General features: G+C 45.4%; 1 protein-coding gene across 2 annotated transcripts; it reads left to right on the forward strand.

Moving 5' to 3' along the window:
• Positions 1 to 28,406: 28,406 nt before the first annotated feature.
• Positions 28,407 to 121,339, forward strand: MMS22L (MMS22 like, DNA repair protein). Of its 2 annotated transcripts, XM_066608191.1 has the most exons (24): positions 28,407 to 28,609; positions 30,612 to 30,737; positions 33,164 to 33,216; positions 45,560 to 45,647; positions 45,841 to 46,018; positions 47,785 to 47,878; positions 49,707 to 49,837; positions 50,679 to 50,792; positions 55,286 to 55,465; positions 68,415 to 68,477; positions 68,599 to 68,718; positions 71,684 to 71,910; positions 72,272 to 72,781; positions 101,110 to 101,276; positions 101,439 to 101,589; positions 103,570 to 103,706; positions 105,533 to 105,675; positions 107,431 to 107,590; positions 111,040 to 111,209; positions 113,525 to 113,730; positions 114,307 to 114,473; positions 118,775 to 118,871; positions 119,958 to 120,125; positions 120,849 to 121,339. In XM_066608191.1, the coding sequence occupies exons 1-24, from the start codon at positions 28,428 to 28,430 to the stop codon at positions 120,928 to 120,930; spliced, it is 3,714 nt and encodes a 1,237-aa protein (XP_066464288.1). In that variant the 5' UTR covers positions 28,407 to 28,427; the 3' UTR covers positions 120,931 to 121,339. The 2 variants fall into 2 exon arrangements, with proteins under 2 accessions (XP_066464288.1, XP_066464297.1); XM_066608200.1 differs by lacking the exons at positions 119,958 to 120,125; positions 120,849 to 121,339 and having other exon boundaries at positions 114,307 to 114,397; positions 118,775 to 118,857.
• Positions 121,340 to 121,896: the final 557 nt, after the last annotated feature.

Below are 121,896 nucleotides of genomic sequence, written 5' to 3' on the forward strand. Positions count from 1 at the left end.
GGGACCTGCAAAGAAGATGCAGCGGAGTGAACAGCAGCTTTTAGGTGATGCATTTGTTGTTTTATTATTCTATGCAGCTTGGGCTTATTTTAGGGCTTTTACAGTAGGATTTTCTACTGTAAAACTTGCAATGCACTGCAACATAAAGAAACATGGGCTACAAAACATCGCAGATCGTGGTAATATTTATCAACCCATGATTTTTTTTCTCACAAATGTTGCAGGCTACAAAACATCGCTAATGTGAAAGAACCCATAAGTAAGCATGCACTTCACATACATGTGCTTTGTAGCACTGTCGCATCACGACAAAATCTCGCAATTTGTCACCTGTGTGAAACCGGCCTTAACCCTAGATCACTAAACATTAGTCTAACAGATCCTCACTGAGCCGTGGTAGCGGGAACATTTTGTTACTGTCATTTTGAGGAGGGATATTAGAGCAAGTATTAAAGATATCTTGAAGATTGAAAATGTTTTGGCAAGTACTTCTCAAGCACAGTCAAACAAATGCAAAGCTTGCACATTTTGTTCATACCAGAAGCACAGGATAACCAAGTTATCAAGCCACTCCTACAGCAAGGTCATCTGTGGCGAACAGACTGTTCCAGTTTGCAATGACTGCAAGGAATATGTTTATTTACGGTAGTTTGATGATAGCTTTTAGGTAAATTAAATAAATGTCCTTTTTCACTAATAAAATATTAAAGTTTAATTTTGCTAGTCTGCGAGACTAAAATGTAATGACAGTGTAACTGGAAAAGGTGATTATACCTACCCAATAATCGGGTTTTCAGGAATCTCCACGACAGCACCAGCTGAGATCGCCTCCTCCTGATAGGACAGGAACACAGTGATTTCTAATATACCGCCAGGGGTAGGAGCTTAACTAAAGTATTACCTATACTGGTATGAATGAATTGAAAAAAAAATTTTTTTTGGGGGGGGGGGATATGTACGGGTGCTGTCGTGGAGATTCCTATACACATCCTTCTTTCTAGTACGGACTATCTTTTGTCCCAGGCCTCCAGAACTGCACTCTATAAGACCCTGGTGTGCACTTGAGCCCACACCACCCCTGGGATGCAGGAAGTCAATTTCCCTAGTAGTGGCACGGCTTCCCTGATTGAGCATGTTTTGTTCTTCAGAAAAGCACTGACCTGGCGCTGAATCCCCTGTATTTTTCAAATCTGGGAGAAATGAGCACTGATTTTCCAACTCTAGCATGATGCCTAGAAACAGCTTATTTTGGCTGGGAACTACGTTTGACTTTTCCCAGTTTATTATCCACCCTAAGTACTGAAGAAGGTGAATGGTCGTCACCAGGTGTTCTTTTAAGAGCTCCTTTGTTTCTGCTATTACTAGGGTATCATCCAAGTATGGCACTATTAGAATAGATTTCTGTCTCAGGTATGCCGCTAATTCTGCCATGATTTTGGTGAAGATGCATGGGGCCGACAATATCCCGAAAGGAAGGCAGGAGAATTGAAAATGCCTTGTTCTTTCCCCCATGTGAAGCGCGAACCTGAGGAATTTTTGCGAGTCCACATGAATCGATACATGGAAGTACACATCCTTTAAGTCTATTGATGCCATAAATTCCCCATTGCTTTATTAGCTTTATCTTGAACCTTCGATATTTTATATGCGCATTCAATGGTTTTAGATTTATGACCGTTCGGGATTTCCTGCATGTTTTTTTTAAAATTAGAAACAGCCTGGAATAATGGCCCATAGTTCTTTCTATTTGAGGGACCACGGTTATTGCCTTCAACTTCCGCAGGTCTTGAACCCCCTGCTGAAAGATGTAGTTGGTGGCCCGAGCACCCTTTTATAAATTTCTTCTGGGGGCGAGATATGAATTCTACTTGGTACCCCTGGTGTAGAATTTGGGGAATCCAGGTGCTTTCGCAGAATGAGGCCCATCTGTCTGTGAACGCCTTCAGTCTCGCCCAGACCAAGATGGCGTCATGGTCTTGATTTGGGGAAGTCCCCCTGGTGAGGGTTAAGGAGGAATCCCTTGCCTTTAGCCCCTTTAAGGTAGCTCCATCTGCCCATCTTGTCCTTGCCTTTGTAGGGCTCTGACTGTTGTGCAAAAGCAACAGCACCATTTTAAAGACCGGGAGGGAATCCAGAATTTGCTTTCTCTGGGTCTTACTAGATAAGTGGATTTCCAACTGTTCCAACCACATGCTTAGGAATCAGGCCACACAGGTGACTGCTATGCCAGGTTTGAGTAGACTGGATGCTGCCTCGCAAGTTCTTCTCAATAGGACCTCTGCTTTTCTATCCATGGAATCCCTCAGCTGTCCGGCATCTTTGAAAGGTAGAGTTGTTCGTTTGGCAACTTTAGCCATGGGGATGTCCACCTTGAGTATCTCCTCACAATCCGCGCTTACCTCCTCTGAAAATGGGTAGCGTCTCTTAACTCCCTTACTTGTAAAGGATCCCGTTTCGGGTTTACTCCGTTCTTTTTTGATCATTTTCTAAATGTTCCTATGGACTGGAAAGTTGTGTCTATGCCTTTCCCCCAGCCCCTCGAAAACCTCATCCTGGATGGTGCGGGGTTGTCTGGATTCTTCCATCTTGAGGGTAGCTCTGACTGCCCTAATAAGTTCAGAGAGATCTTCAGAGAAATTGAATAGGATTTTTTTTTATAATCGTCCTCATCCAAGGATTCCTCTGGAGCTGGCTACTCCTTTAGATCTAAGAAAATGGTACTCCTTTCGGAGTCTGGGTACTCATCTGTGCTACAGGGCTTCCTTAAGCGCTTAGAAGCAGACGGTGTATCTGACTGTATGGATTGGGATATCAAGGCAGAGCGCACCTCTTCCCTGATTAACTGCTTACTTTCCTCAATAATCCGCTTGACTCTTCTTTAATTACTTTGGCTATACAAAGTTTGCAAAGCAGTTTGTTGTCTGCGGAGGGCAATCTCTTTGCACACTCTGCGCACTTTTCTAGTTTCGTGTTTGGTGGGCCTATTTTCTTGTCCTCCTAACAAACATGAGAAATGCAAGCCACGTATAAATAATATGCTAGATATAACATACAATTTTTAAGTGCCTTCTTTACCCAACAGGCTACTTACGCCACCCACGGTAGTAGCCGGTTCGGGAATGTCCAGTGCTGCAGTACTCATTCTTCTGCAGTACTGCAGTCACCTATGGACGGAAAGCATGTTTTGCAGTTTCCATAGTATCCACTGTCTGTCTTCTCTAGGTTCCCTTTATAGCTCTTTTTTTTTTAACTTTGGCACCCTACACGCCTAGTTACGCCCCCAGCTCAGCCCCAGACACCACAGGCTCCACCCCTGCCAGCACCGCTGCTTAAGGAAGCTCAGGAGCATTGCGCTCGCTGCTATTCGGGCCCACAGCATCCACGTGGACCAGCTGCACTGGGAGACCGAGAGGAGGACATGGCCACCACGGGAGGAATCCGGCCTGGGTTTACCATCCGATGCGGTGTCCCAGGAAACTATCTTTGGGAAGGAAGGACCAACTTCCTGACCTCCGATCCCAGTAAGTGTCCTGCTGGAAAAATCCCAGCACCTCTGCGATCCTGCCTCCTGGCAGGACAGGAATACACTGAGGAAGGTGGGACAGAGGGGAGCTTTTAAACCCTTTCTGTGTGTTCCTGTCCTATCAGGAGGAGGCGATCTCAGCTGGTGCTGTCGTGGAGATGACTGGGAAAAATATGTTTAGTGATCTAGGGTTAAACAGGATTTTACATAAAGACAAACTCCTCCTCCTTTCCGCTTTTTACTATCCCTTCTGAACAGACTATAACTCTTAAAGTTCATCGCCAAGTCACAGCTTTTATTCAACCAAGTCTGCGTTACTACCAATCGTCAGACTTCTAGCATTAGTTAACATACAGTTTAGAACGTCTTAGTTATTTTTAATTTTAAGTGTATCCCTGTTAACTATTCTGCAAGTACTGCAAGTACTAACACCTCCCACTGCTCCACCCCATTTCCATTACTTAGAGGGGAAGACAGTGTACAGAGTGACCTGGGACTATCTCTCTGGTTGCCCTCCCCTCCAGTCCCTAGTTTAAACACTCCTCCAACCTTCTCCCGAAGCACAGCTGCACCCTCCCCATTGAGATGCAGCCATTCCTATGGTAGAACCTGTAGCCAACACCAAAGTCAGCCCTATTTTCCAGGTACACAAATCCCTCCTTTCTACACCAACTCTGAAGGCACTTGTTTACCTTTCTAATCTCTCACTGCCTTTCTGGTGTGGCACGTGGTAGAGGTAGTATTTCAAAAAATACTACTTTGGAGGTCCTTGCCATAAGCTTACTTCCTAGTCCCCCATAATCATTTTTAAAGGACCTTCAACCTACCTCTAACTTTGTCATTGGTGCCAATGTGTACAATGACCGCTGGATCACTAGTCCCTCCCAGTAATCTATCAACCCAAATCGGTATGTGTCAACCTTGAGCACCAGGAAGACAACGTGCGACATCCACGGTCTTTGTGGTAGATTGCCCTGTCTGTCCCCCTGTTAATGGAGTATCACTGCCAGGACCTGTCTAGCCTGCCCTGCGCTCCTATTCCTTGTCTTACTAGAACAGACATCACCCTGGTGGTCAGAGGCCATGTCGTGCTGCAGCAGGACTAATCCTATAATGGCATCCCCCTCATCTAACAACTTTTCAAACTTGTTGGGGTCAGTTCAGGACTAGCTTCCCTGGATCTTTTTCCTCCACCCCTTCTGTTACCCAGCTAACCACATGCTCTCCATTACTACCACATCTGTTCCAGCGAGTGCCTGATCAGTAAGCAGTAAACTCCTTTCCTTGTTGCCAATGGATCACAGTGACGCAAGCTGCTGATTTAGATCCAGGATGTGGGCTTCTAAATATGCAACATTCTCACATTGCGTATAGCAGTATGTACCCTCGAACGGCTGTTCAAGAACTGCAAAAGGGCACAAGATTGTCAATCATGAAGTACATTTTAAATGAAGATTGTATAGATAGATTAGATAAGTGTTGACACAGCACTCTTTCTGGTGACGGGGCTTTGAATACCCCACCTCCAGCAAGCGAGCGCTGTGATTGGATCGAGTGCCAGCCAATCAGAGCCAGCACTCGATCATTCACAGCCAATCAGTTAATTACATCACTGAATGGCTGTGATTGGGGCATCGGGCTCCAGCTCCAACTGGCTGAGCCAGCGGCGCTCGTGATCCACTCACTTGCTGGAGGCGGGGTATTCAAAGCCCAGTCACCAAAAAGAGTGCTGTGTCAAGGTTGAGGACACGGCAGCCTGCCGCAGCACCGGAGACAAGTGCGAGGGACTCAGAACCCACGGGCCAGGTGAGTATAAGACCCCCCCTGAAAGTAAGACACTGTGCCTCTTTTGGGGCAAAAATTAATATAAGACAACGTCCTATTTTTAGAGAAACACTAATTCCAATACAGCAAAGATACAATTATATTGAATATCCACTATCCTCTTTTAGGCCTCCCTCACACAGTTGTTGCTTTCTTTTTTGGCTGCAGTGATGCTGCGTCTGACGCCGGCATTTAGCACTCCTCATCATTGGAGCGATAAATGACAAAAATAGAACATGCACCGCAGGAAAATCGCTGCACTTTTCAGCGTTGCGATGAAGCGGCTGACTGCGCCTGTGTGAGCGGACCCATTGAAAACAAAGGGAGCACTGTACCACGATTAGTGCAGGGCTGAAAGCGCCGCGCTAATCGCTGTAAAAAGCAGGTGTGTGAGGGGGGGCCTTATATGCATCCTAGCAGACAAAAGAAAAAAATTACGGTGATCACTAGAGATGGGCGAGCACCAAAATACTCAGATGCTCAAATGCTCGAGAGCTCGTTTCGAGTAACGAACCACATTGAAGTCAATGGGCGACTCGAGCATTTTTGTATATGACCGATGCTCCGGATAGGTCTTCACTTGTGAAAAACCAGAAAACATGCGAAATCCATGGAAACACCACAGAAACAGATAGGGCAGGGCAGGGGCAGCATGCAGGGCTGCATCACAGGCTCCCAGGTCCCACTATTAAGCCACAATAGGGGCAAGAGTCTGCCCACCCACCTAACAATTTTTACTTTGGACAAACCCTCATTAGCAAGGCACACGTTAGCTAAGCACCACACTACCTTCAACCAAGCACAATCACTGCCCTTCGTCCACAGCGCACACAAAAGTTTCCCTGCGCAGCCTTCAGCTGCCCTCATGCCACATGCTCGCTTCATAGCTACACCACCCTCATGTCTATTTCCAAGTGCATCTGCGATGAGGAGGAACCGGAGGCACACACTGCAGAGGGTTGGCAGGGCCAGGCAGCGACCCTCTTCGAAATGGGGTGCGATAGCCCACAATGCTGTTGAGAATTGATGAGAAATTGACGTTCGATGATCACGTAAGCGGGCCCAGGGTCAAGCTCGTTCCCAGCCTCCATCTTGTCTGACCCAAGGTGCCGCGAGTTACAAAGCAATGGGGAATCCATGTGCCCACACACGATTCATTCTGTGTTGGTGTCGGATAGCTCAATCGACTCCGCAAGGGGAAAGCCATCTGCACTCTGCCCCCTACCCAAGTCAGTCAGTGTCTTTGTGCCAGACAGGTAAATCACCGCAATGGGAAGTCTGTGTGCACCCAAAGCATAGGTGGGTCCTAGGCGGCCCAAGACATGAACCATGAAGAAATCAGAGTGCTTGGGCAGACTTTCACTGCGCCGAGGACATAGGCCTCAGCTCACACCCTCAGCAATCGCAGGCATGAAGCGGACTTCGATGCTAGTACAGCTGCGAAGGTCTCAGTAAATCAGTTACGTTTTCTTTCACCCCTCCAATGACTGGATTAGCCAGAAAAAAGTTCCACAGGCCCAACTTGGCGCAGTTGCAGTTCCCCCGGGACATAGGCCTCAGCCCACACCCTCAGCAATCGTGGGCATGAAGCGGACTTCGATGCTAGTTCAGCTGCAAAGGTCTCAGTAAATCAGTTACGTTTTCTTTCACCGCTCCAATGACTGGATTAGCCAGGAGAAAGTTCCACAGGCCCAACCACAGGCCCAACCTGGCGCAGTTGCAGTTTCCCCGGGACATAGGCCTCAGCCCACACCCTCAGCAATCACGGGCATGAAGCGGACTTCGATGCTAGTACAGCATTGAACGTCTCATTAATGCAGTAACGCTAATCTTCTTTGGCCCAAACCAGTGTATCAGATAACTGTGGTAATACGAGAGCAAATACATGATGTCCAGTGCTGATGTCCTGATCCCAAGCAGGAGGAGGAGGTGGCCATACAAGGCCATACAAGGCCAAGAAACCATGACCAGGACGCGCTGTAGCCTGTGTGGGAAGTATGTGAGCGGGTCCTTGGTCAGGCTCGGTCCTAGCAAACACCTTGTGTGACCCAAGGTGCCGCGACTGACATAGCAATGGGAAAATCCATGTGCCCACACACTAATCATTCTGTGTAGATGTCGGATAGCTCAATAGACACTGCAAGGGGAAAGCCATCTGCACGCTGCACCCTACCCAAGTCAGTCAGTGACTGTGCCACACAGGTAAAACACTGCAATGGAAAGTCTTTGTGCACCCACAGCACAGGCGAGCAGAAGGAACCAAAAGAAAGTAATAAACATGAAGAAATTACAGTGCCCAAACATGGCAGACTTTCACTCCGCCGAGTACATAGACCACTGCACACACTCTCAGCAAACGCGGGCATAGAGCGGACTCCGATGCTAGTACAGCTGTGAACGTCTCATTAAGGCAGTAACGCTCCTCTTCAGTGGCCCAAACGAGTTTCACAGATAACTGTGGTAACACGAGAGAAAATACATATTGGCCTCGGCCCACAATTCATGCCCTAGTCAGTGAGTGTTTTTGGGCCAGATAGGTAAAACACCGTGATGGGAAGTCTGTGTGCACCCATAGTATAAACAGACCCCTGTAACATTCCAGTAGAAAAGGTATAAGCAGACCCCAGTAACATTTCAGTAGCAGTAGTATAGGCAGATCCCAGTACCATTTCTGTAGAAGTATAGGCAGACACCTGTAACATTTATGGAGCAGCATTATAGGCAGACCCTTGTAATATTTATGTGGCAGAAGTATAGGCAGACCCCAGTAACATTCTTGTAGCAGCAGTATAGGCAAACCCCTGTAACATTTAAGTGGCAGCAGTATAGGCAGACCCCTGTAACATTTAAGTGGCAGCAGTATAGGCAGACCCCTGTAACATTTATGGAGCAGCAGTATAGGAAGACCCCAGCACCATTTCTGTAGTAGAAGTATAGGCAGACCCCTGTACCGTTTACGTGGCAGAAGTATAGGCAGACCCCTGTACCGTTTACGTGGCAGCAGTATAGGCAGACCCCTGTACCGTTTACGTGGCAGCAGTATAGGCAGACCCCTGTACCGTTTACGTGGCAGCAGTATAGGCAGACCCCTGTACCGTTTACGTGGCAGCAGTATAGGCAGACCCCTGTACCGTTTACGTGGCAGCAGTATAGGCAGACCCCTGTACCGTTTACGTGGCAGCAGTATAGGCAGACCCCTGTACCGTTTACGTGGCAGCAGTATAGGCAGACCCCTGTACCGTTTACGTGGCAGCAGTATAGGCAGACCCCTGTACCGTTTACGTGGCAGCAGTATAGGCAGACCCCTGTACCGTTTACGTGGCAGCAGTATAGGCAGACCCCTGTACCGTTTACGTGGCAGCAGTATAGGCAGACCCCTGTACCGTTTACGTGGCAGCAGTATAGGCAGACCCCTGTACCGTTTACGTGGCAGCAGTATAGGCAGACCCCTGTAACGTTTACGTGGCAGCAGTATAGGCAGACCCCTGTAACGTTTACGTGGCAGCAGTATAGGCAGACCCCTGTAACATTTACGTGGCAGCAGTATAGGCAGACCCCTGTAACATTTACGTGGCAGCAGTATAGGCAGACCCCTGTAACAGTTACGTGGCAGAAGTATAGGCAGACCCCTGTAAAAGTTATGGAGCAGCAGTATAGGCAGACCCCTGTAACAATTACGTGGCAGAAGTATAGGCAGACCCCTGTAACAATTACGTGGCAGAAGTATAGGCAGACCCCTGTAACATTTACGTGACAGAAGTATAGGCAGACCCCTGTAACATTTACGTGACAGAAGTATAGGAAGACCCCAGTAACAATCTTGTAGCAGAAGTATAGGCAGGCAGACCCCAGTAAAATTTCTGTAGTAATAGTATAGGCCAACCACTGAAACATTGGGGTACCATGAGTGTAGGCGAAGGCCGGAAAAATTAGTTGGATAAGAGTGTAGGCGTGGGCCCGAAAAATTTGTGTACCAAGAGTACAAGTGTACCTCTGAAAAATGTATCAACCAAGAGGGCAGGTGAAACCCATAAATATTTTTTGAAAGATACAGCTCGCTGTTGCTTAATTTGTAACAGAGCCTGGAGGCAGCCCTGTTAGAAAAATTGGTTCATGTAACAGTCTCAATACTTTTGAAACTTTTAAAAATTGTAAAAACATTGTTAGATGAGCCTTTTGGGCCGCAGAAAAATTGGCAGTTCAGCGCGATGACATGTTGTTTCTGGTGGAGGAGTAGCAGGAGGAGGACTAATATCAGAGACAGATTGACAAAGCTAAATGCCCCGTTTTCCAGCGATTGAGAAGAGTGCTTTTATCTGCGGCTGCAGTGAAAAGAATCTTTAGGTTCCGCTGCTCTCCGCTGGTGAAGAGAAGTCTGGGGAAATCCAGGCTTTGTTCATCTTGATGAGTGTAAGCCTATCGGCACGGTCAGCTGACAGGCACGTACGCTTGTCCGTGATGATTCCCCCAGCTGCACTAAACACCCTTTCTGACAAGATGCTAGCGGCAGGGCAAGCCAGCACCTCCAGGGCATACAGCGCAAGTTCGTGCCACGTGTCCAGCTTTGACACCCAATAGTTGTATGGAGCAGAGGCATCACGGAGAACGGTGGTACGATCACCTACGTACTCCCTCACCATCTTTTTACAGTGCTCCCTCCGACTCAGCCTTGACTGGGGAGTCATGACATAGTCTTGCTGGGGAGCCATAAAGCTGTCAAAGGCCTTGGAGAGTGTTCCCCTGGCTGCGCTGAACATGCTGCCTGATCTCCGTGCCTCCCCTGCTACTTGGCCCTCGGAACTGCGCCTTCTGCTGCTAGCGCTGTCAGCTGGGAAGTTTAGCATCACTTTGTCCACCAGGGCCATGTGGTATTGCATCACTCTCGTACCCCTTTTCTCTTCTGGAATGAGAGGGGAAAGGTTCTCCTGGTAAGGTGGGCCAGAATGCGTCTAACGCGAGGGTCACGAGAAAGGCAGTCTAACATGAAGTCAGCCATGTGTGCCAGTACGCAAGACATGGCTGTCCTCGCTAGCAAGATGACTTTCAGGATCCTCCTCCTCCGCAGCCCATACACGCTGAAGAGATGACAGGCAAGCCCTCTGCAGTGGGCCCAGCTGTCTCTCCCCCCCCCCCTGCTCCTCCTCCTCCAAAACGAGCTGAGATATAGACATGAGGGTGGTCTGGCTATCAAGCGACATACTGTTATCCCCCGTCTCCTGTTCCGACCGCAAAGCGTCGGCCTTTATGCCTTGCAGCGAGCTTCTCAGCAGGCATAGCAGCGGGATGGTAACGCTAATGATTGCAGCGTCGCCACTCACCATCTGGGTAGACTCCTCAAAGTTTCCGAGGACCTGGCAGATGTCTGCCATCCAGGCCCACTCCTCGGTAAAGAATTGGGAAGGGTGACTACCACTACGCCGCCCAGGTTGGAGTTGGTATTCCACTATTGCTCTACGCTGCTCATAGAGCCTGGCCAACATGTGCAGCGTAGAATTCCACCGTGTGGGCACGTCGCACAGTAGTCGGTGCTCTAGCAGATTAAAGCGATGTTGCATGGTCCTCAGAGTGGCAGCGTCCGTGGTGGACTTGCGGAAATGTGCGCAGACGTGGCACACCTTGCTGAGCAGGTCAGATAAGTGCAGGTAGTTTTTCAAAAACCGCTGAACCACCAGATTGAAGACGTGGGCCAGGCATGGCACGTGTGTGAGGCTGCCGAGCTGCAGAGCCGCCACCAGGTTACGGCCGTTGTCACACACGACCATGCCCGGTTGGAGGCTCAGCGGCGAAAGCCAGAGGTCGTTCTGCTCTGTCAGACCCTGCAACAGTTCGGGGGCCTCTTGTCACCTAGGCTGAGGAGTTTCAGCACGGCCTGCTGACGCTTGCCCACCGCTGTGCTGCCGTGCTGACTGCTGGTGACGTGCTGCTCACATTTCTTAATTGAGAGGTAGAGGTGGCGGAGGAGGAGGAGGTGGCATAGACCGCCGCCGATACCAGAACCGAGGAAGGACCCGCTATTCTGGGTGTGGGTAGGACGTGTGCGGTCCCAGCCTCCACCAAATTCACCCAATGTGCCGTCAGGGAGATATAGTGGCCCTGCCCGCCAGTACTTGTCCACGTGTCCGTGGTTAAGTGGACCTTCCCAGTAACCATGTTGGTGAGAGCACGATTGATGTTTCGGGAGATGTGCTGGTGTAGGGCTGGGACGGCACAGTGGCAAAAATAATGGCGACTGGGGACCGAGTAGCGTGGGACCGCCGCCATCATGTTTTTGAAAACCTCCATTTCCACAAGCCTGTACTGCAGCATCTCCAGGATGATTAATTTGGCAATCTGCACGTTTAAAGCTTGAGCGTGCGGGTGCGTGGCAGCGTATTTGCGCTTTCGCTCCAACGCTGGCGCTAGCGACAGCTGGACGCTGCGCTTAGAGACATTGCTGGATGGGGTCAAGGACAGCAGAGGTGAGGGTGTGGATGCAGGCCGGGAGGCGCTTGTGCCTGTGTCCTGAGAGGGGGGTTGGATCTGAGTGGCAGGTTGGGGCACAGGGAGAGAGGCAGTGGTGCGACCCAGAGGCGGTGAACGGCCTTTGTCCCACCTTGTGGGCTGCTTGGCCATCATGTGCCTGCGCATGCTGGTGGTGGTGAGGCTGGTAGTAGTGGCTTCCCAGCTGATCTTGGCGCGACACAGGTTGCACACCACTGTTCATCGGTCGTCCGCGCTCTCACTGAAAAACATCCACACCTTTGAACACCTAGGTCTCTGCATGGTGGCTTGGCGCGAGGGGGTGCTTTGGGAAACAGTTGGGGGATTCTTTGCTCTGGCCCTACCTCTACCCCTGGCCACCCCACTGCCTCTTCCAACCTGTCCTGCTGCTGCACTTGCCTCCCCCTCTGAAGACCTGTCCTCAGTTGGCTTAGCAAACCAGGTGGGGTCAGTCACCTCATCGTCCAGCAGCTCTTCCTCCGAATCCTCTGTGCGCTCCTCCCTCGGACTTACTGCCCTTACTACTACCTCACTGATAGACAACTGTGTCTCATCATCGTCCTCCTCACCCATTGAAAGCTCTTGAGACAGTTGCCGGACGTCCCCAGCCTCATCACCAGGACCCCGGGAACTTTCCAAAGGTTGGGCATCGGTCACAACAAACTCCTCAGGTGAGAGAGGAACCATTTTTCCCAATCAAGGCAGGGACCCGAGAACAGTTCCTGGGAGTCTGCCTGCTCATCAGAATGTGTCATTTTCATGGAGTGAGGAGGCTGGGAGGAAGGAGGAGGAGCAGCAGCAAGAGGATTCAGAGTTGCAGCTGTGGACGGCGTAGAAGACTGTTTGGTCGATACATTGCTGGATGCATTTTCTGCCATCCACGACAGACCTGCTCACACTGCTCTGTTTGTAGTAAAGGTCTACCAGGTGGACCCATAAATTGTGATATGAAGCTGGGGACCCCAGAAACTTGCCTCTCTCCTACTCCCGCAGCAGCCGGCTGCGATTGACCTGGACCAGGAACTCGGCCTGTGCCCACACCCTCACTTGGACCTCCGCGTCCTCGTGCCCTACCCCTACCCCTCAGCATGGTGGATTACGAATAGAGCAGACACAGAGCGGTGTAAATAATTATGGAATTATTTGCGTACACTTTCACGCTGACAGCGGTATTGTAACGCTAACTCCAGGCAGAAACAAAATACGGAAGGCTGCAAAAAGGGCTGGCTGTGCAATAGTGATGCACTACAACTCCCACCAGACACCCTGTAAAATGCAGACGGTCAGATGTAGCCCTATGAAGGACCGTTGGTGTTCTTGTAGACAAGATCCTACACTACCATTGTCCCTGTCTCAGCACCACTTTCCCTATACTCTGTATTACAGACTGCAGACTTAGGCCTTAGTCACACGGGCGCATCGGCACCCGTACACCGGCGCCGATGCGCCCGTCTGACTGTCAGTGAGAAGACGGACGTACCTGCAGACGGCCGTCTCTCTGCAGCGCTGGAGGAAAGAACATGTGACCGGCTCCATTGCCGGTCATGTGTTCTTTCCTCCAGCGCTTCAGAGAGACGGCCGTCTGCAGGTACGTCCGTCTTCTCACTGACAGTCAGACGGGCGCATCGGCGCCGGTGTACGGGTGCCGATGCGCCCGTGTGACTAAGGCCTTAGAACGCTATAGCTGTAATAGCCTGCACAGCCCGATGGAAAAAAAAAAACTTGATGCAAAACTGCTCCCAGCAGCCACAACAGTAATGCATACGATCAGATGTGGCCCTAAGAAGGACCATTGGGGTTCTTGTAGACTGGATCCCACACTAACACTATTCCTGAATAAGCAGCAGCACTTTCCCTATGCTCTCCCAGTGTGTGTCTGAGGCGAGCCGCGGGCAGGACTGCTTTAAGTACTCGGCGGTCACTTGATCTCGCCAGCCACTCACTGCAGGGGGTGGGATAGGGCTGGCACGTCACAGGAGGATGTGGTAATGCCTTTCCTGCATGTCTATTGGCTAAAAATGTCGCTAAACATGCAGGGAAGGAAATAGAATTGACTCGACTACCGCGTGGTGCTCATCTCGAGTAACGAGCATCTCAAACACCCTAATGCTCGAACGAGCATCAAGCTCGGACGAGTGTGCTCGCTCATCTCTAGTGATCACCCAAGGGCTCCTTTAGATGGAACACTTATACTTCAAAAAAATTGTTGGATCGTGAGAATTTGAACAAAAATCATTCAGTGTAAACACAACAAACGATTGAACGACAAACAAGAATTTGCTACTCGTTCATTTCATGCAAAAAATTAATCATTGGTTCGCACATTGCTGCATGCGAGCAGCGATCATTTAGTTGCTCACATTCACTGGTACCTTTCCTACCTCTCTATAACCAAGAGCAGAGAGTTGCTCAGCAAGCGCAGGTCCCATTCTAGCAGACCTTTAGGCCTCATGTCCACCCAAAAAATACAATCCGCGCAGAATCTGCCGCGGATTACCGAGGCAGATTCCCGCGGCGGATTCCGAGCGGATTTGCTTTAAATGGCATTTTTTTTGCATGCAGATATCCGCACACATTACTATCAATGTGATAGCAATGTTGCCGATCTGCGCGGATTCCGCGGCAAATGGAGCATGCCGCGTTTTTTTCTCCCGCGCATGAAAAACGCAATTCTTTTAAAATGCCATCCGCAGGTGCAAAAATCAATTTAATGGACCCGCGGATGGCAATGATTCCCTATGGGCAAAATCCAGTGCGGATTCCGTGGCGGAAATCCACCGCGGAATGCGCAATTCCATTTACCCAGTGGACATGAGGCCTTAGTCTGCCTGTCCACGGCCGCGACCGAATATCGCTAGCGATATTCCGCCGTGGGGTAGAAGGGGGGAGCACTACAAGATCTTCACGATGAGCGTATCTAATAGGCTCACTGGAGAGAATCACGGCATGCCGCGATTTTAATGACGCGAGTAGAGAATCACTATGGATTCTCTGCTCATGGATAGTCGGGCTGCGCTTTCCATAGTTATACATGGGGAGTGTCTCAAGCAAGCTCCGCGGGCGATTTATCACTGCGGATCTCGCCCGTAGACAGGCAGCCTTACCATCCTTTAATTCTACACGTTTCCAAAAACGAAAAAGAGCCCCGGCGCTCGCGGATTCCCAGGATATTAACGGACCCAAATGTCCATATAATATAATTATATTTTTATTATTGTAGACATTAACTACGCATTTCGGCGGTCTCAGCCGCCCTCTTCAAGCATAACATAAATTCTTAACACACATACATTTATACAATTTACACTCACATGAACCAGCAGACGCCACTCGTCAGAGCCATCTTGCGGTCACGTGATACAATGCATAGTAATCAGATGTTCGATACGTCACCCTCAGTATCCTCCCATTGTTACTGGAAACGTGTGCATACATACAGCCGGGATTGGGCTGTCTCCCTGATGATCGCTCTCCGGTGAACATCGGATAGGAAACCGCAGGATAACAGTACAAGCGAGCAAGGACATAGGTGCCGGTGGATCTGCTGGGCAGTGGATCGCACCGAGCACCAGGTGAGTGCTTTCAGTATCCAGCTGAAAATTTGATTTTACTTGACCGAGTAGGCGCTGATTTTGTTTTTTGTTTTACTTATCCTTTAATTCTAGATTTTCCCTGCAGTCACTACTGCAGGGGAGGTGTGTAGCTAGCCATGGCAAAAAAATCATCTGCTCAGGAAGTTTCAAGAGCAGAACCCAGGGCAATGAGCTGGTCATCCCAGGCTCCGTAATCTAGAAGTGGTTGTTCATCTTGGCAACCCTTTATTTCTGCAACTCTCAGGAATATGCCATAAACACTTGATTTGAGTATAAGGCCTCCTTCACACGGGCTACAAATCGCATGTATGAGAAGCCTATGCTTTCCTGTGGGTTCCTTCACACATGCAATGCTTTGTAGCATGCGACAACCCAACACAAAAACCTCATGGGTCCGGCGATATGCTCACGACACGTGAGGTTTTGCATCCCATGTTTCCCTATGGAGCCTTCCTCTCTGTTGCATCGCATGAAAACTCGTTTTTCATGCGACGCAACTTTGACAGCAGCAAATGCTTCTGTCAAAGCTATAATCTAAGCCCTAACTGCAGAAAATAAAAAAAAAATTAAGAAAAAAGACACATACATCACCATAGACGCACTGTCAGCCTGGCGGCAGCTTCTCACTGCTCTTCTCCTCTTCTGCCCGGGGATTCAAAAAGCCCCGCCTTCTGGAAGCGCTGGCTGTGATTGGCTGACGCTTAGCAAATCGATGTATACATTCCTTTTCTTCAGCTTATTTTCGGGGCAGGGCTTGTATTTCAAGCCCCCCCCCCCCAAAAAAAATCCATGCACGTGATGCTACAAAAATTGCCGTATTGCCACGAGAAGATGCGGCGATGCGATATCGCCGCGATTTTCTCGCAGCAATGCCGTATCTTGCCCGTATGAGGGAGGCCTAAATCTTCAAGATCTCTGTGATATATACACATATACACACACACACCATGAGGGAGGGAGGTAGGTATGCAGCAGGTGGATGTTAAAGGGAACCTGTCAGGTCACTTAAAGGGGTTGTCTTGCGGCAGCAAGTGGGGTTATACACTTCTGTATGGCCATATTAATGCACTTTGTAATATACATCGTGCATTAAATATGAGCCATACAAAAGTTATTTACTTACCTGCTCCGTTGCTAGTGTCCCCGTCTTCATGGCTCCGTCTAATTCTGATGTCTTCTGGCGTTTTTAGACGCGCTTGCGCAGTCCGTGCTTCTGCCTGGTGAATGGGGCCGCTCGTGCTGGAGAGCTGGTCACCGCGTCGTCATCGTAGCTCCGCCCCGTCACGTGTGCCGATTCCAGCCAATCAGGAGGCTGGAATCGGCAATGGACCCCACAGAGCCCATGGTGCACCATGGGAGAAGACCCGTGGTGCATCATGGGAGAAAACTGCAGTGCATCCCTGGGAAAGGACCGGCGGCCATCTTAGGGAGAAGATTTTTAAAACTTCATATTTCGTCAGATCGGTGAGTAGCAAGCGGTTTAAAAGCCGCTTTAAATTGCTATTTTATGCCAGGGGGGTGACAGGGGGAATGGGGTAATGTAAAATTTTGATGTTTGCCGCGAGACAACCCCTTTAAGCTGCCCTAGCTGTTGACAGGGTATAGTGTCAGGAACAACAATTTCACCGATCTGTCATACGGATTGGTTTAGTGGTTTTTGCAAATCTTGCTTTTGAAACTTTGCAGGTCTGGATTGGAAATGAGTCCAATGAAGCTCATGTATATTCATTTACACATACTCCCCTCCATGCAGGTGCCACGTGCCAGGTTTCTCCGTGTGCACGGAACGACCTGCCAATCCGTAGCTGGAGAAGAGTAGAGGTGGAAAAGGTCGTATTTATAATTATGCATGAACTTCATTGGACTTCTCTCCAGTCCACCACTAAACCAAGCATCCTAAAGCTTTATTCACACAAGCGTTTTTACGCGGCTATGTAGGAGCGCTTTCACGCCCGGGCAAAAAACGTGACCATCGGAGGCATTGGATTACAATATATTCGTTCACATGGGCGAATTTGCGGCACATTTGCGGCGCTTTTACGCACGGCCGGAAAATATAGTTCTGGATCTAGCTTTCGTCAAATATATGCTTGCGGCTCCCAGACTCCTATGGGAGCTGGGGAAAAAAAAAAGGAAGGGTAGGGAATAGAGATGAGCGAACGTGTTCTTCCGAGCTTGATATTCGTGCGAATATTAGGGTGTTCGGGATGTTCGTTATTCGTAACGAACACCATGCGGTGTTCTGGTTACTTTCACTTCCTTCCCTGAGACGTTAGCGCGCTTTTCTGGCCAATTGAAAGACAGGGAAGGCATTACAACTTTCCCCTGTGACATTCAAGCCCTATACCACCCCCCTGCTGTGAGTGGCTGGGAAGATCAGGTGTCACCCGAACATAAAAGTCGGCCCCTCCCGCGGTTCGCCTCAGATGCCGTGTGAGTTAGATGAGGGACAGTGCTGTTTGTACCGGAGCTGCTGTAGGGAAAGAATTGGTAGTTAGTGTAGGCTTCAAGACCCCGCAAAGGTCCTTATTAGGGCCACTGATAGCTGTGTGTTGGCTGCTGTTAGCAGTGGCAATTTTTTTTTTTCTCAAAATCGGCTCTGCAGAGCGTTGCACCTGGCATTAGGGACAGAAGTGCTGCATAGGCAGGGAGAGTGTTAGGAGTGAGTGTAGCCTTCAAGAACCTCAACGGTCCTTTCTAGGGCCATATTTATCCGTGTGCAGTACTGTCCAGGCTGCTGTTAGCTGTGCTGCATTTTTTTTTGCTTCTCAAAATCGCCTCTGCAGACCATTGCACCCTCCATTGATACTGCAGGGAAAGAATTGTATAGGCAGGGCCACAACACAGTTATTATTCATTGAATATACGCAGTGCTGCCTTTTGGTGCAAAAAACCGGAAAATAATTCTATTTGTCCTGCCTATGTCAGTCCTAACGCCGGTGGACACGTGTCGGCTGCGTGTGCAACCTGTAAAAATCAGACGCACCCAGCTACGTTTTACTCCTGGCTTTGCCATTTGCTTTCCTTAATTGGGAAAAAAAATACCTGCTCTGCCACAGTTAATAACTCTGCTACCCTCACGTTCTGTGACACATTAGCAGGAAAACAGCACAGTTATTAAACTTAGATTATTCATTCACTAGAGGCAGTGGGGCCTTTCGTTTTCAAAAAAGGGAAAAAATTATATTTGGCCTGCAGTCTTGCGCCAATTTATTAGCTGCCTGTGAAATCAAATCACTGGTAATACAGCATGCTGAGGGGTAGGGGTAGGCCTAGAGGACGTGGACGCGGCCGAGGACGCGGAGGGCCAAGTCAGGGTGTGGGCACAGGCCAAGCTCCTGATCCAGGTGTGTCGCAGCCGACTGCTGCGCGATTAGGAGAGAGGCACGTTTCTGGTGTCCCCACATTCATCGCCCAATTAATGGGTCCACGCGGGAGACGGTTATTAGAAAATGAGCAGTGTGAGCAGGTCCTGTCCTGGATGGCAGAAAGTGCTTCGAGCAACCTATCGTCTACCCGCAGTTCTGCGCCGTCCACTGCTGCCAATCCGAATCCTCTGTCTGCTGCTCCTCCTTCCTCCCAGCCTCCTCACTCCACTACAATAACACCTGCTCAGGAGCGGGAACACTCCCAGGAACTGTTCTCAGGCCCCTGCTTAGATTGGGCAGCAGCGGTTCCTCTCCCACCAGAGGAGTTTATCGTCACTGATGCCCAACCATTCGAAAGTTCCCGGGGTCCGGGGGAAGAGGCTGGGGACTTCCGCCAACTGTCTCAACAACTTTCTGTGGGTGAGGAGGACGATGACGATCAGACACAGTTGTCTTGCAGTGAGGTAGTAGTAAGGGCAGTAAGTCCGAGGGAGCAGCGCACAGAGGATTCGGAGGAAGAGCAGCAGGACGATGAGGTGACTGACCCCACCTGGTGTGCAACGCTTACTCAGGAGGACAGGTCTTCAGAGGGGGAGTCAAGGGCATCAGCAGGGCAGGTTGCAAGAGGCAGTGCGGTGGCCAGGGGTAGAGGCAGGGCCAGACCAAATAATCCACCAAGTGTTTCCCAAAGCGCCCCCTCGCGCCATGCCACCCTGCAGAGGCCGAGGTGCTCTAAGGTCTGGCAGCTTTTCACAGAGACGCCTGACGACCGACGAACAGTGGTGTGCAACCTTTGTCGCGCAAAGCTCAGCCGGGGAGCCAACACCAACAGCCTCACCACCACCACCATGCGCAGACATATGATGGCCAAGCACCCCGCAAGGTGGGACGAAGGCCGTTCAGCGCCTCCGGTTTGCACCCCTGCCTCTCCCCCTGTGCCCCAACCTGCCACTGAGATGCAACCCCCCTCTCAGGACACAGGCACTACCGTCTCCTGGCCTGCACCCACACCCTCACCTCCGCTGTCCTCGGCCCCATCCAGCAGTGTAGTTCAGCGCACCGTCCAGCCGTCGCTTGCGCAACTGTTGGAGCGCAAGTACGCCGCCACGCACCCGCACGCTCAAACGTTAACCGTCCGCATAGCAAAATTCATCAGCCTTGAGATGATGCCGTATAGGGTTGTGGAAACGGAGTCCTTCAAAAGTATCATGGAGGCGGCGGCCCCGCGCTACTCAGTTCCCAGTCGCCACTACTTTTCCCGATGTGCCGTCCCAGCCCTGCACGACCACGTCTCCCGCAACATTGTACGCGCCCTCACCAACGCGGTTACTGCCACGGTCCACTTAACTACGGACACGTGGACAAGCACAGGCGGGCAGGGCCACTACATCTCCCTGACGGCACATTGGGTGAATTTAGTGGAGGCTGGGACAGAGTCAGAGCCTGGGACCGCTCATGTCCTACCCACCCCCAGAATTGCGGGCCCCAGCTCGGTGGTGGTATCTGCGGAGGTGTATGCTTCCTCCACTAAAGCACCCTCCTCCTCCTCCTCTGTCTCGCAATCAAGATGTGTTAGCAGCAGCATGTCGCCAGCAGTCGGTGTCGCGCGGTGTGGCAGCACAGCGGTGGGCAAGCGTCAGCAGGCCGTGCTGAAACTACTCAGCTTAGGCGATAAGAGGCACACGGCCCACGAACTGCTGCAGGGTCTGACACAGCAGACCGACCGCTGGCTTGCGCCGCTGAGCCTCCAACCGGGCATGGTCGTGTGTGACAACGGCCGTAACCTGGTGGCGGCTCTGCAGCTCGGCAGCCTCACGCACGTGCCATGCCTGGCCCACGTCTTTAATTTGGTGGTTCAGCGCTTTCTGAAAAGCTACCGACGCTTGTCAGACCTGCTCGTAAAGGCGCGCCGGCTCTGCGCACATTTCCGCAAGTCCCACACGGACGCTGCCACCCTGCGCACCCTGCAACATCACTTTAAGCTGCCAGTGCACCGACTGCTGTGCGACGTGCCCACACGGTGGAACTCTACGCTCCACATGTTGGCCAGGCTCTATGAACAACGTAGAGCTATAGTCGAATACCAACTCCAACATGGGCGGCGCAGTGGGAGTCAGCCTCCTCAATTCCTTTCAGAAGAGTGGGCCTGGTTGGCAGACATCTGCCATGTCCTTGGTAATTTTGAGGAGTCTACCCAGGTGGTGAGCGGCGATGCTACAATCATTAGCGTCACCATTCCTCTGCTATGCATCTTGAGAAATTCCCTGCAAACCATAAAGGCAGCTGCTTTGCGCTCGGAAACGGGGGCGGGGGAAGACAGTATGCCGCTGGATAGTCAGGGCACCCTCCTGTCTATTTCTCAGCGCGTACAGGAGGAGGAGGAGCATGAGGAGGATGAGGAGGAGGGGGAAGAGACAGCTTGGGCCGCTGCTGACGGTACACCGGCTGATTGCCTGTCATCCTTTCAGCGTGTATGGCCTGAGGAGGAGGAGGAGGATCCTGAAAGTGATCTTCCTAGTGAAGACAGCCATGTGTTGCGTACAGGTACCCTGGCACACATGGCTGACTTCATGTTAGGATGCCTTTCTCGTGACCCTCGCGTTGCACGCATTCTGGCCACGACGGATTACTGGTTGTACACACTGCTCGATCCACGGTATAAGGAGAACCTGCCCACTCTGATTCCCGAAGAGGAAAGGGGTTCGAGAGTGTTGCTATACCACAGGACCCTTGCGGACAAGCTGATGGTAAAATTCCCAGCCGACAGCGCTAGTGGCAGAAGGCGCAGTACCGAGGGCAAGGTAGCAGGGGATGTGCGTAGATCGAGCAGCATGTACATCCCAGGCAGTGCAACAGTCTTTAAGGGCCTGGCCAGCTTTATGGCTCCCCACCAAGACTGTGTCACCGCTCCCCAGTCACGGCTGAGTCGGCGGGAGCACTGTAAAAGGATGGTGAGGGAGTACGTAGCGGATCGCACGACCATTCTTGGTGACGCCTCTGCCCCCTACAACTACTGGGTGTCGAAGCTGGACACGTGGCCTGAACTAGCGCTGTATGCCCTGGAGGTGCTTGCTTGTCCTGCGGCTAGCGTCTTGTCGGAGAGGGTGTTTAGTGCGGCTGGGGGAATCATCACAGATAAGCGTAGCCGCTTGTCAACCGACAGTGCCGACAGGCTAACACTCATCAAGATGAACAAAGGCTGGATTTCGCCAGACTTCTGTTCTCCACCAGCGGACAGCAGCGATACGTAAGCAATACGTAGGCTGCACCCGCGGATGGAAGCTACGTTCTCTCTCACCATCCAAAACGGGGACATTTCTGCTTCATCAATCTGTGTCTAATATTCCTCCTCCTGCTCCTCCTCCTGAAACCTCACGTAATCACGCTGAACGGGCAATTTTTCTTAGGGCCACAAGGCTCACTCAAATTATTTTTCTGAACAATTTTTATAAGTTTCAATGCGCTTAAAAGCGTTGGAACTTTAACTTGAACCAATTTTTTGTTACACTGGGCTGCCTCCAGGCCTAGTTACCACTTAAGCCACATTAACCAAAGCGATTAATGGGTTTCACCTGCCCTCTTGGCTGGCCATGGCCAATTTTTGGGATGTACATTAGTACTGTTGATACAGCAATTTTTGTGGGCCCTCGCCTACAGTGTAATCAAATTAATTTTTAGCCCACCTGCATTACAGCTGACGTTACCTCAGCTGTGTTGGGCAATGCAATGGGATATTTTTGTGTACCGCCGGTGGGTTCCAGGGAGCCACCCATGCTGTAGGTGCACACGGAGTTTTTAATACATGTGTCCACTTCTAAAGAACCCCAGTCTGACTGGGGCATGCAGTGTGGGCCGAAGCCCACCTGCATTAAGCACGACATTACTACCTCAGCTGTGTTGGGCAATGCAATGGGATATTTCTATGTACCGCCGGTGGGTTCCAGGGAGCCACCCATGCTGTAGGTGCACACGGAGTTTTTAATACATGTGTCCACTTCGAAAGAACCCCAGTCTGACTGGGGCATGCAGTGTGGGCCGAAGCCCACCTGTATTACGCACGACATTACTACCTCAGCTGTGTTGGGCAATGCAATGGGATATTTCTATGTACCGCCGGTGGCTTCCTGGCACCCACCCATGCTGTGGGTCCACAGGGAATTATAAATGCATCTGTTTCCACTTATAAAGAAACCCAGTCTGACTGGGGCATGCAGTGTGGGCCGAAACCCACCTGCATTAACCCTTTCCAGTCCACTGTGTGACCTGTGAAGACATTAGGGTTTAAGGCTGTACAGCTCCGTTGTTGGTAGACGTCCGTCGGGGTTCTCTTACTGTATATTGCCAGCCTCTCTGCTGTCGGAGCCTATCCTACGTGTCAGCTCATGCAGTACTGGCTTTAGCCAGCATATAGCGCCGTTGTATAACGGCAGAAAAAGAGTAAGCCCCCTAGGAAAACCATATACAAATTGGATTGGAAAGGGTTAAGCACAACATTACTACCTCAGCTGTGTTGGGCAATGCAATGGGATATTTCTATGTACCGCCGGTGGCTTCCTGGCACCCACCCATGCTGTAGGTGCACACGGAGTTTTTACTACATCTGTACACTTCTAAAGAACCCCAGTCAGACTGGGGCATGCAGTGTGGGCCGAAGCCCACCTGCATTAAGCACGACATTACTACCTCAGCTGTGTTGGGCAATGCAATGGGATATTTTTATGTACCGCCGGTGGGTTCCAGGGAGCCACCCATGCTGTGGGTCGACAGGGACTTCACAATAGGGAGTTGTACCTGCCTGTGTCTATGAATTAAAAAGCCCGGTCTGACTGGGGCATGCAGATACCTTGACAGAATGAATAGTGTGTGGCACATAGGTTCCCCATTGCTATGCCCACGTGTGCAGCTCCTGATGGCGGTGGCACAGGATTCTATTTCTCATTGCTTCTGTACAGCATTGTGGGCTATCGCTCCGCCACTTTTAAAGAGGGTCGCTGCCTAGCCGTGCCAACCTCTGCAGTGTGTGCCTGCGGTCCCTCGTCATGGCAGACGCAATTCTAAATAGACATGAGCGTGGTGTGGCATGAGGGCAGCTGAAGGCTGCCCAGGGACACTTTGGTGTGCGCTGTGGGGGGGAGGGGGGGCGGTTGGGCAGCATGTAACCCAGGAGAAGTGTCAGTGGAGTGTCATGCAGGCAGTGATTGTGCTTTGTTGGAGGTAGTGTGGTGCTTAGCAAAGGTATGCCATGCTAATGAGGGCTTTTCAGAAGTAAAAGTTGTTGGGAGGGGGGGGGGGCCCACTCTTGCCGGTATTGCGGCTTAATAGTGGGACCTGTGAACTTGAGATGCAGCCCAACATGTAGCCCCTCGCCTGCCCTATCCGTTGCTGTGTCGTTCCCATCACTTTCTTGAATTGCCCAGATTTTCACACATGAAAACCTTAGCGAGCATCGGCGAAATACAAAAATGCTCTGGTCGCCCATTGACTTCAATGGGGTTCGTTGTTCGAAACGAACCCTCGAACATCGCGGGAAGTTCGTTCCGAATAACGAACACCCGAACATTTTGGTGTTCGCTCATCTCTAGTAGGGAATTTAGCACCACCCAACACTGCAAAAATCTTACAGGTGCCTCTATTTAGGCATTTAAAGTAATTCTAAGGGCTCTTGCATTTTTCTTTTTTTCACGTGATATCGCTGCATTTTTTAATGCGAATGTCAATGGAATTTTCTGATGTTAAAAATGCATAGCACAAAAAAAAAAAAAAATCGCAAAGCACAAACTTGCGATTTTTTTTGTGATGCGTTTTTAACATTAGAAAGTTCCAGTGACATTCACGTGAAAAAAAATTGCAACAATATCACGTGAAAAAAAACACGCAAGAAAAACACAAGTGTGCAAGAGCCCTGAGGATTTATGCAGAGCGAGGGATTTCCGGGCTGCAGCCTGTTTTTTCACTAACACATTAAATGGATGAGAAAATGCTATTAAAGCTCGGGACTTGATCCCAGAAAATCATCCATTCGTGCGAATTAATGTTGTGTACGAGTGAACATTGAAACGCATATGCTAGTGTGAAGAAGCCCTGAGTGACAGACTGCTGAAATTAAAAGGGCTTAAGGCCCTTTTATAAGGGAGGATTATCGCTCTGGTTGTTCAGGCTCCCGCGGGGATTTGAACGATAATCATCCCGTGTAAAAGCATGCAGAAACTGAAGGGCCGCTGCTTACAGTGAATGGAGAGGGGCGGGGGGAGATCGGGGAGAGAAATCTCCTGAAGCCATCTCCCTGCTGGCCACACTTTGTGCAAGCCAGTGATACTCGCTCCTGTGTAACAGCACGGGAGCCAGTTTACACGGGGACGAGTGTATTGTATGAGTGACCAAGTAATCACATGTTCAAATCGCCTTAGTGCATATTAAAGTGCTTTTTAGAAAAAATAAATAAATAAAAATTAGAATTACCACATTCGCAACAGCTCAAGATATAAAATGAAAATCACATTAGTTGTGTTGTACATTGAAGAATATAAAGTTGTAGGGTTTTTTGCTCCCCCATTTTGTCATCACTTGTTTACCCCGCCCCAAAAAATTGGATAACGTGTTAAGAGTTAGACCTTATGTCCACTGGCAGATCGGATTCTGCATGCAGAATCCTTTTGCAAGAGATCGTGAATGTAGCGCTACATATAATTCGCGTGGAAAAAAAATCCACAACCCCACCTCCATAATTGATTTTAGCCTTCAAATTTTGCATTGCATCCACAATTGTATGGGCACTTTGAATTGTGGATGTTCCGCACGGGTGACCCGTGCGCATTCTGGAAATCAAAGCCACCCGTGAACATTGGGCCTTATAGGTACACCAGGTGGTATACAAGTAGTTATCTTCAGCACTCCATTCAGAGTGATGCCACTGCTGGGGAAAAAGTGAACCCCACAGTGACAGAACGGGATACGGGCGTCCCTTTCTTGAGATCGGCAGAGGTTCCAGCACTGAGACCCCCACTGATCAGCAAGTTATTCCTTATCCACAGTTGTTATCCTGGTAAAACCTCTTAAAGTAGTAATGACATTTAGAAAACAAGGAAACCATTTTTCTTAAAGGTTTTTTCCTTTTTGGCATCTCTGTAATTGTGCTGACCTGCTTCACACTTGTGGGGGGGGGGGGGGGACAAAACACTTTTTTTGAGCAATTTAAGGGTGCATTCAGACGACCGTATATCGGCTGGGTTTTCACGCCGGCCAATATACGGCGTCTCTTTCTGCAGGGGGGAGGAGGCTGGAAGAGCCGGGAGCCGTGCTCTGAGCTCCCGCCCCTCTGCACTATTTTCAAAGAGAGGAGGCAGGACAGGGGCGGGGCTAAGTTCCGAGAATTCATCCCGCCTCTCATTGAAAATAGTGCAGGGGGGTGGAGAGAGAGCGGGAGCTCAGAGCACTGCTCCTGGCTCTTCCAGCCTTCTCCCCCTGCAGAGAGAGATGCTGTATATCGGCTGGGCGTGAAAACCCGGCCGATATACGGTCGTCTGAATGCACCCTGAGATTGAGTGAAAACGTAGAATTGTGAAACCAAGAATTTTCAACGGTTTCATAAGCATTTGGAATGTTTTCACTCATGCAATGAGGGGAGGGGCAAAAAAAAAAACCACAAAAGCATTTTCCATCTTTTTGCTTTTTTTATTCTCCCGACACTGCCCTATGGAGTCTCCTTTTTATTGCATAGCATGAACTTGCAATTTTCGTGTGATATGTTTTTAACATTAGAATGTCCCAACCATGGCGGGTGAGAAAAATCACCTGTGGCAGCTATGTTTATGCGGAAAAAGCAGCACTGATGCGATTTTCTCACAGCGATATCGTAATCACCAGTGTAAAAGTACCCACAGGGCTCATTCACAGCGCCATATGTGTAATATATTGTGTGGATCATGCAGCATTTTACAGCCGTGTGAGCCGGCTATCGCTGCACGTGACAACGTATCTTACGGACACGTTTATTCCCCTGCTCTGTCTCAGAGCGGGCTTATGTATGCAATGTGTTGTGTATGGACAGCGCTGCATATGCTGCCCATAGAGAATAGGGCTGTTTGTATGTGATACACGGGAAATACACCCATGAAAGATTGCAGCGTACTCCATCTACACGCAGTGTTACGCGCTAGTGTGAATGGATCAATAACCCATGTACTTTTATTGACTCCACATCATGTAACTGTGCATCACATGTGTAATACGCACTGAAATTAGTCATGTGAATGAGCCCCGACCACACCATCAACGCCATAGAAAACACCGAAGAACCATCACACAAATGTGCAGGGGGGAGGGGGGTCCCTCGTTTCACACCATGGTTACAATTTAAAGAGAACCTGTCAGCTTCCTACAGCCGCACACACTGGTCCTGTCACCGCTGGTGACGGAGCCGGGGATGTATCATCTTTATGCCGGCTGCACACAACCAGGTTGGATTCCGGATGCGAGATCCTGCAGCAGAATCTGCCCGTGCCGGCTGGTGACCCCGTGTACCTGGCAGTCACCTTCATTATCAGTACTGCAGATGGTCCGCACGGCTCACAGTCAGCCCTGCGCAGCACAGGGTTTCCCGTGCCGTCGCTAGGCGGGGGCGCAGGTCCTGCGACCTGTTTGCGATGTTAATCGTGCACGGGGCGTGGGTTGGATGGCTTCCGTTGACGTGAATAGAAATTGTCCGTGTAGACACTGTACTAAGGCCGCCTGCAGACGGGTGGAAATTCCACGGCGGGATTCCCAGCAGAATTTCCACCCGTACACGCCTGCATAGGATTGCATTACAATACGCAATCCTATGCAGACGGACGCGCAAAATCACGCACAGCGAACAAACCGCAGCATGCTCTAATTCTGTGCAGAGCTTGCAGAGCCCCGCACAGAAATGTCACTCACCAGCTGTTGGCTCTGCTCTGCGCATGAGTCGGCTGCCGGCACATGAAAGAGCTGGAGCGGGCAAGTTCTGCACTGCTCTGTGCAGGCGCTCAGATCGGGTCCGGCTGCGAGAATTCTTGCAGCCGGATCCGACCCGGCCATCTGCAGGCGGCCTAAGATAGAGATGCTGCCATGGTTCCTCCGCAGGCAGTAAATCACACTTGACTTCTGCTTGTGTGCAGGTAAACGCACTTTTCCATCACATGCTGTGGGTGGTATTTGCTGCGGATTCCGCAATGCAAATCATTGACTCACCAGCACCCGGTGAACATCTGTTCCCAGACTGCTGTACTTGCAGTTCTCCACACAGTCGGCTGACCAGGGTCTGCGGGCGGAGCTCAGGGCTGTGACAGGACCTCCATACATAACATACAGCTCGCCCCGCTAACTACAAGCCCTCAAAGAGGACAGATACACAGACAGTGCCGCTGAAAAGCGGAGAGCAAAAGAACCGGAGAAACAGAACTGACTGGTTTACAAGTTACTTCCAATGAGCCGGAGAGCGCGCCGAGCACCGGCCGCCCCACATCACGCGCGCAGCTGATTGTTTCCCGCGCTTTCCTTCACCTGCTCCGCCAATAGACAGGCGTGACGTCAGCGGGAGCCGCGCTCCCTATTGGCTGCGGCCGGGTGACGCTCGTAGAGGGGAGGGGTTCTCCATGTCCAGCGTACCCAGCCAGCACCATGGCTGAAGAGTTTACCGGCTCTCTGACTCCTCCGGTCTCACCGTACCTTACCGATAGTGCAGCGGAGGACAGCTGCGAGGACTGTCGGCCGCCGCGCTTTACGTGTGCGCCCACCGCCTGCAGAGATGGCGGGAAACTGTTCTCCGATGATTCCTATCTGACAACCGGCAGCCTAAAAAGGTGAGATCGTCGTTACTGACGTACCGGGCGGCTCTACAGCAGCGAGGCTAGTGGTGGATGTCCCGCCGTGCAGCACTCCGCTGCGTCACGTGGCCTTAACCCCTTAGTGACCTGCCCGTTTTTGAAGTTATTTAATGTCCCCTTACACTACAGCGGTACAGAATGCCAGTCATTGTTTTATATGTAACGTGTTTTTGTTTTACTATATACACAATGGAACAAACTTGTGTTGCAATTTAACATTAGAATGTCCTGTTCACTCTTGCCATTAAAAAAAAAAAAAAAAAAAATTGCCCATCTTTATCGCGTGATCTCCTCACCGCGGCGGCAGCAATGTAATGTGGGATTATTTGTACAGCATTGCTAACACCCCAAAATCACAGGAACAAAGATACAATTTTTACCACGATTTTCTTGTGGCAGAATCGCAATCGCCCATTTGAAACTAGCCTCAAGGGGACTTGAAGATGCAGTTGCTAGGATAATACACTGCATTACTGATGCAGTGCATTCTACTTGGGCCACTTCTTACTGCAATTACAGAGGCATTTTGAATATATACTAACATATATAAGTGAATTGGTGCCAAAATCCAACATGTGAAAATGTATCTTACATTGTAGCCGAGTGGCCATACTTCATCGGTACTTCCCAAGAAAAGCCGCGGCAAGTACAGGTGAAGCACGGCAAATCCCTAGTAGTCCGCCTGCACAGCTCTGCTCCAAGTACAGCATCCTACAGCCGCTCTCACACAGGCGCTTGTAAAAAAGCTGCGTTTTCAGCACAGTTCTAAACGCAGCCAAGCAAGCTGCTAATGCCAGAACTGATGAGACGCAGTCAGAAACGCGGTAACCGCCCCATTAGTTTCAGTGGACAAAGTGTCGCGGTTTAAAACGCAGAAATGCATGAAAATAGAACAGACAGCGCTCTAAAAACGTTAACGCTGTCTGAAAAGCCATAAATCAATGATGGTGATTGACAGCGGGTTGTTTTTTTAATTTGGGGTAATGTGTACAGAAAGTAAAAAAAAGTTATTTTTAAAAATTGTATATAAAGTACAAAACGCATTTAGTTTCAGGCCCTTGGATATAGAATTCGTATAGCCTCAGATTACAGGGTAGAGGTAGGTTAGCATGGGAGGTTTTTTTGATGCATTTTGTATTTTATTTTGTAAATGTATCTTTTTTTTCTTATTTTTACAACTATTTGTTTTACCATCTATATTCCCCAAGACACCTCTGGTGGTCATTCATACTGTCATTTTTTTTCTGTTTTCCACTTTAAGGCCCAATGTCCATGTGCAAATTTTAATTATAAAATCAGCGCGTGTCTATCTGCAGTTCCAGAAGCCCATTAGCATGCGCAGGGCAAATAAATGCATGCTGATGATATACCCCCCTCCCTGGCGTGCACGTCGCACCCGCAGGAAGAAATCGCGGCATACTCCATTTTTTTGCAAATCTCCCACACAGAGCACTCCTGCAGCTTCCATTGAAGACAGTGGAAGCCGTCCGGACCCGCAGCTGCCATTGTGCAATTTAAAAAAAAAAGTGTGCATGGTGCATGTGCGCGGCTCGCTGCTGGCGTGTCGAGTACATCCACCGTGCTGAAGGAAGAAGATCCGGCTGTGACGGAGGGGAGACCCGCAGCATCCGGAGAGGTGAGTATAATGACATTTTTGGCCTCATTGCTGCGGGCATGGATAGACACCGCTGCGGGATTCCACCATGCTTTCCCGTGGACATGAGACCTAACTGGAGCACCAATAGGAGCTCCAGTTAGAGGACAAAACATCCCCCTAGTGTGACAGTAGCCACTGCCAAAGCGGGGCTGGGGTCTGTTAAGACCCTGCAGCTCTGCCAATACTGGGGATTGCCGGTGATCACACTGTGGCTGAGTCTAGTGGAGGAAATAGCTTTGCCGCTTCCTCCATTCTGTCAATGAGAGCGAAGTAGCTTGCTAATATTATGTCTTTGTAACAATATGTTTGTTTTTCACCTAGGCTCTTGTTGAAGCTTGACCCATCTCCTACCGACTATGAGACTGACACAGTAGACCTTTTTGGCTTTCAGTGGGTGACAGAAACTGCCCTGGTAGAGTCAATTAGTCTCCTGTTTGGATTGCTCAGGTACTGGTATTTTTTCTGTATCTGTTGTACAATTCAATATAGTTTTTATGGTATTTCACTCTAAGCGCAAAAATATAGTGGCAGAAATGCCCTTTTACATGCAACAATTATCTCTCAAAATTCGTTCAAACATCCAAAAATGAGCGATACTCGTTACATGTAAACGCGGTATAATGAAAACAAAGGTTTAGTACAGTGTTAGCCAGTAGAGCAAAATGTTATTGTTCCCAGCAGGAGAAACCAAATAATCTTGTAGATATGATACCTTTTAATGGCTGACAAAAAGACATGATGTAATAGCGAGCTTACGAACCTCTCTGGCTCGTCTTTAGGCTAAAATGCCTGACGAAGAGTCCGAGAGGTTCGCAAGCTTCCTCTAACATCATGTATTTTTGTCAGCCATTAAAAGGTATCATATCTACAAGATTATTTGGTTTCTCCTGCTGGGAACAATCACATTATGTAAACGTAGGCATTCTGCACTTTTAGTTTGAACGATAATTTTAAGCTTAACTTAAAATCCATTGTTCAACCACTGAGAGATAAAGCAAAGACATTTATCTTGTAATAGACTGCACACTGTTCTCCACACAGCATATTTACACTAGCCAGGAGAGAACAAGGCAAAGGAGAACAATGCAGCTGTTTGCACAGCCGGATGTGTGTTTAAACACAAGCTGGGCTTTGCAAACAGCTCCTGGAGGCCCTTTTTACATGCAAAGGAAGATGATAAAGTGTTAATGGCTATTATGCAAATAGATTGCTAAATTTTTAAGTCGTTTGAAAGATTATCTTTGCGTGTAAAAGGGCCTTTACTCAAAACTGTGATTTAGGAACAGTAGGCCTTTGGATTTTACTATCTCTGTAAGATCTCCCATCTGCTCGCAGATAAAAATGCATGTGGCTGCCTGCACACGACCGGGTCGGATCCCGCTGTGAGATTTCTCGCAGCGGGTTGGGACCTGTGCCCCGGCATTCACCTTATACTCACCTGTCCGGCGTCTTCTCTTTCTGCACTGCGATGTGCCGCCGGGCGCACAGCCGGTACATGCACAATGCAGAGTCGGCGCTTCAGCTGTGACATTTCCGTGTGGGTCTCTGCTAGGCTCGCACATAGGACATGACGCGATTTGTTTACCGCGCAAGATTTTATGCGGTCAAATCACGGCTGTCTGTATGGGATTGCATTATCTAATACAATCCTATGGCAGCGGGCACGGGCATAAATTCTGCAGGAAATCCCGCTGCAGAATTTCCGCCCGTGTGCAGGGGGCCTAAAAGGGATCTCTAATTAACAAAACAAATATTTATTGTAATAATTTATTAGGGGTGGGAGATCCAAAAGCAGCAGTGTAAATGAGTTTAAGCCTCTGCTCTAACAGGCTGCTGCTGGTGGGAGAAACGCCATTTTCATGTGAATTTGGTACAGATTATATCCACATTTCATCCTGCTTATTTAGAGTCCACAGTCAAAATCCACAGCACAAGGTCCAATGTCCACGGGCTGATTGCATTCCGCGTGCGGGAGCCCGTAGCGGAATCCAACCCTGCCCGTAGCTGAGCTCACTGTGTTACCTGCCCAGGTCTTCTGCATACTGTCCGGGTCTTCTATTTCCTGGTCTGCAGATTGTGTGTGGAAGCAACAGCCGGCGTGCAATGTGCAGTAATTTATTTTTTTAACTCCTGTTCTCCCATGGAATCCGCAGCCCATCCGCAATTGAATTGCAGACAGGCCGCAGATTGGATGGCTTCCATTGACCTAAAATTCACCCACGTTTCCCTATGGTCGTCTTGAACTGTGGATCGTCCAGACGGGTGCCGTAATTCAAGTCCTCGCGTGGTCATTGGGCCTAAATGAACTTGCTGCAGGTTTAAAATCCACACCACGGTTTTTGTTTTAGATAATTTCTGCAGTGTTTGGATGAGAGTTCTTTAAAAATCCTCCAATTTGAGTGCAGTGTACTATGCTGCCTATTCTCAGCATGCAAATCTGTGCACCAACCGTGTACACACCCTTCCTTACTATACTGGAGAAGGGCTGGTACACCCCAGGAGAAACTGACGGGGTTTTTTTTGCAGCGTGCTGGAAGTTTTTTCAGATCCAGTTGTATGCTGGCAGACAGTATTTGGCTCTGTGCACACGTGTGCAGTACAGCTGCATTATAGGAGTTGTCAGGGCTCCCATTCACCTGACAGAGTCCTAAGGAGTTCACTTAGACTGCTATACATGAGTGTACCGTTTTGTTACCATATAGAGAAGCACAGTCGACTTCACTTTTATACTATACGGTATGCATTTAAAACCCTTTTTTTCACATTAATGTTCATGGTGGTGTATGCCTGTGCTCTGTCAGTAAGACCCTAACTATTCCCTTTGGGATTACTTTTGATGTATTTAATTTCTTTTTTTTCTTTCTTCATTTTAGGCAAAAAATAAATGAGCTTGCAGGTTTGACACAGCCCATTTCATTTGACCTCGGTAGGTTTTTCCACCCGTTTACCAGTATTATTGTAGAATTATTCTATGAGGTATAAGGTAGCCAAACGAACATTTCTTTTTTCCAAAGTAGTGAGTCTTTCCTTTTGTAGAGACAAATGGTAAGAATGGTACATAGAATGTCAGAACTGGAAGTTTAGCTACAAAGGAAAAACTTGATAGTACATTCGGATTGGTCCGGTAGTTATCACCTCCCAGTACTCAGCGATGTGGTGTGTTGCAGACCGGCATCTCCTTACTGATTGTGTAGCTCTAGTGCACTGTGTGCTGTATTCTGCAGTCCGGTACACAACCTTACAGAAATGCAATGCTTCCACTAACATGCATCTCCTAAGTACTCAAATATTCAGCTGAGATGGAATTCTTTTTCTGTGTTTTGATACTTTCTGTCTTCATTGCAGCAATCTGCTTTCATAAAATATTCCAAAATGATTATAGATTCCCACGTGGCTGATCATTAAATGTCAACAAGTCTTTTTAAAATCTGTCATCTGTCACTTTATCTGGTAATAACGTTTGAATGCTTTGGCTTATCAAAGCGATTCTGAGATTGTTTCTCGTGGCATATTTTAATTTATTAGTGGTAAATTTTTATCAATAGTCATTATTAAGAAGAAAAAGTCAACATTTACTGAAAATTTGGAAAAATTTGCCATTTTCAAACTTTGACTTTTTCTTCTTGTTAGAGCTCCTTCACAGTGGTGAGGGCCATATCGGGCTGTGAATCACGGACCAATCGCCCTCGCCATCCATATGAAACTCGTGGATGCAAAGTGTTTTCTTGGGAAAACGGACTCGCATCACTGTGGGGGTGAAGGAATCCCCCGACACAGCTGTCATACCCAGAGCAAAAAATCACGGAGTTGCCCCATTGAAAACGCGGTACTTGGTCACGTGATTACCGTTATCCAATGGATAAAGGCGATCATGTAAAAGTAAACTTAGTTTCTCCTCCTGTCATGTATCTGATCCGTGAGTGGAGGTGAACTTACTTACCTAATGCCTCCAATGATGTCCCCCAACTGGATCCTTATCTGCGGACCTTTCCCCAGCTTCAGTACATGCGCCCATCGGCAAAATGACAGATGCAAGCACAGAAGCTGGGGAGGGCCAGAGAAATTAAAAATTTCCTTGCTCCTGGCTACTAAATGTATACGAGAGCCTGGAGCAGTGACCAAGGGCTGCGGTGAGCGGTCCCTATTCACGTGATTGCCATTATCCAGTGGATAATGGTAATCAGGTAAAACGTTAAAAAAACTGAAGTTAAATGCTCCCTTTGGTTAGGGCCCCGTTGAGCATACGGACTTATTAGGGCCACAATAGGTATGTTGCTGAACCCGGGACAAACAGGGGTATCCATTTTGAAGTACAAATCATCATTCATATGTGTGCTGTACGAAAGAAAACAAAAACAACTGTTTTAAAATTGGGAAAAAAATAAAAATCATATATATATTTTTTTTTTTCTTTCTGCGTGGCTTAGATTTATTCAAAAACTGTGTGGTCGAAATACGCAGTACACTCCTAGATGAATTTTGTTAAGGAGTCTAGTTTTCAAAATGGGGTCATTTGTGGGGGTCCTCTATCTTTTTGGCAGCTCAAGGGCTCTACAAGTGTGCTATGGGGCATAAAACACCTTCAAGCCAAATGTCTGTTTTGAAAGCCATCGGCTGCTACTTTAGTTTTGGGCCCCGTTTTGCATACAGACATAAGTTTGGGGCCACAACGGATATGTTTCGTAGCACAGGACAAACAGGGGTATCCATTTTGGGGTGCAAATTCTCATTTTCCTGTGCATTATAGAAAAAAAAAACTGTCTTTAAAATGACAGATTTGCAAAAATATGAAAATTTTATTTTTTTCTCCTCTGTATTGCCTTAACTCCGGAAAAGAAACTGTGGGGTCAAAATACCCCTCAGTGAATATATTTAGAGGTGTAGTTTTTAAAATGGGGTTATTTGTGGGGGTATCTATCATTCTGACACCTATGAGCCATTGCAATCTTAAAATTTTAATAATGAATTAAATTTGTACGTCTCCTAAATGGTTAAAAAGAAACTAACGTTTTTCAAATGTGCATTCAGAATAAAGTGAAGTAAACAGATGGAAATGTATATCTTATCAAAAAATGTTTACAGTATGTTTGCACATATTTGAGTTATTGCAGTTGAAAATGTGGGGAAAAAAAAATAATTTTTCCCAATTTTGGTGCTTTTTAAAGAAATATACACACATTCTATCTGTCTATTTTTACCACCTAAATGAAGTACAATATGTGGCCAAAAACAATATCCGAAGCACTTGGAATAACTCTGTAAAGGTTTTGCATATCCATGTTAAAGTGACACATCTCAGATTTCCAAAATTTGGCTTGGTCATTAAGGTGCAAACAGGCTTGGGGGTTAAGATCCTATATATCAGAAAACTCCCACCAATCATCCAATTTTAAAAACTGCACCCTCAAAGTATTTAAAATGGTCATTTAGTAACCCTTTTAGATGTTTCACAGGAATTAAAGAAAAGCGCATCAGAAATTAGAACATTTTTTTTTGTAGATTTTCAATTTAAAACCATTTTTTTTAATAACACAGCAGGGGTTAGCAGAGAAACAAAACTCAGGATTTTATTATCCAGATTCTGCAGTTTATAGAATTGCCCCATATGTGAATGTGAACTGTTGTTTGGGCACATGTCAGGGCTCAGAAGCGAAGGAGTGTTATTTGGCTTTTTGAATGCAGATTTTGCTGGAATAATTTTCAGACCCCATGTAGAGTCTGCAGCCCCTGAGGTACCAGTACATCTGCAACCTCCAAGAAGTGACCCCATTTTGGAAACTACACAGGGTGTAGTGAGTGTTTCGACCCCCCCCCCCACAAGTGGTTTATTATTTTTTAAAGAATAGATTTTTATTGGCATTTCTAAAGTATACAAAGCAAATGAATGGGTGAGTGCATCAATTAACATCCATCAATACACATTGTATGCATTTTAACAACTTTTGGGAGAGCGAGGGGAGGGAAATGGGGCAGGATAGAGAGAAAAGGTTGGTAAGCTTGAGGGTACCTCACAAGCGTACATCATTTTTCCATTGTAGAGGAACCAGACAGCAGGATATATAATGTTTGGGAAATCTTCTGAGTAGGTTTTAAAGTGTTAGGAGGTGTTAGAAAATTATGTCCAAATCTAAAATATACATTTCCCCCAGTCGTCTCCACGACAGCACCAATTGAGATTGCCTCCTCCTGATAGGACAGGAACACACTGAGAGGTTAAAAGCTCCCCCCCCCCCCCCCCTTCCCCACTTTCCTCAGTGTCTTCCTGTCCTGCCAGGAGGCAGGATCTCTGAGAAGGGCTGGTGGAGAAGCCAGTCAAAGCATACTCACGGGCGGATCGGAGGGCAGTGGGTCAGCCTGTCCTCCCTTCCCAGCCAGACGACTCCCGGGACGCCACATGGGGTGGTAACCCCCGGGCCAGGTTCCTCCCGCGGCGGCCCATGGGGGGTACAAAGCGGGAGCCTCAGTCCCCCTCCACCTCCTTGTATAGTCACAGCGCGGCGCTCCAGGAAGCCCTTTGACGGCGGGGCGTTGCGTCACGTGTCCAGCGTGGTGACGTCATCACGCTCGCATCAGGAGCCGCATGGAGGGGGCGGGGCTTAGCGCAGGAGCGCGAAAATTCAAAATAAGGAACCTGAGAGAAGCCAGCAGGTGGACCAGCACTACAGGTCGCAGGGTGTCTGCAGCACTGGTACAGTAATGAGTGCTCCAGCCCCAGAGATAGCTGAAACCTCAGCCTCAGCGGCCGTAAGTAGCCAGTGTGGCAAAAAGTACAAAATGCAAAATCCAATGTATTGTATATGGAAAAATTGCATATTTACTCGCAAAAAATACTTTCCCTTTTTTGTCAGGGGGATAAAAAAGACATTCCCCCCCCCCCCCCCCCCCCCCCCAGAAAAAAAACCCAAAAATGCGTGGAGTGCGGAACGAGACTGCCAGCTACGTACCAGAGGCCTCTATGCAATGCATGCGTAGCTAGGCTAGTCAAAGAGGAATCGGGGGGATTCATGGATGACGTTAGGAAGCTGGTGAAGGAGGAGGTTCGATCAGCCCTAACGTCACAGCTGGCGCCGCCAGAGAAACGCCAGAAAAAGGCGTATGTTCCCGAAGAGCCTTCCGACTCCGAGAGTTCTATCGGGTCGGAGCAAGAGGAACAGACGGCCGAGGAGTCCTCAGATGAGGAGGACTACAAAAGATACCTTTTCCATCAGGACGACTTAACAGAATTGATTAAGTCAGTCAGGGCTACATTAAAAATGGAAGAGCCCAGAGAACCACGCACCCTGCAAGATTAGATATTCGGGGGACTAGGGGAGAGGCGTAAACATACCTTCCCTGTCCACAAAAACATCATTAAAATTATCCAAAAGGAGTGGAAGAAACCAGACGCAGGTTCCTTCTCCGCTAGAGGGGTAAACAGAAGGTACCTATTCGAGGAGGAAGTTTGCGCAAGCTGGGAAGAGATACCCAAGTTAGACGTCCCAGTGGCCAAAGTAGCTAGGAGGACGAGCCTGCCCTTTGAGGACGCCGCACAATTAAAAGAACCCATGGATCGCAAAGCCGAAGGCCTTCTAAAAAAATCATGGGAGGCAGCGGCAAGCATGCTTAGGCCAGGGATCACAGCCACTTGCATGGCGCGCACTCTGGGGGTATGGCTCGAACAGCTGGAGCTACACTTAACCAATAAAACGCCAAGGGAACAGATCCTAAATTCCCTACCTATCCTGCGTATGGCAACAAATTTCCTAGCGGATGCCGCGGCCGCAACGGTTAAACTCTTGGCAAAAGCTACAGCCTGATCTAACTCAGTCAGAAGCGTACTATGGCTGAAATCATGGTCAGGCGACCTAGCCTCAAAAAATAAACTATGCGCCCTCCCGTTCTACGGTCAGTTTTTGTTCGGACCAGACCTAGACAAAATCCTGGAGAAGGCGGCCGACACAAAGAAGGGATTCCCGGAAGAAAAGCCGCAGAGAGGGAAGACCTTCTTCCGAACCCCAGGGCAACAGCCCAAAGCCTACCGAGGCAAGGGCAAGACAGGCCGCTGGAGTTACCCCAAGGGGGGCAGAGGGAGAAATATCCTCTTTAATCCCCACCAGGGGGAGCCCAAGCAGAGACCCTGACGCCAGCTCCGTAGGGGCAAGGCTGGGGAACTTTGTGGACCAATGGGCCGCAATTTGCGAAGGCCCATGGATCCCAAAGATCCTACAGCAGGGATACCGGATAGAACTGGTGTCCCTCCCCAGAAGGAAATTCATTATCACAGGAGGCTCAGGGCAACAGTTACACTTACTAAGGCAGAGCGTTCGGGACCTGCAACATCTAAACGCAATATCCCCCATACCGCAAAACGAGGAAACTCAGGGCCATTATTCCAGGCTCTTCCTAGTAAGAAAACCCTGCGGGAAACAGCGGATGATAGTGAATCTGAAGCCTTTGAACACCTGTGTCAAGTACAGAAAATTCAAAATGGAGTCCATCTCTTCAACAATAAAGTTGATTCCCAAAGGGGCCTACATGGCATCCATCGATCTGAAGGATGCTTATTTCCACGTACCGATCCACGAGGGGTCCCAAAGATACCTAAGGTTCGCAGTGGATATGGGCAAAGGAATAGAGCACCACCAATTCAGATGCCTGCCTTTCGGGATCTCCTCAGCACCCATAATTTTTACCAAAATTATGGCAGAGGTAGCTGCCTACCTGAGGAAAAATTCGATCCTAATAATACCCTACCTGGACGATATTTTAATAATAGCAGAGTCCAGGAAACTACTAACGAAGCACCTAGAGATAGTGCTAGAACTCCTCCAGTCTCTAGGATGGATCATAAACTGGGAAAAATCCAGCTTAGACCCCGACAGGAAGAAGACATTTTTGGGCATAACGCTCAACTCAGAATTACAATGCTCCTGCCTGCCCGAGGAAAAAATACAAAAAATCCAAAGGCGGGTCAGATCCTTCCTACAGAAAAGATCATGCACAATTCGGGAAGCCATGTCTCTCCTGGGAAGCCTAACGTCATGCATTCCCGGAGTAGCATGGGCCCAGGCTCACACCAGAGCTCTACAGGCCTCCGTCCTATCCACATGGGACAAAAAGCAGTCCTCGCTAGGGAAAAAAATGTATATCCCAAACACAGTGAAAACATCCCTGCGTTGTTGGACCTCCCCAGCGAACCTGCAGGAAGGGGTTCATTGGCTACAAAACCCAGCCACGCACATCACAACGGACGCAAGCGCCTGGGGATGGGGAGCGCATGTGGGGAACCAGTTCTTTCAGGGCCCGTGGTCCCAAAGGATAAAAGAACAATCCTCCAATTACAGAGAGCTACATGCCGTATGGCGGGTCCTACAGCAGTTAGGAAACTCGCTACGGAACTAGCATATAAAGATACTGTAGGACAATACCACCACGGTCGCCCATATTCGGCACCAGGGGGGTACAAGGTCTCCTGCCCTGCAAAACATTTCGCAGGAAATCTTCCACTGGGCAGAGGGCCGGATCCTTTCGATCACGGCAACACACTTAAAAGGGACGCTAAACCAAAAAGCGGACTTCCTCAGCAGGAGGCAGATAGACCCAGGAGAATGGTCTCTCTCCCTGGAGGCATTCAGAATCCTGACCAACCGGTGGGGGTCCCCACAATTGGACCTATTTGCAACCAGGGAGAACGCCAAAGTAGGCAATTTCTTCTCCCTCCGGCCAGAAGATCGTCCTACAGCAATAGATGCCCTAGGCCAGGACTGGAGAAAGGGGCTAGCGTACGAGTTTCCTCCGATACCGCTGATCCCCAGGGTCTTACAACATTTTAGAACAGAGGTATGCACGCTAATCCTGGTGACCCCCTTCTGGCCCAAGAGAAGTTGGTTCGGTCTTCTGACAACATTGAGTGTCCAGGACCCAGTCACCTTTCCGACCTGGACAGATCTGCTATCACAGGGGCCACTGAACCACCCGGGCTTAGACTCCACTTAACAGCATGGCTCTTGAGGAATCCTCACTAAGGGGGAAGGGATTCTCACAAAGAGTGGTAGAAACGTTAATGTCCAGCAGAAAAAAGACGACCCACCTTATCTACCAGAAGGTTTGGAGAAGGTTCTCCTCATGGAGACAGGGAAGGGATTCCGGGGATTCGATCCCGAGCATCCCTTTGATCTTAGAATTCTTGCAGGAGGGCCTACAGATGGGCCTCTCTCCAAGTACCCTGAAGGTCCAGGTCGCAGCCCTTAGCGCCATATGCGACACAAAGTTCGCGGACAATAGATGGGTCAACAGGTTCCTGACAGCAGCAGCTAGATTACGACCTAGACCCATAAAACTTGTTCCTGACTGGAACCTTAATTGGGTTCTAAGGGCCATGTCAGCGGAACCATTCGAGCCGATCGAGGCACTACCGATAAAAATGCTTACGATCAAGACCGTTTTTCTAGTAGCCATCACGTCTGCGAGGAGGGTTAGCGAGCTTCAGGCTTTGTCCATTCGCCACACATTTCTAAAAATCTCGGACTCCAAATTAGTATTTAAAACGGACCCTGCCTTCATGCCAAAGGTGGTATCACATTTTCATAGATCCCAGGATGTAATAATTCCCTCATTTTTTAGCAAACCTAAAAACGAGGAAGAAAAAATCCTAAGCTGCCTGGACGTTAGGAGAGCAGTCCTAGGCTACATAGACGCGACAAGCCACTGGAGACGGGACGACAACCTGTTCGTCCAGTTCAGTGGCCCAAGGGAGCAAAGCAGCGAAAAGCTCCATAGCCAGGTGGATCCGCCTAGCCATCATAGAGTCCTATAAGGCCCTCGGGAAGGAAATCCCTTTAGCTCTTAAAGCCCATTCTACAAGGGCAGTAGCATCCTCATGGGCCGAACATAGCTCAGCTTCGGTCGAGCAAATATGCAAAGCCGCAGTCTGGAAAAAACCCCACACGTTCATTAAACATTATAGGGTAAAAGTGCAGCAGGACGAGGACATGGCCTTCGGCCGCAAAGTCCTCTCGGCAGCAATCCCACCCTAATAAACTTTAGTTGGTACATCTCAATTGGTGCTGTCGTGGAGACGACTGGGGGAAAAAATGGATTATACCTACCTGATAATCAGGTTTCCAGGAGTCTCCACGACAGCACCCGTACCTTCCCCCCCTAAATGGATAGAAAAGAAACTATAGAGTATAATTTTATAATCAACAAAAAACCCCGGTTAAGGGAAGACATTTAAGTTGAGCTCCTACCCCGGCAATTCGTTAGAATCCACTGAGGAAAGTGGGGAAGGGGGGGAGCTTTTAACCTCTGCCTCCTCCTGATAGGACAGGAACACACAATCTCGATTGGTGCTGTCGTGGAGACTCCTGGAAACCTGATTTATCAGGTAGGTATAATCCATTTTTTTTAATGCCTTAGACCCCCGTCCACATGCGTTGCAGTATCCCGCTGATACCAATGATCCCGAGGATCACAATGATTCTCTGCTCAAGGACGTGGCTGCCGCTTTCCATAGCAACACTATAGAAAACTTAAGACGGCGTGATTCGATTTACCGCCGGCGGAATCACGCCCGTGGACAGGGGGCCTTAAAGAGCTACGCCACAGCTGGAGCCAGTCATAGAGTGGGAGAAGAAGGTAGAGAGGGGGGAAGCAAGTTATAAGAGTGTGACAAATCACGTCCAGAAGAGATTAGTAGCATCAGGGACCATGCATCCCAGGTTTTCCTGAACTGACCTATATTCTCCTTTGGGTTAGCAATCATTGTCTCATGTACATTATTTAAAGAGACAGCATCCTGCATCTCTTCCACAGTAGGCGTGTATTTGGATTTCCATTTATTATTTTAACTGTTTCATCTGCAAGCGAAAAATTCCAATTGTTCCAGTAATATGTACAGTGTTTCCCCTGAAAATAAGGCACCCCCTGAAATTTGCAGAAGTCCCAAATATAAGGCACCCGATAGTATGGCATAGTAAAGTGTGCAGGCAAGTCAAGAGGCCTGTCCCCTGCTGCCATCCCCATTGTCTCCTATCTCCAGATGTATAGGTAGATCTGCAGACATTCTGCTGTTATCCTGTCCCTGCTGTGCTGTACGAGTGTGCTGTTGTGAGCTCCCCTTGCTGGCTGGAAAAGTCCATACTGTACGTTCTGTTCCTGCTGTACATGTCTGCTGTGATGAGCTCCCCCTGGTGGCCGGAAGCTGCAATACCATCCCTGCTTACAAGTGGTACAGGAACTTCTGTCTGCAGACAGGTACGTTACTTTACAGCCCTTATTTTTTCATGGCTCTGTGTGTGAGTCAGGCAACCTGTGTGTGATTCTTAAGGCTGGGTTCTCACAGAGCATATTTCCAGTGGAAATCTCGCAGTTTGGCCACAGCGATAAACAGCGAGATTTCCGCCGGGAAAGCGCTGCTTCAAAACCCACGGCACTCAGCCGCTTGTTTTGAAGCGACCTGGCTGCACGCTTTTCCGTTTCTGTGGCCGGTGAATCCGCACCACAACACCGGCTTCTCCCAGCTTTGCTGTGACAGATTTGCTATCCCATGTGGACGAGATTTCTGAGAAATTTCGTCCACAAAGCTGGCCAATTGAGGGATTAGCGGCCACAGATGGATTTGCCGCGGCAAAATAAGACACCCCCTGAAAATAAGACATAGCACATATTTGGGAGCAAAAATTACTATAAGACGCGTCTTATTTTTGGGGAGAAAAAGCCCCCCCCACCCACCCCCGAAGTGTTAACCAATTTCACCTAAGCATGGAAAATGCCCCATATGTGGATGTAAATTGCTGTTCGCACACCTCGAAGGGCTCAGAAGGACAGGAGCAGCATGTGGCTGTATGGAGTAAATCAATACGTTGGTTCGACGCAATAATAAAATAAAAGTTCCAGGTACGTGTGGTATATTTTGAAGTAATCTTTTATGCACAGGCCGGGTGGGGCATGTTTCACAGTGATACATGATGTCCTTCTGTATCCCTCATTTGTAACAGACTCCGCGCTGTATTTGGGTCCTAACCTTCTTACCATGGAGGGAATTTCACTAGGAAAATATTGCCCTGGTACAATACGTGTGGCCTCGATTCCAGAAGTGCTTGGCTCTCCCCCTTCCTGGTCCCGAAATTTTAGCACCTTGATGACCTCCTCCTGGAATTCAAGAAAGGTGCCCCTCTGGCCGGCACATCTATATAGCATGTAGGCATTATATAGCGCCACCTGTATGATGTGCACAGCCAGGTTTTTATACCACACCGTTGTTTTCCCTATGGCATTGTACGGCCGGTCAACCCCTCCCAAGTACCTGTTGTAGTTAAGGATACAGTCTGGCTTGGGGGTCTCTGTACTGGTACCTCATACTGGGCAGGGAGTATTGCTATGGTCGTGTATTGTGCTCAATATAAAGACCTCCCTCTTGTCCTTATACTTGATACAATACTTTGTCGCTGCATAGTGCCCAGCTCTCACCCCTTGTGATTATTTCTAATAGTGCCACATGCCCCAGTTTTTCTGGAATAGGAGAACACTGCTGTAGAAATTATCCAGGTACAGGTGGTGACCCTGCGTAGTAGTGGGGGCACCAATTCCCATGTAATTTTTTAACTGTAATTCTCAGCAAGGCATTCTGGTGCCTCAATTTTGGTGTCCTTCCCTTCATAAATCTGGAATTTATGGGTGTACAGAAAAGTGCTAGCTGAGTTTGACTCGGGACGCAATAACTGTGTAAGCTTCCTTTGTATTATACCTCCTGCAGGTCATACTATAAATGTGTATATATAGACTATGCACCCACACAGGACATTGGTTGATCACTGGGATGGGGTGACCATGGGACAGGGTTGGGAACACAGCTGGGACTTTAGTTTTTGGGGGGAATGGGGGGTGGGGGGTTGTTTTACAATGACGCTGACACTACACTGACTGACCATCCGATGGGTGACTATGGAACATGGAAATGGGAACACAGCAGGAACTTTTTTGTTTGTTTGTTTTGTTTTAAACTGACAGGATCAGACCCCACGAAATACACTGGCCAGCACTACCTGAACTAATATTCTGACAGCTCAGACCACATCTACTGAACATACTACACTAACAACGATCGCTATCAATTTTTCCACTTTGCACAAAATTCTCTTGCTCTCTCACTGTAATTGGTCAGTCAGTGACTGACCACAGCGATCGCTGGGGCAGGACTGCTATGATTCCCCCAGCAGCAAGTAGGGATAAGCTACTAACTGTCCTGTTGCACTAAGTAGGCACAAAAGATGTAAACTGTGGTATAAATGGGTTAAAGAGTACCAGCATTTTTTAATATACAGAAAAGGGTGTTTCCAAGCATTTTTGCCTAATCTGTACATTATTCTTGCAAAACCCCTGTACAGTTTTCACACAGTTGTGTAACAGTAGAGGGCGCTGCATCCAGCTGTCTGCTCAATTTCTCTCTACAACAGCTGCAGACACAATTGTTTCCATATTAGTTTTTTAATAAGTGTCTGTTTATAATTAACTACTAACGACCACTTGTCCATTAGTATGTATGTATGTATGTATGTATACGAGTGTCATAGCTCCTCCCCCTGGTGCCATCATGGCTCCGCCCTTTGGTGCTGTCATAGCAGGTCCTAGCACACCAAGAATAGAACTAAGCTGTTACTATGTCAGACACAACTCAGCGGTCCTGACAGGAGACACCGACCTACCGCCACCACAGATATGTGACGGGCTGAAGGACCTGTGGTGATGTCACTGCTGTGGGAGGAGCCATTCCGGAGTTTGGTAGTACTGTATCCTGGATAAGCCAACAGAAACTACCAGGACCTGTAATGACGTCACTGTTGTGATTACCTGTGTGGGTGGAGTCAGGGATCACATGACCAGGGGCTCATCACTGTATCCAGGAGCTGTGTGTGTCATTTTTGGGAATCAGGATGGATGTAGTAGAGCTGCCAGTGGCTGGTTTGTCTAATGTGCTGTGCATGTAATGTGTATAGTCAGCATGGATGTATGCCATGTAGCACAGCTGTGTATGTCTGTCATGCACGCATGTCATGTAGAGAGAAACACTGGTACTATAATTTCCTAATAATTACTAGTATAATCAAATAGCCCTGTGTCCCACCATCGCTGTGTATTACTGCTCACCCTGCTCATATGCTGCCATTTCCCTGAGTAATCTGCAGGTAATCTTTTAACTTAAACTCGAGACCCACTTTTATGATTGAGACTTAAAATGAAATACTATCTCTACTATTTGTCCTAATGTTAGAATATTTTTTTCTCTCAAGGACAAGCAAATAACATCCACAATGAGGCTGAAGAAATCCGAAACGAGTGCACAAAATTTTTACAATATGTAAAAGTATTTTTATACAGGTAAGTCCTTTTTTTTTTTTTTCTCCACTATATTTTGGACCTATAAAAATACTGGTATATTGACATTAGTGTGGAACCTGTTTAAGTCATGACTGGAGTAGTTTAATAGCACCCACTTTGCAGCAATAGCAGTGAACAATTTTTTTTTTTTTTTTTTTTTTTAAAGTTACTTTATTTCTTTTTTTTGTTTAAGGTTTCTAGATTCTTCAAGGCAGATCGAAGATATGCTAGCTCATCCCTATGAAGAAATGGATGCTGAGCTTCCCTCCAAACTGATAGAAGAGTTAAATGGGCTGAGCTTATACATTGGAACTTTTAGTAATCTCCCACACCACATTATTGGAGCATTTTCTATGCAACATCATGGCAAGGTTTGTCTAATATGTTTATGGCTGTTTGTGAGTTAATGCCCATGCACTGGTGTTCAGGATTGAAGAGGTCATACAAGATTAAAGAAACATGGCTGCTCTCTTCCAGAAACAATGCCACAGATGAGCAGATTTTTGTGGTGTTGTAACTTAGTCCAGTTCACTTCATTGGAGGTGTGGCACAATTTTTGGAAGAAAGCAGCCATTATTGTTAATCTTGTACACTCTCTTAAGTACCAGTACAGACACTTTATCAGTCAAGTGAGTAAAGGTCCATTTAGACAGGACGAATGTTGGGCAAATAATGCCCGATACTCATCCGCGCATACACTCGCTCTCATGCTGCTGCACAGGAGCTAGTATAGCTGTCTCACAGCGGGGAGGCTGCAGGAGATTTCTTTCCTCGCTCTCCCCCGCCCCTCTCTATTCACTTAACATAGCGGCCGTTCAATACTGAACGATCAGCGATCTGCTAATCGTCCATCATGTATGCAGCCTAAATGGCAGCCATTCAGTAGTGAACGTCCGCTACCTTATGTCAATGAAGAGGGGCGGGCAGCACGAGGAGAGAAATCTACTGCAGCCACCCCGCCCCCTTGCTGCCTGCTCTGAGCGAGCCAGCGATACTAGCCCCTGTGTAATAGCACTGGAGCGAGGGGACACGGACGAATGTCAGGCATCGTTTGCCCGATATTCGTCCCATCTAAATGGACCCTAAGGGGTCCTGTAATAAAGATTAGCGTTCGTCTACTTAACCTTTGCAGAGACAAATGTGGGATGAATGATAGTCTGCTTGCACAGAGGATCGTAGCTGTTGGTGCCACATCTGTTCACTTGGGGAGAGTTGCAGCCAAAAAAATCATTGTTTTCTGCTGCACAAAAGATGCGATTAGTTAACTAATGCGCAAACATACATTTATGCAGTGATCAGGTTTATGCGGCAAAAATTTGGGTAATGGAGCTTTTATGCAAATTTTCTGCCTGTCGGCCCATGTAAAGTGATCTTAAGATTGATGTATGTTAGGAATTGGAAGCTATGTATATCGTGAGGCATTGTAGCGCTGTGACTATTCCGGAGAAGAGGGAAAAATAAGGTAGTTAATTTGCCTTTAGCTCCGTACCAGACCCAACTACTTAAGCACTCTAGTCTTCTACAGTCAAAAAAGACTAGCTTTGGTCGGGCTTTGGACCTTACTTTATTTATGGAACTACTAAAATCTGGTGGATACCTCCTGATCCATCGGTGTATTTTCAGGAACTTCGGTTTCTGTCTAAAGGCTGACCTTATATCGATACACAGATCATAGAACACTTATAGGCATCTGGCACTTCTTCTTTCTAAATCCTATGACCTTTGAAGAGGAAACGTGTACCTACTTTCGTTTCTTACTTCCTGCTTATTTTGCCCAAATTTTTGGTTGGGGATTTAGGCTTAGAAAGAATCTGTGCGTTTTATTGTTTTTTCTGTTGTGTCTCATACAAGACTTGCATGTCAAGCCTTTTTTAATTATTCATTTATTAAAAGTAATATTTTAGAGTAAAATTGAACCCTCACAGTGAAACAAATGTTTTTCAGTACATTAAATAATGCCATTGAAAAACTATAACCTGCCCTGTTTAAAAAATAAACCCTCAGACAAACGTGCGTATGTTTTTTTTAAATTTTTTTTTTTGAAAGTGGGGAAGAGAAGCCAAAAATAAAGTTTAAAAAAATGGCAGCATTCTTAAGGGGTTTAACCTATTATTTTTCTTTCTATATATTTTTGTAGGTCCTACCGGCTTCCTGGCATCTGCTTCATCTTCACTTGGATATACATTGGTCCATTTTGGAAATCCTACAGATTTTGGGAGAGAAGATGCATGGTATTAATTTATTTATATGAACTCTGGTTTTAGGAATTGGACACTACTGGCTGTTAAAATTGTGATTTAAGAGAGGGGAAAAAGACTGACCTGTCAGACATTTAGACCTGCATATGTCTGACTGCTAGAATTAAGGACTAGAAGGACGTGGCCACTTTAGCTCTGATCAGCCTCAGATAATCTTAGCACCCAAACTGCGTATTTAATGTGCATTGACATTTGAAAGAACTGGAATAGTAAAAGGTTAAAACATGGATCTGTGTCTGTTTAGCAGCCCAGCAGCGGGATTAGGAGCCAAGCGCACTCCATACAAGGTGGGTGTCCGCTGTCTTTGACATCTGACCCCCTCCCACAACAGTCGGTTGTCAATGCAGCCAGGGACCTTCTAAAGACTCTGAAGGCTGCCACGAATGACCACCTATCACATGCCACGTGAAACAAAGCTCAAGTCTTCCTAGCTAATGTTCATACGAGTTGGATTCAAGTGAATGTTTTTAATGTAAAGTAAAGGATATTAAGTTAAAAAAAAAAAAGTTTACTTTATTTATAATGTAACAAAAAAACACCCCAAAACCATACATTCATGAAAGCCCAATTTAGCAAAGTAATGCATTATTTAACCTGCATAATGAACATCATCAGAAAGAAAAATACACCGTGCCAGAATTGCGCTGTTTTTGGTCACCCCATTTCCAAGAAAACATTTAATAAAAGTAATTTTAAAAGTCTTTTACACTCCAGAATGGTACCATTAGAAACTATAGGAAGTCCTGCAAACAAGCCCTCACACAGCTATATCCACAGAAAAGAGGAAAAAAAAGTTGTAGCAGAAAATACTTAAGTTTTTTTTTTAAGTATCTTTGGAAGAAAAAAAGTAGTACAGCCAAAAAAAACTATTTATTGTCATGATCGTACTGTTTTACAGAGAAGTACAGTTATGCCATTTCTGCCACAGTGTGTCTTGTATATGCTGTAAAAAAAACAGCTAATTCCCAGCGTACCATGTACTACAGATGGAACTTGTTTTTGCCTGCAATGCCGCAGCTTTCTGCTCGGTGTACTGACACATCTTGAATGCTACGTTTAACCCTTAAGTGTTGTAGATGTATGGAGGGTGTGCACAGGATTTGCATATGAAGCAGGCTTGCCAGCGTGCCCGCTCCATTCCTGTTGAGTACTGGCTGTCAAGAACAGCTGACACTTGTCTGTTAACAATTTATCTGCTATGGTTAATGCTGCCTGCAGCAGGTAAATGACTCGACTGAGGGAGGAGGCTCCCTCTGTCACAGACCCCCACCCCTCCCCCATGCAATTTCAAGTCCTAGGGGGGAGGGGTTTAAACCATTTTCTTATGTTTACTGAAAGCTGTATACTAACATAGAGCTACACTTAGGCTGGGTTCCCACCCGGCGTAATCCTGGCGGAAATCTTGTGGTATGGCCGCAGCAAAAAACCGTGACATTTCCCTGGGAAAGCGCTGCTTCAAAACCCGCGGCAAAAGAAAAAGAATGGGCCTGCTGCGGCTGGCGAATACGCGGCTTTGCAGCGACTAATTTGCTGTCCCGTGTTTCTGCGAAATCTCATTCACATGGCTGGCTAATCCCGGGATTAGCGGTCACAGGCGGATTTGCCGTGGCGAAATTCCGGACGGAATTTCCACAGCAAATCCACCCCGTGTGAACCCAGCCTAAAAATGTATCCAAATGTCAGACTTTTTTTCACAATGCAGATCATACGCGTTTGAAAAAATGAATGCTTTGAATTATTTTTCTTAAAGTCCTCGTGCTACGCATTAATTATATTTTATTTTCCGTATTTTAATGTGTAGGTCAAATTGTTTATGCCCATCAATATATAAATCTGATTGGAGAAAACTTGACAAACGTGAGCTTATTTGAAGAGCACTGCGATAACCTCTTGTGTAGTCTTATTTCCCTGGCAGCTACTAAGTATTCTAAGGTACTTTTTTTAAAATTTTTGGCCGTCTTTTAATTTTCTTTTTTTAATTGTCTTTTAATTACGTTTGCCTTGTTATATTGTATATTCTTCATATACTTATTTAGTGCAGTAGTTTAAAAAAAAACAAAAAAACGTACCGTATATACTCAAGTATTAGCTGACCCAAGTATAAGCTGAGACAATAAGTTTCACCACAAAAGACTGGTAAACTTATTGACTCGAGTATAAGATGAGCTATAGTTGGGTATATGCTAGGTAAAAAAAACCCTTCCATACTCACCTCCCAGCCGGCGTCTGTGTCTGTGCGACAAGCTGCTTTAATTCTCCCCGCTGTCATCCCCCACCGTCCTCTCTGCTTGGCTCTGTCAGTGCTGTGTAACTAAGCCCTGTGATTGGATTGAGCGCCAGCCAATCACAGCTGGTGCTCAATCCAATCACAGAGCTTACTTACACAACACTGACAGCAGGGGATTTGAAAGCCGAGCAGGGAGATAACAGCGGGGAGAATTCTAAAGCAGCGTGATGGGCTGTGAATGATCGAGCATCGGCTGTGATTGGCTGACGCTCAATCCAATCACACCTCTTCCTTACATTGGCTGACGGCGGGGAATGACAATGGAGACACAGACACCGGCTGGAAGGTGAGTATGAAGATTTTTTTTTTTTTTTTCAAAGCCTTCCCTTACTCGAGTATAAGCCGAGGGGGGCTTTTTCAGCAGAAAAAAATGTGCTGAAAAACTCGCTTATACTCGAGTATATACAGTAATTGCAAACCTGAATAATAAGGAAATTAAACAAAACTTGTATCTGAAGTCCATAACTTTGTTTGTTTTACCACCAGGTACGCCCCTCTGAAGCTCTGAGTAGTGGTATTTACCTTTGTCCATGTATTAAGGAGATGTGGACTTTACTTATTCAACTTCTTGATCATAAAGGCAAAGGCTCTTCTACAGAGGTAAACGATGCTGGCAGAAACTGCCTCTTCATATTTAAATTCTACTAAAGTACTGCATTGCCTTCAATTCTACAAGTAATCCTTGAAAAAAAAACTTTAAGTATATCGTGATCAACACAAGTTATACGCTCCCTTTTCCTTTATAACTTGCTGAAAATGTTTTAACCCCTTGAGTGGCAGGTTTCCTACCACCCTGTCGTGCCCACCAGGGCAGGTTTTTTAAAATGGTCTAATCATTGAATTTCAACTAGTTTTGCAGTTGCGTCTCAAGAGCCATAACTTTTTCATTTTTCCATTGACATGGCCATATGAGGGCTTGTTTTTTGCGGGACAAGTTGTGATTTTTTTAAACAGGGGGGAGGAAAAAAAGAAATGGGGAAAAAAGGAAAAAAAGGGGCCATGTCATTAAGGGGTTAAATAATGTATTAACTTCCTTCTCTGGGTCATTACGACGCACACGGATACCACATGTGTGATTGTATTTTTGATTTTTTACAAAGTAAAGGGAGACAAGTGTTTTTTTGTTTTTTTAATAATTTTTTTCCTTTTTTTTTTTTTTTGTCCCTTTAGGGGACTTCCACAGGAACCCATCAGGACCCCTGATCACATTCCGGGGGTCCGATGGTGACAGCCCTTTACATGCTGCACTGACAGCCCTTTACATGCTGCAGTCACATAGACTGCAGCATGTAAAGGGTTAAGACAGCAGAGATCGGAGGTTTTCTCTGATCTCTGCTGTAAGAGCTAGTACCTATCTGTCCTCTGACAGCTAACAACCAGCTCTCCCTGCCACAGAGACCATCGGCTTGCTTCTGACAAGCCGATGGTCTCTATGGCAACTTGTAAACAAAGCAGGACATTGCCGACATGTCGGCAATATCTTCTGCTGGTTTTTCAAAGCCCTTGCACTGCTCTGTGTGGGTCTGTGCAGGCAGAGCACACTGTCACAGCTTGTGGCATTGTGCTCTGCAGCTCCCATAGTGATACATAGCCCGGGCTATGTTGCTATGAGCAGTGGAGCTCGTCCCCGGAAATTTTCCGGGCGTGCCACTCAAGGGGTTAAGGGTATGTTCACAAAATGCAGATTTGTTGCACAAATTCTGTAGTTGGTGCAGGCTTGCTGCTGTGGATCAGTTTTTAAACAGAAAAAAATATATATCCTTGTCTTCGCTCCCATGCAGAGGCTTGCTTGGTCCATTATCGCTCTCCTGCCCTCCAGAGATGACGTCTGGAGTCATGTAACCCATGCAGCAGTCACACAACTTGTCAATGCTGGAGGTCAGGATACAGAGAGTAAGGCCCCCTGTCCACGACAGTGAATTTGCCGGCGGTAAATCGCCAGCGAATTACGCAGGCGGCGAGGGAGAGCGGGGAGGAACGGAGGGGAGATCTCTCTCTCTCCCTCTCTCCCTTGCCCTTAGCGAGTATGCTCGCTCATCACTATTCAGTATATATCCACTGCCAATCTGCAACAAACCTGTGACCTGGGCAATGTCCATGTGAATTTTGAGCTGATTTTTCCACAGCTTGTGGAGGAGTTCTGTTGAAAACCTTGGCCACTTTGTTGCTTCTGTAATACACTGTGGATTTTTCACCAATACTGGACAAAAAAATCTTCGGTGTATATGCCCTGTGGGAACATGTCCTATGGGTGCCTTCACACAGGCCATAAATGCTGTAAAATGTCCAGAGGAAAATCTGCAACATTTACAGTATGAAGCATGTGGATGAGATTTACCGATAAAAAGATCTACGCTGGGAACAGAATAAAATCTGCATGGAATCTGCAGCGTGCCTGAAATTCGCTGTGGATTTTAATCCTGCAACTCGTCAATTTATGCTGGGTATTTTGACAAATGGTTTCCACCTTTTCTATTGAAAAGTTTCAAGCCTGCAGAAAAATCAGCACCATTTCATCCAGCTTCACACACTTATTTGTGCGCGCAAAATTTGAACAGAATGTAAATGAGTTTGTTCACATGCGCGAGATTTTGTGTGTGCACTTTTGCCGCTTAAAAATGTAGAGCATGTTCTATCTTTCTGCATATTTGCACACCAAAGATCCCCATAAAAGTTAATGGCGGGTGCACAAATGTATATGCAAGGAGATTTGTGAAACTCTGCGTATTTGCGCTGGAAAAAAACATCTGGAACTAATTGTCTATTTAATCGGTGCTTTTGTTTGCCGCAGACAAATGAACATGCCCTGCACACAGAAAAAGTAAAGTAAAACATGCAGATACGCTTGCTAGAATAGCCTTGTTCATAGAGCTTAAGGCATTCAATTCTTTTGTGCTTAGGCTCGTGTGAAGGCGGCCTTGGGTGCGGATTTGGACACTTTGTATTTGCTGTGGATAGCCCACAGTGAATATTGCTCAAGTGAAGTAACCATAAGGGTTGGCTGTACAGCCTACTCCTATTGGGAAAATGTAGCAGATTTTGCAGCCCCCCCCCCCCCTTCTTTTATTTATTCATTCATTCATTTTATTTATTTGTTTCAGCAGTGCTGAACCCAATCAGAAGTGGGTTCAAATGTAATGGGAGGTATGAAAGACTGACCACCTCTTCCTGCTGGATCAACTTCTGGCTTTGATTAAAAAGAAAAAAAGAGCAAAAAAACTGTAGTGGCTATATAATAAAAGTTTTTCTCCTGTGCTATTTGTCATCTTGTATGTATAATGCAGCATAGTGCCAAACCAATCTTGCCGAGCTTCCAAAAGTTTAACAATAACAATAGTAGGTAGCAATTACAAGCCCTATAGTGTAAGGCTAAATGCACATGGCTTGTTTGGATTCCACATGACCACAAACCCCCCTCTAGGGGTCTAAGGCCTCTTGCACACTAGCGAATATTTGCTGCGAATCCGCGGTGGGTATCTGCACCGCAGATCCGCAGCAAATACCATGCACAACATGCAATGGGAAATCAATTCTTCCTGCACATGATCAGAAACCAATTGCGGTTTCCGCAAGTGGAGGAAAAATCACAGCATGCTCGGATGGCTTCCATTGAAGTGACGTGGGAAAAGCAGGAGAGTTAAAAAAAATAAAAATAAAAAGATCTGTACTGCGCATGTCCTAAGGCGAGTCGTGCGGGTCATCCACAGTACAGATGAAAACAAAAGTAACCAGGTACGTGGGATGCCACTGCTCCCAGGGCCAGAATCCATCTCTGCCGTGTGCAGGAGGCCTCCCTCATGTGGTATACCGCTCCCATTGTTTTCAATGGGACCGCTCCAAACAGCCGCTGCGACTTTTGAGTGGTGTCTGTTCTATTTTGGGCGTTTAATGCTCGTCCACAAACGATGCTGTGGCCGAAAACTAAAGTAAAACGCGGCGCTTACCACAACGCCTGTGTGAGGGAGGCCTTAGGCTTTCCATAGCAGTTATGCCTTTTCCTTCCATTTCTATATAGTGTTCACTGCAGTCCCTGCTGTTGTTACCTTTTTGCACAATAGTTTTAGGGTATCTTCACACTTGAAATAAAATTGTGCGATGGGAGTAAAAACACAGAAATTTGTGATCTCTAGTGTGAAGGAGCCCTTAGCTATTCCTTTTCCTCCTTCATACATAGGAGGAGAAATATACTAAGCCCGGTCATTCCAATGCTGGGTTTAGTATAACTTCCCCTTGGCAAGTGCATTTCCGTGTGCCTTCAAAAAAATGTACGCCTTTTTCTGGCCTTAATTATACACAAATCTGCTTGTCCAGAACGTCCAAGCCCCTTATTTAAAAAAATAGGTGGTATAGAAGGAAGAAAAATTGTAAAAGTTTCCGGAAAAGACCTGCATGAGGGGAAAAAAAAAACAAAATGCAAATTTTAAACACTAGAAGCTGGCGTAAAAACGTTTATAAATGTCCCCAATGGTACATGCAATAGTGCCTTGTCCCCTACACTGGTCACAGAAGTACTGTGTCCTCTACATTTGTGTCACCTATTCCTCCTACAGCACTGCAAGCATACATTGTCTTCCACCTGCCTTGTCACACAGTGATGGAAGCTACATGTGGGCAGCCTATTCCTCCTTGTAGCTGCTTGGTCTATAAGCACACAGAATTGTCAGCTGCTATGTGATTTTTCTGTCTGGCAAGTGCTGCTTACAGCCACCACTGCCGAGAGATATGAATTTGGATGCCATCTGTCATAGCAATGGCTAGGAGCTTTCAATTCTCTATTTTAGAGCTGAGGTGGTGAGACCTGGATGACTTTTGAGTGGTCCTGGCATCAGCCATGGCATAAAACAGATGTAAAATGTACTTCATGAATAAACCTGTCTAGCAGAAAAAGTGACCATGTTGCATGCAGTAATTAGTTGGAGCTCCACTTGTATTCTTGTATTCTGGAAAAAGAGAGGTTGTTCTATGATTGGCTGGTATAGACTGTCAGGACAGTATCTTTTGCTAGTCAACTAAAAAAAAGTCTCACATGTAAGCTATTATCTATTAAATGTGTTTTTGCAGAAAACCTAATGATTTAGGTATTTTTATTTTAGAGCTTCTGGACTTTGTTGAATACCTTGTTGAGGCATTTGCTTCAGAGATCAGGTGGAACTGGAGAACATCCCATTTGTACTGTGGTTCAATGTAAAGACCCTCTGGGATTCTGTTGGTGGTTAATTTCGCATCTTTCATCATTGTATCTACTAGATCGAAATGGCATCACAGAAGAGAAGGTGAGGGCTTTAATTTTTAAAAGTTAGTATTTCTGTTGAATTATTGTTAAACCTAAGCGACTTGTGCAAATCTCTCAACCATCTGCTTACCCTCTCTATCCTTCTACTTCTACAGTGTTTCCCTGAAAATAAAACCCTATCTTATATTAATTTTTGCCACAAAAGAGGCACAGGGTCTTCTTTTCGGGGGAGGTAGCCTTATACTTACCTAGGCTTGGTCCAGGTCCCGCCCGCTGCTCTCCACAGCTCCAACGTGCTTCCCGTAGTCCTCGGACGCTCATACAACATCACTTCCTGGTTAAGGTATTCATAAATCCAGCCTCCAGGAAGCGATGGCTGTGATTGGCTGAGCAGCCTTCAAAGAACCAATCAATGCAGCGTTGGACGAATCAATGCGATGGCTGTGAATGATTTATCCAGTGCTGCATTGATTGGCTTAGCAGTGGTGAAGAACCGCGTTGTAGAGGTGGTATTTATGAATTGGCTGAGCCACAGCCATTGCATTGGTTCATCCTGTGCTTCTTAGAGGTGGGATTTATTTATGAATCCAGTTCCAGGAAGTGATGTTGTACGAGCGCCTGAGGACTGTGGGAACCATGCCGAACCTCTGCAGAGCAGCAGGAGGGACCTGGACCGAGCCTGCTAGGTGATGTATTCTCTTTTTTTATGTTGTGTAACTAGGGTTTATTTTCAGGGTATGGCTTATATTTCAAGCCTCCCTGAAAATTAAGCTAGGACTTATTTTCAGGGTAGGTCTTATTTTTAGGAAAACAGGGTAGCTGCAGGGAACATCTCTTGTAACCCCGGCCCAGCTTTAACTTATCTGCCCTGCTATGAAACTCCCCCAACCTGCTCAATATTCGCATCCCCTCAGCTTTTGAGTGTGCACTCTGCAACTGTCAGTCAGCTGGTAATGAACTCCGCACCACTCATGATGACTTCATTACAAAATCTCTCAACCTGCTAGCTCTCAGTGGCGTGGATTCAACAGTCTAACACTGCTTCTCTCGCTGCTCTATCCCATGATGGGCTACACTTCTCCCAGACCAGAGAACAGGTGTGGTGGAGGAGTAGGCATTCTTCTCTCTCCACAATGTACCTTCCAGTTCATTCTGCCTGTACCCTTGCTTACCTTTCTCTCTTTTGAGGTTCCTGCGAGTGGAGGTTATTCATCGCCCTCCCAGCCTATTTCTGGATCATTTTGCCACCTGGCTTCCCCACTTCTTATCCTGTGAAATTCCAGCTCTTCCCTTATGATGACCCAACATCCCCGTTTGCTTTTCAGCCTCTATCGCTAACTTCCTCCCTAGGCCTTTCACTGCTTACAGCTTTCCCCCACAAAGATGGCAATGTGCTTTTGATTTTGTTTTCCTCTGTCTTGGTTCTGTTTCTAACTTTGCACACTCCTCTTTCTGATCACAACTTCCTCTGTTACTGTTAGGTATTCTGGCGTCTCTAAGGACATTCCTACCTAACACTTTCAAAGAAATCTACAGGCCATTTATACTCAGCAATTTTCTGGCTCCTTACAGTCATCGCTGTCCCCCTATCTCTTCCTTCTCTTGACCTAGCTGCTGAGCATTAAAATAAAACTTGTTAAAACTGCATTAGATAGAGCTGCTCTGATGCTCCCGATGCAGACCATGGCAACCCTGGCTCACACCTCAAACGTGTTTTCTTCGGGGATGCTCTAGATATGCCAAATGTGGAGAAAATTGCAAGCATCTGCAGATTTCCTACACTACGAATTCGTACTTGGAACATTAACATTTTGCTCCCTATCCAATAACACCAAAAGACTTTGCTACTTTTCACTTCCATTTCAGCCCTAAAGTACAGCCCCCTGTGACGTATCTTAGTGCAGAATACATGGCGGCTTATTTCAAAGAAGAAATTGACAACATCCGTCGGGAAATAACTTCGCGGTCCCTGATTTGGCTTTCAATGTCAGAAGAAGTCATCTCCAGTCTCCTCTTACCTGACTACCTGCATTAGTGACCCGATTCCCTCTCACCTACTCATGTCCCTCTCTCATCAGTCACCTCATAACAATATTCAACCTGTCTTGTTCTTCTTGATTCTTCCCGCCTGCTTTTAAACATGCTGTCATATCCCCATTAATAAAGAAACTATCTCTTGACTCGACTTGTGCTGCCAACTACTAACCCATCTCCAATCTCCTATTTGTCTCCAAACTCCTGGAATGTCTGGTCTACTCTCCTGTAAAACAATCTTCTGATGGCCAAATCGAGTGGTGACCGTACTCTACTGAACCTTCTGGATCTCTCTGCTGTGTTTGATACGGTACATCACCAAACTTTCCTCTGTATGCTCTGCTCTATTACTCTTAAGGATTCTGCGCTTTCATGCTTTTTTTTTTCTACATTTCTGAGCAGTTTTTAAGTCTATCGTTTGCCGGCTCTAGCTCTCCTCTCCCACTTTTTGTTGAGGTTCATCAGGGTTCGGTTCTTGGTCCACTTTTCCATCTACACAGCCCGTATTGGGCAAACTGTCAGTCGATTTGGGTTTTGGTACCCTTTTTACACTGACAATACCCAATTATGTGCTTCTTCCTGTGACATCATACCTTCGCTACATAAAAATTGTCCGCTGTTTCTAATACTGTCGTGTCTCTAGCTAATGCTGAATCTCTCAAAAAATGAACAACTTGTGTTTCCACCATCTACTAACCAAACCTAAATCTGATATTTCCATCTCAGTCTATACTACCACCATAAACTCCTCAGCAGCATGTCAGCTTTCGTGGGGGTCATATTCAATTTGACCTTTCCTTCACTACCCACATCCACTCACAATGCTGCTTGCTCATTGTCAACTCTCATTGTCATCCTTATCCACTTTCGACTTGATTACATCAACTTGCTACTTTATCGTTATTCCCTTCACTAAACTCTCCCCTCTCCAATCCATCCTGAATGCAGCAGCCAGGCTCATTGTTTTGTCATGCTGTTACTGATGCCACCGCCCTGTGCCAGTTACTGCACTGGCTGCCCATCAATTATAGAATACAATTTAAACTCCTCACTCTCTTCCATAAGACCCTTCCGGTGCGCCACCCTATATCTCCTTACTCATCTGTTTACCACCCTACCTGTGCTCTCTGCCCTGCTAAGGGCCTTACACTTAATTCCTCTCTAATATGAACTTCCCACCTCCAATATTTTTCCCGAGCCGCAGCAGTTCTCTTGAACACATCCCAGACAATCAGATTAATTCTGTATACCCACTGCTTTAAGCATGCCATAAACGCATATTTTCAGGGAGGCCTACCATATTCCCTTATCTAACTCTACTCCATCTACCCTACTTCTTTACTCTCCCCTTGGAAACTTGAGCCCTTTCTTCCCACTGCATCCCCATACACCTCGGTGCTCTGCCTAAGGAGAAATAATACCCCTCCCAACTCACGTCATATGCCTCTCACTAGCCATGCCAGAAAGCTACTACACACTGATGAGGGGCAAAACCTCCGAAACAGCTGTCTGTATGGATTCTGCCTTGGTTTTTAATTCCCAGTCATTGTTATTAGGCTTGTATAGTCTTGCAAGAATGCTGCCTTCCAATAGCTAGCGGCACAGAGGTATTGTTCCATCTTCCTCATTTGCTTATTTCCCAGATGAGCATGGATGGCCTTATAGATCTCCTCACACACCTTCTAGGTGCTTTCCTTGAGGAGAAATTATACCCTTCCCGACCCATTGATTTCTCTGTCATGCTAAGAATTTGAAGTTGAACATCCAAGGTGGACAATTTATTTAATTAATACGACCCTTCTTCTCCAGAGTTTTGTCTAAGGGTCATAATACGTGTATGTAGAGGTCTATGATTAGGCCGGTTATGCACGGGTGACAAAATCACATTTATATGAAGCCCATGCTTTCCAATGGGTTCCTTCACATTAGCGATGTTTTGGTAGTCTGCTACACTGCGAGAGAAAAAAAACTGTGGGTGGTTATATATTGCCGTGATTTGCAATGTTTTGTAGCCCTAGCCCATATTTCCCTATGGAGCCTTCCTTTCTGTTGCATTGCACGAAATCGTGGTATTCGTGCTGTGCGATGCAATTTTTACAGTAAGAAGTCCTACTGTTTGTCCCTAAACTAAGCCCTAGCTGCATTAAAGAAAAATAAAAACACAATATGTTACTTAACGGCCGCTGTCAGGTACACCGCATTTCTCCTCGCTGGATTGGAGATTCAAAAACCCCGCCTCCTAGGAAGCGCTGGTTCTGATTGGCTGAGCTCTGGCGTTTCAAAACCAATCGGAGGCAGTGGTTCCTGGAGGCAGGGTTTTTCAAACCCCTGACCAGGAAGCCTCGTCTGAAGACACCTGCAGAAAAGATGTGCTGCGGAGCCAGATGGTGGCTGTTAGGTGATGTATGTTAGGTGTTAGGTGATGTATGTTAGGTGATGTATGTTAGGTGTTAGGTGATGTATGTTAGGTGTTAGGTGATGTATGTTAGGTGTTAGGTGATGTATGTTAGGTGTGTGCGTGCGTGCGTGCGTGCGTGGGGGGGGGGGGGTTGCTGTTAGGCCGCCGGGCGTTCTTTGTGTACTTCGCTGCTGGACGGCTTGCGTAGTTCGTCGCCGTGCAAAAGGCCGTTTCACTGTCTTGCTTGTTGTAGTCGCATGATTGGCGACAGATGTTTTCACGTGCGTAGCATCCTGAAGGGCGTGTACGGTGGCTGCGAGGCGGCCTATATGCGGCGGTGCAGCCAGTGACTGACACTGTTTCTTCAGAGGTAGTGGTAGCCCTGGCTATGGTGAGAGGAGCTTCCAACCCAGGCCCTCCTCGAGGCTCCTTGCACAATCCACCGCAGTGAATCTGAGTTTGCTGACACCTATGCATACAGAGATTCTCCGGATGCATTGCCTCTTATGTCTGCTCCGACTGGGTTGAGCCTCGCCCAACGATATCGTCCTTATTTTCCAGCCTACCACAGTGTCTGAGTCAAGGATGACACACGGACAGGGGCAGCCAGAGCCACATACTATGTGTGCTCTCGCTACAGTACGAGATTACATCCAGAAGAGGATGTCTCCACTTACGGACAGCAGTGTTCAAACTGGTTGTCAGCAGTACTCCGGCTTGCTGAGACCTGTGGTACCTTCCATAACGGAAAGAGTACTTTCACAGGAATCCTCTGGAGTCAGGCTGGGACTGTCCACAGCAGCATTCTATGTGCGCTCTTGCCACATATACAAGAGTGACCTCCAATCAGAGAGTATCTCGTCTTCCACACAGTCTGGTCTGGTTGACGTATAATGGTGATTTAGGGCTTTCAACTCCGACAGGGAGCCTGGGGGCTGTAGATCTTTCTATAGGCGCCCCTTCGGTCAGCTCTATGATATGCTGAACCCCTATGGGTCTGATTCCCGTCTCGGAACCACAAGGCATGAAAGACGGGACTGCTACGTTAGTCAGCCGTGTCCATGCGGACTTGGGTAGCTTAGGTCGTCTGTAATGCATGCATGATACCTATGGAAACAGAGTCCCCTGCTGACCCTATTTGGGTGCAGAATGGGCCACGTTTCTCCTATATTGTGGATGGCCAGACGCTGGCCGTAAGGAGTACTCTGTAATTCAGAGCAGTCTCCAACTTCGCTCCTGAGCATTTTCCCCGGATACTTTCTACTCAGGTACAATGCGTAGGGCGCTGGCCCTCAGCAACGAAGCCAAGACAAGTTCACTCTATTTTGCGGAACGGATCCAGAAGCACTATGTGATGCTCCAGTACTGTTCTTCCGGCTTTGTCGCTTGCAGGAGACCGTGAAACAGTATATACTTGTACTGTTTTTAATTCTTAGTGTTCAACCCTCTCTACTACTAACGTTTCCTCAAATGGAGCGTCGAGATCCCCGCATTAGTGTACTCTTGCCGTGCTGACAACGGTTCTTGTGCCTAGTGGATTCATGTAGTTGCAGTGATATCTTGGTATACGACTTCTTCAAGATGGTCAAACCATGAAGCCAGGAACCTCTCTCCGCAAACATTCCAGCAGTACTCAACACGGGACTCCGGCCAGAAGTGGTTGTGGAATGCAACAACAAGATTTTGTAAGAACTTACCAGTAAAATCTCTTTCTCGTCTTGTTCATTGGGGGACACGGCTCTGACCTTGGGTATAGCTTCTGCCACTAGGAGGCGACACTAAGCACAAAAGTGTTAACTCCTCCCACTAGCTATACCCCTCCTGCAAGCATCATGCCAGCTCAGTTTGTGTGCAAGCAGTAGGAGCAGCCAGTAGGATACAACATAGATAATCAACAACAATACTCACAAACTGTAACTCATTCCAACACCGTGTGCGACTGCATCGAGGACCCTCCCCTAGGGAGTACACGTCAGAGTTCCAATCCCCTAGGGAGTACACGTCAGAGTTCCAATACCAGACTGGGTGGGTGCTGTGTCCCCCAATGAACAAGACGAGAAAAGAGATTTTACGGTAAGTTCTTACAAAATCTTGTTTTTTCGTCTGTTATCATTGGGGGACACAGCTCTGACCTTGGGACGTTCTGGGGCGGGAAAATATAAGAAGTCGCATGTGTAAGGAAGCAATCTGTCCTTCAACTGCGACCAGCGTTAATGGATGGCTAGGTATCCCGCATGCTCAGACAGAGCCTAAAGGGGCCTAAGTAACGGCCCCATCCACCCTCTGAGGGAAGAAAAAAACAGAACCCAGACAAGCAGCTTCCGACGAGGCACACGCCTTCCAAATAATACAGTCTGGGAATATGACCTTGCTGGCATAGTCGCCCTGAATTGCTGCAAGGCAGAGTCATTGTAAGGAGTCCACTCTGGAAACGCAGGGATCCAGTCGGAGTTGCCGGGATTACCGCCAGCGTGACTGAAGCATGCTACCTGCACGAGGTACTCTGGCGTAGTCAACCGAGAAACCTGCCCTGGAGCGTTCCTTGGAACTACCGAGAAGGTGCCCACCGATACCTCACCGAAGTGGATCCTGATATCGGCGGTAGGCCATACAGCGGGTAGATAACGACCGTTTCCTGTACCATCCGTACCCAATAGGCATCCGAAGATGGAGCTGTGAAGCCATAGGCGCCGAAACATCAGGGTTGTGGGCCTTCTACCAGGCGACTTAGTTGTAAAGTCAGGTCCCGTATACCTCCAGGTATTCGATCTTACCTACACCGTCCCTCCGTGATGAAGGGACATTCGACTCCAGACGCCAGTGGAGAAACGACCTGTTGAGATATGCAACCGTCTCATGCTGGAGTCCTGTGTTGACCATGGTTGGAAGGCCTGCCGTATGACCTTGATGCTGTATATGCTGACAGCCTCCGTCCATGGCGTCGGCTGTCTGATTAGCTGTAACTTGAAATGGGTCGTGAGAGGAAAAAGTTTGATCAACTAGGGCTGGCCCCGTGCTGGGATGCAATGTAACCTTGTGACTCCACAGGGTACAGAAAAATTGACCGCACAAGGCAGCAAGGGTACACTGGTCCGAGACTCACTGATCCCTTTGAGGAAACCTCCACAGTAGGGATGGAGGAACCCTAAAATTGCAGACAGTACAAGTATGGACTGTCTTACGCTGTCCTGCAAGTCATAATGCAGGGAGAACAATGCAAGAGGGTCGCAGCGAGTCGCTGGATCTGTCCGCCTTAACCCCATTGGACGTTTTACCTTCCTATACAATCAGTCTCGCAAGCGACTAGGAGGGCCTAGTTTGCTGAGGATTAGCGCTCTACACCTGAACCGACACTAGTGACCGTTTAGAATACCGAGCACTTCTACGGTCAGTCTCCCCATCCCCAATCGTAGGAACGTGGCCTGTTCTGCACCCCACCAGGGTCCGCAGGAGCTCTGTCTCCTGCAGAGAGCTATCCACGTCCTACTGACACGGCTGTAGAACTAGCAGTCCATCATTCCTAGAGAGTACAACATGCCTTGTAGTTCAGAGAAGGCCCGAAAGAAACTAACTCAGCATTACAAAGTGCCGCTGGAAGGGCACCCCGCGTCACTTCCGTCTGTGGCGGGGGCATAAAAAGCATGCGGCTCTTCTGTCATCGTAGATCGCCCTAAGCTGCCTGTAGGAAGCTGCAGGTGGGAACTCCAGGGAGGCTAGCCGTTATGAAAAACGTCTGGAGCATAAGCTTCTGTGGGGTGGAGGCGAATACGACGTGTTCACAGAATTCCTGAGAATAGTATATTCCTCAGAATGGTACCACAAGACTTAGCCAGACCGAAGGAAGCCCGACGGCTATTTGACTTCCTTTAGAGTTTTGGCCTGCATACTGCTGCCTTAACACCTTGCTCCACACAAGGCATAATACATGTTGTCCATAAGGTGACTAATTTTTGGGGGAATGCAACTCTCGTACAATAGCGAGACCCCATACCGATGTGGTACTAGCCGGACCCTGTCCGCGTGCTATCCCGGCATCGGACCTAGCGGTCTGGTTGCCTGCAGGGAAAAGCGGGGGGCTAGCTGTAAAGCCAGGGCAACCCGGTCAGGCCTAACATCAAGGCCGGGGTACCGCTGATAATCAGCTTGTAGACCAGTACGGCAGCAGAGAGCGCACTTGATATGCGGCTCTGTCCCGGACTGCGACCAAGGGTGCAGGAAACTACTGAGGGGACAAAGCTGACGCCTGCTCAAACCAGTGTATGCGCTGCTTCGGGCATTGAATTACCCCCGGTCTTAGCCGCCTGGGGTACCGCCGACAAGCAGCTTGAACCCTGTTGTACGTAGGGCAAGATATTCTCCGGCTGGATGTAGTCTCGTTCCTTAACGAGAGCGCACCTAGTATGTGACCCTTGCCGGCCGCTGTCATCGTGTCCTCCTGGACACGGACACTGTGGTGCGATTGTCTGTAGAGGAGTTCAACCGGATTCGGGACAGACATGAGGAAAAATGAGTCCAGAGACCCCTGTGTGATTACTGACAAGAGATCGCATACTGTTATCTGTAAGACGAGATTCTCTCTGCTTAATCTCGAACTACAGCGCGGGCGCACTTGGTATGTGGCTCTGGCCGCCCCGCCAGCATGTCCTCCTGGACGCGGACACTATGGTACATGTGACTGCGGGGGGAACCACAGGGGAGCTGCCGACATGTAAGGCTCAACCCGGTGCGGAGCCGACATGGGGAACGATGAATCCAGTCAGCGAGCCCAGCGTAATGCTGACAAGAGTTCGCACACTGTTGTCAGTGTATATATAGAGCTGTAGCGAGAGCACACCTGGCATATGGCTCTGGCTGCCCTGTCCGCGTGTCATCCTGGAATTAGACACCGCGGTACTGCTGGCTGCAGGGGGGCAATGGGGGAGCTTCCGTCAGGCAACGCTCAACCCGGTCCGGAGCAGTTATGGGTAGCTGTGCGGTACTCCTTCTGTTATGGAAGGGGTAATAGGGGCGCTATCAGCGACCAGGGAGCCACCGATAGTCTGTGTGTAGTACGGAAGGGGTCCCGGTGACCTCCGTTTCGCTGAGAGGATTGCGTAAGGAGTGGTCAGCTGCTGCCTGCGGGCAAAGCGGGTTGCACAGTAGCATTATATGCCAGCCTATGGCAATCAAACGCCCGAACGTCGCGAGCTACACAATCTGTTCAGCAGCAAGGCAATGGTGGCCGTGCGACACGGTTATCCACCACCCATCCTGACCGGCGGCAACCCACGCAGGAAACATGTGACCAACGCTGCTGTAGGGGGCGATGCTGGTGCACAACCTCCAAAAATCGCGTGGCCTGTTCTGCTGCGCGTGGCACCGAGAGCGTGGCCGCTTTGGAGGCGGTTTTAAAATGTCCCTGCGCCGACACTGAGAGTTGGTCCGGCAAACCGGCTATGCGTACACCGGGTGGCGCTACGGAAAGAGGGACGCGGGGTGCCACAGGGTAGTCGCCCACTTGGCGGGAAATCCAGGCGCCCGCTCGGCGGGAAAATCCAGGCGCCCGCTCGGTGGGAAAATTCCACAACGCTCGCTAGGCGGCAAAATTCCACAACGCCCGCTTGGCGGGAAAAATCAAACGCCCGTTGGCGTCTGCATGCCCGGCCGACGGCGCGAGGAGCCCCTGCACGAAACGAGCAGCAGGCACGCGCCGGGTCCGCGGCAACCTCAGTCGCGGGCGGCCGTCAGCGCAAGCCGCGGGGGGGGCCGTGCCAGCAGCCGCGGGCGACCGGCGGCACAGCAGCCGCGGGGGGAGACATCGCGGGGGCGGCCGCTGAACAAGTAGCCGCCGGCAGCACAGCAGCCGCGGAGGGGACAGTACGGGCGGCCAGTGGCACATCAGCCGCGGCCACCCAACAAGTAGCCACGGGCGGCCCCAACAAAATGGCCGCGGGTGACCGGCAACACACCAGCCGCGGCCGAGTCCGGCCGGAAGTGCATAGGCCGCAGCCGTCCTGGAAGCGGGCAGCCGGCAGCACATCAGTCGCAGCCACAACCGCGCCAAGTTTAAAAAAAGCCGCCCACCATACCGCCGCGGCATATAAGCCGCGGGTGCTGACCAAACAGCCGCGGGCGCCCACCAAACAGCCGCGGGCGCAGCATAAACATCGGTGCTGCGGGTGCATAAGCCGCAGCCGCCCTGTAACAGCGCAGCAGGCGGCATAACTAGCAGCGCAGCTAACAAGCAGCGCAACGGGAAACAAGTAGCGCAGCAGGCGGCATAGCAAGCAGCGCAACGCACATTGGGTGGCAATAACAAAACAAATCCATATACTTACCTCCTTCCTGAGGTAGGGTGGCTCCCGGGCTCCAGCAGAGCTTCTCCCCATCATCGCCTGCCTTTGGTGGGGCAGTGGATGCCGGACCATGAATAAGGGGAGCTCTATGGCTGGCGGGTCACACTCAGTTTGGTGGCCGAGTGTGCCTCCTTTTCTTCAGAGGGGGCCCGGCAGACAACAGAGGGCTGCATATCACCTCTGTTTGCCGCCCTCGGTGGGTTAACGGGGAGAGTCCTGCCTCCTCGTTATGCCCTGGCCTTTCGGAGAAAAAAACTGATAAAAATAAATAAAAAATAGTCTCAGCAGGAGAGACAGTCCTTCCTCCTAGACACTAAGCTAAAAACTGAGCTAGCATGCTGCTTGCAGGAGGGGTATAGCTAGTGGGAGGAGTTAACACTTTTGTGCTTAGTGTCGCCTCCTAGTGGCAGAAGCTATACCCAAGGTCAGAGCTGTGTCCCCCAATGATAACAGACGAGAAAAGTTGTTTTCCTCGTTGGCATCTGTAATCGACCCGCTTCCTTCACAGCGGGACTGTGCAGGCGATATTGACAGTCAGGTTTTTTCTGTGGAAGTTGACGTACAACTAGGTCGACAATTGAAAGACCCCCCCAGCTCTCTGAAGTTTTGGCGCTGATGGCACCACAACTCTGTGCTGGATACTTATTCGTACAGCTGTGGAATAGGATTCTTTACTCCCCGCGGGGAGTCCTTGTCACTGAACACTTACAGTGCTGTCACAGTGTTCAGTGACAAGGGGACTCCCCGCGGGGAATATTCCCGCGTATGCAGTACCAGTAGCTGCTGCATTTTCCACCCTAGGCTAATACTCGAGTCACTAAGTTTTCCCAGTTTTTTTGTGGTAAACTTAGGTGCCTCGGATTATATTCTGGTCGGCTTATCCTCGAGTATATACAGTAGTTTATTTACCAGGAATGAAAATGGTACAGTATTGGGAACTGAAATTTCCTCTCTCTCCGTCGATAGCTTTCGGCTCCGTTTCAGCTTCCACTAGAATTGGCAGCAGTCAATTAATTAATAACTGTGGAAACTTATACACATCTGTTAACTGCAGTTAGAGCCTACACAAGATGGTGTCTCCATGCCTTCCCGTTGCCTCCTTCATTTCCAGTCCTCTGTACATGATGTATGCCTTAAATGGGCTGTATTAATACTTACAATAAAAAGCTCCATATGATAAGCGCATGACACGGATTCCCTCAATACTTCCACTGTACCCACAGCGTGCAGTATCGCGGGCCAGCCGGCTTTCATTGACTGCAATGGAAGCCGATCGTGCGTTTTTCCGCACAAATTAGAACATGCTGCGATTCTCTCATCCAATTCTTGGGAACACTTTTTGATATGCTTTTTAGTCCATTTTTTTTTTCCTAGAGGCAAAATTCTGGCATAATTTTTATTTTAATTCTGCAGTGCAATTACTGTATACCAAATTAATATAGTTTTCTTTTTTTTTTTTTTTTGTTCCAAGACCCCATACTGGTTTTTTTTTTTTCAATGATTTTGTAAAAGGTTTTTTTTTGTTTGTTTTTTTTTTTGGCGAAATAAGTTTTACTTTTTAATAGTATCCTTTTGTTGATCCATGTGACGTTTTGAGCACTTTCAGTTCTGTTTTTTTTTTGTTTTTTTTTGAGGGGCAAAAATTTGTACTAATATCGTACTAACTTTTTTCCTCTGGGGCATTATGAATGCAGCGATACAGCTTGTGATTTTTTCTTTGTTTTTTTTTTTCGCTTTTTTTTTCACATAGTAAAAGCGAAAAGCTTGAGTTTTTACACTTTTACACTTTTTTTTTTTTCTTTTTTGTTTATTTCTTTTTTTCCCACTTGGGATCTTGAATATCAGCTTTTTTAGCACTCTTTTAATGCTCTATACAGTAGTATAGAAGTGCATTAGAAAGCCTATGAGCTCACCCAGAGGCTATATCCAAGCCTCCGGGGCGCCTTAGCAATCACATTGCGGGGGCCCCTCCCTCTGCAAGCCTTTTACATGCCAGGGCGTATAAAAGGTTAAACACTGATGTTAGAGCAAGTGCCCAGCTTTCATGCAACAGCCAAGCAACCACTTCCCCAGCCAGGCTTCTAATGCAGTGCCGTCTTTTGATAGTGCTACAGAATAAATTAGCGCCGTAAAGACGTATGGACGGTTTATAAGGGGTTAATTGACAGTAAATAAGAGACAATGTTCAGTTATTTTTATCAAATATTTTTTGCATATTTCAGGTTGACAAAACATCAAATTGGAAGTTTGTGGAAGACCTTTTGAAGAAATCTAGTGATACGCAGGTATGTTGTTGTCTACTACTTGGCCCTACTGTATATTTATGTGCAGTTGTTCAGAACTATGTTAAAAGCTCTCAGATTTGGATTAAGTTGTAATATTTAATTTTTTTAATTATTTTTAAAGCATGGAATTCTAGAGGACCAACTTCGGATGCATCTACAATGCTGTTTGTCCTTATGCGACATCTGGGAGCCAAATCTAACAGTAGCCACTATACTGTGGGAGTATTACAGCAAAAATTTGGTGAGAAGTATTAAATGCAGTATAAAAATGTAACAAAATAGGATATTGTATGAACTATATTTGTGTGGTTTTATGTCAAAATACTTTGGCAACATTGCCCCAGCTCTTTTATGTAGCAATTGCTAACAAACGATCTATGGTTGCTTTTGGGCTATTGTCATTTAAAATGTGTTTTTCTTTTTAGTGTTGCGGTAAAGTGTTCGCCAATGCACCTGGGATTTTGCAGCTAGTTTTTGTCTGTGTCGTTGAGGGACACAGAAAGACCTTTGGGTACAGCCCCTGCAACTAAGGGGTGGGCACTAAGTTAAGAGTCCCTCCTACCAGCTTTACCCCTCCTAGATGCACTGAGCTAAATCCGTTTTAACTTGGTGTCCCTAGGAGGCGGACCTCCTGCTCTGCAGGTCCTCTGTCTTTATCCCTACTAGGTGGGAATCGGGGTTGATCTAACGTCCCTGATTGCCTCCAAGTGCGGAGGACATACAGTCCTGCATGAGATCTACTGTTACGCCCTCCTCCAAGAAGACAAAGTGGAACAGAGCAGTGCTAACTACTTTGCTTCCTACCAGGCATGGGGTCACCTGCCTATTCTGCCTGCTCCCCCCACAATTCCAGCGATCTCTCACGACTTAAGTGAAAGCCCCTGAAACTGTGGCCCTGCTGGTGACCCCAGGCAGCCGAAGAGAACAGGATAAAGATGACGTTGGGACTGTTAAGTGTTCTGGGAGGCACTTGTTCTCTCCCATACACTGCAGTTCTCCTTGGCGTTTCAATCACACTTCTAGCGGGCCAGCACTTGTACTTTTTTCCCCGGCTTCTTGGGCCTAGCACATGCAGCGATCAGAGGGCTGGATTTCATTTGCGTGCTACAGGGTCAGGACTTCTGTTCACAGCAAACTCTCCCAGTTTGCAATAGGCCAGCCACAGCAGCATTTTCTGTACAGCCTGCATGTGTAGGGGATGGGTCGTCTGAGTGCGCGAACGAATAGCTGTTTTCCTCCTCTCTGCACACCTGTATTTATGCTAGAAGGACCTCAGGTGACACCTAGTAAGAGACCTGTAGTCCCTTTCTGGGCAGCCTCCAGCTCACAGCTATAGCCCCAATTTATTCCCTCCCACTCCCACCTCCCCTTACTGTACACTTGACCACATGCTTGTACATCATAGTCGTTCAATTTTTATTAGGAGATGCAGTGACCAAAAAAAATGCAAATCCAGCATGATGCTTTCTTACAGCTTTCACTGTGTGAGATAAACACGATTCTTAGAACTCGGGCCACTCTTACACACAGCGTTTTACCACCATTTTTATCGCCGTTTTTGCACTGTGTTCCACAGTGTTTTTTAACGCTGATGTGTGATGTGGCGCATTTAGAAAGTGTGAAAACACTCCAAAATAGAGCAGACTGTGCCTTAAAATCGGGGTGTTAAACGCCGCGTTCGAGTGCAGATCTGCGAGGCCCCATTGAAATCAATGGGGGTGTCGTGCCGTGCTAAAAAGCGCATGTATGAGAGTGGCCTCATTGTTTGGGCCTATGTGGACGTGGCGATACCGTCTGTTTCTATTTCTCTGTTTAGATTATTTTGTGACAAAAATGGGGGGAAAAAGAGATTCACGTAGTCAAAATTAAAAGACTTAAAGGGGTTGTCTCACGAAAGCAAGTGGGTCTATACACTTCTGTATGGCCATATTAATGCACTTTGTAATATACATCGTGCATTAAATATGAGCCATACAGAAGTTATTCACTTACCTGCTCCGTTGCTAGCGTCCCCGTTGCCATGGTTCCGTCTAACTTCGGTGTCTTCTTGCTTTTTTAGACGCGCTTGCGCAGATGGCTCTTCTCCCTTCGGCTGGTCTTGGAAGCATCGGCGTTTTGGCTCCGCCCCCTTGTACGCGTCATCGCGTAGCTCCGCCCCCGTCACGTGCCGATTCCAGCCAATCAGGAGGCTGGAACCGGCACACATCATGGGGCGGAGCTACGCGATGACGCGTACAAGGGGGCGGAGCCAAAACGCCGATGCTTCCAAGACCAGCCGAAGGGAGAAGATCCATCTGCGCAAGCGCGTCTAAAAAAGCAAGAAGACACCGAAGTTAGACGGAACCATGGCAACGGGGACGCTAGCAACAGAGCAGGTAAGTGAATAACTTCTGTATGGCTCATATTTAATGCACGATGTATATTACAAAGTGCATTAATATGGCCATACAGAAGTGCATAGACCCACTTGCTTTCGTGAGACAACCCCTTTAAGGCTATAGTCAGCAGAGCTCAATATGGTTTCATACATCAGAGCCTTCCCTAGGTCAGGGCTACCCCTGTGATTGCATCACAGGGGCAGATGGTGATTTGGAGGAGGAGATACAACCACCCTCCCCCTTTTTGGCTGAAAGCTTAATTGCTACAATCCGGATTGGCCATGCATGTAAGCTGTCAAACAGCATGATTGTGGCCCTAGTGGTTTCAAACCGCTGGCAACCCTGCCAAATATACTTCGGCCTGGTACTGGTGCATTATGCTCCCAAACCCGCTTCAGACGCATCCCACACCTCTATGATGTGCGTGTATATCACAGAGGGGAAAGGAATTAGGAGATCTCTTTAATGAGTGCTCTGTGGTGACCCAGACCCTGTTCCTTATACTGAAAGAAGTGTTAGTAACGTGTTACCACGTAACCGAGGATCTGGAAATCCCTGCGCCCTAATCCGGAGTGAAACTTGGTTATGCGGTAACACTCCACTATATGCATGAGAGTGAGATTGGTTGCGCGTATTGTAGGTTTATAGAAGCATGATTTTCTTGAAAAGAATACACCTTTTGAAACTACCATTTAACTATTACAGATATTTCTAGATCACTAATTAGTCTCACGTGTTGGACACCTCAAAAACTGTTATGGCTAAACTTGTCTTTTTTTGTTTTTTTCTCAAATTTACTATGTTATATTTCTGCTTTCTGTGTTTTAGAACTGTTTATTTAATATCTCCTGGCTTGGATTAAAATCCCTGGCAAGTGTCAGTAAAACACCACTTTCTATGCTGGAAGTCGTGAAAAACTGTTGTGCCGATGAACAGAGTCCTGACTTGTACACGTCTGATAACAGCTACCTCATTTTCTTGCGGATTATGGCCCGTCTAATGAAAAAAGCCAAATGTAGTGTTGGTGCACATCCTTGGAAGCAAATTAAAGGAAGGTCTGTATCCTTTTATCCTTGGAGTACCTGCTTGGTTAATATTGCTCTCCCTATAATGTTTGTAACTCAGTCTAATTGGTTCTTGGCTTTCCTTGATAAAACACAGCAGTTTAGAGTGAATCACTGCTCCCTTTTATCTATTTCTGTATTTCTTACTGATGCAGATGGAAACGCCGTATCTAGAGTTTATATCTACAGCCTATGAAAGGTGTTCAGTGCTTTTTCGTTAAATTACATTTTAGGTCACTGCTGTATTGCTGTGAGTGGTTTTGCTCTTGCATATAAAAGTGGCTTGTTTTACCAATTTAAGGGATATTTTTGACTACAAAAATATTAATCACATAACTGTTCTCTCATACAGAATCTACTCCAAGTTCCATCAAAGGAAAATGCAGGAGCTCACAGAAGTTGGTTTGCAGAACTTTTTTACACTTTTTCTGTTACTGGCTACTTTAGCAGAGACTGAAGATGTCACAAGTCGCATTTTGGACCTTTTAAATTTCCTAGTTCCTTCCCATCTTAGTTCAGCTCAGCAGACTCTAGTGTGGAGAGGGAATTTTGCATTTATACTTATTTATGTGGAGAAAAACATGGATATTAGTGTTTTGGCTGAAAAAATCTCACACCGTTTTCGTGAAACTGCCAAAGAGTTCTTGGTTTCTAAAGGGGACTATGGCCAGAAGCATACACATTGGAACCTGCTTTCCACCTATGTAGATGGCGTCGAAGAGGTTTTTGAGACAAGCTGTCGTCTAGATCTTTCAGAAGAGAAACTACTGAATGATGGCTTCAGTATGCTACTGCCAGCATGCCGGGAGTCGGAGTTAAGCGCGGTTATCCGTTTACTGCAAACGGCCATTGCGAGACTCAGGTAAGTCTATATTTAAAACTTTCACCACACAAACTCCGTTTTAAATGCTGCTTACATGTGTGTGTCTACTCTGTGTGGTAATTAACATCGAATACTCTGATAACAAAAACTAAGTATACATACTGCCCAAATTCAGGAGATTTATCAAAACTGACTCCAAGGAAAACTAGGAGAATTCTGCATAGCAACCAATTGTCTTTAGCCTCTTCTTTTAAAAAGGCTTCTGAAAAATTAGCTCTGATTGGCTGCTGTGGACAACCTCTCTACTTTTCCTTTTCACCAGTGTTTATTAAATCTCCATTGTTCATTGTTTTCTCTCCTGTCCCCTGTTAATACAGTCCAGTGATCACACCCCTCTAAGGCTGGGTTCACACGGGGTGGAAATTCCCCCAGCAATTTTTATCCCGGGATAAAGCAGCAAGGTAGACGAAATTTGCGAAAATCTCGTCCACCCACTGCAGAGAAGCCGTTGCGGCCAAGCCGCGATGCAACTGACATGCTGCGTGAAATTTAAAGCCACAACATGTAAATTATATCACCGGCTCCACTGTTGCCTCTCTTCTCTCTATGGGGATAGATGGCCGCAGCGGAATGCAGGCAGTAAATCCGCTTCAAAGCCCACGACGAATGGAGCAAGCTTTGAAGCTGCATTTCTGCTGCTGAAATCTTGCGGTATTTCTGTGCGGTCATTCCGCGTGATTTATGCCCCGTGTGAAACCAGCCTTACGCTGCCGAAACTGCTTGCTTGAACCGGTGCTGAGGTTGCTCAAATCAGAGGACTAGCAAGTGTCCTCTTCAGTCAGACTTTCATTTTTGGAGGAGGGAAACTGAAAAAACAGATCTTTATCCTCCCCATTGATCTCCATGGGGTTTCATATAAACGGAAAGCAAACTGAAATGCTTACATTTAATATTATTCTGTTTCATTTTTTTGGATGCAAAAAGGGCACAGTCCAAAGTCTTAAAGGGGTTGTCCTGCGAAAGCAAGCGGTTAAGCACTTCTGTATGGCCATATAAATGCACTTTGTAATATACATCGTGCATTAAATATTGGCCATACAGAAGTTATACACTTACCCCCTTCGGTGTTGGCATCCCCGTCTCCATGGCGCCGACCGAAGCCACCTTTTCCCTTGATTAGACACGCTTGCGCAGTCTCCTCTTCTGTTCTGTTGAATGCGCAGAAGACCTGTGCGGCGCGAGCACGCAGGAGCGGCCCCATTCAACAGAACAGAAGAGCAGACTGCAAGCGTGTCTAAGGGAAGGAGAAAAAGGCTTCGGTCGGCGCCATGGAGACGGGGACGCCAACACCGGAGGGGGTAAGTGTATAACTTCTGTATGGCCAATATTTAATGCACGATGTATATTACAAAGTGCATTAATATGGCCATACAGAAGTGCTTAACCCCACTTGCTGCCGCGGGACAACCCCTTTACGTTTCAGGGTTTTTTGGGGGGACAGAAATATGACGGAATGAAAGCAAATAGAAACCTTTCCATTTTTTAAACCCCCATTAAAATCAAAGGGGACAAAAACGGATCCGTTTTTTCCGCTTTATATCATTTGGTGTGAAAACCACCACACTTTTTAAAGTTCCCTTTTTAATTAATTTGGCTGTTTGCCAGCATGGAGGAAATTAAGGGCTACAGTAAGTGTCTTCCTACTCTACCCGACATGCTAATATTTGTACAATCCATGACCATACTACATTGTTAAGACTGTGTAATATGTCTATAACTCAGAATCCTCGTATGAACACGTTACTAGCATTTGCTGTGAACTGTAAAATGACTGCAATCATAATAACCTTTAAGAGTTTGTCCAGCTTCCAGAAAAAAAACCTAGACACATTAAACAAATTTCTGCAAACTGAAAAAAATATCTGATTTTCATGGACTGAATTTACAGGCAGTTGGCAACCCTTTTGCTAAGTCTGGGAACTTGTGCGCAGGTTTCTACTTCTGAAGGGATTCTGTTAGCTGACCGCCCAGATAGGGGTAGGAGAGGGGATTAAACTGGCCGCTAGCCTTGCTTGAGTGAGAAGTCCTGCCTCCAGAGCACTTCCAGCAGCATCAAACTTTTTTCTAACTCTGTCAGAAAAGTATAACCTCCCCTGCCCCCTAATTTGGCCTGTCAACAGAACTGCTGACAGAATCCCTTGTAAAGTATTTATTTTTTAATTCATATGTATTTTTTTCATGAAATATCTGCAGAATTTCTAAACTTCTCTGGCACAATACAGCCGTATATAAATATACTACATCTCATTAATTGCAATACACCTCAAATACACCTTTGTGCGCACACACCTTGCTTACAACTGAATTGAGCCGTGGTTTCCTTAAAGTATCCACTTTCCAGCAGTGATCACCGTGTTTATCTGCCTCAATAAATCCACATTCATAACTAACTAGCTTCTTTTGTTCATTTCCGAAAATCACTGATTTGGGTGGTGGATTGAAATTAATGAGCTGTAGTGCGTTTCTAGTGTATAATCGTACTTGTATACACCTCAGGATTATGGCAGGAAGCGTGAAAAGTTTAATTGTTTATATTGCTGGCTGCACTCATCGTGCTGGAAATTATGCACAAAAAGGTGAGCTTTATATTAAAAAGTGACCTTTTTCCCCATAAAAAATGAAATCTCTTTGTCTCAGTATAATGGCAGGTGCACAGCTCTACATATCCCTTTCTATAGCTGTCCTGAAACTGTATGCTCACAATTCAGCGCTATTAGAACTGACTGCATAAGGCCCCCTTCACACAGCTGAGAAAATTGTGAGACGCACAAGTCACGCACAAATATAAACCCCATTCTTTTGAATGGACTCTTATGCATGAGTGACACGATGCGGGAAAAAATCACGGCATACTCTGTGTGTTCCTTGGAACGCATTGCCCATTGTTGTCAATGGGACAGTAAATGAGATTGCACGCTATGCGATATGCAGGTATGTACGATGCAGGGTTTCCCACTGAAAACAATGGGAAAGACTTGTCTATCCTCCAACATGGCTGAAAGCTACATCGGAGGATTGCAGATTTACTGAAGTGATGGAAGGCATTTATTGACAGATAACCGCCCGCGTGCTTGTGGAAAACGCACGTTGGTGAGCGCGATGGCGAGCAGAGTTTCTTGGCCCAACATCTTGCTTGGCGGTGTAGGTAGCCGTAGGCCTCTCGCATGTGCTTGGAGTAAATGCTGTGTTAAAAAAGGCAGCGTTTTTAGCTGCGTTGAAATGCGTTTTTCACTGCGTTTTCAGCACAGTTAGGTCATTCTCACACATGGCCTTTGCCGCGATTTTACTTTAGTTTTTAGAGGCAGTGTTCCTGCCTCTGACAGCGGCTTCTGCACAGACCATCATTGATGAGGCGTGCTAAATGCAAAAAATAGAACAGGCAGCACTCCGAAATCGTGGCGCTGGAAAGCGCCGTATTCAAGCACATGTCGTTGAGGCTCCATTGAAATCAGTGGGAGCGTTATACTGCGATTACCGTAGGAAAAACCGTCCGTGTGTGAGTGGCCTTATAAATGCAGCCAAGCAAGCTGATAATGCCAGAACTGAAAAACGCCGTCAAAAACGTTGTAACCACACTCCACCGTGTTTTCAGCAGCGCTGAAAACTCACCCCTGTTCCTTTTCAATGGGCAAAGCATTGTGCTTTAAAAAGTAGAAATGCATGAAAATAGAACACCGTGCTTGAAAAACGCTACGTTTTAGCGGATGTCTGAGAAGCCCCATTGAATTCAATGGTAGCGTTTGACAATGTTTAGCGCTGCACTGAAAACGCAGCATTAGGCCGCTTTCACACGGGCGACAAGATATCGCTGCAAAAAAAAATCGCAGTGATGTCGCATCGTTTTCTTATGGCGATATTGCATTTCTGTTTTGCTACAAAGTGGCGTGAATTTGTAGCACCACGTGTGAGGATTTTTGGGGGGTAGGGGCTTGAAATATAAGTCTCACGCCAAAAATGAGCCCTAGCTGCATAAACAAACCGCAGGAAGCTCTGCGTCTGATTAGTAACAGAGCACGCAACTCAGCCATTCAGAGACTTCATAGGGAAACATGGGTTGCAAAAAAATTGCGGCTGTATAGAGCATGCTATGATTTTGTATTCTCGCAATATTGCAGGCTACAAAATATCACTTGTGTGGAAGAACCCATAGGAAAGCATGCGCTTTAGGCCTTCTTCACACGGGCGACACTGCATCGCCGCGAGAAAAACGCATTGCTGGTCCGTGCGATATTGCTGCGTCTTCCCACAGCAATACTGCGATTTTATAAGTCCTACCCTGAAAAAAAGCTGTAGCTGAAGAAAAAAAAAAGTATGCATCACCTCTCGTGCACTGTCTGGGGTGCTGCTGCAGCTTCTCCCTGGGTCCCGGCACTGCTTCTCTTAACCCTTTCCAATCCAATTTGTATTCTGGTTTTCCCATGGGGCTTACTCTTTTTCTGCTGTTATACAATGGCGCTATATGCTGGCTAGAGCCAGTACTGCATGAGGTGACATGTTGAATAGGCTCCAACAGCAGAGAGGCTGGCAATATGCAGTAAGAGAACCCTGACGGGCGTCCTCCGACATCGGAGCTGTACAGCCTTAAATCATAATGTCTTTAGACGTCAGACAGTGGATTGGAGAGGGTTAATCTTCTGGCCGGGGATTGAAAAATTCCCGCCTTCTGGAAGGGATGGCTGCGATTTGCTGACTCTTAGCCATTCATCGAGCACTGGCTGTGATTGGTTCAATCACAGCTATTCTTTGAGCCCTGGCTGTGATTGGCTGTCAGCCAGGGCTACCGTTAAAGTTGCATAGCACTGTGCGAAAATCGCGATTTTCGTGCAATGCAACAGAAAGGAAGGCTCCATAGGGAAACGGGCTGCAAAACCTCGTGTGCCGCCAAATCGCCGGACCAGTGAGGTTTATTTGTCGGGTTGTTGCATGCAACAAAACATCGCATGTGTGAAGGAACCCATAGGAAAGCATGGCTTCACATACATGCGATTTTGTAGCATTGATACAAAATTGCGCGACTTTGTCGCCCGTGTGAAGGAGGCCTTACATACATGTGATTTGTTGCACTGTCGCATTGCGTCAAAATTGCCCATGTGGAAGCGGACTTAAACACTGGAAAAAGTGTCCGTGTGACGGCGGCCTTAGTGCTCAAAATCCCAGCCAAAATTTGGCAGTATATTTGTATTTTCTCAAGGTGAAAACAGTGTATCTAATACAAAAGTGATGCAGACGAGCGTTAATGATGGGGCGTGGGTGTGCGCGAAGGCTTTCTATGAATATGTGCGGCACACATGACAGATTTTTTTCTGATATGTAAAGTTTAACCTATGATATTTTTCTTTAGAAATTACAAGGGTTTCTAATTTCTTTTGGAATATTCCCCGTGTTTTCAGTATGTCAGATGCAGGGCTTATTTAAAATGAAAAGAAAGCTGGAGCAATTTTCTTTATTCCATTTCAGTCTCCTAAGGCCTATTTCCCCTGGTGAGCAGATAGCGGTAGGGGGTTTAAGGGAATTCAGCTCTCTGCAAATTAATGTCTCACATCATGAAAATTCAGGAGCATTTTTTTTTGTATCTTGAAAAGTAATACAGAGAATGTGAGTATTATTTCTTGCCAGCGGGTAGAAGATGAATGATTTTGTCACAGTTTTACTGCTTGATGAGCAGTGTCCTGAGGGTCAGGCTTAACTCTGTGTCACTATGCTGCTCATTACTCTTGAGCTAAATAAGGGCTGATTGGATCTAAATTGCCTAGCACATGGGCCACAGATGAGCTCAGTGAGCAGGGGATGACCTGCTATTCAGGTGGGGAGTCACCCTGGTGTGCAAATGCTGCATTAGAGCACCGTGGGAGAATGAGAGGCTGCCAGCAAAAGAAATCGAAATGTAAAAACTCTTTGAAGCTGAGATGGAAGAATTTTGAAGTGTAGGAAGTGACAGGTTGATGGTACTTATCAGCTTTGGCTGGATTAGAGAACAGTGTCATCTTGCTTTTATAATGACAGTAGTCTAAAGCCGGCTGCTAACTACTTGGCGGTGCAGAGGAGCCGTTGTCACAGTCTCTTCTGCTTCTTGCTGCTTCGTGTGATAGAGAGGTGCTTCAGGATGTTTAAGCCTTCTTAATAAAATACTGCTGTGCAATAAAGGCAATTAGCCCCCCCTAGCCCACCCCACACTATCTTAAATAACATGGAATGTTTATTTTGTGATGTTTTCACTACTTTTATGATATATTTTTTATCATCTTGGGCAGTTAGAAAGTGTAAAGTCGTTGCAAAATATTTTTCAGATTTTTTTTTTTTTTTTTTTTAATCCCTACATACTTTTACATTTTGTCGAGTGACTGCAAAAGAACAGAAATCACATCTAAGGGAAATAAAAGGGAGGACTAGGGAAATAATGAAACACTAAAAAGTTGAATATGCAGAAATGTACTAAGGATCCCTCATGGAAATAATCCTACTTCTACTGGGGGGTAATATCAGTGGCAGTAGGTCCTGGGACATCGTGCGGCTTAATACAACTAGATGAAATACTTGGTAAAGAAAAGTATCCAGATTGGCAATGTGGTGACTTTAGCAGGTATGAGAAGAAGAAAAAAACTTGTGTTGCTTGTCCACAGTCGGGTTCGAATTGCATTCCCCACGGTGATACCGGCCACGGGGAACGCAATGCATGCTTTCCATAGTGTTGCTATGGAAAACGCAGCCCTCTTGTCCACGAGCGGAGAATCATAGGGATTCTCTGCTTGCAGGCAGCAAATCACAGCATGCTGCAAATTGCCGCGATTCTCCGTGGTCAGCCTATGTGTCAGATAGGCTGACCGTGGAGATCCGTCTGCAGGCTCCTGCTCCTGGGGAGCGGCTCTGGCAGCAGAGATCCGCCGCTGGATACCGCAACGCCCGTGGACAGGCAGCCTTAAAGTGATATGTGCAGAGTTCAATGGCTCTGCCTATAGGGTAGAGCCATTGTTGCAGTCATACATAGAGTCAAAGTTGCAGTCTTCTGTTATGGACAAATTAAATTAATATTTGAGCATCTTAACCCCTTAATGACCAAGACTGTTTGCACCTTAGGGCGAGCACCCACTGGCGTTTTTTTACCTGCGTTTTGCGTTTTGCGTTTTTCCTGCACAGGCATAGAAATAACATGTGTTCCTGTCCACTGGCGTTTTTTTTGCGTTGCGTTTGCGTTTTTAACATAGGAACTGTCAGTTGCATATGTGTCCTTATTTTTCTCAATGGAAATTAACGGGAAAACCGCGAAAAACGCGCGGAAAAATCGCGGGAAACGCGGCGAAAACGCTGCGTTTTTTCCCCGCGGAAAACGCAATCGCCAGTGGGTGCTCGCCCTTAATGACCAAGCCAAATTTTAAAAATCTGGCATGTCTCTTTAACATAGAATAACTCCGTTAAGGTTTTACATATCCAAGTGATTCTGACATTGTTTTTTCTGTCACATATTGTACTTCATTTAGGTGGTATAAATAGACCGATTTTGTGTATATGTATTAAAAGCGCCAAAATCTGGAACATTTTGAAAAATTTTTTTTTTTTTTTTTTTTTTTTTCAACTGCAATATCTCAAATATGTGCAAACATACTGTACAAATTTTTGATGCGATATATATTTCCATCTGTTTACTTTATTCTGGATGCATATTTGAAAAACTTTTTAGTGTGTTTTTTTTTTTTTATTTTTTATTTTTTTTTTTTTTTACTATTTAGGAGGCGTTATTTAACAAATTTAACATTAATTATCAACATTTTGAGGAACACTTTGTTTTCCTACACCAAGTCAAGATTGCAAGAGCTCATAGATGTCAGAATGAAACAAATTACCCATATTAAAAACTACACCCCTTAAAGGGGTTCTGACATGAATAATTTTTTTATGCTTTAGCAGCCATTGTTCCCTGGTCTGCCTAATGGACCCAGGGAACCCATGGGTTAATGGCTGCTAAAGCATAAAAATCTTATACTTACCTTGTCTCCTGTTGTTGTTGACATCGGGGGGTCATCTCCCGGCAGCATATTAGCACTTTCTGCTTAGGTTAAGCAGCCTGACTAGAGCCACCTGATTGGTGCACGCTGTGCAGTCACGTGGTGCTGAAGAGCCAATCAGGTGGCTCTAATCAGCAGCGCTGCTTAACCTAAGCAGAAAGTGCTAGTATGCCTCCCGGCAGGCAGTCTTCTTCCTCCAGCAGCCGCGCCGCTCCGGGATCGCGCGCATGCGCAGTGGAGAGGTGCCCTCTGACAGGAGTCAGGACGGGCTGCGTCTCCACTGCGCATGCGCAGCACTCCGGAGTTCAGCCGGACGGACGGGCCGCCCACAGCTTGTGACGTGCTTGCTGTGGCGGTCCGTCCGTTGACCTCGGAAGTGCCTGACGGACGGACCAGAGCAGGAAGCGGTCTTTTTGACCGCTCCTGCTCTGCTTTAAAGGCACAGAAGAAGATGCCGGCTGGAGGGGACATGCCTGGCGATCGGGCCAGGCCAGGTAAGGTGAGTACAATTTTTTTTTTTTCATGTCAGAACCCCTTTAACGTATTCACTGAGGGGTGTCATGAGTATTTTGATCCCAGAGTTACTTTTCAGGAGTTAATGCAATTTAGAAAAAAAAATCATATTTTTGCAAATGTCATTTTAAAAAGGTTTTTTTTTTGTTTTGTTTTTTTTACACTATAGTGCATATGAAAATGAGGATTTACATCCCCAAATGGATACTCCTGTTTGTCCTGTGTTCAGAAACATACCCCTTGTTGCCGTAATCTTATGTCTTTATGCACAACGGCGCCCAAACCGAAACGAGCAGCCGGTGGCTTTCAGATTAGACATTTTGCTTGAAGGTGATTTAGGCCCCATTGCACACTTGTAGAGCCCTTGAGCGGCCAGAACGATGGAAAACTCTCACAAATGACCCCATTTTGAAAACGAAACCCCTTAACGAACTCATCTAAGGGTGTACTGTGTATTTTGACCCCACAGTTTTTGAATGAATCTAAGCAAAGCAGAAGGAAAAAATAACAATTTTCATTTTTTTGGCAATTGTGTCACTTTAAATGCATTCTTTTTTGTACAGCACACATAAGAATGAAGACTTTCACCCAAAAATGAATACCCCTGTTTGTCCCATATTCAGAAACATACCTATTGTGGCCCTAACCTTCTCTCAGTAGGCACAATGGGGCCCAACCAAACAGAGCATCAAAATTCAACTGTCTTAACTTTTACGTGATCACGTACCGTTCACCGTGGCCTTCAGTCACTGCTCCAGGCCCTTAGCTATCTCCCCAGCTTCTGCGCTTGCGTACGCCATCTTGGCGACTGGTGCATGCACCGATGCTGGGTAAAGGTCCATGGATAAGGATCTTGTCAGGGGACATCACCAGAGACCTTGGGTAAGTAATTTCACCTTCCCTCATGAATCCAATCCGTGAGGGGAATGTATAAAGGAGACCAGAAATCTGTGCTATTTGAATGCAGCTAAATACTCATGCAGGATGTGCCTAATGTAGTCTTGTCTTCGATCAGTGATTTATACTCTAGATACTCTAAAATCTTCTTCCATTCAAATCATTGAATGCAAATAAATGCTCATCAATTAGTGCAACTTAGGCAAGCATCACACTGGCAAGGGCGATATCGGGCCATGATTCACAGCCCAAAATGGCCCTCGCAATCCTTTTGAAAACCCCTGGCTGCGAGGCGTGTTCACAAGGGAGCAGCCTTTCATCACTGTGGGGCTGAAGGAATCCCCCGCTGCCCCTGTCACAGCCATGCCAGGCGATCGCAATGTTCTCCCATTTAATTTTTTATTTTACATAGGGGCCGGCACTCTTGCCACTGGCCCCATTAAAGACAGTGGGCAATATCGCAATTTTTTTTTTTTTCTTAATCGCAAATGAGAATGAAACCATTAAAAACCATGTGTTTTATAATCCTGCACTATTACTTACACTCGCATTGCGCAATTTTTCTTGTCAGTGTGAAGCCGGCCTTAAAGAGACTTTGTCAGCATGTTTTTGCAGTCCTCACTGAGAGCACCATGAGGTGTCGTGACTGTCACACTGATTGCAGGGATGTGTCCGCTGTGTTGGGGTTTTGGAGAAAATATTTAATTGGTAGCAGCCAGCTCCGGAACTAGTCCTCCATATTTATGAGCTGCAGCCAGCCACACCCACCTCGCCCCTCCAGCCAATGACTGGCAGCTCTCTATGCACAGTAATAAGCAGAGAGCTGTCAATCAGTGGTGGGTGAATATCCAGGACTACATAAAGTGCTGCCATTAATAAAAGCAGAAGTATCAGTGTGACTGCCGCAGCCTTGTGCTGCCCTCAGAGGGTTGCCAAAATATGGTGACCGTCTCTTTAATATAAATGCACCTATTGGTTCAAATATTAATGTTACACTGGTTGTGGAAATATACCTTTCTTCACAATGTGTAGTATATTTGTGGAAATACATTTCTTCTTTTGTACTGCATCGTAACTGTTCCCATTTCAACCCCCTCATGGTTTTGTGGTTGGGCTTCGGGAAAAGGACAGTGCAGTTTATCCCATGCACACCTTAGAGTCATGTTCATCGCTGTGCAGGGAGCGCACTGCAGAGAACATCTGCCTGGACTTCCTGGCTGACAGTTGGCGGTCACGGGCTGCGCTTCATCACTGGGGAGTGGCCCACTGCAGGCTAAACAGTAGAAGTCTCCTGGGGGCGGCGGACCCCTACCTACAAGTAATTCTGTAGAGACTTGTCTATTACTTCAGCAGCCCCCTGTCTGGTGCACTCTCCATGTCTTACCTACACATATCTATATACAGGTGTTTGGGTTTTTTTGGTGAGGGCCTGGTCTTAATTTTTATGGAATTGCCCTTGCAGACCTGCCTTTTTACAACACTTGTGCCATCGCTGTTGCATTACTTTGCTTTTTTGCACTTTGTGTCCTTGCCCTTTATGACCATCTCCACTGATTTTACAATACTAGTGCCTATGTGGCATACAGAGTCTTTGCTGCCATCTAGTGACCACTCTTACCTCAGCACATTTCCAAATTTTCAGCATATGGTTGGAAATTGTTAGCAATAATTTCTTTCTACAGTGCTTGTAAGACCTCTCCATTTCTCATAACCATGCTACCTGGGCAGCGGCTTGCCTACAGAATGTAGACTAATTCATGACTTCTTAGAACAACCTACATAGCTGAGATCTCTCTTTACTTTATTGTTACTATGGGACATCATTCTAACAGCCCCTCCCTATCATTCAGCGCTTTTTCAGCTTACAACTTCTATGCAAGGATTCTGTTCCTCCCTCAATGGGCTCCATCTCTCTTTCTAATACTATGGGCAGAAGGGATTGTTTCCTGGGTTTTCTCAATCTCATCAACTGGAGAAACATGGACAAGGCATTCAATTGAACACCCTTCAGATATCCGTCATCCATTCCCATAGAGGATATTGAAAATTACCATAGAAGAAATAACTTGCACATTAGAGCCGTTCTTGAAACAGTGGGCCTAAAGGATTTGGAATCTACTGTATAAGTTTGGTTTGCCTCTCTCTTCAATGATTCCCAACGTTCTACAATGGAGCTAAATAGAATTCATCAGCCCTTGGGCCCTTGGTAAGAGAATGCCTCTCATCCAAGGGACATTATACACTTTGTCAAAGAAAATGAAGCACCTGGAAGTTGATGCTTTGCTGCAGACCTCAACATGCAGTTACATCTCAGTCAGATATGTAAATAATTAACCCCTTAGTGACCAGCCCATAGTATTTTTACGTCCTGCCTAAGTTGTCTTTAATCCCTGAGGACATAAAAACATGCATCCTGCAGGAATTAAAGCCCCGTGGGCTATGGACGTGACAGCTCCATGCTGTCGGTGCCCGGAGGTAGCCGAAAACATGGAGCTGTCTTCCTTGGCCGCGGGGAGCCACACCCCCCACCACGCGCAATGCGGTCGGTGCTATCCAGTGGATAGCACTGATCGCATTGAAGGCAAAAAAGTTTTTAGAAAGTTAAATAGTCAGCTGCCCTCATGGATCGAATCCATGGGAGCAGGTGAGATTACTCACCCCAGTCTTCCATGTTGTCCCACGGTGATCTGGTCCTCCGGGACCAGACGGCGGCCTTCTGCAAATGCTTGCCAGGCGGCATTACGTCAGCCACATGCGCAGAAGGCCGGGAGCCGCAGCAAATTTGAAATCTCCTGGCTCACAGCTCCTGAAGTTAGCTGGGAGGCAGGAGATGAGATGTCACCGGGGACTGCGATCGCTGTTATTCAATGGATAACGACTGTCGTGGAAAAGTGAAAAAAGTTCGTAGGTGAAATACTCACCCCCATCCCCCAGGCGGCGATCTACAGCTGCCACAGGCTTCTGCACGTGTGCCGATGTGGCACGCATGCGCAGAAGGCCGGAGAGCCCAGCAAATTTAAAATTCCCCTGCACCCAGCTGTTAAAGATAGCCAAGTGCAGGGAGTTGTCACCAGGGACTGCTATATGTAGTTCCCAGTCACATGTTCACCATTATCCATCGGATAACTGAGGTCATGGGAAATTAAAAGGTGTGTTTTTAAAAAAAAAAGTTTCAAAATTAAAATTTCATCTCTGCTTATGGATCGTATCCGTGAGGGGAGATTAAATTACATACCCAAGGTCCCAGGATTTTTACCCCAAGGGTATCTTTATCCACGGGCCTTACCCCGACTTCGGCTCATGCGCCAGTCGGCATAATGGAGGACGCATGCTGAAAAGTCAAGGATTGCCTGGGAAATTTAAAGTCTCCCTGGTCCTGGCTACCAAAGTTAGCCGAGAGCCTGGAGATGTAACAGGCCCGCAGTTACTGGTCATTTGATCACCGTTATCCAATGAATAATGGCGATCATGTAAAAGTTTTTTAAAAAGTGCAAGTTTCATCTCCCCTCACTGATGCAGTCGGTGAGAAGAGATGAAACATCTTACCAGAGGCCTCCGCATTTGAACCCCGACGCAATCATCCTCCATGGACCAGTCTGGCTTCTGCTCATGCGCCCGCCAGCAAAACGCTGGACGCAGGACCTGGGGAGCCCAGTAAATTTTAAATTCTCCTTGCTCCCGGCGACCAACGGTCACTGAGAGGCTGGAGCAGTGACTGGTAGCCTCGTTGAGCAGTCCGTGGTCATGAGATAAAAAGGTAGTGATTTACCATTAGGCCAGACTCGCATGACCGGATAGAAATTGCGGATTCCGCATGCGTCTGATCCGCATTCATTGGCGGAAGAATCAAATGCATTGGATTACACAATTCTGCTCACATTAGCAGGTCGGAATTACGTAATCCACTCGCAGAAAACAGAATGCAGCATGTTCTATTTTACTGCGAATATCCGTGACATAGAGCCCATTGTGCTACATGATCGCGGTTATACCCACAGCCCATACGCAACTACATTGTGTACGGGCTCCGGGTACCCGCGTCATCGGTAAGCAACGGCGGGGGAAATATAAACAAGAAAAGGTGCGCTGCGCATGACCGCCTGTGTGAGTACGCAGTTATGCGCGGTACATTACACGTCCGGGCTCACAGCTGTGATCCGCTGCGGGCCTCCACAAGCGGATTCCACATACAGCCATGTGAGCCCGGGATTATTTAGAGCGCTACTTGTAATACGTAATTTACAAGAGGCCCCCGGAAACCGCTTGCCTTCCTTCAGTTCCAGGAGCAGCTTGTTGAGCGCCTTCTGTTTGAGACCGCCGCACCTCAGCAAGATTACAAAGCCTCACAGAGTGCCACTTTTTCCACCCCATCCCTGTGACAGAGGTCAGGAAATACCCCTAAGAAAAACATCGGTGGAGGCGGGATACCCTGTTTTATCGAGGACCACGGGGAATCCATAGGCTTCAATGGAAGCCGCGGGACCTGTCTGTGCGGGAAACCCGCAGAAAATGGAGCATGCTGCTGGTGGTTTCCCGCACGTGCGATCCGCGCGGCAGGGAAAAATGACATCCACAGGTGTCCAATGATTCCCTATGGGCGCGGATCACGCGAACAGGACACCCGCGCGGATTCACTAATTTGATTTTGCCTGTGGACATTGGGCCTGAATGGTTAAAAAAAAAAAAAGAAAGCTTTTCAAATGTGCATTGAAAATAGATATAAATATTTATCTTATCAAAAGTTTGTACACTATGTTTGCACAGATTTGATATATTACAATTGAAAATGTGAAAAAATGACTTTTTTCTTTTTTTTTTTTTTTTTAAATTTTCCCAATTTTGGTGCTTTTAATAAATATACACAAATTATATCGGCCTATTTTTGCCACCTAAATGAAGTACAACATGTGGGGGGAAAAAACAATGTCAGAATCACTTGGATATGCAAAACCTTTACGGAGCTATTCTATATTAAAGTGACAAATGTCAGATTTTTAAAATTTTGCTTGGTCACTAAGGGGTTAAAGTTGTGGCATGATTAGCTGAGAACAATCTTGTCACCTGAACCTTGGCCTGCGTTGTGCTGATTGACCACTATACATGCTGCTATGACACAATTGAAGACATTTCGCCCATGTAACAAGCGGTTGAGACCGGGTGTATTATTGTAATTCCAGAAGCTGTATGGTCATATCAACAATATATGGAACCAACGGCATACAAGTTTGCCCGATCTAGAGGCTCAGTTACAGATGTGGACAGATATGCTGCAGGATACCATACAGAACCTGTATGCCTCCATGCCCACCTGTATCACATCGTGTATCCGAGCTTGATGCAGCCCAACAGGGTGCAGGGTGCGTCCTGAACTTAGCTAGTCGCATACCACGATTTTGGCAAATCTGCTAGTTTCCGTTCTCCCGGACACCTTACTAGTTTCCTCAGTACCTTTTGACCTCTCTGACTGGCATGCTCTTCTGCACCTTTTGTCGCCCCCCCCCCCCCAGTATGTGAACAATAACACAGGTCTGCAAAAAAAGAAATTTTTTAATTGTTTTGATTTTGATAAATCTTTATGTAGTTTTTTGCACAGATTTCAAAAATGACATGGCTTTTTTTCCAGCACATAAGGCTTGCCTACAAAATAAAGTTGAAGTATTTGGAAAAAATACAAAAAACGGAAAAATTTTTGTTTTTATTATTTTAACATGAAGTAAAAGCAAAAAAAAACAACACCTAGCTAAAATAAGCATAATAGTGATACACATGTGTTGCAAAGTTATTATAAGTCTTTGTAAAAACGTTTTCTTTTTCCATCAAAGCTTCTTTTGGTACTTTTTCGGCTGTGTTCTTGTGAATTTTCCCTTTTTAACATCCAACAGTAGTCTGCCATCATGTTGACATTCCATCGACCTTGGTATCTGCGCTCCATTTCTTTTAGATCTTGATGGAAACGTTCTCCTTGTTCCTCACTTAGAGCCCCCAGATTTTCTGGAAAGTAGTCCAGATGTGAGTGAAGGAAATGGACTTTGACACTCATGTTGCAGCCCAAGATTTTGTAGTTTTGTAACAATTCAGCAACCAAAGTTTTGTAGTTTGGGTCTTTTTTATTTCCAAGAAAGCCTGTTACAACAAGTTTAAATGAATTCCAGGCATTTTTTTCTTACATTTCCATTTTAGTGACAAAGATTTCATCTTTTAAAAGTTTTCTTATGTCAGGCCCAACAAAGACTCCCTCTTTCAGCTTAGCATCTGATAGACCAGGGAACTGTTCACGAAGATACTTGAAACACTCTCCTTCTTTGTGTAATGCTTTCACAAACTGTTTCATTAGTCCCAATTTGATATGAAGTGGTGGAAGTAAGATCTTTTTAGGATCCACTAAACTTTGTCTTTCAACATTTTTAACTCCAGGAATAAGAGCCTTTCTGATTGGCCAGGTCTGCTTGACATAGTGTTGTTTCCTGTCACGGCTATCCCATTCACAGAGGAAACATGGAAACTTTGTGTAACCACTTTGTTGACCTAGTAACATGGAAATAACTTTCAAATCCCCACAAACGGTCCATTTATGGTCAGAGTAGCTGAGCTTATTAAGAACAAACCCAAGATTTTCGTGGCATTCTTTCAAATGGACTGAGTGTCCAACAGGCACAGAAGCATATTGGTTACCATTGTGAAGAAGCACTGCTTTCAAACTATGTAAATTCTCCATGTAAGGCCTCCCTCACACAGGGCGTTTTCAGCAGCGCTTTCAGCAGCGTTTTCAGCCCTGTGCTAAACTCTGTACAAGATTCCCATTCATTTCAATGGGGCTGCTCACACAAGGCTGAAAACACTGCTTTGAAAAATGCTGCGTTTTGAAAGCGCTGCATGTTCTATTCTTGGACGTTTTCAGCTGAGTCTCCCATTGAAATGAATGGGCAGTGTTTTCAGCTGGGCTGAAAAGGCAGCTGAAAGCTCAGCTGAAAACGCAGCGTTTTGCAAACACCCTGTGTGAGGGAGGCCTTACTTTTAGAATCAGTTGTTCAATAGCTTACTCTTTCTGCCAGCAAAGTTGTATCCTCTACATATCTGAGATTGGTATTGTTTCTTCCATCGATCTTTCTTTGTGAAAACCGGCTTTTACATCTGTGAGTTCCCATTCCAGTAATGATGATGACCTACATTTTTGTATAATCTTCTTCAGTAGGATTTTGCTTGCATGCGATTTATTAGGGCTATCATGCAGTAGTTTGAGCATTCTCCTGGATCGCTGCCTTTGGGAAGCGGCACGAAAACTAACCTTGCCCAATTTTATGGCCACGATTTGCTTTCCAAAATCTTGCAACAGAATGCTGCTAGCGTCTGTATTGGCAGGGTGTTCAGCAGCTCAGCATGTATGTAATCGATTCCACGGGCTGATTTAGTGCCCATTCAACTTTACCTCCTGCTATGCTTGATTTTGTTCAGGATTGTGTAATTCCTTGCCATTCTGATCAATAATTTAGGTTGCATTGTACGATGCAAAAGGAGCACGAGCCTTTTTAGTAAAAGTAAAAAGCTCTCTGGTGTGGCCTTTTTTGTTTGCTTCGTCAAATTCTATGCGACGTGCCCTCCCAAAATGTTCTGCCTTTCCTCTCTTTGCTCTGAAGTTGGGCGTTTAGCCACTGGAAATCGGATGTTTTAATTTCCTGAGTAGTAAAGTGTGAAATCGCCTCTGGTAAAGTATCCCTTCCCTGTCCAGTGACGTTCTTTGATCCCCCAGAAGGTCTATGTTTAATCGTTGCCTTTTGTTCTTTTCTAATGTCTTATTTGTCTGCAGGTAATTGATGTGTAAAATGCCCCATCCACTTGCATTAGCTGTGCAATACACACCTAAACCCTGACAGGTGTGAACATGGCCTAACTTGTTGCCTATTTTACACATGTTGTGGTACTGGAAAGAAAAATGAGTGGCGAAAATCTCCCATATTTCCAATAAAAGAGTTTCATTTATGTCTTTATATGTTAAACTGTGCTCCTGGCTAAGTGAAATGCCCTTCAGCTACGCAGGATTTTGGAGGGTTAGAGGGTGCTCATTTGCACATAAATAGCCATTAACAGATGAATTCCCAGAGGTCCTGTGTTGCATGTTAGCAGTGCTGACCTACTTAGCTAGTTTAAATTTGTTTTACAGAATTATTATAATTCCATGCCTGGTACTTAAACTCTGTGATTAATGCAAGCTTCACAAAACAATTAAAGCTTAATTAAACAATTTTCTATGTTCCTGTAGCATTGTTATCATCACACAAAGCGGGATCTGGCAAATATTAAAAGAATTAGGACACTGATAACCCATTGCTTTTGCTCTTTGCTGATTGTAAAAAAACGTAAGAGCTAAAGGAAATCTATCCTGTGTGGTTTGCCATACCCTTGGAGAAATATTTCACCTGTTTGTACAATTGTCTTGTTATATGTTAGCATTAGGACGCATGCATCAAATCACTGTGGTGTACAAAGTATCATCATTGTAGCACTTCTCTGCTAATGTTTCACAACAGGCATTCTGTTTTGGGTGGCATTAGCCACAGTGCAGTTTTCGCATGGACGTTTTTTGAAGAAAATTGGTACTAGTTTAACAAGGGCGAGGACAAACGGCAGGATGTGAACAGATTGCACAGAGGCTTCCCAACTCCTACACATGACGAGCTACCCTTTCACAATTTCAGGTTCTCTGCATGGAAATTAGATACATGACCCCGGATGCAGCATAAAATGCAGTGATTTAAGTTTCTTGCACTACAATTTGCTTACTGTTTTAAAAAAATAATAAGTTCTTTTGAAAAGAATGCAAAAATCCAACAATCTGAGCCATGGTCATCAGTGCTACCCTAACCTCGGCCAGTGTTTCCAAAACTGCCATTCTTGTGGGATCTTCTTATACAAACGTGTTGAGAGTATCCCTAAAGCAGCGCTGGCACTTCCTCACCTGTCCGCTCATGACAACGTCTGGCCACTCCATTGGACAGCAGGCTGTACGATCAGCTCAGGGACAGTGGTACCCAGATTAGCAGACAACCCTTTTAATCTACATGGACGCCTTCTAGAAGAGACAGCTTTTTTTGTTTTTCATAATAGTTTTTAGCTTTCTTCTTCTTCCTAGAGTCTCAGGTTGCACTACTACAATTGGCAGGGTGTGTGTTCTTTCTGTAATGTGAGTTTCTGTGCAAAATCTTCTGTAATCTTATGACTTGACACTGATAACTTATAATGTAAATGTATGAAGCACTTTTCCGAATTTTGATTTCTCCTCCCCACTTTCAAAAAAATTTTTCAACGATGTAGCTGTCTAAGGGCTTGTTTTTTGCCTGGCGAGCTGTTATTTTCAACTTTACAGTTTCTAAGTGTAGTGAAATGGGGGTAAAACAGTTTTGGCATCTTTGGGGGTGAATATTGTTTTTACACTGTACGCACTGCAGGAAAAAGTAAAATTTCAATTATACCAAATGGTTTTTTTCTGTGCTAATAAAAACAAAACTTAAATGGAAGATTTTCTGTTGCCTTTTTTTGATCACCATAACTTCTCTCTTGATGGAATTGTGTAAGAGCTTTTTTTTTGCGGGACAGTCTGTGGATGGTTTCTATTTAGCACCATTTTGGAGATGCATATGACTTTTTGATTGCCTTTTTTTTGTTTTTTTTTTTCCTCTCTTGTACACAGGATGACCAAGTGCAGCTCTGTCAGTTGTATATTTTTATTCTGACTTTGCTCACTGTGCGGGATAAGTACTGCACTACTTTGATATATCAGACTTTTATGGATGCGGCAGTGCCAAATGTGAATTTTTTTAGTTTTTGAATTTATCATAAATTTGGGATATGCAGTGGGTTTTTTTTGTTTTGTTTTTGTTTTTTTACTTTCAGTATCTTTTAATTTTTAGGAATACTAAGCTTCCCCCCCCCCCCCCCCCTACTTATTTTTAATATTTTTTGGTCAGTCCCCATGCCGGACTTGAACCTACAATCATTTGATCGCTTATCTTCTATATATTTGTCAATGTCTGTTTGTTTGTTGGAGCATCACGCACAAACTGTACAGGTGATTGACATGAAATTTTGCACAAAGTATAATCTCAACCCGGAGAAGGTTATAGGCTAAAAAAAATTCTGAAATGTTGTTGTCTTGGCAACCTTAGTTGAAATTTTTTTTGCCTTTGCTCACATTTTAATGCAGCAACCCCGAAATTTGCTTTCACCAATGGATTCAAAGTACTGGATTTAGTAATCCTGGTTATTTACAACAAGTAATTTCCACTAGAAGATGCCGAGCATTTGTGTTTCAGGACTGCTTTTTAGCCCCAGTCTAACCCTGGTGGAGGCCCCTAATTATTTGGCTATTTTGTCCTTGGATGTCCGTGTGGATAAAGCCTAATTCCCACGGGCGGATTTCCGCCGCGTATCACACGGCGGAAATCCGCTGCGTTGCCCCGCAGCTATTAGGTTCTAGCTGGGGGTCCGCTGTGGGGGTCAGTCACTGCTAGGGGTCCGCTGTGGGGGGTATTCACTGCTGTGGGGGGCAGTTACTGCTGGGGGGCAGTAAATGCTGGGGGCCACAGTGGGGGGCAGTTACTGCTGGGGGGTGCTGTCGCTGCTGGGGGGCCGCTGCTGGGGGGGTGCTGTCGCTGCTGGGGGGCCGCTGTGCGGGGCGCTGTCGCTGCTGGGGGCCGCTGTGGGGGGCGCTGTCACCGCTAGGGGCACATCATTACTGATATAAGTGAGGGGGAGGCAGCAAGAGGTGAGGGCCTCTGCTATGGGTGTTTTGGGTTTATTAAATACAGTTACACATTACAATTAAACATTTTTGTTATTTAAACTATAAATATCGCAAATTTATGGATTTTTTTCTCGAAGTGACACACCACCCGAGTTATGCTCGGTTTTTTGGCGAATTTTGACACCCCGAGCTCCAAAGGTTGCCCATCACTGTCTTAGGGTTTCACATTCCTATGTGACAGGCTGAACGATCAGTGTTTAAACTGCACAAGGGCACGAGCGACGCTGATTCTTATTGTGACAAACTGAGGCTTTAACAGATATATGATCTTTACTTAATTCTTTACAAACGTGGCTTAATGGCTGGGAACACTTTCTTGGGGGTAATTTTATTTATTTTTTCTTTTCTCTTAAATGCATCTATATTGGGCTGACAATCATTTTTGCAATAAGGTTTTATGCCGTTTGTCTTCTGGAAGCTCTGCATATCCATGCATTTAAAGGGGTTTTATGATGAGTATAAGGCTAGGTTCACCCAGGGCGGATTTGCCGCGGAAATTCCGTGTGGAATTTCACCGCGGCAAATCCGCATGCAGCCGCTAATCCTGGGATTAGCCCGCCATGTGGACGAGATTTCTCAGAAATTTGCCGGCCGCAGCATTTATTTATTTATTTTTCTTTCCCGCTGCAGCCGCGCTCTCCTCTATGGGAGTGCCGGCCGCAGCGGTAGAGCGAGCGGCCGGGCCGCTTCAAAGCCGCGGGCTTTGCAGCAGTGGTTCTCCCGGCGGAAATCTCGAATTTTTTCGCTGCGGCCAAACCGCGAGATTTCCGCCGAGAATCCGCCCGTGAGAACCCAGCCTAACATTTTTTTCCAGCAGCTGGGCCTAATACATCGTGCTCCCCTCTCCTCAGACCCCGAAGCAGAACTGAGCAGCTCACATTGCGCCGGCGCTGGCTTCTGAGTAGACTCTTAGGCGGAAGTGGTGGCCAATCAGAGGCTGCAGCATTGTGTCCCCAAGCTCTTGGCATCATGATATGAGTGCTGATGCCAGGAGTACAAACGTGATGCTGTGGCCTCTGATTGGACACACTGACCACATGCTTCCACCTGGCCATGTATCTGTAAGCAAGCAGCGGGGTAAAGTGAAAATGTTCCCAAGAAGCGATCCTTTTTTTTTTTTTTTTTTTTTTTTTTTTTCCTTCTCCCCCTCAAAATTGCTGCTTGTCCCAATTTTTTTTCACAGCCCTCAGGCTGATATCGCACTCGCCCATGTGAAGGTACCCTAAACTGACATAAACCAGAGTTTTGTTTTTGTTTTTTTTGTTTGTTTTTTAGCAATTAAAGTAGTATTCTACACTAAATTTGTTTATTTTTATGACTAAAAGAAAACAAAATTCCAACTGGAGTCTACTTGTAGAGCCGGAGAAATCAAATGGGCTTTCTGTGCCATTAATAGATTTTGCTAGCAACTTGATGTATTTGTAGTGTGGCAAAAAGAGTAATGAATTCAGCAATCCATTGGTTGTGCCAGCGCTGAGCAGATTATGTGTAGACAGGCTGCAAGGGGGGTGTATTTGTGGTATGCCTGTCGCATAGATGCAGCAGCAGCCGCAGTGGTTATGCTTTGATCCTACAGAATGAAAGGACTGGAGGATCAGCTCAGGTCTAAATGAGATTACAGCTGGTTTGACTGCTTATCTGGTCTAATGCCAACCAGTGTGGCTTTGCACCTCCTAAGGGGTTTACAACAGAGACTATTTATCAAGTATCATCAATTTACTCTGCACAAGCAGCCTAATGCTTCACAGTCTGAGTGTTGGAGGGCTGAGTAGGAGCCAAGGCAGCCGCATACTACATTCACACAGACGGGAATTAACCCCTTTAATGACAAAGTCTGAATTGTACATTAATGACCACCAACTAATGTTTTAGGGTTTCTTTTTTTTTTTTCATTGTTGCAGTCCAGGAGCCATAACTTTGTAATTTTTCTGTGAATATAGCCATATGAGGGCTTGCTTTTTGCAGGGCAAGTTGTATTATTTTCATAGCATCATATTTGGGTACATATAATATACTGTAACTGTTATTCATTTTTTAGTTTTTTAAGAGGGAATGGGGTGGGGGGGGCATTTTTTGTTTTTTGGATTTCATTTTTATAGCGTTCAGTGTGCTATATATCGTGACAACATTATTCTCTGAGGCTAACCTCACACAGACAAGCATGATATGGGGTTGTGAATTCCACCCCATCACGCTCGCCATCCGAGTGAAATCCCTGAGAATTTTTTTTCCCCTATAAACACGCCTCACATCACTTCGGGGATACAGGGAACCACTGGGAGACCTCTCATCGCAACTTGCACACTTTGCACATGGTGTGATGCTGCTGCCAGCCCTATTGAAAACAGTGGGGCTGCGATGCGAGAGCACGCAGCATGATAGAACATGATTTGTTTCCCGCGTAGTATTGCGTCACGGTGCCATGTGTACGATGATCAAAAGAATGATGTTTATATTTGTGCGTCTTGCAACTCACAAATGTCACGCGATTTTACCGCCCATGTGAAGTCGACCTTAGTCAGCACTATTTCGGCAATACCAAGTTTATACAAGTTTTTTTGTTTTTTTTTCTTTTTGTTTTTGCTATTTTTGTACACAAAAACACATATATTTTTTTATTTTTTTTTTGAAGAGAAAAAATTTTTTGATTTTGAGTGTTTCAAATTGGGAATATCATTTGTATTAACCCTGTATTGGTGTTAACTAAAGCTATATTGCTTGATATCTATTTTCTTTATCGTAGTCTTTAAAACCCTGTTTTAGTTGGTCGGCTAATGATGGGTAATAACTTTCCTTGTGAGTAAATGATGGGACTCTCTTAAAACGGGAACAGGGAAGAGGTAAAACTGGGCTAACCAGGCTAAAGCGCATCTATATTACAAATATACATAGTAACAGTGTACATTTACCCCACATAGACCACAGGTATCAGACTTTCTTGCCAGGTTTCCCTAGTTTTTATAGAAATCGCAGTGGAAGCAGTGGGGCCCTCCACTAAAATAAGCTGCTATAAACTCATCTGCTTTTCCTGTTCTTACTCATATGAGCACTGGATGGCTCATAGACTACACCAACCTACCGAAAGTATATGGGCGCCTCGCGTGTCCTAAGCCATGCTAATGTAAGATGCAGACCCTTGGAGGTGGCAGCCATAGTTTATGGTAGGAACTGCACGCTATTGGATATGTGGGTTATGCCACTGTATAAAAGTCATCCATCGTGAAATGCAATGCACTAGCCTTCTACAGAGGTGCAAGGAGCATAGTCATTGGACAGTTAGGCAATGAAAGAATGTTCTATGGAGAGCTGAATTGTGCTATTCGATCTTCATGTGGAGGATATTTGGTCTACTAAGTTTTAGTGGCAGTAAATGGGAACACTGAGGAGTACCTTGGCATTCTAGACAAAAATATCCTGCCAACAATGTGACAATACTCTAGGAATGGTCAGCAATACTTTCAACAAGATCCAACAATGTTTTACTTCGGTTTGAGAATAAAGATATTCCACAATTGGGTTAACCTGCGGAGAGTCCCAACCTGAATTCTATTGAACATCTTTGGGATGAACCGGAACGTCTGGTCAGGAAATATGAACGGCGTTTGTTCTGCTTGAGAAGACCCACTAGGTGTTTGCAAGAGGAGTGGAGGGAAATACTTTTACTAACGTCTGATGCACTTCCGCAATCTTCAATATCATTAGGAGCAAAGAAGGTCCCACTAAGTATTAACATATGCTCAAATACTACTCTTGATTCTTGTCCAGGAGTTCAAATTATTTTTGGTGGGATAGTGAATACGACATACCTGTGGCCCATATACGAATGCTTTAGCCAGTCCCTGTCTGCTGATTGGCTAGAGCTCAGTTAGCTGCAGATTAATCAAGTAACTCCCCTCTTACTCCACACAAAAATGTTTTTTTAAAGAAAGTGATTAAAAAATAACTTGTGCTGTCATGGTGACAGATGTTCTGATAGTCATGCCTTCAGAACGGGATACTGTTCTCTTGGCTTGGCTGGTTTTATACAACTTTTTTTTTTTTTTTTTTAAATAGTAAAGAGGCACTTAAAAAAAAAAAAAAAAAAAAACATTGGAGCCCATACGCGCTGGATCTGCGCTAAAATAGAGCATGTTATGATTTTCCTTGTGGAATTTGCAGTTCCTACATGCAAGTGTGAGCAAACCGGTGAAAATCTATGCATTTCAATGCCTGCGTATTACCAATTACTCAAAAAAAATTGTTTTTGAGAAACACTAACGCAATTTTTAATGCAATTTCGAAGCCAAAACCAGAAGTGGACTTTGTAGAAGTTTAAAGTTTTTTATTTTCCATTGTTTTTTAATCTGATTCTGGCTTTGGCTAGAAATAAAAACCTATTTTAAAAAAATGGTTTATTAAAAAAAAAAAAAAAAAGCCAATGGAACTGTTTTTAAGGGGTTAACATCTTGTTGGACATTGCAAGGAATGCAAAGGCTGGATAACTAAGGGAATGTTCGCACAAGCCAGATTTGTTGCAGAAATTTTTGCGACTGTCCCATTCATCAGAGAAGAATTGCAAAAATTCATTGAGAGCTTGTTCGTATGAGCGTATATTGGCCGGCATTTTCATGGCCGGGCGATATACGCTTCCATCTAAGCAATCCCCCCTTTCCTCCCACTCACTGGCTCTCTGTCTCTCTCCTCCACTCCTGCGTTTGCAATGGCTATGAACAAGGGGCGGGGCTGGAGCTTGGCTCCGCCCCATCCCACCCACTTCCATTGCAAACCGCTCGGACGGGAGGAAAGAAGCAGAGAGATGGTGAGTGGGAGGGACAGCGTACATTGGCCGGGCGTGAAAACCCGACTGATATATGCACGTCTGAGTAGGCCCTGATGCTACAGAAACAATCCTTTGCAAATGAATTGGGCTGAGTTGACCCATTTCTAATATAAGCTTACATTGTGTGCTAGGTAAGATCCCAGCCTTCTTTTCATCCTCCTCCTGGCCAGTATACGGGAATAAAAATATTGGCATAGATGGAGTAGTGTAGTAGACTATTCTATTCCATGCAAAAGTATCCGGTAAGGAGAAAGTACCGTATTTACATGAAATATAAACATTTTATACACTATTGTGTCTGTGTATATGTTAAAGGTGGTTTCCAGCAAAATACAATTGATGACCTATAATCTGGATAGCTCATCAATAGCTGATCGGCCGGGGTCCTTTGCACGTGCTCCTAACCGATCAGCTGAGCGGGCGCAAGCTGTCAGCGCCGCAATAACACAGAGTTTGGAGCAGACGTTTTGCAGTTACAAGCGCTGGCCATTATAAGGAAGTTGGCGTGGAGGCTTCCCCTCCAAGCTCTGTGTATTTGGAGCAGAAGGTTCCGTGCCGACCTTCTATGTAGTGGCCAGCACTGGTAACTGCTGGCACATCTCCCATTGATTTCAATGAGCGCCTTACTTGCAGTTACAAGAGCCGGCCACTACATAGGAGGCACCAAACCTGGATTTACTTTTTCTTGGACAGACCTTATAGAAATGTAAGATAAGACACTTCTAATGTACAACAAAGAGGGAAAAAAGGCACAAAACTGTATGAGAATAATTGGAGATTCGTGCAGCTTTTTCTTTCTTGTTTTCCATGTAATGTATGCAATGACAGTATAAATGTTTTGCCAACCCTTTAAACACAAGGAGCAAGTGTAACAGGTGCGTTCACATCAGTGTATGCGTTCACATCAGTGTATGCGTATTCATACTGTTGCCTAGCGGTTTTCTGCCTGTCAGCAGTCATCTTACGCATGTGAATTCTCAGGATTTTGTGTGTTTTTTGACGTGTATAATTTCACTATCTGATTTTGTGCCTAAATATGCAGTGAATACGTAGGTTTTCTGCATATTTACACACACCCATTGAGTTAAATGGACTATTACGGTGTGTAATACACACCAAGATGTGCTGCATTTTTTTTTTTCATACAACCAAAAGACGTGTGAACCATTAAAATCAATGGGTTCCATACACTGCATATTGCGCGCATACAAAAATGTTTGGAATATGCTGCAGATTTACGCTTGTAGGAAAGAACCCTAATGATGACAACTTGTTTAAACTGTTCTGTCTGTCTACTGTAAGATCTGGATATTGCTTATCTGCTAGACATCTAGACTATATAACTTTTTACGGTACTGCTCAAAGAATTTAACCTCTTAGTGACAACTAAAACAACTGTTTTATCTGCACATACATCTTTTTAAGGCGATAGCTTGGCTGACTATTGAAAGCCAGGATCCTGCTCTAACCTCCCAGATGAAAAGAAACCACCGATTTCTGGCAGTTTAACCCCTTACATATCACAATCAACAGCACTTGTAGCATCTAAGCAGATGACAGGAGGAAGGGAATTCTTCTGTCATCGGTGCGATTGCAAGGTACCATTGGGTTCCCACGGCAGCTAGAAGCCTAACAAAGGCCTCCGTGTCTGCTATGTAACTCAGCCTATTAGACCCTGCCTCCGGCAGAGCCTTACAGTCTTAATAGGCTTAATAGAATGCACTACATAAGTAATGCAGTGTACTATTCTAGTGATTTGAACTGTGGAATCTTCAAGTCCCCTTCAGGGAATATAAATAAAAAAAAATCAGAAAAGTATAATTTTAAGGGGAAAAAACCAGACCTGTTTCCCCATATAAACCCATTTTTATTGTATAAAATCCCCAAGATTTTTTTTTTAAAAAGCAGCTTGTAATAGTTGTCACTGCATTCATGACACAGAGAAGGCCCCCTGCAGTTATGGCTTCTGCAATGCAATGATGACTATCACTTGGTCTTTAAACAAAAACAATAGGCTAGTTACTAAGGGGTTAAAAAAAGGAAATGTAGTAATTGTAATGTATGCACAGAATTGGGGTGACCAGAAGATAAATGGAGACAGCCCTGCCGGTGCGTTCTTGTAGATTGTTTTTAATAAGCATGTTATTTAGTTCATCAGCCTACCGCAGCAATGCTTTGAATCTGGCTCTGCCAGACAAATTTGTTAATGCCTTTTTTCCCCTCCCCCCTTTTCAGGGAACATTGATTCCCCGCAGACATATCTCTATTAAACCTCTAGAAAGTCACAACTTCCAAATTAGATTAAGTAGCGAGCACGGTACTAGAGGAATCAAAGAAAATTGAGTGTTTTATTGAATTCATGCCACATTGTCTGCAGAAGGGAGATGCTTTGTATGGCTGCAACGTTTGTCCTTACTATACTAACAAAGATGTGGACGCAGTCATGTAATATCATTTTCTAAAACGCATTAGGAAATCTTGTGCTCGTCCTGCTGAAGGGAATGCAGAGATCTGCAATGTTTTTTCTCATTGGAATATAGCAAGATGACATTTTATCCTTCAGAATGCACAAGCATGTTCTAGGTTTTCTTCTTCCTTTTTCAAGATGTTTTATTGCGTTGGTGTTCGATAACATTACTGCATATAGTGTAATAAACCGGCCAAAAGGGAAGCAATCAAATATTCGGCATGGGTGACTGGTGTAGGGTAGTATATAAAAGGTTCCCGTAAAGCTATGTTCACATAGAGATGGTGTCGTCAACTTATGAAAGGGTCACAACTGCTCAACTTATTTATTTAAAGTCAATGGGACAACAGATTATATTTTTTTTTAAAAAGGGGGGGGGGGTGCATCAGACGACATTGTCATTTTGCCTCCATCTTCAGTGTAACAAAAATGCCGTGCTAAAGGTTCAGAGCCTCTAGGAAAACGATTCTGTTCTGTAATTTTAGCAGAGGGGCCTCGGAATTGACTTATTCTACTTAGTTTTGTGGATTCAGTTTGTAAGACTTAATTAAAATCAGCTAGAATAGTTTGGTATTGGACTTTGTGGTATAAAATTACTTACATTTATTTTGAATATTCATCTGATTTTCAGTATTCTGCATTCCGAGTGGTATCACTCCTAACACCACTTGTTATTTGAAACGTGTATGTGTAACATATTAAATGTGTATTATCTCATTGTGAATTTACTAATTTCTTACATAAAGTGCAGGCTATTACTGTAATTGTCTGATTGTATGTGAATCTGTTGAAACCCTTTATGTTCTTTCCCAGGAACATCCACAGCCGCTCAGTCCAAGGACGTGGGAATGCAGGGATTCATGCGGCAAAGGAGCGCCATCTAGCAGTTGCTAGTGCTCTCTGGAGAAATTTTTTCCCTTTCTTGAAAAGTTTGAGACTTTCACAAACCCCTCCTTCCCAGTTAGCTGACACAGCAGCAGGTCTGTGCCCTTGTCTACTTTCTGCTTGTTGTTTTCCATGCTCAGCACAATGTTGTAAGGGTCTAGAAGTCAGACTTGCATACTATTATATTTACTCATTGTAACTTTTGTATTTGTTAAATATTTTATGTCTTGTGATCTAATTTTGTCCCTGCCTGACAGGATATACACTTCTCGCTTTGGATGTGCCCGGTAGTGCCCTGCCTGACCTGCAGCCTCAGCCTTTTGTTTCAATGATGCAACTTTTCGGCTGGGATGATATGGTCGCACCACAATTGGTATCCCGTTATTTAAGCCATTTAATTCCAAACAGGTGAGCTATTGCTTTTGGGTTAAAACAAATGACTATGTAATACGCTTTTTATAAATATATTGTAATTAAGTTGGTGCCAAACCAATGTATTTTGGTAATACAGAGGTATGTCCTGGCCTGACTGCAGGTCTCCTGACCCAAACTACAAGAATCCTAGGAATCAAAAATGCTTAGAGTTTGGGCCAGGACACATGCCGGTATTATAGACACAGAAGCATGGCCAAAATGGAGTGGTGTGTGACTGGCCTTAGTCCAATTGCTTACAAATACAAGATCTTTGCATAGACTCTTTGATTAATCACAGATAAATCTACTCCAAGTGCTTTTCATAAAATATTCTAGCAAAATAGATGTAAACAAACTTATTTCAGGCCCAATGTCCACGGGTGGATTTGAATTACGGAATCCACGCGGGGCACCTGCGCAGATGATCCGCAGTTCAAGCCGCCCATAGGAAAAAATGGGAGTCCACAGCTAAATTATAGCATGCAAATTTGATTTGCGGACCTTTTGGGTGTGGAAATCAAATCGCATCATGCTCTGTTTCAGTCGGTCCCCTCACAGACAGCTTCTATCGAAGCCGTCGATCCGCAGCCCGTCCGCAATGTCAATTAACATTGGGAACGGGCTGTAGATTCCGTGGGAAAACAGGAATTGTTGGGGGGGGGGGGGGACACCCTCTACTGTGCATGTGCGGCGGTGCTTCCACACACATCTGCAGTACAGAACAAAGAAGACTTTAATTGGTTTCTAGTTTTTGTTTTTTTTTATCTATTTGGTGTCTGGGGCAGTAATTTCTAATCCTCATTGTCATTTCATTGGTAGTTTCGGAGCAGTGTTGACTCAAAGTTCCCTTGACCCCTTTATGGGGGTCCGGTGGGAGGGGTGGGGTATGGGTATAGGAGGGTTGGGGAGAGGGTAGGTGAGGTGAATGTGTTTATTGCATTAGACAGACCAGGGGCTGCTTTGTCTTATGGTTGGGGTTTCCTGCCCCTTGCTTGCTCTCCGCTCACTGCTAGCCTGCCCAGTGTTCAGCTCAATTCCTCCATTAGGTACCATTCTGTATATCTAAAGGGGGGTTTTGTGGATATTTCAGCTTCTGAGAAGTGGTAGGTGAGCAATCCCTTCCATTTTTTGAAGTTTTTTTTTTCTTTTTTTTTAAGTTTCTCCATTCCATTCAAAGTGACCTCTATCCCTAAGTTTCCTGAAGTTGGATCTCCACCAATCGTAATTTTATGGCCTATCCTATTGATATGCTAGAACATTCTGACATAGAATATCACTATAGAAATTATAGACCCTAAATGAGATATTTACCCCTTCACAACATCTATCATGTATGTACAAGAAAATTACTTTCTGTAAACTGTGCTGCGTTTGATTGGTGGGGATGGCTACTCAGGATCCCTGCTCATTAGCTGATTCCCAGTGCCACTGTCACTACTGGTATTGCAGGCGCAGCTCTCAAGAAACAGCAGCTGACACTTATTGTTAGTCATGGAATATCTGGGAACAGAAATCTTTTTAAGCGTAAATACAAAAATGTTTAATTATGGTCTGGATTCAACTAAGAACAGTATTTTTTGTGGGAAAAACCCTTTTAAAGTCCTATTGGCTTGCGTTGAGTTTTGGTGGGTGGCTTGCTCTTGTCAGGTTTGTAGTTGTGCCACATTCTTTCCATTGTGTTATAATGGAATTAATGGTGCTCCGTGGGATGTTCAAAGTTTGGGATATATATTCATTTTGTTTATAACCCGACTTTGTCTCTGAGTGGAGAGTACATTGGGCTTATGTTTTTTGCTAATTTATATAAAATCTATTACGATTGGAAGAGGTATTTTTTGCTTATCATGCAATTATAAAAGTACAATAAATCTGTAAGTGAATTTAGTGTTCTTTCTGAGTTATACTTGATTAAAAAAAATTATCTTTTAACATATCTTCGTTCAATTAATTCCTTTAAATATATCTATTTCCCAGCGCATTGACAGAAGTCCTCAATGGTATTGGATATTCTTCTCATCAGGCCTTGTCAATTCGAGCTTGGATTCGATGTGTATTGCAGATGTATATTGATCTGCCAGTGGGTGCTATAATTAAAACAGGGACTGAACCAAGTAAGTTGGTGGAGGTTTTTTGTTTTTTTCTTGCACATATTAAAAGCTGCACTTTACCTGACTACTGTCTATTCCTTTTACAAGGCCCGATGTATAAACTTTGTTCTAGTTTACAGTAGCAGCTTGCCCATATCAAAATGGAGTGCAATACTTGGCCATATGGTTCCGTCCTGCTGTGGTGGCTAAACAACTTCAGTATATTGTCAAAAGGGGGTTTGAATCAAAATAAGCAAAGCAGGAGCAGAGGTGCAAAAATAGAAAAAAAGGATGAGTACTCACATCCGTTCAGAAAAGGCAGAGGAACTAGAGACCAAATTGCCAATATCCGCTGGATAATGGAGGCAGGAGGGGAATTTCATAAAATGGTCTATTTCTGTTTTATTGATTATTCTAAAGCGTTTGACTGTGTGGATCATAATAAATTGTGGCAAGTTCTTGGTGGTATGGGGATACCAAGTCACCTTGTATGCCTCCAGAGGAATCTCTATTCAACTTGTATGCAGAACACATCATGCGACGAGTGAGGCTTGATGAATCCAAGGCTGAAGTTAAAATCGCTGGAAGAATCATTAACAATCTCAGATATGCAGATGATGCAACTGTGATGGCTGAAAGCGAGGAGGAGCTGAGGAGCCTTATTACCAAGGTGAAAAAAGAAGTGAAAAGGCTGGGTTGTAGTTAAACATCAAACAAAACAAGATTATGGCAACCAGATTGATTGACAACTGGCAAGTAGAGGGAAAAAACGTGGAAACCATGACAGGCTTCATATTTCAAGGTGCAAAGATTACTGCAGACGCGGACTGCAGCCAGGAAATCAGAAGGCGTTTAAGTCTTGGGAGGAGAGCAATGACCAATCTCAATAAATTAGTTAAGAGCAGAGACATCACACTGACAACGAAGGTCCGCATAGTTAAAGCAATTGTATCACCCATAGTAAGCTATGGATGTGAGAACTGGACCATAAGGAAGGCTGAGCGAAGGAAAATAGATGTTTTGAACTGTGGTGTTGGAGGAAAATTCTGAGAGTGCCTTGGACCGCAAGAAGATCAAACCAGTCCATACTCCAGAAAATAAAAGCAGACTGCTCACTGGAGGGATTGATATGAAAGGCAAAACTGAAGTACATTGGCCACATAATGAAAAGACAGAATACCTTGGAGAAGATGCTGATGTTGGGGAAAGTGGAAGGCAAAAAGAAGAGGGGCTGACCAAGGGCAAGATGGATGGATGATATCCTTCAGGTGATGGACTGGACCTTGGTGGAGTTGAGGGTGGCGACAGCCGACAGGAAGCTCTAGCATGGGTGGTCCACAAGGTCACGAAGAGACGGAAGCGACAGAACGAATAAACACTCACATCCACATCTTCATGAAAGATACCGTTTATTCTATGACACAGATCCACTGCATCTTCTGCAACGTTTCGACTTGATAAAGACTGCAGTCGAAACGTTGCAGATGATGCAGTGCGTATGTGTCATAGAATAAAGAGTATCTTTCATAAAGATGTGGATGTGAGTACTCCACTTTTTTTTCTGCACCTCTGCTCCTGCTTTCTTTGCTTATATTGCAAGTGTACATTTTTGTGGATTCTGTGGTCCAGATCCACTTTGGAGCGTGCAGCTTTACTCGTTTGTGGCTCTCCCAGGTGGGATTTTCTGTGGTGCTGCTATTTCACAATTGTGGATTTGCTATGACTTTAAATCAAAGACTTAAAAATTATGTATAGTAGTAGTTCTGACTAATATAGATTATCTACGTAATAGTTTTTGCCAATATTTGCACTGTTACAGACTAAATTGGTTGTCCTTTTCATTTTACCAGGCTCAGTACTGGCAGAGCAGCTTGTGGAGTTCACCAGGTTGGTGTTCAAGCTCCCAGAGGCAAAACACATTCTAACTAAAGCACAGATTGAGCACACCAGTTACAAACAAGACCCAAGGCAGGCACTACTCCAGTTCATCAAGGTAATGCTGCATATTCTATCAAACTACATGCATTTCTTTTGACGTTTTATAGAGCATTTCAAACCCCAAACAACCATATATCACCAATACTGTATAATGTACCATACAATGTACTGAAAACCTTTAAAAAAAATTTATTGGAGTGGAATGGAAAAAAAAATTCAATTCCGCAGTCTTTGGGTGCGTCTTGTTTGTGTGGCGTATGCACAGCAGCAAAAATGACATAACTATTCTATACAACTACTACGATGCCAAATTTTTATATATATATATATATATATATATATATATATATATAGCTGTGCTACTTTTATTCTTTCTCAAAGATATGTAATTTTTCTTAATTTTCTACCGCCATCTGGCAGCCATAACTTTTTTTTTTATTTTTCCGTCGACATAGTTGTGCAAGGGCTCGTTTTTGCAGGGCATCCTGTGGTTTCTATTGGTACCATTCTGGAATGCATACGTCTTTCTGATCGCTTTTTATTACATTTTTTTTCTTGGTGAGGGGGTGACCAAAAAAACTTAATTCTGGCGTTCTTTATTTTATTTTTCTGAAGGTGTTCAAAGTGTGGGGTAAATAACGCATTGGTTTGATAGATCAGACTTTTACGGACTGAGTGATATCAAATATGTTGTTTTGTTTTATTATTTAGATTCCTTTATTATAAATATGGCAAAAGATTTTTTTATTTTCATTACCTTTTTTTAATAAGTTTAAAAAAGGGTTGCTAATTAATTTAAACTTTTTTTTCTTTTTTTATAGTCCCCATAGGAGACAAAAACTTGTGATGCTTTGATCATTCCTGCAGTATGATGTAATGACCTAGCATTACATTGTACTATGATCTGACAAGCATTCTATCAAGCCACCCCTCAGGCATGGCTTGATAGGCACTCTGCAATGGCAGACCTATGGCCTTTCTGTAGGCCCCCGGCTGCCATGACAACCACACAGCAACCTGTGATCTGAGGGCATACGGGATTCCCGAACATGAATTGGCGGTGTCCTTTCAAGGGTTAACAGCTCCGATAAGCTGGGCGGGTGCTGGCTGTAAGAAACAACTGGCACCTGCATTGCATGGAGCGGGGTCAACCCACAATCCCCTCTTCATACATACCCCAAAAGTGCAGGACATAATTGTATGTCCTGTGTCATTAAGTGGCTTCTGAGAAGATGCTGACAAGATGGGTCTTTGGTCACTTTCCATCAATCACAAATGAACATGTTTCCATCAGTTGATGGTAAGCTAATTGCAGTGACAACCAAATGTTTGCACTCACATTTACAATAATGGGCTTTGCACCAGAGCAAAAAAATAACATCTATAAGTGGCCAGTTTCACATTTTTGATGACGTAGTAATGTAGCAAAATTTTAACTGAATGCTAAAAACTTGCTGCAAAAAGATATTCTAACACAACAAAACTATTGAAAAGGCCAGAAAAAGGTCTGTGCTACAGTTTGAGGTGTTTAAGTGTCAAGTTAAACTTTGCTACATTTGTACACTTCAAGTTAAGCATGCAGCCATTTTAACAGAGGGGACACATGTAGGACTTATGTTTTTTTAGATGTTGTACTATATTTGGAATATGTCATTGTGGTAAAGACGAGAGTTTAACAGTCAAGCTTGTTAAATTCTGGGAACTACAACAGATTGGTCGCCCATATTGTATACTGTGACAACCTTCCATAGACTGTTTGTTTTTCATTATTGCTCACTGCTTTGAGGCAATTTTTTTTTTATTTTGTCAGGCAGCAGGTACAACATATGGTGGTTTACAAACCTTGTCAGAAAAGTCTAAAATGGTGTCAAAATGCCAAGAATACATTGGAGATATATTAAAGTATGTCAAGCCATACTTGACTAAGAGGGGCCCTGTGGAAGGCCTACAGATATGTTACAGGACCATGGGTAAGTGCTGCTACTGGGTTAAAATACTGAGATGATCATATTTTCTTAGGCTGGAATCCCATGGGACGGAAATCTCACGGAATGTCCGCAGTGGGACTGCATGGAGATTCCATTAAATTTCCGCAGTGGAAAACCTCCTTCAAAACCTGTACCATTAAGCAAGCGCTGGTTTGAAGCATTTTTTTCTGCCTGTATTCTGCTGCGGAAATCTCTCCCCATAGAGAAGAGAGCCCGCAGTGGAAGCGGCATTACAATGTACATGTCGCGGATTTGAATTCCGTGCTGCATGTCAGTTTCCCAGTGGCTTGTCGGCAGCGTGTAAAGAAGATTTCGGCAAATCTCTTCCACTTTGCTGCTTAGTCTCGGGTTTAAAAATGATGGCGTAATTTCCGTGTGGAAAGTCTGCACAGAAATTCCGCAGCAATTTCACCACATGTGAAATTGTCAATCTGCAATCCCAGCTTTTTTTAAACTATCCAAAGCTAAACTTTGAGTTTAGACCTGCCATAGTGTATTGTACACAAAGGACAAAAACATTTAGATCAGGTCTTCTAAAACGTTTTCTCCTGGAGCTCTACCATCCAGAACATGCTCTTTGGGCGAAGTACATTTATTTTATTTTTCCGACACCACATTAGCCATTTGTGTTGTTAAACCAGAGATTGCAGCAAGAGAAGGACCTGTGTAGCTTATAATCACAAAACAGTCTCTCGGTGTGAGCCTCACCAAGAACTGGTGGAAGCCTAGGGGTACTTTTACACGAACTGATAGTCGCCTGCAATACTCTGACTGGTGGGCCTAGTGATCACTCAAAAAAGCAATTGCATATGACTGTCATCTCATGTAAACAAGGAACCCGACAGTGCAAGTGAGCAAGTGTTGGTGTTGCTTGGTTTTTAGTTCACAAAAATCAAGTGACAACATTCACATGTCCTGGTCAGCATAAAGCCGGAAGGACAAAATGGTTGGGAATCAATTGTAAGTCGTGGGAAAACCACTTTAAAGCAAGATGTAAAAAAAAAAAAAAAAACACTAGGAGGAGAGGAATAAAACTTAAATCTGCTACTTGGGGTATAAAATGTGGAGATTTTGCATAAATTGAAAGATGAGTACGTAAAGCGTATATCCACCTTTTTAAGCACGATTTCACTGGTAACATAACTACAGAAGGTTCATTCACTTTTGTTATACTGATCTTATGTTGCAGCCTGTTATGGTTCTAAGTGGCATTCAGAAGGCTGAAACCTTCCCGTCTTCCTTAGGCCTCCTGCACACGGGCGGGTCGGACCCTGCATGTGGGATTCCTGCAGTGGAATTCGGTGACCCCTGCATACCTGCCTGGTGACTTCTGTTCAGCACTGCGGATGTGCCGTCTGGCACTCTGTCGCGCATGCTCAATAGCCACCGGGGCTCTGCGCTGACGCGGATCCCGCGATACTTCCTCAGTGCCCACTGCGGGAAGTGCCATGGGCTGGACGGCTTCCATTCACTTCAATGGAAGCCGACCATGCATAGCCCGCCAAAATCACAGCATGCTGCGACTTCTCACCTGCAAGCGGAAAATCGCAATCTGTTTCCGCTCGTGGGCAGGAAATTACAGATTGTCGTTGCATGCTATGGGCTGGATTTGCTGCAGAATCTGGAGGTGAAATCCTGCTCTGGATTTCACTATGCAAATCTGCCAGTGTGCAGGATGCCTTATTGTCTCAGACTTCTTTAATGATCTGTATTCTAAGAAATGTGCAACACAGCACGATCTCATGGAAGTATGCCCTATTCCATACAGAAAACTTGAGTATCGAGAAATGCTGATATATACCATATTCTACAACAGTTTGCTGGGTTTTTTTTGTTTTTATTTTCCTTAAAAATCCCTTGTGTTACAATTACCAAACTAAAGGAATCTTAGGTCTTTCATTTCTGTGTAATTCGATTTTCCCATTCACTTAAAGTGTACATTCTGCAAAACATGAAAATTTCACATAACGTGTAGTAAATATGTGATGGCTTTCCCTAAAAACACGGAGGGGTTATGGAGTTGAAATCCCAAATATCTTGGAACCTCTACAAACCTTAATAGCTACTTGCAGATGAACGTTTCCAAAAATCCAGCAAATGAGAGGTTTTATGGGAGCAAGATGAGGGCACTGTTATACTACAGATAGTCCCCTACTTGCGAATAGGTTCTGTTCCAGGAGCCTGTTCGCAAGTCGGAACAAATGGTTGTATGGAGGGGATCGCGGGTGGATCCCGCTCCATACAACGTCGGTTGCAGGCTGTTCTTACAGCGGGCACCCGGCGGCAGCAGTTCCGACGAGCCGCGCTGCTTGTCGGAACTATTAATACTTTACATACCGCTCTGACAGCAGTATTTAAAGTGTTAACAGTTCCGACGAGCGGCGCGGCTCGTCGGAACTGCTGCCGCCGGGTGCCCGCTGTAAGAAAGAGCCGGCACCCGACGTTCAAGGGGGCCCGTACAGCATCCCACGATGAGATCGCGGGACGCTGCACGGTTGCTAGGCACCCGGGGACCTCCTGAAAGGCCCCAGGGCTGCCTATGCAGAGTGCCCATCAAGTGCACGGCTTGATAGGCGCTCTGCATAGACAGCCCTAGGGCCTTTCAGGAGGTCCCCGGCTGCCTAGCAGCCGCGATCTGACCAGACAGGCTTCTATCAGGCTTGATAGAAGCTTGTCCGGTCCCTGCACAGTATGATGTAATGCCATAGCATTACATCATACTGTGCTGTACAGATTGTTCGCATCTTGCGAAATTTGTAAATCGAATGTTTGCAAGTCGGGGACTATCTGTAGTGGTTGTTTTATTTGCTTGTTCGTAGATGTCCTGTCAGTTAACGTAGATGTCCTGTAATTGGCATGCCCCCTCTGCTTTCTATTGGGTACAGTGAGATGTTTGTACATGTGCAAAGCCCCATTATACAGCAGTAACTACACCCTCACAGATAATACTGCCATATCTGCTCACGTCATAGAAGAACTGCACTTAAAAACTGATTAGGCACAGGAATTTAATTAAACTAACATGCCAATTTTTTTTTTTCCCAACCTTCCTTCTTCAAAAAGCTGTGAACTAAAGTGCATGTTCTATGTTACGTCGTGGCTTGTATTTACTATGAGTGCATCACACTATGAAATGTTTTTACAAGGAATTAAATGTAGAAATTTTAGTTCTCTGGGAAAAAAAAGTGCATTGCAGTAACTTGAAATTAGTCCATTGATAAAGCTAGGGCAGTTAGAGCTGAGAACCTAAAACAGCTGCCAGGCTTCATCCGTTTGCCTCTTATTATCTCTACTGATCTACTCTGTGCCACACTAGCCTTCATAGGAAGTGTGTTTCAGCTACAGAATAAGACCCTGTGAGTGGCTCCTGAGGGCATGCCAAGTAAGATGTGTGCTGCTATTTTAACTTCTCTTTCTTGTCTGCTTTCCAGGAACTCTTGTACGGTACTGGGCATTGATTCTGGCCACTTCCAAAGCACAGCAGCTCCTCTTCCGCATCATTGATTACCTGCTTTTACCACATGCCTTGTTTCAAAAAGATAAGGATTTGCTGCCAGCCATGCTTTCTGCTATAAAGGAAACCCTCCCTCTCTTTCTCCAGGTGTAGATCTCAAATGCAATATTGCTAATTATATATTCGTTTCCTGCAAAACTGGTGACAAGAAAAAAAACATAAAAAGCGGCGATAGACCTATTACTCAGCATGAAAACACAGGAACACTTTAGTGATAAAATATTACTAAATACTATCTCATTTTCTGCTTCCTTACCTCAACTGACCTTAAGTGAATTTCCTGTGTATAGTCGGACCCAAATGAAGTGTTTTCTTTTAAATGTAATTTTTTTGTGTTTTTAACATTAAAAAAACATACTCCCCAATCATACCAAAGTACATATATAATATATAAATATGTTCATATATAAAATCAGAATCTATAACTGTTCTGATATTGATGGCTCTGTGCTACCAAACATCAGATCTAAGCAACATCAAGTACATGTTACTATTAGAACAAAAATTGTGAATTGAAGCTAGCACAAATGAGGCATAAAACCATGACATACAAGGGGTGATCCACTAGTGTGCTCTACTTATCACAGTAAAAGAGACAGTACCCCGTCCCAGGTCTAGTAAGGTGAGGCTAATCCAGAATAACCAAATTAACCATACATTCAAATTGTATGGGAGGAAGACACTTGTAGCCATTTTTTTTGTAAATCAGTTACCTGGCCATATATATCGTTCAAGCTACTGCTAGCTCTTCCATATATTCTAAGATATATATATATATATATATATATATATATATATATATATATATATATATATATATATATATATATATATATATATATATATATATGGTGTTTTGGCCATTTACATATGATGTCCATTAAATCTTTATCATGTATTTTACATCTGTTACACAAAGTCCTTTAGTCCAATATTATGTAAAAAGGCTGGAATTCTTATGTAACACATCAAGGTGTGACAATCTATGTGCTTCACTTAGAAAATTTTGGACATCCCACTTTTCTTTAATCACCATAGGCTGTATTTCACTACCTTTAAAGGGAACCTGCATGCCCCACAGCACCATAAACTAAGTCATAGTGCTATTAGCGAATGTGACTGGGAGAATGATGCTTTTTGTTTTTAAATACTCACCAGCTCCTGTGGCGCAGAGGTGTTCCCCTCTAAAGTTGGCGCATTTTAGAGAATCTGACTCTTTTTCAGAGTCCTGTGCATGCACTCTCCTATACAAGTCTTTGGGAAAGCACACACAGGACTCTGAATAAAGTCAAATTTTCTACCCCGCACCAACTTCAGAAGGAGACACCGCTGGATTGCCAGAGCAGGTGAGTATAAAAAAAATACAGCACAGCACCTGGCTCTCTGTCACTTCCCCTTACACTTGACCGCTTCAGTTTAATCAGAAGATGTTGAGTACACCCTGGATAGAAGGCCCATATGACCTTTTTAACCCTTTAATTCTGAGAACCAAAACATTTGTATTTTTCTATTAATGGGTCTGTCTGAAGGCTTGTTTTTTGTGATGCAACCTTACGTTTTTATTGATTCAACTTTAGGAATACATACAACTTTTTGATCACTTTTTATTCCATTTTTTACAAGACTGGGTGCCCCAGAAATGCAGTTTTAGCATTGTTTTCTTTTTTTCTCTCCAGGATGTTAACTTTGTAGACCTTTACGGATGCAGTGATATCAAATATGCCTGTTTTATTTGAGAAATGGGAAAAGTTTTTTCAGTTTTATGTCTTTTTTTTTTTTTTCTCTAGCCCTTTTTGTGGCAGTCTTTTTTTATGTGTATCTTGATCCAAAGGCGAGTATACTCAAGAGTAATGGGAAATATAAGGATCTTTCCTTCATGCTGGATCCATTATTGTCTTTGGCTCAAAAATCTACATCACAAACCGCAGGAAAGTTTTTCAAATTAAAAATTTTAAAAAATCTGTGCGAAATCGCCCTAATAGTGATCTGATTTTTGAGACCTGGAGAAGAAAGAAACAAAAGCATATATTAAAGAAAAGACTGGGATTATTTGCCATTATTTCTTTTGAGGTATGCTTCTGTTCTAGGTGACAAAAATAATATAGGATCTGTAAAGGTGGTAAGAATTGCATCTTACAGAGAAGGAGACCCATAAATAAACGCACAGTTATTTGAGGTTGGGAATGGAAGGTCTTGACAGGGAGCTTGCTTAGGGGATTTAGGATTTAAGTATTACAGTCCTAATTCAAATAAAGCTTCAAAATCGTGTACATTTTGTGCTGTGTGTTAGCTGCACTGCAGGTCTTTTTTAGCAAAAGTCTCATATTGTGATCTTTTAGGTGCAATTTATGTTACGTTTCTAAAATAATAGAATCTTAATGAATTAACATTCTACATTTCAGGGCCTATCTATCATATCCCGTCATTCCCAAGCCCAAGGTGCATATATAAAACAGCAGCTAAAAATGATTATTCAACAATATTTTGGAAGGTTTCTTCCCAGTGCTGCTCCTGTATCAGGAAGTCACCCTGTGCTGCTAGCTCTGTGCGAGTCTGTTCAGAGCACATACACCACCAATCTAAGGAGGATTGTAATGGAAGTCATACGGTGAGTGTACATATATTACCAGTCATAGATCAACAGTCTTTAGCAGATACACTGGGGGTTATACAGCAATAGGAATGTTATTCGCCTTGTCTAAGGCCAGATTCACATGGACTTACTTGCTCATGCAATACACAGTGAATAGAAACTATTGATTTCAGTGGGTTCATTCACATGCATGTATTTTGCGTGTGCATTTCGGCCACACACACAAAAAAAAACATAAGGCATGCTTTATCTTCCTGCGTATTTGCACACCTAAGTTCCCCACAGAAGTCAATGGGGGGGTTGCAGAAATGTGTGCGCAATACACAAGGAGATGCGTGAAACTAAAAATTCTGCTGGAAAAAACAAATCTTGAACTAATTAGCCATTTAAATCTTGAGAATTTGTTTGTTGTGCGCAAATACAGTGCACTGTTAGCACATAAAAAAATCCTCATTCATAACGCAAAAAAATTACATTAAGCAGCGCGCAACTGCACTTACGCCCCTGTGAAGCCGGCCTAACTGTATTGATAATATGGCAGTCAGTGTTTATACTTATGTTTTCTCTGTTGTGCTCACATTTTTGTTTTAGAGATGACTACTTGCAATTCAAAGCTCATGCACCACCTCCACGTTTAGCTACTATTCTGTCCTTCATTGTGGATGTGTTCCAGAGAACAATGGTAATTGACCTTGCCGATGTTGATTCTCTTCTCCCATCTATTTTAAAGTGCTTGGTATTGGTCAGTGACACTCAGGGTAAGTTACATATAATAGGAAAGACATTGTGGCCTTTTAATGGGTTTAAGATTACAAAATTCCTGTCAGCAGACTGTTAAGGCTGATTTAGATACAATGATTCTTGCTCAAAATTCGCTCAAAGTCGTCTTTTGAGCGATAATCGTTGTGTGTAACTGCAATAACATTGTGCAGTTTTTGATAAGCAGTCGCTGATCCTTGTCTTTCAGCATGCTGAAAGACAACAATCAGCCTTATCAGGAGTTCACAGTGGGATACAGCTGATAATATTGTTTCAGCCATATCCCGCTCCCTGAACATAGGCGGGGTATGAAGAACAGGTCCAGCTGTGTTCTTCATACTCTGCACAGAGTGCACAGCTGTATACCAGTTGAGCACTATGTGAGCAGCCGGGATATGAAGAACACAGCGGTCCAGCTGTGTTCTGCATACCCCGCTCAGAACACTCGGCTGTATAAAAGCTGAGTGCTCCTGGCAGAGAACAGCTGGATGCAGAAGACAAGCGGCCCTGCTTGTCTTCTGCATACACTGCTCGGAGCGCAAAGTGATCACTCAGTGTTTGTGCGATCACCTTGCCCTATAAATGCACACAACGATTATCGCTCAAAAGACATCTTTACCAGGCTTTAGGGCCCTGGATGCAGGAATCTGAATGATTTATCAGGTCATGTATAGGGGCCCTTAATCGAGAAGTCCAACTGAGATCATAGGGATGTGCTTTATTTATGCCTACCAACACCAAAGATCTATAGGTGTACTAGGAGTGCCTACTTTTTTAACACTGTTCAGCCATAGCATTAAAATCACTGATCGAGAAAGTGAATAGCATTGATTATCTTTTGAAAATGGCACCTGCCATGGGGTGGGATATATTTGTTAGCAAGGTAATAGTCTGTTAATGATGGTGTGTTGATAGCTGAAAAAATGGGCAATGTAAGGATCGGAATGAATTTAAGAAGTATCTGTAAGACAGCAGGTTTTGTGGGGTGTTCCTAGTAGTTGTTACCTACCAAAAGTGATTATCCTTTCTTCAAACAGTGAACCACATAAGGGTCATATGTGCCTAAGGCTGCCTTCACACAGGCGTATTTGCACACACAATATGCAGAGAATAGTACCTGTCATTTTAAATGGGGTAATTAACACACACATATTTTTTTATGTACATTTTGGTTGCTAAAATGTATTTGTTTTAAAAAGCGGCATGCTACATTTTTTCTGGACATTCACACAGGAAAGAAGTTCCCATAGAAATCGATGGTGACACGCTAAGAGATGCATGAAACACTGCGTAATTGTGCTGGAAGAACAACACATCTGGATCTGATTAGACTAATTAGCCTTTTCAGTCTGTGCTTTTTTGTTTGTCGTGCAAAAATGAACATGCCTTGTGGGTGCAAAAAGTACAGTAAAATACGCTAATGTTCGGGCAGATATGCATTGTTCGTCTGCAAACACACAGTACTGGGGCACACTCAAATATCTACCGTCTATTCCGGCGTATAAGGCGACTGGGTGTATAAGACGACCCCCCCAACTGTCGCCTTATACGCCGGGAATACGGTGTAAAAAAAAAAACGGTGCTCCCCTCCCCCGGCGTTCTGCGGCGCTGCTGCAGGCTGTCGCTCCCATTCAACACTGGCTGTGATTAGCTGACGCCACGTGAGTTAGCCAATCACAGCCATTCAATGATGTCATTGAATGGCTGTGATTGGCTGGCGCGGTGTGAGTTAGCCAATCACAGCATTATCTTTCTGGAGGCAGGGATTTCAAGCCCCACATCCAGATAGCAATGCTCTGTCAGGGACGAGGAGGGAGCGACAGCCTGCAGCAGCGCTGCAGAACGCCTGGGGAGGTAAGTACTGTTTTGTTGTTTTTTTGTTTTGTTTTTTTTTTTTGTATACCCAGCATATAAGACGACCCCCGACTGCAGAGCAGATTTTTCGGGGTTAAAAGGTAGTCTTATACGCCTTAATATTCGGTATATGCTTGTGTGAAGGAGGCGTAACACTTATTGAGGGTTTGAAGGCTAAGCCATCTAGCCTGATCCTACGGAAGGAACGCCTTTAATTTGAGAAAAAGTAAACGATAGGAAAAGTGATCTAACTGACTTACTAGAACTTTTTCTTTTTATAGAAGTGTCTGGTAGGTGCCATATTGATTAACCCCTTGAGTGGCAGGTTTCCTACCACCCTGTCGTGCCCACCAGGGCAGGTTTTTTAAAATGGTCTAATCATTGAATTTCAACTAGTTTTGCAGTTGCGTCTCAAGAGCCATAACTTTTTCATTTTTCCATTGACATGGCCATATAAGGGCTTGTTTTTTGCGGGACAAGTTGTGATTTTTTAAACAGGGGGAAAGAAAAAAAGAAATTGGGAAAAAAGAAAAAAGGGGCCATGTCATTAAGGGGTTAAATAATGTATTAACTTCCTTCTCTGGGTCATTATGACGCACATGGATACCACATGTGTGATTGTATTTTTGATTTTTTACAAAGTAAAGGGAGACAAGTGTTTTTTTTTATTTTTTTAATAATTTTTTTACTTTTTTTTTTTTTAATTTTTTTATTTTTTTTTGTCCCTTTTAGGGGACTTCCACAGGGACCCATCAGGACCCCTGATCACATTCCAGGGGTCCGATGGTGACAGCCCTTTACATGCTGCAGTGACAACCCTTTACATGCTGCAGTCACATAGACTGCAGCATGTAAAGGGTTAAGACAGCAGAGATCGGAGGTTTTCTCTGATCTCTGCTGTAAGAGCTGGTACCTAGGTGTCCTCTGACAGCCAAGCACCAAGCTCTCCCTGCCACAGAGACCATCGGCTTGCTTCTGACAAGCCAATGGTCTCTATGGCAACCTGTAAACAAAGCAGGACATTGCCGACATGTCGGCAATATCTTCTGCTGGTTTTTCAAAGCCCTTGCACTGCTCTGTGTGGGTCTGTGCAGGCAGAGCACACTGTCACAGCTTGTGGCATTGTGCTCTGCAGCTTCCATAGTGATACATAGCCCGGAAATCTTCCGGGCTATGTCACTATGAGCAGTGGAGCTCGTCCCCGTAACTTTTCCGGGCGTGCCACTCAAGGGGTTAAGGGAAGAGTGTCAAATGTCTCCAAACTAATTATATGATTACTGAGACAAGTTATTTTAAAATAGAAAATAAAAGTTTAGCCTTAATAAATCGGTTACATCACTTTTCCAATTTTCACAAATTAATCTTGTAGGGCGGCTCTGTTCACATTTCAGTTATGGAACAGAAGAACAAAAGTAAAATGACCTTCAAATCTGTCAAATTGACGGAAACCTGCGGAGCCGATAATAGGTTCTGTTTAGGGCTTTTGGTTTATCAGAAAAATAGTACTGCATGCTGCGCTGTTTCTCTCGGCACTTATGATGGAGCCTTTGCCTAGAACAAGCACACAGAAGTGTGAACAGACGAACTTATTGGTGGTGTACACTTGATGTAAGCTTTTCAATAATTCCCAGAGAAGACATCCATAACTTACCTTTTGACATATACCACCTACCTAAACATTGTTTCACGCGAAGTACACATCTTCATGACGGCAGTATTCCCTAATGGCAGTGGCATCTTTTTAGCAGGATAATGCCAAACTGCAAAACTTTTTCTGGAATGGTTTTAGTAACATGATGAAGAGTTCAAGATGTTGACCTGGTCTCCAAATTTCCAAGATCCCTATCCAATTGGGCATCTGTGGGATTTGCTCCATGGAGGTCCCACCTCACAACTTACCGGACTTACAGAGAAACTGCTAACTTCTTGGTACCAGATACCACAGGGCACCATCAGAGGCTGTGAGGAGGGAGAGCTGTTTTGGAGGCAGCTGTTTTGACTAATGGGGAATATATGTTCACTTTGTGTGTAGACTTGAATATTTACACATCCCAAGTGCAGTAGGTCAAGTCATATTTTTCTGTCTATGCTATAATTTGATATAACAGGGGGGAAAAAAGTCTAAAAACTACTATGTTTTTGATCATATTTACGTTTTGACAAATTTTAAAAAGGCACCCTGTAGTCCCTCCATAAAGTGTCTATGCTGGCTACATAAAGCCCTTTGTTAGGGAATTAAAGTAGTCGTTGTCAGGTTATTTTGGCTCAGTCTTTCCTCAACTGTCTGAGATGATTTAGTGAATCTTGCACTGAGCAGGGGGTTGGATCCGATGACCCCAGAGGTCCCTTCCAACTCTACCATTCTATGAACTTGAAATGTTAAAAAATTGAGGATATAACTGCAAATATGTAACTGATGTGAGTCATTTTTGCTTTATTTATTCAGTGAAGAAGCTTTCTACAAATGCACTGCAGCACATGGTTGAACGCTGTCGGGCTGTACCACAAGGGGAAACTGCAGCACGAGTCACAGCAAATTTAAGGTACATTATGTTCAATTAAAAGTCGGTACCCCATGCAGTAAAATAACGAACTGGCATATATATACCCCTGCTCCCATAGGGTTATGTGGCGTAGCTTGGGACTAAGCAACTTTATTTACAGGCTGCAGTCCTGTCTGGTTTACGGGACTTCACAAGTACTACAGTCAATAACGGAGCCCAACGATCGAGCGCTGAGATGTTGGAGACCTGGAGTGGTGCTGCAGGACACACCTGCGGAGAGGGTAGTATATGCCAGATAGTTATTTTACATCATGGGGAACTGACTTTTAATGGAAAAATGTCATTTGGACCACCGCTTTAAAAGAACGCTAACTTAAAAAAATATACCAACATGCCTGCCATTACTCTCCTTTTTGTTAGATCATACTTTTGTCTCCTATTACAATCAAAATTAAGAAATATACAGGGTGTCTAGCTAATGTTGACAGGGCAGAATAGGAAGATATGCTTAAATGGGTTATCCAGGGACACAGTATTCTGTAAAACCTTGATCAGCTTGCAGTATTGTTCAGGCAAATATCTCTTGTCCCAGAACTTTGAAACTTAGAGAAGGAGTGTGTTCTTCCCTAAATCTGAGGGAGATGCTTTGACATACCCATTGAGGTATTTCCCTAACGACTCTATCAAGGTACTATGTGAGTCTGCTATAACTTACTCACTAAGAAGAGCCAAAGGGATCTTTTAGTTTCATGGTGTGGACCCCCTACCCCAATTAAAAGCTTCCAATATAACCTCTAAATCTATGCAGGCATTACCACCTGTAGGGGAGGCTCCCACCATAATGTTATATGTGAGTGTGTCTTTGTTAGCCCAAAGTTTATAAATATTTGACTAATAAAAATTTGGTACTTTTAGTTGTCTTATACTGTGAAGGGCTTGGAAATTTGTAAAAATAGACTACGTACCTGCCTCAGTGAACATGCACAAGAAGTGTAATCAAACGCCAATCATACGCATTTCGTTTGAGCAATCAGCCTAGCATTATACTGGTATTTATCTATTAATAAAAGGAGTATAAATTATGCATTCTATCTTTCAAGATTCTCCTGTTTTCTTTGCCTGTAGGCAGTTTATTCAGGGAAACATTCTGATGTATGACCATCAGATATTTTCCATTTTGGAGACCCTTGCTGTTTTAGACCAGTCACTTGTTGGCAGCTTGATTCCTACTATTAGTCAAAGCCTTAAGGAAGCGGAGCACAAATGTGGTCTTGGACGAAATGCTTCATCCAGGTAAGTTGGGGGGGGGGGGGGGGGGCGCTTGTCTTTTTGAAGATGACTGAAATGGTTAACTGTGGGGGCATACGGATTACCTGTAAAAGAGGGCTGCATGCAAGAAAGCAAAATAAAGAAGCCTCCTGCACTTCATAATATATGAACAGACAATATTATCAAATACAGCTTTATCTCTTAGGCTTCATACACACAAGTGAGCACGATATCTGGCCGTAAAACTCAGCGCAGTATCGCGCTCGCCAATGTGCGAGGTACCAATGGATATGAGGTGTTTGTGTCAAAAACTACTCACTTCAGTAGAGTAAATCCGTCAACCTGCTGTATCCATTGAGAGCATGGGGTCAATCTTTACTCCGCCAGTACTTCCTGGTGGCGTCACGATACACCAGTACCGCCCGCATGTATCGTAAATCCAAGGTAAATAGATTCTGACCTCCCAGTCTATGGATGTGGTCTGCATATTACTTTGATATAGATGCACAAAGCCTCAGTAGAAAATTTACCCATCAACATAAAAACTTAGAGTAGTACGGTATGGTAGGTTATAACAAATACTGTAGATTAAAGAGCAGAAAATTGCAGACAAATGCATTGGCAAGTAAAGCCACTTAAGCATCAGCTGGAATAAATGGAAAAAGCAGTATTTTGTACTTTCATACCAACCTTTTGTTTGTCAGAAACATATTTCTGTTTTTAAACTAATTTTTTGCACTTCCACAGGGAGGCTTACAGAAGATTGCTGTCACACTTGGGTGAACATGGACAAGATGAGCTATGGACACTAGAAAATGAAAGATGTTAGCCTTTTAGGAATGCCCACAACGCCGCTATAACGAAACTATCACATTCAGCAAGTTGCATTCCAGAGACTGTCTCAATGCTTTAAGACCATTATTTGTTCATGTCTCAATAACAGTTTGGACGTAGAGCAGGATCTCTGTTAGGGGGATCTAGTTCATGCTAGAATTGTATACAAGACGTTACATTTTCATCCTAGAAGTTCTTGTAAATCATCTTGTATATATGCTTCCAAGCATTGTATTTCGAGTAGTTTGTACATGCATCATGTTTGTGTTTTGTGTACTCTTTTCTAATTTGCCGTCGACTGTTGGAAAATGGTCAAGATGTGTAATATAAAAATCCCACAAAACAGATTTTGTACAAATGACCATGTATATATTTTGTCTCTATAAAAGATGTTTTGCTGTATCATCAGTCATAAAATGTATTGAAAAACCTTCTTGCGAAGCATTAGAATTCTTCCCAGTACTAAAACAGTCTTCTAGATGGAACACAACTTGGTACATATGAACTCATACATACACTATATGACAAAATGATGTGGGCACCCCTCCACATAAATGAGTTTAGGTGTTTCAGCCACACCCATTGCAGACCAGTGCTTAAAATCAAGGCCAGTCATTGCAATCTCTAAAGACCATAAAATTGGTTGTAGTATAGATCCTACTGAAAAACTGAGTAACCTTACATCTGGCACTCTTCTAGGATGCCTCACTTGTTACAAGTCAGTTTGTGAATTTTTTGTTTGTTTGTGAATGTCCTAGTCAACGGTAAGGCTGGGTTCACACAGGGCAGATTTGCTGCGGTTTTGCCGCGGATTGCCGTTGGATATCCGCACTGCAGCAAAACCGCTGTTTGCAGTGCAATGCACCACAAATGAGATTTGCCAAAAAGCTGTTCTCACAGGACTGATTTTTTTCCCGCACAGCCGCAGTGCGGAAATGCAACTGCGGCGCGGTTTTAAAAG

This window comes from Eleutherodactylus coqui, chromosome 1, assembly GCF_035609145.1.
Source record: "Eleutherodactylus coqui strain aEleCoq1 chromosome 1, aEleCoq1.hap1, whole genome shotgun sequence".
NCBI classification, from domain to species: Eukaryota; Metazoa; Chordata; class Amphibia; order Anura; family Eleutherodactylidae; genus Eleutherodactylus; species Eleutherodactylus coqui.

Bases quoted from the DNA above. Each gene is read 5' to 3' on its own strand.
- MMS22L (XM_066608191.1), top strand. From the start codon at position 28,428: ATGGCTGAAGAGTTTACCGGCTCTCTGACTCCTCCGGTCTCACCGTAC. The intron at 103,707-105,532 runs GTAAGTTGGTGG...TCATTTTACCAG, and splicing joins TAAAACAGGGACTGAACCAA to GCTCAGTACTGGCAGAGCAG. The intron at 111,210-113,524 runs GTGTAGATCTCA...TCTACATTTCAG, and splicing joins CCCTCCCTCTCTTTCTCCAG to GGCCTATCTATCATATCCCG.